At 32.8% G+C, this 141324-nt stretch overlaps 3 protein-coding genes across 5 annotated transcripts; 2 read left to right on the top strand and 1 right to left on the bottom strand.

Annotated features, from left to right (window-relative positions):
- The first annotated feature begins 12180 nt into the window (after positions 1-12180).
- Positions 12181-19753, top strand: LOC129220378 (uncharacterized). Its single transcript, XM_054854787.1, has 2 exons — positions 12181-12403; positions 17806-19753. Exons 1-2 carry the CDS (start codon positions 12333-12335, stop codon positions 18206-18208), a joined length of 474 nt encoding a protein of 157 aa, XP_054710762.1. The 5' UTR covers positions 12181-12332; the 3' UTR covers positions 18209-19753.
- A 1573-nt stretch (positions 19754-21326) lies between these two features.
- LOC129220245 (RUS family member 1-like) lies at positions 21327-96776 on the bottom strand. 2 transcript variants are annotated; one of them, XM_054854612.1, is made up of 11 exons: positions 96505-96776; positions 86610-86687; positions 81168-81282; positions 63427-63472; positions 60534-60566; positions 57990-58095; positions 56397-56569; positions 46985-47248; positions 46469-46548; positions 39829-39938; positions 21327-21595 (listed from the first exon to the last, which is right to left on the bottom strand). In XM_054854612.1, exons 1-11 carry the CDS (start codon positions 96667-96669, stop codon positions 21512-21514), a joined length of 1254 nt encoding a protein of 417 aa, XP_054710587.1. In that variant the 5' UTR covers positions 96670-96776; the 3' UTR covers positions 21327-21511. The 2 variants fall into 2 exon arrangements, with proteins under 2 accessions (XP_054710587.1, XP_054710588.1); XM_054854613.1 differs by lacking the exon at positions 86610-86687.
- Positions 96777-97580: 804 nt separating this feature from the next.
- LOC129220033 (DNA repair protein RAD51 homolog 4-like) lies at positions 97581-124156 on the top strand. Of its 2 annotated transcripts, XM_054854364.1 has the most exons (9): positions 97581-97811; positions 105256-105402; positions 106717-106835; positions 108718-108799; positions 116597-116725; positions 116828-116929; positions 120541-120702; positions 122603-122752; positions 123971-124156. In XM_054854364.1, the coding sequence occupies exons 2-9, from the start codon at positions 105259-105261 to the stop codon at positions 124022-124024; spliced, it is 942 nt and encodes a 313-aa protein (XP_054710339.1). In that variant the 5' UTR covers positions 97581-97811; positions 105256-105258; the 3' UTR covers positions 124025-124156. The 2 variants fall into 2 exon arrangements, with proteins under 2 accessions (XP_054710339.1, XP_054710340.1); XM_054854365.1 differs by lacking the exon at positions 122603-122752.
- Positions 124157-141324: the final 17168 nt, after the last annotated feature.

Below are 141324 nucleotides of genomic sequence, written 5' to 3'. Positions count from 1 at the left end.
TGTAATCCATGAATGCAATCTTTTCCAAACAAGCGGCACAATGAGGGGAACTGATTAAGTTTAGGTGTCACTTTTAGGTCTGTTCAAATAATAAAAATGCACATTGAATTTCGCACTGTATTTTGAATCAGGTATAACTTAAAAATATCATAATTAATTTCTGCACTTATGTACAGATAACGAAACAAGAAGTTCGGTCTAGAACTAAACGAGCCTACTTTCCTGTATACCCATGTCTACTTTCTCGTATCTGATCAATGTTCTCAGAAATAGCTAAAATCGCAAATTGTTTCAAACATTTTTAAATAATTTAACATGATTTCTAGAAGTAAAATATGCCTCAATCATCTAAAAAATAAGATACATAAAAAAAAATAAACTAACAAATAAAATAGCAGCACCTTTTAAACAAAGCAGCTTTTTTCCATTAAAAAAAATAAATAATCGCTTTCAAAAAGAAAAAAAAATAAAATTAATAAGCTCATTAAAATAAATATATATAAAAAAAAATCTTTTATTTTTCCCCTGTTGCCAAAAAATAATTTTTTTAAATTAATTAATGTACTTTCCAAAATAAATAAAAACAATAAAATGCCAACTTAAAGAAATAATTTTTACTGTCAAAAAAAAAAAAAAAAAATCGTATGCACAATATTGAGTTTCTTTACCGAAAACTGAATACATAAATTCAAACTTTGGAGTGAAAATAAAAACAAGTCATATTAACAATAATTGTTTCACAGTTAAAACTATGGCTGCCGAGTCGGAGTCGATCTCGTTTTGGGATAAATGAGTCAGACTCAGGAGCTGAAGGTATTTAATTCAAAGACTTGGAGTTGTAATTGGTCAGTTCCCTTAGAGTCCGCAACTCTGCCAATGTTTGCCGAGTCAGACTCATTTTGGAATAAAGGAGTTGGAGACCAATATCCAAGAATCAGAGTCTGTCATTTTTCCTCCGTGTATGCATTTTTGCCAAAGCTACAAAGTCGAAGTCTGGGTTCCACTAATTGTCGGGCACAGGAGTCCAAGTCAGGTGCCCTAAAATCCTCGGAGTCAGGAGTTGTCGTCAAGAGCTATTTCTAACAAAATTTGTTGGAAGGAAATCCGCGTTCAAGTGCAGAATCTACATTGACTTTCAGTTTCCTCATAGGCGCCGAAAGACATTTTTTACCATTTCAATACCCTACTTTCTAATTTCTTCCTTCTCTGACTTTTACTGGGAAAGTAGGCTAAAAAAAACAAGCCTTTTGGCACACAAATATGTCTGATGGAATAGTTTAGATTGCATCTTTTGATTTTTTTTAAAATTTTTAACTTGGGTTAGTAGCAGCAAGTGGTCAAAACAGAAAAAAAAATTTCCATCCCTTCCTCCTGGTTTTTACTTAATTCAAATTAATATAGAAAAAGTTAGTCTGCAGGTGCACATAGTGCCAAATACAGCGGCACAAGCAGCTGTTTTCAAAGAGGCAGGTTTTTCTGCCAACAAATAAGTGTTGGCCAGGATTTTTATCTTACTGCCTAGTTTTGAGAAATGTTTTTTACTCAACATTCTAGTTTTTGTAATAAAAGCAAAAAAGTGCAACCTAATATTAGTCCGAAAAACAATTCTATCAAAAGTATGCCCTTGATTACATTGCTAAGTTTTAAAAAAAACTCATACAAACAAATTTAATGGAAATATAAAAAAATAATCAACAAAGGTGGATGCAAGTAAAATTTTCTGAAGACACAGTGTGAAATTTTCCGAAACTAAGAGGAAGCTCGACCCCCCCCCCCCCCCCCGCCCCTCTGTTTAAACAAGTAAATTACCCCTTGTTTTTCATCTTTAACGCAGTTTTTCTCTAAAACATGGTAAACCATAAAATAAAACATAAAAATGAACCATTGTATGCGTCGTACCTGTTCTATCTGTCGCATCAGCAATTTATAAATGGTGACAAAAGACTTCTTTTTAGTTCTTGAAGAACATTTCTAAAGTTTTAGAAGGTGCTTAAAAGTATTAGAGATTACTTCCTTCTTTTCGAATTTTATTCAGTTATCCAACCAGCAAGGGAATTGTTCCCCCAAATTAAAATTTCAACTGCGATTCATGTGTTGTTTACCTCGCCATGTGACTTAATGGGCAAAAGTGTCGAGTTATTTGCACAAACTAATTTATGCATGCATTGAATTGCATCACGCCATTGTGTAGTGGGAAAATATATGGATAAAAAGGAGAGTCAATCAATTGATCACTCTCTTATCTTATTTCCCCTCTAATTTCTTTCTAGTAATGTGGCAGAAGGTTGCCAGCTGTTTTGGTGCTGAGATTGCACTGAGGAGCAGATAGCTTTGGTTTAATTTTTCCGCGCTGAGGATGTGGTTGCAACTTTAAAATATGTGAGAAAAAGTTTATTTTGCCCTGCTAAAGAGCGAGCATGTTCTAAATGTTACCTTGAGTATGAGAAGGTTTAGTTTTATGAGAATTTTTAAGTGAAGTTGATTTTGCTGAAGACAGGCTGCTGAAGAAAGTTTGTGCTAGGTTGTCCGGATGCACTCGTTGTTTGGAAAAAAGGTATCCACCTACGGACAAGCCAAATTCCAGAGTTTAACCGGACTGGATGTTTGCTTGGATGGCTTCTTCGGCGGACAGAAAGGTCCCTCGTGTAAAAGTGACGAGTTTGCTGAGAAAAGGGCATGAGAGCCGTCTACATACGTCGAACGGTCTGTTCATGGTGTCCGATTGACAAATAGTACATTCAAGTTTTTTTTGTATGGCAGCTTTTAACTGTGGCACACATCCCTGGGTATGGACTTTTAAGTGGTTTTAACTGGGAATTTTTTTCCAAATTTTGGCACTGACTCTAGGTGGGACTGGATGGACTAGTCATTGTAGTATTTTTAGAACTTTAACGATACTTTTTGATGCTTTCCTATGATTTTTTTGATGGGAGGGGGGTTACAGTCAAAATTGCATTGGGGATATGAATTGTTTGTAATTTACATTCATTGATATTTCCCTGTGTTACAAATTTATTGTTATTTAACTGTTAACAATGTATCTGTGGGCAGATCGCTCTACAATTTTCTACTGTAGTGGTCAAGTTCAGCAATCGTTTTTTTTTCCGCCGTAAACTATGCAGCCTGAAAATATGGTACATTTTTTATTGGAAAAAAAAACTGAAATGAGGCACCCTATTGCATAACAAGCTCAGGAATGATGCAGCGAATTAGACCATAACACAACATAGGAACTAAAGTCCAAAACTAGTCTAAAATTTTTACTTCACAATGCAAGACTTAAATATGACATTTTTCTATTTTGATCAAATAGAAAGACAAAATTCTACATGAAAAATCATAACTTGCAAACTCTTGCACAGACAGGGTTCATAAATGAGCTTTAGCAAAACGTCTGCATGAATGCTACAGCCTTATTGAAGCACTTACTCGTATTGTAAAAAATATAAGTACACTTAAAAAACTAAACTATTCTTATTTGTCTTTCATCATTTAAATTTAAGTAAAGTAAAAATGCAGTGAAACAAAAATTATGATGCTTAAATGTCTAATTTTTTTATAAACAAGCAAAATGATAATGAATGGGACAAAGGGTGAATGAGTCACCACTAAGTTTCAATAAATTTGCTTCAAAAGTAGTCTTCAGTGTCCAACAGTGCATTTAATCATCCATCTAACTTGACAGTATTTTGGTTCTTTAAAGAAAAGCCACATAGTTTAGTTCTTTATGTTTCTAAACCAGATATTTTTTTGAAAAAACCATTCAGTAATGAATCAATCTTCTGATTCAAATGTATTTGTTTTGTTTACTTATTTGCATATTTTCAAATGCATATAAATAAATAGATTCAGAAATTCCAGAACATGTGCGATTTCTGACATTGAACACAGCAGTGGGTCGCATGGATTAGTTTTGGGGGCCGTATGTTGTGCACTACCGTTTTAGAGTATTAGAATTCCCCTTTTCTGTATTCGATCGCCTGATCTAAAACCTTCAACCAATTAAGATAAACTCTGATAAATTTAATAACAAAGTTCTTACGAGTGATGGAATCGAACTCGGATGCGATTGAATTGCTTTTTTTGAGGGGCGTGGCAAAACCAAGAACGTGCAAGTTTGCTACTACAGAATATAAAACATAAGAATAGTTGAAAATAACAGTAATTCAAAATAAGAGATGTCCAAATAGTAAAATCACATCGAAAAAAAGGCAAGCGGCTGTGACAGAAGTGGATACAATGATTTTTCAAAATTCAGATTTGATTTTGGGATCTTTCAATTTGCCACTTTTAATAGCTTTTATGTGCTATACTGTTAAATCACTCAAGATTTCTAATGCTCTTTTAGTTACTGTTACTTTATCTCTGTCCAGGACATTTTTGCATGACTTGAAATAAATTTCCATGACTTTCAATGGAAATTTCAATTTTCCATGACTTTTCCAGGTCTGAAATTCACTTATTTTTTCCCCATGACTTTCCAGGATTTCCATAACCTGCACGAACCCTGCACAGAAAAAAAAAACAATAACCACAATTTATGATAAAATAAAAATTAGCTGGATGTTGAAATCTCCAGTGATACATTGATGATGCCTTAAAACCATGGATTACATCTAAATAACTGTCAATCCATATCATAAAAACAAGCAAAACAAAAATTACATTAAAATTACATCAAAATTTTAATTTATCTTACCCTGGATTGTTTTTAAACAACACATTTTACATTTTCATGTTCTGAAAGAGAAGAAAATGACTTAGACTTATTTCATTAACTTAAAATCCTTTTCTTTTTAACAATTGGAAAATTAAAAATTATGCTTAGAAACCAACATTAACAGGAACATAATTTCATTAAATATATATTGGATAAGCAGAATCTTTTTGAAAACAATAGCAAAACTATGGGGACGTTCAAACAGAAAAATTGAAACTCCTCAAAAGAAACTAAATTTGAAGTTTTTAGTAGATATGGCTTTTTTTTGGCTATAAAAAAGACTAATTTTACTTATTCTTAAACACCTCCATACACAAGGGCTCATATGGGAGGCAAGTGGGGGTTTAAGCCCCCCTCCCCCCATAAATTAGAAGTTCCCTGCTTTTAGCACTTTTTTCTTTGCAAAAATGTAAAAAAATTCTTTGCCAGCCATTCAAGGATAAGCTATTAAAGATGTCAAATAGTAATACAAATACAAAAGTGACGACCAGCAACAGGCTCTGGGCCCAGCTAGACTGGTTCCTAGTCAATTTACAATCCCCAGTGAAGATCAATGGCCCTCTTTAAACTATCTACTCCCTTGCTCATTACCACCTCTTCTGGTAAACTGTTCCAAGGTTCCACTACCCTGCTAAAATAATAATTTTTCCTAACATCCATGTTAGCCTGAGACTAACTAATAACTCTAATCTGTACTGAAATTGGTTGCCAAGGAGAAAATATCCTGCTAAATCATCAGGAAAATATCTGAGCCCCCCCCCCTAAAAATTTTGCATAAGGGCACCCATGCCTGCATAGAAAAGGTCTTGGGTGAGCCAGGATTACCGTTATGATTTAAGTACACATTTTATCTTAAACTTGTTCGATCAGAATTGAAGATATGGAAAAAGCATTTCCATACAGGTTCCATATTGAAGAGTTGCTCCTTCTAAAAGTTGTGCTAAATGTTCTTCCCCTAATAGGAATTCAGAAAAATAATTCACCGGTACAACACAACAGTAATTAAAAAAATTCACTGGTCTGTACACTTTTAGTGGTTTATCCTTGCTTCCAAGTTTTAAATAATGGAAAATTAAAGGGAAAAGACAATAATATTGGAAAACAATTAACATGACAAACGGAGTCAATTGTAAGTTACCAATTATGTCTGATGGAAAGAGGAAGAGAAAAAAACAATAAGCAAGGGCTTTCCAGGGGTTTGTTTTACAATGTTTTTTCTTATTTATTGTAATAAAACCAGAGCATAGGACTCCCTCTTATAAGCCCACATACCTGAAAAAATTTTAACGGCGTAATATTTTTTTTTTTTAATTATTGGAAGCATCGCACTTTGCATACTCAGAGCCGCCTCACAGATCTTTAGTAAAGAACTTTCCTGTATTACTCAACTTAAATTCTCAACAAAATAATGATCGAAAATGAACTTAAATAGGTACACTTATAACGAAGCATAAATAAATATATTCATATTTCTGGGATACACATGCTTCATTGTTTTTCAGTTCTTCACATAGTGAAAAAATATGGGGGCAGTGCATCCGCGGAAACATAAATATTCATTACTGCTATATTATAAGCATACTTAAGATTATTTTAATCTTAATTTAGCCTGTGAATTATGTTGAATAATACAAGGAGGTTCTTTGCTAAAGATCTGCGATGCGACTCTGACTCTCTGACTATGCAAAATGCGATGCTTCGATTATTTTATTTTTCCATTAACAACGTGAAATTTTTTTCGGGTATAGGACTCATAGGAGTGAGTCCTAATGCATTGATTTTATGTTAAAAAGTAAGAGAAAAAATTGCAAAACAAACCCGTAGAAAAACAAGATCGGTTTTGATGATTTAAAAAATATTTTAGGGGTGATACCCTGTGAGTCTCCTAACTTGCTCAAAATGTTAATGCTTTTGAACTTTGCACCTCCCTAGTCCCTTAGAAAAGCGTTAATGGATAATATAATGCTCCCTTCCCCTCCAACTTAAAAGGATGGTTATGAAACTGTCAAAAACTGAAAAAAATTCGGGCAGTCATTTTCAAAAAGTGGGATGTGTAGGGGGGGGAACGGTAGTCATATTTGGATTCAGGCGATCGTTTTGCATAAGGAACAGCAAGAATTGAAGGTGTTTTTCTGCCACACGGTGTCATTGGCTGAAAGGCCCCAGGTCCCCTCTATCTTTACCCCTTGAGATAGTCTACATGAACGTCTTACCCAGGGGCGCCGACTTGCAAAAATTATTGGGGGGGCTGGACATAACCAGGGGTTTAGGGTGTTATGTAATCCCTCGGAGGTCCCCCACCCCAAATAAAGGTCATATTTTTGAACCTTGAAAATGCCATATTTTCTAGTGTGTATAATTCTAACAAATAAACAGTATGTGACACGGCGTTTTCGAAGTAAAACAATCTAAAAATTGGTTTACAACTTTTCTGGTTCAACTTTTAAATCATATCACTTGTCTTAGTAAGAGATTTTTTTTGTTCTATTTTATGGGGAGCCGTGCAGTGCCGTAGCTAAGCATTGATATTATAAGGTAGGAAGGACACTTGACTTGAATGGAAAGGCACTCCCAGAGACGCCGACTTTTTTTAAAAAAAAATGGGGGGGGGGGGGGGGGAATTTTCTAAATTTGAGATGAAAAATAGTGAGTTTTAAAGTTTTTTTTAAGTATTGTAAAGTCATGTAATCAACATTAGAACCCCAAAAACTTGACAAGCCTGACACATATTTTTTGGCTTTGAAAAAAGGAAAAAATAAATACAAACACACACAGTATTTTCGTAAAAAGGTAATTTAATTTACTCATGTTTTTTTTAAGACCATTTGTTTTTTCATTAGTTATACCGGCTAACATATTCAAGTGTAAACGCAGTCTCTCAATGTCTAGGTTATTTTTGAAAATTCGATTTTTTAAAATTTGTTTCACTTCTGTTAAATAAAAGCAAAGCACTTTTGTTCAACTGCAATGATCTGTGTGAGTCCAGTTGATGCAAACAGCCCAATAATGCAAGATTGCACCATTTCACAAACCTCAATGTAAATTGCCTTTGGGATTTTGAAAGCGTGCGGTGAACTGGCTTCGTTGATTTGGTATACGCCGATTCCGAGGAAGCGAAGGATCATCATTTTGTAACGATTTTTCTTTTAAACACAATTCCCAAAAGAATTCAAAACTATCACGCATCCCATTTAATATACAAATCAAACCCTCATATATTTTTTCCAGATCGGCAACACTTAGATGAGCTCACCGCAACGCTGCCCACTGGCAACACATTTGACCCGTTAGTTCGCGCACTGTGACAAATTCTAAGTGTGCTTGCAGCACTGTAATACCATCATTATTCACACTACTCGTTTTCAGTTAACCTGCTTACTACCGTAATAATTATTTGTTTTAACTCATTACTGAATGTATTTTACAAGGTAAACTATCTTCAAGCAAGAAAAATAAAGGATAAATTTATGAGTTTAGAAAGCATAATATAACTAATACTTTTCTTGATTTATTGAGGGGGCTCGGGCCCCCTCAGGCCCCATGGAGTCGGCGCCACTGGTCTTACCAACTTACACTTTGTAGCATGTCCAAGGAAAGGCTTCCAAACCTTTCCTCCTCATAAGACCAAAACCTCTTGAGGTGAAGGCAACAAATATCATCATTAATAACTATGACACTATCACAACAGCATCTCCAAAAGTTTTCTAAAATTATCTTTTAGTAGTATTAACTTCAAAAAGTTTGTGACAGGGAGTTTCAACTTCCATTTTCCCCTAATTGTAATAGCACACACTTTCATTTTTACTACAGTCAGATCCCGCTACAACGTGATTCGACTTACGCGAAATGACTATAACGCGAGTTTTTCCTAAATAATGAATTTTTTTATTGCTGATACAAATTGCTCGCCTGCAACATGAATTTTTTTGGAAAAGAGAGGCAGAGCATTAGAATGGGCTTTGATGACACTGGGGAAAATTATTTGATTTAGGATGGCAACAGCCCTTCAACGCTCCCTAGCATGAACTCGAATCAAGCATTTAGTCGCCACTGAACTACCGTCGATGAGCGTAGGACTTCGATGTGACGAAAGTCACCCTTTTTGATGGGACTTGTGCTTCCAAACTTTGATATGTATTATTTATGTGCTCTGTATATACATTTCAATGAACAGTTCTTAATTAAAATGTTTTTCTAACCTTCAATAAGCGCTTGTTGATTTTTGAATATGATGTGGCATGTTTACCCACTGAACCATTTTACAACAACACTAAATATTGGTTTTCTGAATGGCCTTTCATCCCTTTAGCATCACTGAAAGTGGAAGTTCACACACTGTATTAGTCTAAACATAAACGACTCTTTGCTTTAGTTTATGCAAATAACCGCTCCAATTCTTAATGTTTTTTTTTTGCATTCTACATATGAACGTTGATAAAATAGAAGGCTCCCAAACACACTTTTTCATCTAAAGTTAATGGAAGTGGAAAGAAAATGAGAAAGTTTCTGACCATTAAAGAAAAGGTCAAGATTCTCGATATGCTTGAACAATCAAAAAGGGGATCTAAGGTAGCACGGTAATTAGGTATGAGTGAATCTTTGATACATGCAATTAAAATTCAAGAAAAGGAAATCTGTAAAAGATCAGAGCTAAGTTCAAATACTAAAGCTTGCAGTGTAGTGTTAGTAAAATACAAACATCATGAACACAGAAGCTGCTCTTTCAGTGGGAGACCAGAAAGAGGGGTGTTCCCACACTGCATAAACTATCATCTTCATCATTTAAAAAATTATAATTAAGTTTACGATATCTACTGTTCAGTGCTATTATAATGCAATAATGTATTATGTAATGTATATGGGCAGTTCTCAAAAGGTGGAAACAAAAAAGTTAATTCTGAGCAATTTTTAAAATTTTGAAATTTGACATCAATTTTGCTTTTATTCCATTGTATGTACACCTAGAACATCATGTACAGATGGATCTCTGTTTAACGACGCTCTATTTAACGACTTTCTCTATTTAAAAACGGCTTTTCACGGTCCCAGATGGTCCACTATGTAGTTTTAAAAGCATTCTATTTAAGGAGGCTTTCTACTTAAGGACAATTTTTTGTGGTCCCTTGAGAGCCGTTAAACAGAGAGCCAACTGTATACAAACATAAAAAGATAGCAGGTTACCGCGAAAAACCCAGGACTAAAGCAGAAATACATAAAATACACCGCCAGCTCAGTTATTCATTAGATGAATAACTGAGCTGGCAGTGTATTTTATGTATAGTAAAACTTTTTTTTTCTTACTCATAAGCTATTTGCTTTTATGTCCCATTAGTAAAATATGAGGCTTTAAAGTCTGCTGAAATTTTAAGAAACATCAGCAATTTTACAAGTTTTAGTGTCTTAGTAAGAATCCTTCGCATACTTTGCAGATGGATGTCTGCCACATGCAGATGGTGAAATCTCAAGTTTACATTAATTTCTTGTTAAGTCCTCAATTTTTGCACTTTCCTTGAAATTTTGGCAGATTTTAAGACTATATACCTTTCTAAACAAGGGCAAATAATTTTGCCACACAAAAATATTTCAATATACTCTTTCAATTACTACTTATTTAATTTTATTTCATTATTACATTACCCGTATAGTATTCCCCAGTAAGAAGGATGACATACATTTTTCTACCAAGAAGGCATAATATTAGTTTTCTTTTTAAAGTTGTAATCTGATCATCTCCCAGTTTAGCTGTAGTTCACATGTGGGAACTTAAGTTAACAGTTTAAAACGTCGCAAGATTCCAGTACTTATCAATGATCATGTACTTTCCAGAGTCCCTTGAAGGTAACATTCAAGTACACTTCAAAGACAAGACAGGGGAGCCTAGCAATAAATACATAAAACTCTAAACCATCTGGTCTAGAAACCAAAGATACAGGTTTTTAAAATGTATGCAAGGCTATATGAAAAAATAAGCAAATTTTCAAAATGTATAATTAATTGAATGAAGCAGTCTATTTAGTTGCATACATAATTATGCATCACCAGGGGTGCCCACCTAAGGGGGGGGTGGGGCATGGGGCAGACTGCGCCATTGAAATTATTAGGGGTTTGTTTTGAAGGGTATTTTTCTCATTTGGGGGATGCTAATGCTTTGGGTGGGGGGTTGCTGTAATATTGAGGGGGGTGCACCCTTGCCCTCAGAGGGGTGGGCACCCCTCGCATCACACAAAAATTGGAGATGTTAGATGAATAAGATTGGGGAAAGATATTAAGGTGTTTGAACTACTGAAAAAACCATTAGTTTATCAACAATCTTATTACAATGTTTGTAAATTTTTCATGTCTGTTGAGCTATTTTCTTATTGTAATAACTTATTTGTTCCTGTAAAATCATCTAGGCTCTAAATACTCGCGTTTTCAACAGGCCCGTCGTTTCAAAAATTTCCGGGGGAGGAGAGCAAAGGATCTGTATTTTAAATGCATTTCAAAAGGGGAAAAACAACAAAATACATGCAAAAATGCATTATTACATCATGTTTTTTAAATCTTGTGGGGAGATCGCCCAAAGGACGTACCTGATTTTCAATAAAGCGTTTAATTTTTTACTCACACACAGAATGAACGTGAACATTTTTTTTTTATAAACAACGTAAGAAGCTCATAGAATACATGAACGGAAAAAAAATAAATCTAAAACACAGAGTACCAAAAGTACATATAAACTACTTATAATAATTCTTACGACTTACTTACAGTTATGTCAAGAGCTAACGGATTTCTTATAAATACTATAATCAGATTAAACTTTGAACTGAAATAGCTTCATTACGAATTATTATTCAATACTTATAGCAGTTTATTCACTTCCATATCATATTATATAATTAAGGAAATCACAAGCCACTTAAAGCTCTTTAACAATACCCTGAATTGACATACAGATACTCTACAAAGCATGCATTCGGGCGCCTAGGGAGATGATGAGCACGCAACAGCAAGGCGCAGCGCAGACGAGGACAATGACGAATTTTTGTTTTTTTAATTCTTGCAAGAAGCTCTTCTTGATGCCACATTGAACAAAAGTTTCTTAAAATTACAAAAATTGCAAATTTGCACTGTATGGCCTACATTAACCTTATTTTTATCAGTTTATTTTCATCTCAAAACTAATATCCCATTTCTTTCTCCAGTAAATCAATATATTAGTAAGATAAATAAATACCTTTGTGCTGAATAGTAAAGTCAGACAAAACAACGTAAGTAGAAGCACAAATTTGTAAATTACAGCAATTGCTGTAATTTACAAATTTGTGCTTCTACTTACGTTGTTTTGTCTGACTTCAATATATTAGTGTTTAGTTCTCGTTTTAAGAAAAAACTAATATATTTCATTCTTCATTGGGAAATGGCAGCATGTTTAGTTTTGGTATGGTTTTGGTTGTTTACTTTCTTAGAAAAGTTTTTTAGATTGTTTGACTCTGAAAACCATCCATCATGTAATTTAGATCAAGCTAACCGATTTGTAAACAATAACCTTAAAACTGAAGTTTATCTAAACAACAAATAAAATAATATTTCAATATGAAGTAATATTGTAGTCTTTTGATATAGAAATATGTCGACTTTTCTCGTAGCAGCTTATGATTCTTCAAGTAGTGACGATGATCGATCTACAAATAACAAAGAGTAAAGTTTGCCAAATTTTTCGTAGGATTTATAAACTTTACTGAATTCAATGATTAATTCATGTTGTACTTTTTGTCCAAATGGTATTGAAAATAGGGATTATAACTCCTTTTACCATGTTAGCATTAACACGCATAATATTTACATCGAGGGTTTAATTAAAATCGAAAATCAAGTGTCATGTTTGAAAAATTAAAAGCGATAACGTATTTTCTTCTTGACGTAAATTCAAGCCGAGCCCACTTAATAGAATAGGCAATTTGCCACGAAATATTATTTTAATAAGCAGGGTATTCCATTATCCGAGATAAAAATAACACACATCAACGATGTAGTACATTGGAATTTTATTACATTGAGTGGGATATTCTATTAAGCGGGCTCAACTTTTATTTGCTGATTAGTTTGCAGGGGTGCTTATTCCATCCCCCCCCCCCCCCACAAAAATGAACCTAAAATGAAAAAATACCCTTAAAAGCACTCCTTCTGCCCTTGGTGGACACCCCTGATTTTGGAATATAAATTGGTTTTTGAGGTGTATTGATAAATCAATGAACACAATTTTTTTTTTTTTTAATTCTATTGTGGTACTGTGAGTGATTGTGTTGACACATTTTACGAAAATTTTAAAGAACTGTTAGTGACTGAATTTGAAGCCATAGGCGGATTTAGGACTGAGTTCCTGGGGGGGGCAAGATTTTTTTTTAGCAACATTTTTATTGCCCCCCCCCCCCCCACTCCCATGTTTTTGTCTGTTTCCTGTAATGCATAAGTCCATGCTTTATTTTTTTGTGTGTCGTTTCCATTAATGTGTGTTTTCATGCTGTCCTTTTTGAATTGACCTTAAGAGAGGGAGCTGGTATCAAGAGAGAGACGCAGGGCTCCCTTTTGAGTGAGAAATAAAATATATCCAATTTTAGAGGGCCGGGGGTTTTTCTCTCGAAGGAAATTTTGTAAAATGGATATAAAATTCTGCATTTTAAAGCCTTATAAAGGTTAATTGGATAGACATAGAAATTGATAACTAGATTATACAGTTGTACAGTGTTGTTCAAACTTTGTAAGAAACAGCCATAAATCAGAACAGTCGCATTGAAAGAAAAAATAAACTATAGAATTCTCATTACAACAAACTTCTTTTAATTATAAGTAGTGCAGAAAACGAAAAGGAATAGAGTTAGTGTATCATTTTTTTCCCCTGGCTAAACAGATTAACAATATGCAGTAGAAGAAATTGGAGCCTACTTTGCTTAGGATCTAATTATTTTCAAGGACTCTAGAATGGATAAAATTATTTAACACACTTCTTTTGTACTTTCCAGTCTCTGATATTTTTGTACTTGATTGTAAATTTTTACAGTCCTGTTCTAACTTTGTGAGAAATAGCTATTTTAAATTTAAAAGAAAAAAGAAACCATAGATTTCTCATGACAACAACTTTTCTTCAGTTGCAAGTGGGGCAGAAAACGAAAAGAAATAGAAGTAGTGTGTATTTTTTTCCGTGCTAAACAGATAGACAATATGCAGAAGTAAAATAAAAGCAATCAATACAAAAGAATTTCCAAAATACTGCATTCGGAATTGAATAAATAGCAAGATATGAAACATGTGAGTCACAAGAATTTATTTCAAATAATATGTTTCAAATGTGAGGACCATGATTTTTACATTTTTAATACAAGGCAAGGAGCTGAATTTGACATATTTTGGCATTCCTCCCCCCTCTACCATTTGTTAGAAATGTTAAAATTTAAGGTTTGTAGCCACACGTTTCCAAATATTCAAGGTTTTCAAGCACTTAAAAATGAAATTAGTTTTTTCACGCAATATCCATTTTTAAGGAACGAATCATGATTTTTTTTTTGGGGAGTTAGGGACCCACTTCAAAGCAGGGGCCCTAAGCAATAGCTTGTTTATCTTATAGGCAAATTCTGCCCTGTTTGTAATTCACTCTTACCTGTAAATTTATGCTTGATTTTTTGTAATTTTTACGAAAAATTCGTCAGTTTTTACAGCTAAAGGATTTTTACGATTTTACCAATCTTTGTTAGGTTTTTATAGACTTTTATAAAATGTCAGCAAATTTTTCCAAAACTTGTGATGACTCAATCATTTAGATTTCAATAATGACAAGGACTGACTCACTTAGACTTAGATGATTATGACTTACTTTACTTTTTAAACAGTATTTATAAAGTTAGTAAAATTGTACTCTCCCTCTAAGTAAAAAGATTCATTTAATCAGAACACTCAGATAACTGAAATTTATTCAGTTTGCGGTAGTGTTTATTCTCTCTTCTTTTCTCTTTAAAAAAGAGAGAGAGAAGGGAAAAAAAACTATGTTTTTTAGAATTTCTCAAAAGGCCACTTAATCTACTAAGAACATAAATATTATGCAAAAATATATTTGAAATGTGGACACAAATCATAACGAGTAGTTCTGTTAGTGGGAATGAGGGGGGCGGGGAGTTTTTTCCCCTTTGCTTTAGGTTCTAATTTGTTAAAATAATCGTCAATTATTATAAGTGTTGCAGCTTAATGTATAGCTTACTTAGCCTATATTTTCATTCATATACTTCCCCAAATTATTTTCAGTCCAAAATAGTGAATTTAGACATATTTTCAGCACCCCAGTGACAGCTGTACTATTTGTATTTAATGTTCGTTTTTTTCTCCCTTTTCTTTTCTCCCATCAGAAAAGGATATTCGCTTTTCTCTTCATTTTCATTTAACTATTCAAAAATTAAAAAGTCATGATTTTTTTGTTTTAAGATTTTGGAAGATGTGTTGTTACTATATAAAGTCCTCTCAAAACTCGGGGGCATTGCCCCCTATGCCCCCCCCCCCCCTATAAATCCACCCATGCCCTTCTGAACCATTCAAAAAAAAAAAAAATTAATAATGTTTTTTTAATTTTTGGAAGATGTGTTGTTACTACATGAAGTCCTCCCAAAACTGGGGGGCATTGCCCCCCTCCGCCCCCCCCCCCATAAATCTGCCCATGTTTGAAGCTGACAGTCATTTATTACCAGGAATAGCACAAGTAATTGATTTTTTCTCTTCAGGGGATAGTGACAAGTGACTTTCTCTTAAAATGTTTTTAAAAATTGCCGAACAACACTCATTTAACGCTGCAATGAGAATCGCAAGGGAAAACAAATTAAAGATTTGATACAAATAAAGACTAGTTTTCCCCTTTTACGCTTGCAATTTAAAAACAATCCACAGCTGTCACGGACAGTAAATAGCTCCTATACTTTCCATTTTTAAGTTTTTTCAACAAAGCGTAGTGATTTCATAGTCTGAAATCTGTATTTTAACGGTAAAAAAAAAATACTTTTAGCTTTTATGTTATACATGATTTGAAATTGTCTTCAAACTAATAAGTTGCATTTTTCAGTGGTCTCTTCTGTGCAACAGTTATCCCCCCCCCTCTCCTTTAATTTCTAACAGAAAAACTTTCTTATCTCTAAAAACTAGAATGGGCACCTTAATGTACCACATCATGATATTTTAGATCAATTTCAGAAAAGTTTTCTAGAAGATACCAAAATTTCCTGTTTTTACATTCTGGAGATTTAAGAAATATCATTTGAACAAATCTGCTGTGGGTAGGTAAAGGGCAGTAATTGCAAATTTTTCAATTTCCATTTTTGTTATCTATTAAACATTAGCTTTATTGTACAAGCTTGTTTCTTTGGTTTTGGCTGAAAAAAATTGCAAAAAAAAATCGAATTCCAACGTCTCCCGTTGTTAGCATAGAAACGTTGCATGAACAGAAAGACCACACTTCCAAAAATATAACTTTTAGATATGTAAACGCTGCGACGTTTCTTCTGTAAATTACTGTGATGACAATGCATCATACTGATTATAATATAATGATACTGATGTCCTAAATTGGCTACTACTTGGGGATATCGTGTCCAGCTTTTGATTGCCAAGTTTTTGTCACTAATTCGGTAAAATACTGTCTAGTTGGTGTTCAATTTGGCAACAAAACTAAAATTTAAATTTTTTTTTTCAATTTAAATTATTTTTTAAAGATACCTTACAATCAGCTTTATAACTGTCGATATTGTCAAAACTAATCTATGTAAAAGCTTTCTGCATGTGTGCTAGCTGCTAGAGGTGTATGACGGCCAAACTCCACATAGCTGTAAAACAGAAAAATCAATAGGGGGAAACTCCACATATAAAAATCAAGCTGAAACATAAATGGTTGTTATGGCCACCCTATTCACCCCCTGCAAACCAACAACAGAGATAAAATTTTGTTGGTTAAATTATCTGGCTAATGTTGATGTAATGTTACAGAAAGATGCCCTTGCTGTTTCTTTCTCTTTCTCAATCTCTCAGACATTGTTAATAATGGCTGATTGACTCCATGTAGGAAGTAAATTTTGTTTTACCTATTTCTGTCTGTTTTCTTTAATTTTTCATTTTTGAAAACCATGACACCAGAAAGAACCACTAAAAGTGTGCACGGAGTAGTGAAATTTTGAAGTTACTGGTCCATTGGACTAGAGTGACTTATTTTTAAAAATTTCTACCTTCCTTTAAAGGCATAGGACAGTGTTGAAAGATAAAACCTAAAAATCCATAAAATAGTTATAAATAGTTAGATAGTTAGTCACTGGTCCAATGGACTAGTCACTACAAAATTTCACTTGTCCATAGAGTTATTTAGTGGTATAATCTTCTGGGTTAGGTTTTTGATGTGACATGTTGAAAACTCAAAGACCTGTCAGATGCTGACATTATTGTCAAATGCAGTAAATATTGATAACTTTTAGAAACACATAACATTTCCTGCTGCTAAAAAATTATTCAACTATAATTTAAATCAAATAATAAAAAATAATTAGAAATTAAATTAATGAGTTCAAAAATGTGGAGGGTTAGGGGGGGGCACCTGCAATATATTGATTTAATCATGATAAATTTAAGCTTTTTTATGGAATGTAATTTTAGTGACAGTACAGTATTAATAGGTGTTAAATTTAATTTTATTACAAATTTACCTGAAGTAAAACAGAAGATTGATTAAATTGAAAGACTATATTTCTTTTAAATTGATGAAAAGCCTTGCTTGAATTTAATTTATGTAACCAGTCATTATTATAGTTTACATTCAAACAAATCTAATTAGTTTTAAATTTTAATGAAGTTTAAAATTTTTAATTTTAAAAGGATTTCATACAAATGTGAGTATGAGAATCTTTTTGAATTGATCGAAAAAAATTCAAGCACAAACATTGTCTTTTGAAAACTGAGTTAATGTTACTCAAATGTCAATGATATCAAAATTAAATATCTCTTCTTGCCTTATTTACAGACTTATACTGTAGACTATATACTTACACTTTAACATGTTCCCCCCTTTTTTTTTGTTTTTACAGCGAAGAAAAATGTGCAGTTCCTTTAGCCTCTGCTGTTGAAATGCTGGGTACAAACGTATCAAATACTTCAACTTCAGTGTTTGCCAATCCATATCGAGAAGCAGAAAATTATGAACAGTCTCTTCTTGAGAAGCATGTAAAGATGACAACAGTAAAACAAGAAACATCAAATAATAAGAAAATATGTTTCAAGTTTTTCAAAAATAAGTGCACACGTGGAGATGATTGTAAATTTGCTCATCATAATCCAATACAAAATAGTAAAACAGAAAATATTGATGATGATGAACAAGTGGTTTTAGATAGTAAATTTTCAAAAGTTAAAAAACGTTGTGGACTGAAAGATGATTTAGTACCTCCAAAAAAGTATATGAAAACTTTTAATAAACTTTTAAAAAAATGATGCTTGTAAGATTGTAAATAGAATTTGATCAAATTTAAGACATATCAAGATACCTTTTACAACAAATGGAATAATCTTAGCAACAAAAAGAAATATTTTTGAAAAATAAAACTTTATCCACTTAAATTTTTAAAGATGATTGATGCATCATAGTTGAATGATAAAGAAAAGTAGCATTTATCATTTTTAATTTTTTCTTGAAAACATTTCATGGAAGTATTATAATGCTTTCATGAAAATATTGTCTTACGATTGTTATTGTGAAAGAAAATGGAATCACATAAGGAAAACATTGAGCTTTAAGTTGTATCTAGCTCAATTATTTATTTTATTTTTTTACTACCACTTTGTAACAGCTTGTGGGCTTAAATAGCACCAAGACTGCAATGCAGGGACTTGACATGGATTGAACTTGTATGAGATGATGCATGAATGAGCCCCTCACTAAATGTTCAAACTAAAATTAGTCTATTCATTTTCAATTTGATGATGTATACCAGTGGTTCCCAACCTTTTCTCCCTTGCGAACCCCTTCCTAACACCGAAAGAAGTTGGCGAACCCCTTGGATACTACTATGTTATGTAATAAGTAACAAGCAAAAAAAAAAAAAAGTGTGCGAGCAAACACACACACACACATAGACAATAAAATGTTGAAGATTTTTTTTTTAGTTTGATACTGCTCCATAGTTTATAACAAGAAAGAAAACACAATTGCAAAATATAGTTACAAATATTGCTACCAACTTGAATGCTTGCTGAAAAATGAATGTAAAACAAACTCAACAAAATAGTGAGAAAGGTCCCACCAATGTATGATCTGCAGTGAAGATGTAATTCCCAAAAATATGTGAGCTTACGAATGCAGAGATATCTGCTAAAAGAAGCTTAGTTTTAAAATTTTGAAATTTAGCTTAGGTCCTTGCATCCATAGGCTCATATAAATGGTATGAAAATTAGTTCCTTGTAACCTCAAAGCATATACCTGCAAGTATTTATTTCTTATGGTTAAAAATGTTTTTTTTTTTTTTTTTTTTGAGTCTGGTCGATTCTCTCCCCCCCCCCCCCCTTGTTTTCTTTTTTTTTAACGTGATAGACAATGATTAGTTTGCAGATACTTTTAAGTTGTGTGCGCAGATACTTTATATTTTTATCCAACTCTGGCTAAGAGTATCGAATGTGCGAGAGACAAATGAATGCAAAAGAAGCAAAATTTGCTTGAAACAGTTTGAACATGAAACTTCATCAGAAACAGGCATGTTAAAACTCCGCCATTACAAGATTTTGCTTCGCGAACCCCCTAAAAACCTCTCATGAACCCCTAGGGTTTTGCGAACCACTGGTTGGTTACCACTGATGTGTACAATTGAATGTATAGCAATAATTTTTTTCTTTATTAACAAACAGATTTAATTGTTAGAGCGTACAAAAAGTGTCAAATATTGCTTTTTTTTTAAATGTATATCTTCCAATGTCAGAACTTGACATGTGAGGAAAATAAAAAAGGACAAAAAAAAGTCAGTGTTATTTGATTTCTTTCTTTCCAGTGTTTGTCAACCAAAGTAGCCTGACGAAGAACTGTGAAGAAAAGAATATGTTGACCATCTATCAGGGCTGGATTTAGCCTTTGAACCGCTCTGTGCTAAAGTAAAAAATTGTGCCTCTTCTGAAAAACAATGTAAGAACCCCCCCCCCCCCCTTTCCTAGAAAAAAGAACTAGTATTATATTTTTTTAATCAAAACTAGTTAACTGTTATTCACATAAAGATCTTTTATATTTATTCACTTAAAATGCCTTACTTAGAAAAAATATTAACAGAAGTAATTTAGATTATTTTATTTGCAATTTTTTTTACAGTGAGTTTTTCAGCTACAGTAGACCCTTGTTTTACGCGGGGGTTATGTTCCACGGAAATGCCGCGTAAATCGAAACAGCGTAGATTGAGACTAGAGTAATGAGACTTAATAGTGTTAACATAGGGGTTAGGTTCCGTAGATGAAAAAAAATCCATTCTAGTGATAGATAAGTATATATAATAAGTTTAATCTGCACTTATTCCAATACATATGCACAACATGTATAAAGAAAACATAAATTAACTTAGTGCTTATTAAAAAGAGCTGTTTATGTTATTCCTTTGGCATACAATTAAAAAAAATTCTCTGTAGTTCTTTGTGGGGCATTAACACTTCCATGATAGCTTGCTTAATTTCCATGATGGGATCTTCCTTCCCCAATAAATCAGATCGTTTGCCATTGTCCAGGAATGGTTCAAAATTTTTATTGTAAAAGCTTTTGGTTGTGTGTCATTGATGTCCTTATTCATTTTGTTCTCCTTTTGTCACGTCTCAAAGTTCTTTCTGTGAACTCTAAATTGTGCGAGTTTAATAACTGTACTTCTGGAAAGAGCTCTGGAACCAATCGCAAAAAAATCTCTCCAGTTGCCCAAGCTTGCTTGTTAGCACGTTAAAATGCAGTTTATTACTAGTTATCTACAATCTTGGAAGGCCGCATCCGCGTGAAATAAAATAAAATACGTCAAATTTTCAACCGCGTAAAATAAACCCGCGGAAAACGAGGGTCTACTGTGTTCAAAAACAGCTTAACAGTTGCACTTAGTTCATTAGACGGCGAGGACTGATGATACATAAAATAGGAAAATTGCTTTATATATATAGCACAAGAGGAATAGCAACATGAAACTTGTCATAAAGATAATTTTTGCCCAGAAATAGGGGGTCTGAAACCCTCCTCCAGAAAATTTTCAAAATTAGTTCTATAAACGCAATTTCAGCTAATCTTGGGTGTCTTTTGGGTAGGAAACGTTCAAAGTCTGCAGAAAATTTAGAAAATTCAATCTCAAAAAAGCGATTGTAGGCCATTATTAAGAGGGTCATGCAAAGAGATGGAGTTAAGCATTCTCCTTCCTCTAGTTTTCCTCAATGATAAAAAAACTTATCATTTTGGACTGACTTGGCATTTTGCAATAATACCTCAGGTTATTTTTTCTATTTTATTTTAATTTTAAATATCTCGCTTTTTTCCTTTTTAGAAAACTGTTTTCTGAAAGTTGAGTGGTAGCTCCCTAGTGTAACAAATTGAGTGAGTAAATCTTACACACAAAAAAAGCAACTTATCCATTAATAAAATATTTTATTTCAGTATATATACAAAATAACAGATATTAAACTATATTTGTGCATTGAAAAATAAAACTATATTTTTGTAAATGGAAATTTACCATTCTATCCTCCACATATCAGAGTCAAAAACAGCATTATCAATTTTAAATCCATTCTTTTTCACAACAGATAAGAAATCACCAAACGTTTTTGTAGTATAATCTCTTGAAGAAGTTTCCAAATAAAGATCAGCATCATCCAATGCTGAAAGATGAATTAGAATTACATAAATGTTCATTGAAAATCATGTATATATCAGACATTGAGAAAGAGCAAGAACATTTATGATGTGGGACAGTATCTGCAGAAATGAGTTTTCGACCGATTTGAAGAAACTGGTTTTGGATTCAATACTAACAATAGGGAAAAGTTGGAATTACACTTCGTTTTTCAGCAGAAACCAATCATACAAGCTTGTACAATAAAGCTTCTTCAATAGATGACAAAAATACCAAAAAAGAAAAGAAAAAAAAAGGAAAATCTAATTCGCGTTCAGCATGAACTGATCATAATTTTTTGAAAAAAAAAAAGGAAATTTGATCTTTTTGAAAACAGTTTCCTGAAATTGATCTAAAATATCATGATATGGTACGGGAATTTACAAGAAATGTGTTTCAGAGTCTTTTAGCATAATTTGATAAAAATTAAAAAATTCTTTTTTACCTCATATCAAAGAAAAAAACTATTGGTACAATGATTTTTTTTTCTTTTGCTGTGATATTTATAGTTTTATGGAATTGCCCTTTTATTAAAATATTCAAGAGTGCTTCTGAATTTATAAAAAAATTACCTGAAATTTTAGTAAAATTATGTAATCTATATACTTGTACTATATATCATTCATTTGTGTACGACAACAATATAAAAGATTGAAAGTTATGATTTGTGAGTTATGTTGTGGCAGCAAATGAGTGAATATTTTTTGAGATCATAACAACAATCTGTTTTCTCCTCACTTTAAAGTATTGATGCATGTTTTTTTTTTTTTTTTTTAATTATTATTTTTAAAAAAAGGTACAAAGTAGAAACATAAAAAAAGCATCGCCTTCATCATAGTTTTTTTTTTGTTGTTGTTGTTTCTGTTTCTTTCTTGACTGTTGAACTTTAATCTGACATTTTACTGGCATTATTTGATTATGATTTTGTGTTTTAAAATTTACATAAAAATTAGCATTAGAGATATATAGCTACTGAATGAGTAAGGTAAATGCACCAGTAGTAGCCACTTTAAAGTTTATATTTTAAAAACAAGGATCCTAGGGGTTCCAGTGGATTCAAACTTGCAGGAGGTAGACCTCAGGCTATACACTGTAACAAATTTCGGAAATGTTTCTGGATATATCGGAAACGTTTCCGAAATAGTAGAAATCCTTCATCCAATAGCGAACTCCTCATTATTCAGAAAGCTTTTTGTTATTTCAAGAAACCTAGAAGCGGAAGTGATGACGCAACGCTTCGAAACGTATTTCATCCTTCCAACACGGGCGCCAATGAGTTGGAAATAAGAACTTATTTTTTTTCTTATCTATGGTTGCTGCAGTCAGCAACTGTTTAGCATTGGATTGCTTATTATTTCATGTCTAGAGAGTAGTAAAATGTGTCGAAACTAATTTTATGCCTTTGCATTTTGGACTGCCCTTAATTTTTTAGATGATGTACACAGCTATTAAGTTAGTTAATAACCATTTGCTTCTTTACAATTTCCAGTGCAACCATAATTAGTTACATATTGTGTGTTCAAGCGTGAATAGTTTCAACACCCGTGTTTATACTTAATGAAATGCAACTCTTTGGATTACTTATTCAGTTGTAATGGAGGTACTTAGATTTTCTTCCGCTCATGTTCACTTGTAAGTATTAATGAATATTTTAAAACATGTTGTTATATACATTTATATTTTTGTTGATTTGCATTTGATGAGGCTTCAATTGCAACTGTTTTGGGGTTTATCGAATTAATTTAAAGTTATCCTAAATACCTATGTGCGCGGTACTATTTGTTGTAACCAACCGAAACTGATTAATTACGCAAAAGAAATAAGATTTATATTTGAGAAGCAATCACAGAAAAGTTATTTCGAAATACTTGGATGTACATACATTTTGGTTCAAAAAGAAAAAAAAATCAATTGTTTAATTCATTAAAAATATGGTAATGCAAATATTTTCTAGTATTGTAATATGTTTCACAAAAAATGTGCCAGTATTATTTATCTTTTTTTATTATAATTGATTCATTTATTTAAAAAACATTTATACCATTAGAAAATGACCCAGTTATCTATTAGTAAGCAACATAGTTATGCAATTAATTCATGTGCTTATTCATTTTGTTAAATGTCGTTGGCAATAAAAAATTCCTTGACATTAGTTGTTTGGTAAATAACATTTCCTTCGTGGATATACTAGTTTAATGTAGGACAGTCAAGAGGAATGAGTCAGTGGCAAAAATGAAACAGCTGCATTTATGCCGAAATAAAAAGTAATATTATTTCATGTCATTGTTTTAAAAGTGATCATTTTCTAAATATTACGTTATTAAGATACAATGTACATATGGGGAGAAGACAAGGGGCGTTCACCACGCAGACTGCCATTGACATTTTCAGGGATTGCTTTTTTTAGGGGGGGGGGTGGCGCTTTTATGGGTGCACCATCACTCTTATGGTGTGGAGGGAGATTCTCGTATATATGAAATGGAATAATCATGCAACAGAATTCAATTTTTTAATAACTAAAATATATAATGCATTTTGCGCACATTGTAAAAATTAAATCAGTAACCTATTTTGATTAAGTATTTATATTTGTGATGAACTGGAAAAGGGCAAGAACAGAAGAATCAACCTGAATGGTTCCAGCAGGAGGACTTGGTGTCATATTTAAATTCACCAATTTCTCTGTTGGTACTTTTCGGTACACTTTGTTCACCAGAGAAATTGACTTGAGGTGAACGAATTCCGTAACGCGAAAGGTAGGTAAGTTCTGTCAAATTTTATTCGAAAGTAAAAGCTATCAAGTTTGATACAAGATATGTTTTTAAGTTCTGCATTAAAAATACAATATGTTGATAATTTTGTCTTGAAAATATTGAGAGAAAAACTGAAGTTTAAGATTATTTAACAAACAATCCCTCTTTTGAGAAAGTACCCCCCCCCCCTCCCCTCCGCTGACAATTTTGTGATTAAGAATGAAACTACTATATTATTTCATAAATTTTCAAAAATTTATAACTGCGCATATGTTATGCTGTTAACCATGCTATTTGTCATTAGAAATTCAGAAAAAAAAAAAATCCACCAATGATTCTAAAATTGCTTGTTTCATTGCTCTTATATATGAAAGAATTGAAACTGATATGGTATGCAATAGTATAGTAAAAAATGATATTTTAGAAAAAATCACGGAAAAAGGATTCCGAAATTCTCGGAAACGTTTTTGAAAATTGTTTGGAGAATTCCGAAATACTCGGAAACGTTTTCGAAACTTTCATGAACCACAGCTGCACAGAATACTCAGAAACATTTCTGGAAATTACGGAGAGAGGATTCCGAAATACTCAGAAACGTTTCTGGAAATTACGGAGAGAGGATTCCGAAATACTCAGAAACGTTTCTGAAAATTACAGAAAGAGTATTCAAAAATACTCAGAAACATTTCTGGAAATTACAGAAAGAGAATTCCGAAATACTCAGAAACGTTTTTAAAAATTTCATGAACCGCAGCTGCACGATATACTCAGAAACGTTTCCGGATTTTTTTTACAGTGTAGTGTAGTGGGCAGTTTAAGGAGGAGTAGGTAGAGCATCATGGAAAATTGTTATCAACTATTTAATACCTGGATTGTCGATGTTTTTTCAGCTGTCTTCTAACGCATCTCTGTAACGAGGTGTATAAATATTGTGTTGTATTATGAATAGAACAATGCTCAAAAATAATATTTTTGGAGCTGTAACCATGTTATGAAATGTGAAAGATCATGTTTGGAACGTTTTCAACTCGAAATAGTTGTTTTTTTGGCTGACAGTTTACATGGCCACTACTGGTACCAAAAACGTTGGGAAATTCCAGTTTACATGGCCACTACTGGTACCAAAAACGTTGGGAAATTCAAAAGTGGCCACCGAGTGGCCACTACTGAATCAGGAAGGTTTTTCATAAATCAACTCAATTTTCCTTTTAATAGGTTGTAATCTCTTTACATAAAAACCTGCCTCATTTCTGACATGATATTATTGTGTGATCTAGTAGTGGCCACCCGGTGGCCACTTCTAAACAGCAGTATGGCCTCTACAGACTCATTTACATTATATAATGGCCACTGATGGATCAAGTTTGAGGTTTGAAAAAAATTGAACAAAATGATATTCTGGCATTTTTAAAAAATGGGATGATTAAGGAAGAGAAAGGCTATATTATGCTCATTGAGTTTCGAATATGGTAATTGATAGTGTAGGCCCACAGTTTAATAAAGCCACAAAAATATGCTTCACTGTAGCAACTGCTAGTGTATTTACCTCTTCTACGGACAGGCCTGGATTACTCAACAAACCATCCCCTAGGCCCATACGCCCTGGCCTAGGGGCGCATATCACGGGGGGGGGGGGGGGGGGGGGCAATTATTAAATAGCTTGTTGGTTTAAAAAAAAAAAAATTTCGCGCGCTAGTACAAAAAGAGAAGAAACATTCTACTAGAACCGAGATAGAGATAGCAACCTGCTTGCTGAGCAGGTAAAAAAATGAAGGGGAAGGGCATAATGCTTGATCGAAGTTAACCCTTTTCTAATCAAAGCAGATAATTTTTAATTTCTTAGATTGAAGAAATCATTTCTTGAACATACAGATTTTTATAAGGTAAAACACTTATTAGAAGTAAGTAACACACAGTAAAATTAGAAAAAGCCATGATATATAAAATTCCCAGTTAATAAATAGGGGGTTTTATTTATTAACTGGGGTTTTTAAGAGTTGGTAGTTTTCTCTTTGGTAGTCTAAATCATGTCATTAAGTATGAGTTTTGAAATTTATTATCCATTGATTCATATTATTATCTATTGATTCAAAGTAATTGGTGACTGTTTTTTAGATCAAATTGTAACTCAGGGTACTCGACAGGATGTGATTTTGGATCTAGTTTTCTGTGATATGGAAGGTTCTGTTCAGGGGTTATGTGTAGGGGAACACATTGGAGACAGTGACCACAACAGTATTATGTTTGGGATTAAATTCGATACGCACAAGGTAGAGAATTTTAGGTTTGTGCCCAATTTCAGAAATACTGATTTTGTGGCATTAAAGCAGAGTTTGAAAGCAGTTTTTTCTTCTGGATTGGACAATAGCGATGTGAATCTTCAGTGGGCAGAGTTTAAGGAAAAGCTAGCGAAAACGGTTGTGGATCATGTTTCTTTTAGGAGAAAGGGTGTCAACACTAAAATTTGGCCAATGTGGTTCTCCAGGGAAACTAAAGACGCTCTAAATTACAAGCAAGCTGCTTTTCATAGGTTTAGAGAAACTGGTCACAGTGCAGATAGGCTTCAATATTGTAAGGCAAGGCGTAAATTTAAGTATTTGGTACGGATTCAGAAAAAAGAGTTGGAGCAAAGACTGGCACATAACATAAACAGGAATCCCAAGAAGTTTTTTGCATACGCTAATTCGGGGAAAGTTCGAAATAGTGATATTGGGCCACTGAATGATGAGCACAGAATTTTAATTCAGGACGATAGTGATATTGCTAATGTTCTTAATAACTTTTTTTCGAGTGTTTTTAACGATAACTGTATCTCAACAGTTGACACCAACAAGACACAAGGTATAGTACAGCTTGAGGACTTTGTATTTTCCAGGGATGACGTTTTACTTCATTTGAAAAAAATTAAAGAGACTAAGGCTCCGGGACCTGATAATATTTATCCAAAAATTTTAGTTGAATGTGCAGAGGAATTAGCAGATGTAATCGTAAATATTTTCAATGCTTCTTATATCTCGGGGACACTGCCAGAGGACTGGAAGCTGGCTAACATTACACCGCTCTTCAAGAAAGGGTCTAAAGGGAGTGCGGGAAATTATAGAACTGTGAGTCTAACTTCGGTGGTTTGCAAAATTTTTGAAACATTGATGAAAATTAAGATAGTAAATTTTCTAGAGACTAATAATCTATTAACTAGTTTTCAGTACGGTTTCAGGAAAGGTAAATCTTGTGCAACTAATTTATTACATTTCTATGACAAAGTTACCATGGCTTTGGACAATAAGAAGCCTGTAGATGTTGTTTACATTGATTTTCAAAAAGCTTTCGATAAGGTACCGCATGTTGCTCTACTTAGCAAATTAGCTGATATAGGAATAGGAGGGAAAACTTTCATTTGGGTAAAAAATTGGCTGACCGGAAGGAAACAAAGAGTAGTTGTAAGGGGAAATTATTCTAACTGGAGTGAGGTTTTAAGCGGGGTTCCTCAAGGATCAGTGTTAGGGCCTGTTTTGTTCATTGTCTTTATGAACGATATTCACAAAAATATTTCTGGGAACATGAATTGTTTTGCTGATGATGTCAAAGTTATGGGGACTGTAGAAAATGAAGAACAAGCAAATCAGCTGCAAGAGGATCTAGATCATATTACGGAGTGGGCTGATAAATGGGGTATGGCTGTTAATGTTGGGAAATGTCAAGTGCTACATTTAGGGCATGGAAATAAGTGTACAAGTTATTATTTGCAAGGTTCAGTCATTAGTCAGGCAGACAAAGTTACTGATCTGGGTGTCTTAATAAGTCAGGATTTAAAGTTTAGCCAACAGTGCAGCATTGCTAGTAACAAGGTCAATAAGATGCTTGGGTTTATCAATAGATCTATTTCAAACAAATCTAAAGAAGTTCTTCTGCCCTTATATAGAAGTTTGGTAAGACCTCATTTGGAGTATGCTGTTCAGTTTTGGTCTCCTTATCTTAAGAAAGACATTAATGTATTGGAAAGGGTTCAAAGGCGAGCTACAAGGCTAATAAATGGACTTTCTCACTTAGACTATGATTCCAGGCTTAGAAGGCTAAAAATGTACAGTCTTGACCAAAGAAGAGACCGAGGGGACGTGATTCAGTTGTTTAAATTTATTAAAATGAAAGATGTTACGGGGCTGAAGTTTAGCACTGAAAAGAGGACAAGGGGTCATTGTTTTAAGCTATTTAAATCTCAGGCTAACATGGATGTTAGGAAAAATTATTATTTTAACAGGGTAGTGGAAACTTAGAACAGCTTACCGGAAGAGATGGTAATGAGCAAGGGAGTAGATAGTTTTAAGAGGACCATTGATCTTCACTGGGGATTGTAAATTGACTAGGACCAGTCTAGCTGGGCCCAGAGCCTGTTGCTGGTCGTCACTTTTGTATTTGTATATTTATTTATGACTGCTAATAGTCAGGGATGCCCAAAATTAAAATTTTTGGGACGGGGGAAATCATCAGCTTACGGAATAAAACTTCAAAGCTTACCGAATAAAACATAGGAGCATGGTACTACTAGTAGTTTTCTAAATTATCTATGATTAACAATAATTTAGTAGTTACTAAAATTATGTTTACAATAAATAGCATAAATAATCAGGAAAAAATAGAATATTAAAGTACTTAAAAATAATACACCAGACAATACCAGATATTTACAGCCAAAGTTTTATGATAGGTTACAAATGTTGTAAAAATTCCGAATTTGTGAGAGATGTAACCTTTACGGACTTTTTAAAAATTTTACCTTCGAAAATTCTGATTTCTGTATTTTATCAATGTACAAAGCATCTGTAATTAATTCTTCAGACCCATTTTATTTTCCAAAACTCTTCATTAACTTAAGACATAACTGTGAATTAATGATAATTTTTATGAGACTCTTGAATCAACACAAACGGCTTAAAGTTTTTGCATCGAATGCGATCGGCAAAATTAGAAGTCTAAAAGTTCTTAACTACACACTAAGACATATAAGGAGGGTTAAAAATAATGCTAAATACATAATTATAAATGTCCAAAAGGTAAAATCACAAGGAAAAGAAAAATGAGCGAGTAATAAAGAAGCAGATGCAATCGGATTTAGAAATGTGTGAAAAATTGGGATTAACACGTAAAAGCATAAAAAATAGCCACGATGCGTAAGTCTAAGCTAATGTGTAGAATTCGATAAATATGCATGTTCTTGAACTCAAAATCCATGACCAATTGTCAATTTACATGATTTTTGAGCATTTTTTGCCGAAAATCATGACTTTCCATGACCATTTTTGATCATAGCCGAAATCCATGACTTTCAAGGTGCATGGACACCCTGCCTTTAGTAGTATTGAAAACTTATGCTACCAATTTCCTATATTCATTGATACCTTGGTAAGTTGTAGGAAACAAATTGTCCTAGAATTACATTGAATTGGGTACTTACAATTTTCTAGTGGTACACGGCTTTGCTCGTAGAAGAAAGATTAAAAGATCTTTTGGTTCACCTATGTATTTACAAATAATGTATGGTGACTTTCTCGCCAATTGGCTTGCCCATGTTACGGTTCCACGTTATGATAACTTGGTAATTTACTCGTCCATCTTAAAATTTTGCTTGAGAAAATGTTCTTAAAATAGGAATAGAAAACGAACAAAATCGAATTTTCGAAAAATCGCTTCGAGGTGCACACCTTATGCTACAAAATAACTTTGTGCCAAATTTCATGAAAATCGGCCGAACGGTCTAGGCGCTATGCGCGTCACAAACATCCAGACAGACAGAGATCCATATATACAGACAGACTTTCAGCTTTTTTATTAGTAACTAGTGGTACCCGCACGGCTTTGCCCGTAATAGAAAAATTAAAAGGTCTTTTGAGTCGCCTGTACATTTACAAATAATGTATGGTGAATTTTCTCGCCAATTGGCTTCTACCCATGTTACGGTTCCACGTTATGATAATTTCGTACTCGTCCATCTTGCATATTTTTTCTTAAAATTGGAATAGAAAAAGAACCACATCGAATTTTCGAAAAATCGCTTTGAGATGCACACCCTTATGCTACAAACTAACTTTGTGCCAAATTTCATGAAAGTCGGTCGAACGGTCTAGGCACTATGCGCGTCACAGACATGCAGACATCCTCCGGACAGGCTTCTAGCTTTTTTATTAGTAAAGATAAAGATGAAGAAGATGATTTCATAGTGATAATAATTATTCAGTTCATACTTATCAAAATTCATATGTAGAATACATATATAAGTACATTTATTTTCTTTTACTTTATTTTTTACATTAGAGTACAAAAAAAAAACAAATACAAATTTTCTACTCAAAACTTTTTATTTTATCCTAAGTACGTATGTACTTTGAAGAAAGAAATGTACAATAAAAATGTGATTAATATATTGGTACTTAATGTAACTATCATATTGAATCAATTTTATCCATCAGTTATTTGAATTTTAAGTAATGTGAATTCTAAGGAAATAATGTTAGATGGCCACTACTGACTCATGCATGTGGCCACTACTGAAAATCTCAGATTTTGGAGTGGCCACTATTGGATCAAATTCGAAGTTTGGGAAAAATGGATAAAAAATTGAAATTCTGGCATTTTTAGAAAATGGGTCGATTCAGGAATAGTTGGGCTATAATACGTTCATTGAGGTAAAAAATTGGAATTAATATTGTAGACCCACAGTTTAAAAAAGACATAAAATATGCTTAACTGTGGCCACTACTAGTGCGTTACCTTAATTATTAAATAATGAATCTTGACATTATAGAGCTGCAGTCAGCAACTGGCGGACGGACCGTGGTCCAGGTATGGACCGCAGAAGGTCACAGCTAAAATTGTTTTGAAAATCTAAATTTTACAAATAAATTATTTAACAAGCAACAATAAAATTAAAAATTAAAAAAAAAAACCCGACTGAGTCGCAACTGTAGAATCAAGAGGGAAAATTGAAAATCCTTTTAAAAGCCTTATACTATTAAAAATCAATGTCAAGTATTTTATTTGCTATTAAATAGAAACTGGCAACAGATAAAAATTTTAAATCATTGCGTTTTATTTCCTTGTCGGCCAACAAAGAATTCGGTTATCAATTGCATGAATAAAGGCTTAGCCGTTATTAAAATCTGCTTAAAAAAAAAAAAGTTATAATTCGAATTCTATGAAACATGGAAGTTTCAAACACATTCTATCAGACCCGGGAAAAAATTCTCTTTATTTTGGTGTTGAATTTTTAAATTTTTAACTATGTTTTCCCTGCAAAAACTGCAAAAATACTTTTAGAGGTTTTTGATTAATATCTTCATTAATTAATGTCATCAAAAGATGCAACCTAGCTAAGAACACTCTCGATCAATTCCAATTTTGAAAAAATTTTTTTTTTCAAAATCGGTTCATCCGTTTAGGCACACACACAGACACGTCAAACTTATAACTCCCTTCCTTTGTGTGTCAGGGGTTAAAAATAATTTTAAGTAGAAAATAATATTTTTTGGAGCGATTTTTATTATTTTTTCTAGAATTTTAGAAGTAATTGCTCGACTAATTTAAGTTTTTGATGGTTAGTGTAGAATATAAGAGTTTTTTCTGAACCTCCATAAAATTTTCCAAAAGTGTCCGGACTCCAACTGAAATTATTTGCCGACCTGTGTTATAGACCTTTCTTTTGCTTATCTGAATATGTGTCTGATTTGCAAGTATTAAGTAACATATAGAATAATATTTGGATATACCAATTTCTTTTTCCTTTTGATCATTTGAAGATTACTATAAGAGTGAGTTTGAAGGAAATTAAACTAGTACAAAAGTTGTGCTTACCTTTCTAGATAGATATCCATGGATATAATGATTTGATGTTCATAAAAGGAAGAAAAAGTTGAACATAAATTTAGTAAGGGAAAAAAAGGAATTGAAAACATAAAATAGTTAAAACCTTATTAAATATAAATTTAATACAATAAATAATAACAGTATTTTAAATTATACATATATTCCTAGCAAAATGTATAATACTAATAATAGTTTAAAAAGTCTGAGCACACCCTTGTTTTTCCAGAAATTTTCTCACCAAAGAGTCTTGGTGCAAATCTTGGTTTATTGGAGTTGAGACAAAATGGACAACCTTGAATACATGGTAGAGTCTTTTAGGCAGATTTATTTGAGAATTCTACTTAGTAACTAACAAACATCTGATGCAGACATTAAACCTAGTGTTTTGTTTTTGGATGCACCTGGGGAAAAAAATCTAGAGTGATGTTTTAATAAACCCTTAATCATAAGTCGTCACAGTGCCATTCAAGGATTTCCAGGTATAGTTGAAATCAGATAGAAATTCTTATATTTTCAGCTTCAGTATTCATTCACTTTGATTGAAGAGAGTACGTTTTTGTCATCCAGACTGCATGGGATGATTTTGCTTTCTCCTGCAGTCATAGCACAAACCCAGCTGACTATTGTTACATACCTACTTTTCAGTACTTTTCGACATTAATTAGTGTCATATGTGTTACAATATATTTATTAAACATATTTAAGATTTGAAATTACAAAATGTTAACTTTTTAATTAAAAAACCAAATTTTTATGATATTTTATGTCTTACTCTGATTGACACAAAATGCGAGGCAATACAAGTTTAAGATAAATAAATACCTTTGTGCTGAAAAGTAAAGTAGGAAATTACAACATCTGCAGATTACTGCAGACACGTGTTTCAGCGTTACAAGGAATGCGTTTCTCAATGCAAAAAGTAATACTGGTTAATTTTCCTTCTCATACCTGTCTTAAGCAATGTTCTTTTGTTTTTAATGGGAAATTTTATATTATGTTAGATTGTCTGGCTGGCAATGGGAAACCCACTTAACCCCATTTTTAGTGATATTTACATGCATTATTTTGAGGTTAAGCTGTTCCAAAAACTGCAGTTTCAATTTTATGTTCGGTATGTTGATGATTTTTTTGTTCTAATGAACTAAAATCAGTTTGAGAGTGATGAGGTTTTATCTAATTTAAACTCCATTGATCCTCATATTCAATTTTCTTGCGAGAAAGAAAGGGATAATTGCATTTCATTTCTTGATGTACTTGTTTCTCGTACTGAAATTGGTTTTGAAACTAGTTTATCGCAAACCTTTTGCTGTTTCTTCACCTCCTCATAGACTATCGTCTTATCCTCCAAATGAAAAATATTCTGCTTTCAATTCTTTTGTTTATTGCACTATTAATATTTGTTTTTCCATCAGAAATTCTTAATGTGGAACTTAATTATCTTAAAGCTGTGGCAATTGATAGAGACTATCCGCTAACTTTGATTGATTCCATTTATAAAAAACTTTCAAATAAAATCCCAAACTAATGTTCTGAACCGAACCTTTATCAGAAAGAATTTGGTTGTTTCGCCATTCTTTCCATCTGTAATTTATCAAGTTGCTAAGATTCTAAAACGTTTCCAATTCCAGGTGGTGTTCTTTCCTATTAATAAACTTTCATTCTTTTCTCTTAAAGATCCTATTCACCCTCTTAATTGTTGTGGAATTTATAAATTAATTGTAGCTGTAAACTTGCCTATATTGGATAAACTCGGCTTGTTTAAAATTTTGCTTGAAAGAGCATCAAAATTATGTGAAAAAACAACAATTAAATTAGTCTAGAATTGTTCAACATTGTTGGGATTCAAATCACTCTTTTGATTTTAACTCTTATCAGATCATCCAAAAATGCCCCAATTCATCAGATCTTGACTTTTGAGAATATTTCCATATTTTGAGAAACAGTTATACAAATACAAAAGTGACGACCAGCAACAGGCTCTGGGCCCAGCTAGACTGGTCCTAGTCAATTTACAATCCCCAGTGAAGATCAACGGCCCTCTTAAAACTGTCTACTCCTTTGCTCATTACCACCTCTTCCGGTAAGCTGTTCCAAGGTTCCACTACCCTGCTAAAATAATAATTTTTCCTAATATCCATGTTAGCCTGAGATTTAAATAGCTTAAAACAATGACCCCTTGTCCTGTTTTCAGTGCTAAACTTTAGCCCCGTAACATCTTTCGTTTTAATAAATTTAAACAGCTGAATCATGTCCCCTCGGTCTCTTCTTTGCTCAAGACTGTACATTTTTAGCCTTCTAAGCCTGGAATCATAATCTAAGTGGGAAAGTCCACTTATTAGCCTTGTAGCCCGCCTTTGAACCCTTTCCAATACATTAATGTCTTTCTTAAGATAAGGAGACCAAAACTGAACAGCATACTCCAAATGGGATCTTACCAAACTTCTATATAAGGGCAAAAGAACTTCTTTAGATTTATTTGAAATAGATCTATTGATAAACCCAAGCATCTTATTGGCTTTGTTGCTAGCAATGCTGCACTGTTGGCTAAACTTTAAATCCTGACTTATTATGACCCCCAGATCAGTAACTTTGTCTGCCTGACTAATGACTGAACCTTGCAAATAATAACTTGTACACTTATTTCATGCCCTAAATGTAGCACTTGACATTTCCCAACATTAACAGCCATACCCCATTTATCAGCCCACTCCGTAATATGATCTAGATCCTCTTGCAGCTGATTTGCTTGTTCTTCATTTTCTACAGTCCCCATAACTTTGACATCATCAGCAAAACAATTCATGTTCCCAGAAATATTTTTGTGAATATCGTTCATAAAGACAATGAACAAAACAGGCCCTAACACTGATCCTTGAGGAACCCCGCTTAAAACCTCACTCCAATTAGAATAATTTCCCCTTACAACTACTCTTTGTTTCCTTCCGGTCAGCCAATTTTTTACCCAAATGAAAGTTTTCCCTCCTATTCCTATATCAGCTAATTTGCTAAGTAGAGCAACATGCGGTACCTTATCGAAAGCTTTTTGAAAATCAATGTAAACAACATCTACAGGGTTCTTATTGTCCAAAGCCATGGTAACTTTGTCATAGAAATGTAATAAATTACTTGCACAAGATTTACCTTTCCTAAAACCGTACTGAAAACTAGTCAATAGATTATTTGTCTCTAGAAAATTTACTATCTTAATTTTCATCAATGTTTCAAAAATTTTGCAAACCACCGAAGTTAGACTCACAGGTCTATAATTTCCCGCACTCCCTTTAGACCCTTTCTTGAAGAGCGGTGTAATGTTAGCCAGCTTCCAGTCCTCTGGCACTGTCCCCGAATTATAAGAAGCATTGAAAATGTTTGCGATTACATCTGCTAATTCCTCTGCACATTCAACTAAAATTTTCGGATAAATATTATCTGGCCCTGGAGCCTTAGTCTCTTTAATTTTTTTCAAATGAAGTAAAACGTCATCCCTGGAAAATACAAAGTCCTCAAGCTGTACTATAGCTTGTGTCTTGTTGGTGTCAACTGTTGAGATACAGTTATCGTTAAAAACACTCGAAAAAAAGTTACTAAGAACATTAGCAATATCACTATCGTCCTGAATTGAAATTCCGTGCTCATCAACCAGTGGCCCAATATGACTATTTCGAACTTCCCCGAATTAGCGTATGCAAAAGACCTCTTGGGATTCCTGTTTATGTTATCTGCCAGTCTTTGCTCCAACTCTCTTTTCTGAATCCGTACCAAATACTTAAATTTACGCCTTGCCTTACAATATTGGAGCCTATCTGCACTGTGACCTGTCTCTCCAAACCTATGAAAAGCAGCTTGCTTGTAATTTAGAGCGTCTTTAGTTTCCCTGGAGAACCACATTGGCCAAATTTTAGTGTTGACACTCTTTCTCCTAAAAGGAACATGATCCGTAACCGTATTTGCTAGATTTTTCTTAAACTCTGCCCACTGAAGATTCACATCGCTATTGTCCAATCCTGAAGAAAAAACTGCTTTCAAACTCTGCCGAAGTGCCACAAAGTCAGTATTTCTGAAATTAGGCACAAACCTAAAATTCTCTACTTTGTGCCTTTTAAATTTAATCCCAAACCTAATACTGTTTTGGTCACTATTTCCAATGTGTTCCCCTACACATAACCCCTGAATAGAGCCTTCCATGTCGCAGAAAACTAGATCTAAAATTGCGTCCTGTTGAGTACCCTGAGTTACAATTTGATCTAAGAAACAGTCACCAATTACTTTCAAAAAATCCTCTTTTCTGCTATTACTATGGTAAAAATTATTCCAATCAATTCCTGGAAAATTAAAATCTCCCATTATGATGACTGACCCCTTGCTAGAAATGTCACTAATAATACTAAACATCTGTTCGTCTTGACCCTGGCTTAAGTTGGGTGGCCTATAAATATTCCCCAAACGTAGTTTTTTGCCCTTATTACTAATCAACTCCATCCAAATCATATCAATCTCATTAGGTTTATCATTAATTACCGATTCATTGCAAATTAAAGTGTCTCTGACATAAAATAAAACCCCACCACCTCTTTTACCTACTCTATCTTGTCTAAACAAATTATACCCAGCAATAGATAATAAATCATCATCACTTTCGGTGGCCCATGTCTCGGTAACTCCAATAATATCCAACCTATCGTCTATAATTATGCTTTTCAATTCTTCCATCTTGTTCCTAATACTACGAGCATTTGTATAAAAAACCTTAAGTAAGCCCATCTTACTTTTATTTAATGCTGCACGATTGTTTGAATCCCAAGTGTTAAAATCTTTTCTCTTATTAGCCACCCTATTTCCGTTTCTACTAAAATCCCGATAGTTAGTACCCTTTCGAATTCTGCTCCTTAAACCATGCCCCCCATTCCAACTTAGTTTTTTGATTCTGAAGCATCTAAAACCAAACCACTAACCATTTTGACCCCTGTAGAGCTCAGATGTAGGCCATCCCTAGCAACCCAATCTCATTTACATCTACTCCACACATCAATAAACCTGATACTAAGCTTAACGCAAATTTCCTTGAGTACCAGGTTCATACACCTAGCCCGTTGGTTTAACCAACTCCTATGCACTCCATACCTGGGAAGCAAACCAACCACTTGGACATTTGCCGAACAGTTGGTTGCTTTGTCCAACAGGGAATCCCATTCCTTTGTAAACTCATCATTGTTACTATGGCCTGCATCGTTAGTTCCCACCCACAAAGTAACTACATCCTCTTTATTAAATACCCCCTTCTTTTCAGCAACCCTATTTACATCTCTCACCCGAGCCCCTGGTAAACAACATCTAGCCACCTTACGTCTAACTCTGCCTATTGAGTTTCCCACCTCACGCACCATTGAATCTCCCAAAATTATACCCTTTGTTACCCAGTCAGTCGCCTCAGCAATAACTTTCCCCTTTACCTCTGGTATTTTCCCACTATCTAACACACAGCTAATTCCCACATCCTTTTTACTAACTTCCTCCTTTAATTCTGGAATATTCCCACTATCTAACACACAGCTAATGCCAACCTCCTTTTTGCTAACTTCCCCCTTTCCCTCTGGAGTGTTTACCCCATCTACACGCCTACAGCCTAATGCTAACTCAGCCTCCAAAGTAAGCATCCTAACTCTGATTTCTGAGACTTCAACACAATTTGTGCAAATGAAATCCTTCTCAAACTCATCCTTCCCCATAAACAAGCAGAACATCTGACATAGGTCACAAGAAATCCACTTGTCCCCTTTACCACTTTTAACCTCCTTCATTATGCATATAACTCCCATTCTAGCTCCAAATGGTACACTTAAAAAGTCAATACAAAAATACAAAATTGGAGAAATAATGCTAATTATTAGAATTAGAAAGCATTGGAAGTAAAAGATACAAATATTACTAAATCTTAAGACAAGCAGTAAATTAAAATAAACAAGTTACACCCTAAACAGAGCAGTCAGGCTTAACAAGAAATCAACACAATTTAGGCTTAGCTACACAGAATAGAAAAACACTTTAAGAAAGCAATTAAATCAAAAATAAGACTTAAAAGCACAAGAATACTTAATTATATGATAAAATACAATAAAAATACTGAAACTAAAGTAGTAAAATAAACAATTACAGTAAAAAATCACTTATCTCAGGAGCAGCAAAAACACTCCCCAGCAACTGTAGCGCCCTCTAACTTAGTAAATGATCTTAAAGAAGTTCCGTATTTTTCCAATGTCTGGCTCCCATATCTTTAACACTGTTCTTCCCCATCCATTTTTTTTCTATTTTGCATACTTTTTTTTCCCCCATTCATTTTTATCTACCTTGCTTTGTTTATTTTTAACTTTTTTGTCATGCGTTGACATTTTCCACCTTTTCTTCTATTTATTTTTTCCTTTTCCAATTTTTTTTTCTTTTTGTTTTTGTTTATTTCATTTCCTGATGTTTTGTCTTCCATTCAGCTTTTCTTTCTTGCAGTTCACAGCCATTGACATTTTCTTTTTGTTTCAACTTTGGGTTAATCTTTGTCCAATTGATTTCTTTCTTTGGGCTTGACTGTGACTGTGAGAGAGCTCCTGCCTTTTGTTTGCATTCCTATTGGTTTATAATTTTCTCATTGGTGTTTGGTTAATCCGCTACTTTTATCTTTTAAGCTGGTTGCTTATCTAGCGCTTGGCTTTTGTCAGATGTCTTTTCATCCATAAGCTCATGACTTTTTGCATTGAGAAAGACGTTTCTTGTAAAGCTGAAACACGTGTCTGCAGTAATCTGCAATTTGTGCTTTTTTGACATTGTTATTTGTCTTACAATACAAGTTTAGTTGATCATATTATAACAAATATCAGCTATCTCCTGCCTGAAGCCCCAATGTCAGGCAAAGTTTTTCTTCCAGTCTTAGGGGCTGTTCAAAAATGATGCCACACTTTTATCATAATTATTGCTCTCCCCCCCCCCGGTCATATTTTACAGTATTCCCTCTTCTTGTTACATGTCATGCAATATTGCTCAAGCATGTTCCTGTAAAAAATATGATGCCATGCTTCTTGTTGCTTCCTCCCTCCCTCAAACTGTTCCTATTTTCTGAACCCCCTACACTTTTCAAAGCATTACATGATTTATGGACCATCCCTTAATGTAACTACATGATTTGCACACCAGCATCTCTTAGTGAGAGTTAAACAATCAGGATACGCTCTTTTCAATTCCCAGTAAGGTTGAGGTGAGAATCTTTCCTTTTAATCTCCCCATAACTGTGTTTAAATTCAGCCCTGGCTAAAATAATTAAATGATCAGAAAGTTAATTTTAGGGAGAAAATGTTTCAGTATCAGATACAGCTCTCACTTCTTAGCTATACAATATTACAATGATATTTATTTTAAGAGTATTGCTCAAATGCTTGAAAGATGTGGGGGAAAAAAAAAAAGCTAATTAGCTAAACTTTGTTTACAGTACTCACAAATTATTCATTAAATTTCATTCTTAATCCAAATTTTGATATTGTTCTTTAAATTAAAAATTTACTTAATAGTTCATTCTACATATTTACTTTATTTTTATGTTAAAGTAAACAATCTGTATTTCTAAACTTACTTTACTCAAATGCAGGTTTTCCATTAGATGCTCTACAAAGCAACTTTGATACAATGCTTCCATTTCTGTTTTTACAGATGATTTGTTTCCCAGAGCAATGTTGATGATAGCTTAATAAAAAGAAATCAAACATTAAAACATAAATTGCAATTTATATTTAATAATACATATTTTAGCAAAACAACAATACAACTATCAATATAACAATACAATTACAAGTAAGTCGATGCATTTATCCATCTATATAAGAAAATATGTTAGAGCTTACATCCCTTATTGACCTAGTCAGACTCAAAAGTCTGGAGACTAAAGTCACCTATGACAGCCACAGCATGCAGCTAAAGTAAAATTGTTGGAAATGCATTCTATTATCTCTCCCCTTAATGTTTGGATAGTATGACTCATGTCAAGAAATTCAATTTTGCACACATACTATTTTTCTAAAATCTAATCAAAGTTTGTCAACAAGGTTGAAAACATTGCTTTTGAATACCAACTATGTAACATTAAATTTTGCTAACGTTTTATTAAATTTTTGTCGGGACTTAAGAGATTCTGAAGAAGTGGTATGTGATTTTACAATGGCCAAATTGAAGGTGTATGAATATTACCGGTGTTTAAAAAACAAGCAAGAATTCCTCTCTTAAAATGAGTGCTATGGTCAAAAGATGAGAATTAATGTCATAAGTCACTTGAAGCATATTAAAATACTTCATCAAAATAAGATGCAGCCATTTTTCATCAAGTGAGTGGCCTTAGAAATGTTCCCAAGTCTGTAGCAACAATCTTTCAGAAGGTTGTTGCCTTTGAGATACTAACTTTATATTTTCCTTAACTTGTGAAGGTGCAAATCAACCAGAAAAGGATTCTTATTCATCTTTAAAACACCGGCACCATTCGAACAGCTTCAATCTTGCCTAGTGATGTAAAATACCCGGGTATTTATTTTTAGGGGTAAATACCCACAGGGTATATACCCGGGTAAATACCCAAAATGGGTATTTATTTCAAAAATTTATATTCAACTAAAATACTTTTCTGTCTGTATTTCACTATGTATATATATAATCAACCATATACAAAACAAATTTTTGCCCAAAAATTGTATTTTGATCACATATTTAAAGAATTATTGTGTGAAACAACTTAGCAATCTAATATGATATTCACATTAAATGTGTCGGATATGCCTAATCAATGTCCCCATCTTTCTCTTTTGTTTTTCACTTTTCAAAGCAAAATTTAAAGTTTTACCAGTACAAATACAAAGTGAGTGAGAAACTAACGCCTCCTAAATACTAAATGCCTATTGCATTCTCCCTTTTAACATAGAGCAAAATGATCGCAGTAAGCATATTTTTGGTCTTCTGGCTACTGCCAACTATCGAAGGTTGAAAGCATTAGAAATTAAAAGCTGAGAAAACAATTGATTAACTTCTAAATTTAAATTTTAAAATTAACCAATTAACGTTTTGATTTGAATTGTTTGGATCCATCGTCATAGCAACACAATCCATGTATTGCCGTCAGGTAGTAGCGTTTGTTTGTATACCGGCGAAGAATCACTTTTAAAGAAAATGTGATAGGCATTTAGTATTTAGGAGGCTTTGGACAAACTGATTACAACTCAAAGCCAAAACTAACTAGTAGCATGATATTATGAAAAATCAATGAAACGTTGTGCTAGTGTCATCTATATGACAAAATTAAACTTAAATCCCCCCTTATAAAAAATTAAATTATCCTACCATCCTACTTAAGTTTTAGAGTAGTTCATTCTAAATTCTTACAGTTTTTTTGATGACATTTCATTACGCCTTTAATTAAAGAAATTATAATATATAAATTTTTATGTTTTTAATCTTTCATTTTACAGTTTATGTTTTAAAAAGAAAATCATCACCTTTTGATGCCACCTAAAGTTTTTTTTTGGCAAAATGCGCAATTACTAGGGGATTTACCCTGCCTTAGGATAAATACTCAAAAAAATATTTACCTTCCCACTTGACATCACTAATCGCGTGTATTAAAAATGGTTTGAATAAATTTTCATCATGAAGTACAGGGGAGCAAATGCAAATGAGCAAGGCAACGAAAAACTATTTTGTTTTTTTGCTTATTAATGTGAAACCTGTTTCTATATTTGCCATGTTACCACTTAAACAGCAATAAAATAAATAAATAAATAACATCATAGTCTTAATAACTTCTCAGTAAATTCTTCCAAGCATCCCTCATGCTTCCTTTTTTTTCATTTTGGATATGACTAACCTAGATTGTGATTTTGAAATCCTGAAGTTCATCATTGAATCGCTTATACTTGTCCAATTATGACATTGAAAAGAAAGATTCTTTGGTTCACGATATGTTTCTTCCATAAATTCATCAAGTCTTCCAATAAAAAACATTATAAACTGTGTAACACATATTACATATATATACATACATATAAATGTATTAGCTTTACAAATTATTTCATACTTGGATTTAAAAAAAAAAATTCAGACTCACTTTTTGCATTTTTTTTGTAAAATACCCAGTTTTTGGGTATTTACCCAAGCCTTGGGTAAATACCCAAAAAATATTCACCTACCCACTGGGAATTTACCTAGTCCACATCACTAATCTTGCCATTGTAAAACCACACTCTTTTCTCTTGTCTCTGAAGTCCTTGAAGATGTTTTAATCAAACACTGAGAGTTTAATGGCCCAGCAATGCCCGAGAAAAGTCACGCTTCTAACCTTATTGAAGAGTTTTGACCAGCTTACAAACGAATCGCAAGTGAAGGTAATTGAATCACATAACATGGGCAAGGGTGCCCATATACTGGGAGAGAGGCAAGTGGGGGCTGAAGCCCCCCCCCCCCTTTGAAATTAGAACTTCCTTGCTTTTAGTACTTTTTTCTTTTCAAAAATGTAAAAACATTTCTTTTCCAGCAATTAATGAATAAGTTATTAAAAATGTCAAATTTTAATAACTCTAATCTGTACTGAAATCAGTTTCTATGGGAAAACTATCCTGTTAAACCATGGGGAAAATATCTGAGCCTCCCCCCCCCCTTAAAATTTTGCATATGGGTGCCCTTGGACATGGCTGATATGGACTGTCCATACATTGAGGGGAGAGATAAAATAATGCATTTTGTACAGTTTTTCTTAAACTACAACAAGTTTTGACTGTCATTAAGAACCATAGTCCCCAAACTTTTGGGTTTTACTTCGTACTTAAACATGCAAATGATTCTGAATGCACTAATGTCCAGAAATCTGAATAAATTTTACTTATCCTAATGAATCTTTTATAACTGAGGAGGGGGTTGCTGTGAATATCTTTGCACTTTCCAAAAAAAAAAAAAAAAAAAGCAATAATCAACTTAGAGATTCTTAGACTTTTTTTAAAAAGAGGGTAAAATGTTTATTTACTTAAAATTTTTCAGAAGCATGACATATCATTACTTAGAAAGCAGAAATTTTAGTATTTACTTATGAAAATGTTTCAAGGAAAAACCAGAGGCACAAACTTGAAAACTGCCAAAATTACGAGAAACATTGTTTTAATGAGCTTTTTTTGATGGTACATTAACATTTTTTCTGCACTCAGCAGTGGCGATATAAATAAGAGCGAAAAGTCTGCAAAACAAGGAGAAAATATAAAATATTTTTATAGACAACCTTAAAGGAGCAACATTCTACCTTTCAGATTTTAGACTACCCGTTTGACGAAATTTCTGAGTGTAAATAGCATACACTCAACATTCATCCAACACTCAACATTCATCCAGACATTGGACTCACACTGAAACCCAGACTCCAAGGGCACCCATATGGGGGGCAAGTGGGGGCTCAAGCGAACCCCCCCCCCCCCTTTGACATTAGAACTTCTTTGCTTTTAGTAATTTTTTCTTTGCAAAAATGTAAAACATTTCTTCTCCAGCAATTAATGAATTAGTTATTAAAAATGTCAAATTTTTATAATTCTAATCTGTACTGAAATCAGTTTCTATGGGGAAAATATCCTGCTAAACCACGGGAAAAATTTCTGAGGCCACCCCCCCCCCCTTAAAAATTTTGCATATGGACGCCCTTGCCAGATTCAGACATACAAAGCATTTTATATCAGTAGAGATGCAATTCATGAGCTGCAACCTTTTGATCTGGTTAAAATTTTGTTTTTGCCATTAACATTTTCAGAACTGGTGCGGTTTTCATTATGATATTTTCAAAGTTTGAGGATTCTTAATGCTTCCTGCGCATAAAACATTTTTTTCCCCTACTTGATAAAATTGACTGCCATTCACATTTTGGCAGCTTCTGATAAATTATTTCTATCAATTAAGATTCGCTGTTGTTCTTAAGTACAAGTAATATAAGTTGAATTTCTATATGTCCTCGATTTTTACAAGCATTACAAAATTATTTTTAACTTTTGAATTTGAGTATAAGTTTTTTAGTTTATTTTATTATTATTGGGGGGGGGGGGGGGCATGGGACCGGAGTGTTATTGCAAGATAGTTTTGGTATGGCATTTCAGTAATCAATTTTTTTTTAGTGAAGAGTTTAAACTTCCCAAAACTCTTCCCCCCCAAAAAAGAGTATCTCCCAAATGTTAGGATTATGATTTATTTTTATTTATTTATTTTGGCTTAAATAACTAACAAATAAAAAGATTATATCAAGTTTTGTCTAAAATTTCCACTATCTTCTTTTTTTTTCAAAAATGGAGCAGCCTACATTCAAAATAAACGGCTTATATGTTCAATATAAAGTAGGAGATATAGTACAAAAAACATAAAAATTCCTTAAAATTATTTGACATTCTGAAGTAAAATCTCAACATTTTTGACAATCCTGAAGAAAATGCTACAGTGTGAAAGTACGCAGTAAGTTAACCAAGTTTCATTATTTTAATTTTTGAGAAAAACACAAATATATATATACAGTGGCTCCCAAAAGTCTTCGTATACCTACGACTTTCAATGAAATAGGCCCTTATCCATTGGTTAGACCTAATATTTCGGAATAGGTATTTTATTATAAGATCTATGATCTATTTTTAACAAAACTACATGAAAATTTTTAATCAAACATTAAAACTTAATTTTTTAAAAATCAAAAACAAAAAAGTGCCGGAAATTTTATCTCACAAAAGTCTTCGTACACGTTGAAAAAATGTCAAAAAAAATTAGTAAATAATCTAACTTTTTACTAAGTTATTATTTAAATAGAATATCATGCAGTAGCAACAACACCTTTTAAACGCTTGGGATTAGATTTCATTGTTTTTTCTTTCTTTTTTTGTGCAATTTCTGAGTAAGTGTTCAGCCGCACTTCGAGTCATACTGTTTCTAGTTCGATTTTCATTTCAATGGTGTATTTTCGTAATCTAGCCATCAGATATTTCCAAATATGTTCCATTAAGTTCAAATCTGGCGATTGAGGAGATATTTCTAAGCTTATAAGGACAAATTTTGAGGCACCAAACGCAAACGTGTGCCTTTTATCGTTATCTTGATTAAAAAAAAAGTTGTTTCCGAATACCAAATTTTGGGCTTATAGTTTAAAATTGTTTTTTAAAATATTTAAATGAACAGCATGATTCATTATTTCATCAAAAAATTCAAAATTTCCAAGTCCTGATGCTGAGATGCACCCTCACACAAGAACACTTTCACCGTCCTGATTAACTGATCCAACTAAGTTCTTAAGCTTCAATTCCTCATTTTTTTCTTCCATTTACAATTATACAACAATTTAACCCAAAATGTTGAATTTATTTTCATCTATAAGTAAGACGTTGTTCCAAAACGTTTTGAGCTTATTTATCATTGATTTTACGACGGAAAGCGTAAGCTTGCTGTTTTTCGCACGAACAAGAAAATTTCTGCCGGAATAGGTCCCATTTAATCCAGCTAATCAGAGAACTTGGCGAAAATTTTTAGGTGAAAATTAAACGTAAAATATTTCATTCAATTCTGCAGAAACTTTTTCAGCTCTGAAATGTGTATTTTTAATAATTTTTTTAACTGTAAACCTCCGATCGCGCATTGTTAACTTTGCCAGTTGACCTTTTCTTACCTTGTTTTCGATCCGATTCTTCTCTTTAAAGCATTTTATCAAGCACTGCAATATAGAATGATATAAATCAACCAATTTAGATACACTTCAAACCAATTTACGGCTACTGTGAGGGAAAAAAAATCAAATTTTGAATCGTGTTTGTTGTTTTCTACGTATACCTGCCATTTAAAAATAATAAGCAGAATATTAGAGAATAAATAAACAAAAAATTAAAGGCAAATGACTTTACAGTGTCATTACAATGCAAAAATAATAAAAAAAATACATATGATAATTTTAATTATGAATTTATTCGAAAATATTTCAGTGTACGATGACTTTTGTGGCGCAATATTTCTCTGGCCCTTCGTTTTTCGACAAATTTCAAAAATAAAATGTGGCAATATTTTGAAAAAACTATTGAGTTTTATTCAGAATGGCATAGGAATGGTGTGAAAAAAAAATTGGACTTCAAATTCGAATTCAGTTTTGCGTAATTTTGGTTTTGCTACAAAATTTCTAAGTGTACGAACACTTTTGGGAGCCACTGTATATAAAAAATAAATATTAGAATATAACCTACTTGAATTGTTCTTTTTATTAACACTTAGAAGATAATCACAATCCTTATAAAGTGTCAACAGCTTTTCAACATATTCACATCTATGATGCAAAAAAAGAAAAAAATAATGCCTAAGATACCAAAGTAAGATTTACACACAATTAAGTCACTATGATAAATATATTTTACTAAACTTCAAATTCAAATCATTTTTGTAATTTTGACTAATACACTAAGTTAATAATTTTACAAATACCTTGAACAAAAACTTTTTTATAGTTAAAAATAAGTATGTCAATTTTTATCCTTTAACTTTCATTAAGTAATGTTACAATAAAATACTAAAAAGTAGAGGGAAAAGGATACAAAGTTTGAAAAAGAAATAACTATATAATTTATACCACTATGTGGTCAAAGTTTTAAAAACTAATAATTAATATGCTAAGTAATAATTTATTTTATTAAACTTTATTTTTAAAATATGCAATTGCATTTATCAGACTTTTTAAATTTTTTTTTAAAGCAAAAGAAAATTACCTCTTGTTTTTAATAATATTTTGGAATGAAGTGCCTAAGTTTATGGTAACTTTTTTTGGATGAAAAGAAAAGAAAACATTTTCTCTTTGATTAACTTCATTTACTGATAAGAAATTTCTGTGTGTAATTCCGTCTTCTAGGTAATGTCTGGTAAAAATTTTAAAGCGTGCACTGTTGAATGTTTCCATCACTACAGATCTGACAGCGAAATAATTGGAAGTTAAATGAACAGTAGTCATTGCTCCAAACACAACCCAAGTCAGACTGAAAAAAAATTAATGAATTAATTAAAATTTTAAAGACATACAAAAATTTATTACATATTTTGAAAACAAAATACAATAGACCTTTATTTTATGAGATTTTATTTTATGCAGATTTGATTATACACATGTTTAAGATTTGATGCCTTTATTTTATTTTATGCGAATGAGTTTTGATTTCATGCAGAAGCCTTATTGCAAACAAAAAAAATTATCCCCTTCTTCCAATCCAAACCCCTGTGATTTCTGACAACAGGCAATGAACAGTAATTTGATGCGATAATAAGCGAGTTTGGGTCACTAAAGACTTTTTTTTTGTGAGTTTCTAAAAAGAAAGAGTATTAGAACGAAAACTTATTAGACTCATTTAAGTCAAAGCTCACTGAAGAATAACCTTAAGAAGAGACCTTTTTTTTTCACTCCAAAGTCCCCCGTGCTTACCACTGTTTGTGGTTTAACCAGTTGGATGGGACTCTGAAAACAGCTCTGATTTTTTGATCCAGACGAGGAGCCAAGCAATCTTTGGTCCAGCATCCCCAGAGGTATTGTTTCACTTGGAGGACTTTGTGGCCATGAGCATTCAACGTCCCCCAGTAACCATTAATGAAGACTGGATCTTTGACCAGCTAGCATCGACCATGGGCGGTTTTATGGGGGGGGGGGGGGCGGAGGGGGGCAATGCCCCCCCAGTTTTGGGAGGACTTCATGTAGTAACAACACATCTTCCAAAAATTAAAAAAACATTATTAATTTTTTTTTTTGAATGGTTCAGAAGGGCATGGGTGGATTTATAGGGGGGGCATAGGGGGCAATGCCCCCGAGTTTTGAGAGGACTTTATATAGTAACAACACATCTTCCAAAATCTTAAAACAAAAAAATCATGACTTTTTAATTTTTGAATAGTTAAATGAAAATGAAGAGAAAAGCGAATATCCTTTTCTGATGGGAGAAAAGAAAAGGGGGAAAAAAACGAACATTAAATACAAATAGTACAGCTGTCACTGGGGTGCTGAAAATGTATCTAAATTCACTATTTTGGACTGAAAATAATTTGGGCAAGTATATGAATGAAAATATAGGTTAAGCAAGCTATACATTAAGCTGCAACACTTATAATAATTGACGATTATTTTAACAAATTAGAACCTAAAGCAAAGGGGAAAAAACTCCCCGCCCCCCTCATTCCCACTAACAGAACTACTCGTTATGATTTGTGTCCACATTTCAAATATATTTTTGCATAATATTTATGTTCTTAGTAGATTAAGTGGCCTTTTGAGAAATTCTAAAAAACATAGTTTTTTTTCCCTTCTCTCTCTCTTTTTTAAAGAGAAAAGAAGAGAGAATAAACAGTACCGCAAACTGAATAAATTTCAGTTATCTGAGTGTTCTGATTAAATGAATCTTTTTACTTAGAGGGAGAGTACAATTTTATTAACTTTATAAATACTGTTTAAAAAGTAAAGTAAGTCATAATCATCTAAGTCTAAGTGAGTCAGTCCTTGTCATTATTGAAATCTAAATGACTGAGTCATCACAAGTTTTGGAAAAATTTGCTGACATTTTATAAAAGTCTATAAAAACCTAACAAAGATTGGTAAAATCGTAAAAATCCTTTAGCTGTAAAAACTGACGAATTTTTCGTAAAAATTACAAAAAATCAAGCATAAATTTACAGGCAAGAGTGAATTTCAAACAGGGCAGAATTTGCCTATAAGATAAACAAGCTATTGCTTAGGGCCCCTGCTTTGAAGTGGGTCCCTAACTCCCCCCAAAAAAAATCATGATTCGTTCCTTAAAAATGGATATTGCGTGAAAAAACTAATTTCATTTTTAAGTGCTTGAAAACCTTGAATATTTGGAAACGTGTGGCTACAAACCTTAAATTTTAACATTTCTAACAAATGGTAGAGGGGGGAGGAATGCCAAAATATGTCAAATTCAGCTCCTTGCCTTGTATTAAAAATGTAAAAATCATGGTCCTCACATTTGAAACATATTATTTGAAATAAATTCTTGTGACTCACATGTTTCATATCTTGCTATTTATTCAATTCCGAATGCAGTATTTTTTAAATTCTTTTGTATTGATTGCTTTTATTTTACTTCTGCATATTGTCTATCTGTTTAGCACGGAAAAAAATACACACTACTTCTATTTCTTTTCGTTTTCTGCCCCACTTGCAACTGAAGAAAAGTTGTTGTCATGAGAAATCTATGGTTTCTTTTTTCTTTTAAATTTAAAATAGCTATTTCTCACAAAGTTAGAACAGGACTGTAAAAATTTACAATCAAGTACAAAAATATCAGAGACTGGAAAGTACAAAAGAAGTGTGTTAAATAATTTTATCCATTCTAGAGTCCTTGAAAATAATTAGATCCTAAGCAAAGTAGGCTCCAATTGCTTCTACTGCATATTGTTAATCTGTTTAGCCAGGGGAAAAAAATGATACACTAACTCTATTCCTTTTCGTTTTCTGCACTACTTATAATTAAAAGAAGTTTGTTGTAATGAGAATTCTATAGTTTATTTTTTCTTTCAATGCGACTGTTCTGATTTATGGCTGTTTCTTACAAAGTTTGAACAACACTGTACAACTGTATAATCTAGTTATCAATTTCTATGTCTATCCAATTAACCTTTATAAGGCTTTAAAATGCAGAATTTTATATCCATTTTACAAAATTTCCTCCGAGAGAAAAACCCCCGGCCCTCTAAAATTGGATATATTTTATTTCTCACTCAAAAGGGAGCCCTGCGTCTCTCTCTTGATACCAGCTCCCTCTCTTAAGGTCAATTCAAAAAGGACAGCATGAAAACACACATTAATGGAAACGACACACAAAAAAATAAAGCATGGACTTATGCATCACAGGAAACAGACAAAAACATGGGAGTGGGGGGGGGGCAATAAAAATGCTGCTAAAAAAAATCCTGCCCCCCAGGAACTCAGTCCTAAATCCGCCTATGGGATCGACCCCAGGACCCCCCCCCCTTCCAGTCTCAAGTTCAATACCTTACCGATCAGGCCACCACGGCCGTCTTTAAGAAGAAACAAAGGGGTCGAAATCGTTGAAGATATTAACATCAATGACACAATCAAAAACTTTCACACTGAAAGTTTTGAAATGTTCTGACAAATAATCTTTTTAAAAGTCCCTGATTTTTCCCTGAGTGATAAAGTTCCCTGACTTTTCCCGTATTTCCCTGATCTGTCGCCACCGTGTAGAAGTTCTACAAATGCATATTTAGAGGTTTCATTTCAAAAATTGTTCAGGGGAAAGTCTTCATATCATAATAGATCCTCTAAAACTTTGTTTCTATGGCCTCGAGCCCGAAATTTTCCCAGAGAAGTGACCTTGACTTCAGTATCCCCTCCCCCCTTCCCCAACTCATTTAAAAGCACCTAAGATTAGGACCTGAATTTAACAACAAAAAAAATCTGGATAGCTGCAGAGTTCATCCTTTCTCCAACATTATTAAAATTGCCTAAAGTCTAGTTTTTAGGACTTTAAATTCGAAAAATTTAAGGAAAAGAGTTACCGAATTCCGTCCCTTCTCCTTTTGTTATTAAAGATGGCTCACAATAAAGTGTTTAGGTTTTTAATTTCGAAAACTTTCTGGGGGAGAATGGCTTAACTCCAACTATTTCCCTAATATCATAAAATATGTCTTCGAATGTTGCAGTCATTAATTTCAAATAAGTTTCTTGCTAAAGCAACCGATCGCCCGCTCATCAAAAATATATCCTCTAAAATTGTTTTAGGATCTCAATTTCTTCTTTCTCTCCCAGCATCATTAAAGTTTTTCAAAATTTTCAATTTATAACTTTAATTTTGAAAAGGGAGGGGGAGAGTTGCCTAACTAATCCCTTTCTCTAACATCATCAAAGATGACCGTTACTTCGAGTTAAATCGCCTTAAATAGCCTAAAATTGCATTTCTAAAGCATCAATTTTGGCAAATTTCTGGGGTGCACCGGCAAATCCTCCCCCCCTCTTTTGAACATCAGCATAGGAAAATTGAAAAAGAAACTCATCCCTTAATTTTCAAACTGGGAAAGGTGCACAAAATTTTCACTTATCCCCCGGACGCTGCTACGCCTCTGAGGAAGAAGAGAAGGGGGTAGGGGTATATGATATTGGTACAATTCGAATATGTGAAGGGTGTGGGAAGGCGTAATCTCTAAGTTTGGCCTAGGGGCATAAATAGACGTTAATCCGGCCCTGCATATTTATCTATCATCAGAATGAAGTTTTTTATTAAATCTGTGGAACCTTAATTTATGCAGCCTTTTCATGGAACAAAAAACAAGGGTCAACTGTAACAAATTTTATACAAAGAAAAGTATCAAACTACAGTTCATTGCAAATGAAATGAATGTTCAAAAAAATTTGCATAAGCACATCTGCATTAGTTATTTGAAATCAAACAATTTGAATTTAAAACTTGTATAAATTCCTAGCTTGAGCATATTTATTAAATAAGAAGTAGCAAGAAATAGAACTATACTGAATTGAGCAAAATATGGTACAGCTGCATCCATGATATTTCCATTATTTTGAGTGCATTTCACGAAATTTAGCTTCAAAACAACTGAAAACTTCAACACCGTCACAAATTGGTTTCTCAAAAAATCTCATTACTATGACATTCGGACAAAAGTGCCCTCACTAAGAACATGGACAGGGGTCTGGCCAGAGGATATTTGGGTCCATTAACGGACCCTTCACAAAAATCCGATCAACCAAAACGGACCTTTCACAAAATCCCGGTCAAACAAAACGGACCTTTCACGAAATCCCGATCAAACAAGATCGGATCTGTCAAATTGTTTATTGAAAGAGCAAATCTGAAAGCAAAATAACGCATATTTCTCTGTATAAACCGATAATTTTTGGAACCTTTTTTTAAGTCAAATTAGAGGGATCAGCTTATACAAAATCGGCTAATTTTGAAAAAAAAAAAAAAAGGCACTCTTGGAATGCTCCTGCACGCGATAAATAATTGCTACTGCCAAATAAATATAATGGTTGTTTGTTTTATCACAGCTAATTAGCAGCGGTGTTTTTGTAAACTTTTCTGAAAAGTCACTGGTAAGCACTTTTCTCCGCTCATGATTTAATAAACAATAATAATATCTGCGAAATGAACTTAGAACTGCAAAGGGATAGTAAGGGTAAGGAAAAAATATGATCGCTTCAGATAGTGTTACCAACTTCAAAATTATCCCCACTTAGCGTCTGGCGTTGAACCTTTATAAATGACTTGATTAGAAAATATTCTCATCATTTTGCCAGCTTGTCAATATTTGCGTTTTTATGGTGCGGTGCGATGTTTAATTGTTATTTTGGGAGAAAATTATATGGGTTTTGATTTTTCGATGCTAACAAGGATGACTTTGAATAAACTCTTTTAATTACCGTTTTTTTTTTCTTTAGATGTCTACATTTTGAAAAATGCAATCTTTTAACATCCGATATGAGAATCATATTTTGTTCTTTTTTCAAGCTAACTTCGCTTTATTAGGATTCAAATAAATGAAAAGTCTCTTTATTTCTGTTAGAACTCTCATTTCAAGTTTTTAAAGCAAAATTCCATTTTCTGTTATGAGTCAAAAATTAAAATGCTAAATAGATGATTTATTTTATTTTATTTTTTGGGTCAACTGTGTCCACAGATATTAATGATATGTTTATCATAGGACTCTAAAATGCAATTTTAAAATAATTTTATCAAAAATATTTCTTTTACTAGCCGTTTTTATACTTTTGATGCCTTCACTTTGAGAATTGCGATCTCTTTGCATCCGCTATGGGAATCCGATTTTTCGAATTTTTAATGACTATTACGCTTTGTTAAGAGGTAAACAATTGAAATATCTTTTTATTTTTGTTAAAATCACGGAATTTATAAGTTTTAAACGAAATTCTGTGCTTTTTAAGAGTTGAATGCTGAACCCTATTCTGAATTTTATTTTATTTAGTTATATTTTTGTTACAATTATTTTAAGTACTGTACAGAAATATATCTAGTATAATTTAACATAATGTAGAATGGTAGATAAATATTGAAATGTAGAATGGTAGATAAATATTGATACTTGAAAGAGCGATGCCCCCCCTCCCCCCACCAAATATCAGAAAAAAAACCCCAGAATGATTTTCTCGACGTAGAAGAGGAAAACACTCAACTTTAAGTTTAATTGATGCAGTTTGTGCCATCTCTAAATTCTAAAATTTCGTTTTAACAAAAAAAAAAAAAAAATTTTTTTTGTGAAATTTTTTTATTTTTCAAAAAATTAATTCATTTTTCACAAAATTATTTGATTTTTCACAAAAAACGAACCCTGTGAAAAATCCTGGACAGACCCCTGATGGATATATTTTCAATAAGGTCACAGTTTGAGAAAATTTGCAAGCTTACCCATTGCATTGATATTGTATTAACCTTTCACTAATGTTGAACTTTGTACATCTTTTTATTCAAGTTTGAAAGAGTCTTAAAAGTAGCAAAATTGTCAATACTCTTGATAAAATTTAATTAAAAAAAATATTTTGGTAAATAAAAACTATTTTACATAAAATATTGTATTCTTTTTCCTAAACCATCAAGTATACAAGAACCTCCGATAAAATTACTCAGGGTTTGTGCAGTTTTCAGGAAAAAAATTCTAAGGAGCCAAGGAGCCCTACATTTTTTTTTTAGAATTACTGTAAAATTAACCACACAGCGTGTGCAATAGCATGTTTATCTGCACTTTGAATAAGAATACACCAATCTAATTTTCTTACAATAATGCAGTAATTAAAACAACTGTACTTTTGTCATGTCAAAGTCAATTGTACTATTTTTTCACATCTGATAAAAATTAGAAAACAAATCTAATATGTTTTATTCTAACAATGACAAATATTCAGTAATTACAATGTATTGTTCAATGGTTTTACAGACTTGTTTTATGAGTGAAAAACAGATTACAGAGCCTCCAAATACTAATTAATAATTGTATTATTACACCTGCATGGAGTTTCAACATAAGTAGATTAAAGACATACTTTAGATTTTTTTTTATTATTACTTTTTTTTTTTTTTTGACACATGGCTTACGTTCGACAAGCTCAAACGGTAGTGACCGGTTGAATGATCACGTGACAGCTAGTGACGTCATAAATGCCAAAGCATTGGAGGTGACGTCATTATTTTAACCGGCGAGCTACTGGTCGCTCATCGAACACAACCTAGATGAATTTACAAATTATTACAAATAATAACTTCATGATCCAATTAACAAAAATATTTATCAAGATAAAAAATAAACCAATTTAAATTAGTTTGGGTTAAAATAACTAAAGTTTCAAAATACTTAAAATATTTGCAAGAAGACCTTAAGAACCAGAATTTACAGAAAGACCTTAAGAACTGATGCAAAGGTATTAAACAGCTTTAAAAGCATACTTGCACACTTTGTATTCAAAAGAATATTTCCAACATGGAAAATGGAGGGAAAAAAATAATTACAATTTAAAATATTACACTAGTACGCATGTTTTCTTTCCCTACCATCTTCCATTTTATCATTAGAAAGAATTTCGTTAAAAAACGTTTTGTAGACTCAATGTAATACTATGAGAAGTATGTTCCAACGACACAATTGTTTAGTTCATTATTAACCAATTGGTACATTTTCAAGAGTCCTAATTTTGTGTGAACACTCATTGAATTTTATGAAATTTAATTTTAAAAAAGTTACTAATATTTCAAACAAAAAATATAATAAATTTAACTGAAATGTGGAAACAAAATAGAATTCTCTAACTAGTTGATATGAGATTTGGCTAGGTTCAAGTTTTGGGCCTCAGCATTTTGTGAGGGCATGTTTTGTGTGAAAGATCCATAAATAGAACTAATTTCCTTTTTAACAATCCCCCCCTGAAGAACGACTTGCTCGAGTAATAGGGTTTTGATGGTATGGCAAGCCTAAAGTACTTTTATATAAATATCTGCTCAACACAGATTTTGTTTTCCCTGATTGTACAAAAAAGGAATATATTTATCTGAAATTCATGCAGAATATAATGTCCACAATATTCCTTACACATCATTTGCTTCTGAAAAAAAAAAGTGGAAATATATTTTATAATTCATATTAGTGATGCATGAAAAGTAATTTTAAAGGAAAAAACCAATTAATTGTGTCGAATGGAGCAAAAATTAACTTTAAACTGCCAGACTGATCTAAAAGCTTTCATTAGCCTGCAAAAAGAGAAAGAACTAATTCATCTAAAGTAATTAGCTTTACAATACAAATTTTCTATTTTAATGCTTTACACTTTTAAGCAAATAATTTTAAAATACTGTACTTAGCTTTTGAGCAGAGTAATACTTGAAGACTGAAATTGGAAAATGCATTAAGTGCCTTCCCCGCCCTTGTCAAAATGAAATAAATGCTAAGCATTTCACTGTGGTAAACGATTTATGTGCTGATTCACCCCCCCCCCCTAAAAGTAGTTAAAATAACATTGATAGGGTCCGCCAGTGGAGCAAGTGTTTGCGCCTGTGCCGTGGAGAACGCAGTAAGTGCCACTGAAGGTTTTTGAAGGTTTCTTGGATCTTGGTTGGTCCAAGTTCTAATGCAAAAAAAATGGAAAAATGAAGTAAGTGCCACAATTCACCTGGAATTTTATTTTTGATGCCCTGTAAAATTTGTTATTTGGAACTTACTGCGTTTTTCATTTTTTATTTTCAATTTTCCACTTATTATTTTTCAATGTTTCCCCCCCCCCTCCCCCCTATTATTGCTATATAAGGAAAAAAAATTATGCAGTACATTTGCTTCATTTTCAAAAAAAAAAAAGGTGGGGGGGGGGCAGTCAATTGAGCCAGGGTTTTTCGCTATGTATGAAGAATTGTGTTAAATATATTTTAAAGCTTATTGCAGCATTTACATGGTATTGAACTTTTGGTTTAGAGTGTGCCTTCAGTCATAACCGCAGAACAAAAAGAACCAACTGTTCTGTCAAAATTGTCAATTTAAAATGTAGTCAAATAATGTTGAACATTTTGTTCAAACTTAGAAATTTATTTACTAATCTGATATGGATAAGGAAATCAGTTTTGATGTGAGGAGAAAAGAAAAGTTACTTACAATAAACTTTTAGTAACAATTGGAATCATTACTAAGCTGAACGCTAAAGCTAAGAGGTTTACTAATGTTTCTTGACTTCCATCTTTAGCAGACACATCAGCCATGTTATTATGCCGTGCCTGGTGTTGAGTTAATGCAGCTCTTGTTGAACCTCCAGCAACACCGACTATTGACTGCAAATATATTTCATTCAATTAGAAATAACATTAATAAGAAGGAAGTTAACAAGTAAGCGGGCTGATCATGGGTAACCATATTGAGTCCTCTTAAGATTAAGCAAATCATTTAGTGAAATCCTGAAGTCTCTAAGTGGTCTAGCTGCTGAGACATAAGCAGAAGCAGGCCTCAAATTTTTCCGTGACAATCAGGTCAAGTATAATAAAGTAAGAACTGAGGTTTGTTTACATTTACGTCACTTCCCTTTGATACGTTGCTAGGAAATTCAACATAATATTCCTCACGGGTTTGCTTACAGATCGGTATTTTATTGACATTTTTTTTAATTTTTGTACAAATTAAGGAATACGGTAGCAAAAGTACAGATTCGGTCAACTCAGCATAGCCTGTTTCATGATGTCATCCTTTTGATTGATATGAACGTAGCTTCCCTATTCAATGTAAACTAATTCAAGTAAAGGAAGGATCATAGTCAACACCAAAAAAAATTTTAACTCATGTTTTTTTAAAAAAACAGACCAGTACATGTCACACTGACAAGTTTTTTGTCCTAAAAACTGACAAGAAAGGGATTTGTTTCCACATTCAACAGATCCATTTCATGTAGGTCAGTCTGTGATTTAAAACATTACAATTGCAGGGACTATTTTATTTCTCTGGCAAGAACAGGGTCCTATTTCATAAGGGGTTTGTGAAGTGTCTTTTGCTTATAGGTTTGAGCACCTTGGTTGTAATTTATTCAAACCTTTGGAGATTCACAACATTCCCATTAGGTGCTAGTTGAATTTTGCTTCAGCTAGATTTTTTTAAAGACTTCTGTTAGGAAATTAGTACAATAGACCCCTGGTCGCAGTGCTTGCCTGGATTGAGCCCCCCTTCCTTTCATTTCATTGGGACAGGTTTCATTGTTTATATAGGATTGCTCATCCCCAAGGGTGATGGTGCATGCCCTTATATACTTCTGAGCCCTCCCCCTTAAAAACAAGAATCCCTCTAAAAATTTCAATAATGCAGTTTTCCCCCCTGAAAATTTGGAAAAACTGAAGATTTGACTGTGATTGTATTTACTGCAAAGTATTTTTATGTCTGAAATAATTTTAGTTTATGTATAATATATTTTTTTTTTCTTTCAATTTATGAGCACACCGCATAAAAGAACTCATTTTTTTATTCAGAAAATTATATTTTACTAAAACTTTGGCATTTTAATTAAGCAAATAGTGATCACTCTCAGAATCTGGTCAACGTTGTGAGGAACCCTAGAGTTCTGTGGAACTCAGGTTGGGGACCTCTGGTTTATAAGATACCCAAGAGTTATCTTGAGAACAACAGCATGATGAAAAATAAATCAGAGACTGATAAGGGAGAAAAATTCATTTTTGGCTTATTAAAAAACATAAATTTTAATAGACTTACTTTGAATATTCCGGAAACAGAAATTATAACTGTAAAGTGATGCGGAAAATATTGAGATGATATATCCATCAACATTGCAATATCATTCAGAATATCAGCAAATAATCTGTTAATAAATTAACAAAGTTTATTTGTAAACATCTCCTCCACAATATCTATTCTAATATTAGCAAAAGCAAATTACAAACAAGAAGTTCTGTCTAGAACTAGACGAGCCTACTTTCCTGTATACCCATACTACTTTCTAGTACCTGATCAATATTCTCAAAAATAGCTAAAATCGAAAAATTTTTCAAACATATTTCTTTTAATATTTTAAGCTGATTTCTAGGAATAAAATATTCCTTACTTTTTCTAAAAAAAACGAACAAATAAAATAGCAGCACCTTTTAAACAAAGCAGCTAATACACTTCATTCCATTAAAAAAAAAAAATCTTTACCAGCTTTCAAAACGAAAAATAATAATAATAAGTTCATTAAAATAAATACATCATATAAAAAAAAAATCGTTTCTTTTTCCTCTGTTGCCAAAAATTAATTTTTTAAACGAATTAATGCACTTACCAAAATAAATAAAAACAATAAAATGTCAACTTAAAGAAATAATTTTCATTGTCAAAAAAAAAAAAAAAAAATCTGCGCATATTTTTAACATAAATGACTTTGAGTTTATTCGCTGAAAACTGAATACCTAAATTAAAACTTTAGCGTGAAAATAAAAACAAGTCATATAAACAATAATTATTTCACAGTTAAAACCACAGCAGCGTAGTCAGAGTCGGAGTCAATCTCATTTTCGGATAAAAGAGTTGGAGTCGAATATCCAAGAATCGGAGTCAGTCATTTGTCCTCCGTGTATAAATGTTTGCCAAAGCTACGAAGTCAGAGCCGAAGTCGGGGAGTCGGAGTTCGATTAATTGTCGGGCACAGGAGTCAGAGTCGGAGTCAGGTGCCTCTAAATTCTCGGAGCCGAGTCGGGAGTAGGTCGTCAAGAGCTATTTCCAACAAAGTTTGTTTGAAGTAAATCCGCCTTTAAGTTCGGAATCTATAATGACTTTCAGTTTCCCCTTAGGCGCTAATGTTAAGAGATTTGAACTGTTCAAAATTGAATGAAAACTTGCTCAAATCAAAAAGATATTTTCGATACATGTATTTCATCAAAAGCTTTTACCTACAAAGTTTGTTTGGAGTCACTTCGCTTCTAAGTTCAAGATTTAGTTTTGATTTGAATTTCCCCGTAAGCGCTAATGTTAAGTTTTTTTGAACTGTTCAAAATTGAACGAAAAATTGTTCAAATCAAAAAATGAATGGGGGAATGAGATGGGAATGAGATGTCCTTGCTGAGATCTTTCTAACAAAAAAAAATTTGTTCGAATCGGACTATTCATTCAAAAGTTATTAGGGGGGGGGGGGGGGGGGACAGACAGACAGACATTTTCCCCCATCTCATTACCCTACTTTCCAATTTTTAATTTTTCAATATTTATCTAACTATTTTATTTATTTTTGACTTTTTTTTGTTTTTTGGGATATTTTCAAGATGTATTAAGCATTCTTTCATGCTTTTTTCTTCTTTCTCCTGATTTTTACTGGGAAAGTAGGCTAAAAAACTGTGTGTAAAGTATAACAATAAATTTTCAAGCAAATACATGTGCTCAGTAAGTTACATAACTGCCTTACCTTAAACATTCGAATTGAACCGAACCATTGTTTTGGTCACTCCTCTGGTCAAGTGCTAATTCTGTATTAGCTACCAGTTTGTTTAGGCTTCCTTAAGAGGTTTTCCACCTCCAGCTCAGTCACTCCTATGCCGGGCTGATGAGTGCTAATAAGCATGAAACTGCAGTCCTCGGCTGGAATTGACTGAGGTGGTGGTGTGTATTTCACGCGAATACATATACGTTTAGATGCCTAAAATTGAAGAAAAGTTAGTTGAAGTTTATTGGTAATGCTACTTTGTAGCAACAAGTTTTATGCAGATTCTTGAGAATCTTAAAGTTAAATTATATTAACAGGAAATTTCAAAGTAAAAATGCAAAATGCAAAATAAAAATCCTTTTACAAGTTACAGCAAATCAGAATTAAAAGATTGAAAAAAAAAAGAATTTAAATATTTTCAGTTTGTAGGGCTTAGATCAGCAAGTAAACTCTCTTAAGAATCAGATTTTTAATTTTTATTTGTACTCATTTATTTGTTAGATTGTGGTGTGTTTAAGGTATCAATAGCAGATGCAGTTACTGTGGCAGATGCAGTTACTGTGCCAGATGGCAGATGCAGTTACTGTGCCAGGTGGCAGGTGCAGTTACTGTGCGAGATGGCAGATGCAGTTACTGTGCCAGATGGCAGATTCAGTTACTGTGCCAGACTACTAGAAATTCTTTGCATATAAGTAGGAGAGAAAATTATAATAAAAAATACAAACATTTTCATTAAAATAAAAAATATACTAGTTCTTATTTATAAATAAACAGAATTTTAAGAACAATTTCATTTATTGAGAAAATGAAATGGAGTAAAAGCGTTGAAGTAGCTTTATTCTCACCTCCATTTTTTGCAGTCACAATCTAGTTTTGTCCTGAAAAACAAATAATGTATGTTTTTATTATTACTATTTCTTATAATAACTCACTGAAAATAAGCTACAATATTAGCTTTTTGAAAAATCACTCTGTTTGAATGTTTTACTTAAAAAAAAATTAAAAAAAAAACATTTTTGTTGTTTCAAAATACAAAATTTGAGAATAGAATATGTATAAGAAATTCAAAATGTCTCACTTAATTTTCTAAGGTACAATAATTTTAGCAAACAAAGATATTTCTAGATTTTTTCACTCTTTATGACAGAACTAAAAAAAAGAAAAAAAAGAAGTAATTACATAAGCAATTGCTGTATCCTCAAAGTAAGAAAACCGTATATTCATACAACAGTTTGTTGCTTTTCCATGAATTTTTAAAATGTGTCAAGGACTTTTCGGACACCCTTATAATGAGAAACAGAGCATCGATTGACAACATCCAAATAACATTGCATCAAAACTCATTCCATGAATACTTCTTCTACTGACAGTACCAGTTACGTTTTTCTTCTTTTTTCTGAATAATTATTACCTCATATTCTTAGCTTTATTATCTTTATTTATTAGTGTTTCAAGGGTAAGAAAAAAGACATACTGGCACTTCCTTGGTATTTTTAATTTCTTCATTATTTACAGTCAATTTTCTCAAATTTGTACAGCTCAAGCCAAGAAATTGGAATTTTTGAATTTTGTAAATTTCAGGTCAGATTTGTTCACACATTTTGGAACGTTGCATTATCACTCTATTATTAAAAAAAAAATCTTATGAGAATCAAAAAGGTGCAATACCTAATATCTAATGAGAAAGACATTTTAAATGTTAAAAATTAATGTGTGTGGGTGTGCTTTATTTTTACTCGACTGCATGTGCATGACGCAAATGACGGTAATGTGTTTATGAGTCTATGTATGTATGTATGTTTGTCCCTAAGTAGCGGGGCCCATTCCTTTTTGATTAATCAAGGAACCCCCTAAAATTTGAATGGGTCCCAACTGTTGATCCTTCTATTTTGCTTTAGAATTTATGATTTGCTTATGTGTGTATTGATTATAAAACTATTTCAATGGTGTAGTTATTCAGTAGTAATTAATAACATTTAACACTACTGGGCTTATATATTTTTCTTTCTTTCTTTCTTTTTTTTTTTTTTTGGTTTTTACGCAGTCAGGTTTTTTGTTTTCATTTAATAATTATTTTTTATTTAAAATTCTTTTTAAAATTTTTAGGCAGTTCTTGTTTACTTGAGGCTTCTGCTATAATGAGGTTCTACTGTTTCACTATATAGTAATATAGTTTAAGACATATAATGTGCATTTGTAAAAAAAAAATATATATATATAAATATTGAAAAGAAGGTTTTAAATGACAGATTAACGCTTTGAGGCACAGAGCAAAAAATTACTGGGAAAGATCAAGTAGGTTCTGTTGGAAAACAATAGGTCAGTTGACAGAAAAAAAAATACTCAGCTAAGTGGCTTTAAATGGAACCACATGTGCCTCAAATGTTTAATAGAATGCACACTAAAAGCAAGTATAATGAAACCTGTCATATGGCTACTGTAATGCATAACATAAACACAATTATAATTTTTAATTCAAATTTTCCTTAGATAAGTTGAGCCTTTAAACAGAATTCAATATTATTGGTGGTCTGCTGGTTTGGGACAATAGAAACTGATTTGTACCATCTTGAAATCAAATTCTGAACAGTGCAGGGCAGGACCAGTGACTATTTGCAGTAAACTGTGCCGTTTTATGCCATTTACACGAGTTTTTACTATTCTTTTTTGTGTATTTTTGTAGCGGTTTTGTGCATTTAGATTTTGGTAAATTTATGTTGGATGCACAATGAGTTAAACGTTTCAAATATTACTTTTATGTTAACTATCTAAAGTCAATGAAGCATAAAAATTTTATGAAAAAGTATAAGGGCAAAACTGCTTTTAAGTTTATGTAGAAGCATATTTTGAGCTAAACTTTAAGTGCAGCAATTGTATTATCTGCGGCCCAGCATACTTTTATACCTGTTGAAAGAAAGAACTAGCTTTCTTTTAGAATTTCTTATTCTGCCTTAAAACGAACATTAAAATAAAAATCGGATTCTTTTTTTTTTCCTTTTATATAAAAAACATTTCTAATGTCATTTCCATCTTACATTCACATTTAGTATTTAATGGTAAACTTCATTGTGTACAAGTTGAATCTTAAGCAATATTTAGACATTTGCAGAGTTTAGGCCAAGAAATTTGGGAAGGTTGACTATTTATGTCAGAAAATATATAAAAACTATAGATTCTGAGGTGGCTACATTAGCAGCCCACAGGGGGTTGGTAAACACCTTCACTACCCTCAAGTATACCACCTTCAGCAGTGAACCTCAAGAGCTTTGCTCTCTTCTTGCTGCCCGCGGCAACTTCAGTTAGTAAAATGCGTCTTACTTAACCTATTTTCCCTCTAACCAGGTGAAAATGGGGGTGAATTGGGTGAAAAAAAAATTGCAGAAAATTGGCATTTTAATTAGTATGTCTGCTAATTAAAATCATACAAAGATAAAACCAGGCCATCCAGGATCCTCAAAATTTTAAATATCTTTGTACTTGGTTTGGCCCTCAATTATCAGCTGTTCTTGAGGAGTTTCAGTAACATACATTCAGAGATAAATATATATGATTGGGTTTTAATACATATGATTTTTGTAAAGAAAAAGGGGTGTCTAGTAACCATGAAATACAAGCCTGCATGTTCTGCTATTTGTACATCTAATATTAATTTTGACATTTAAATTTAACACAAAGATAAAACTTTTACTTTTCATATTCATAGGATAAATAATTTTAACATTATTTTAAACAACATACCCTTTCAGCCATGCAAAAACAATTCTTCCAATCATTGCTGTTCCATCTATTTAAATTTGAAAATACTTATACATCAGTCATTACAATCAGATGTTCATGACATACAATACAATAGAACAAATTTATTTTGTTTGAACCAAAAATACTTTCAGAATTAACAATTATCATTTGTGAGTTTTGAATGCATGTTATGATCTAATAAAAAAAATTACTACAACTAAGTATGAAACACGCTAATGGACAGATTAATTATAGTATAGATGATGAATAAAAAGCATGCCATACATCAATCTGTAATTCAGAATTGTTGTTTGTTTTTTAATATATTTCTTTATTTAAACACAATACAAATCCACACCCAGACTAAGATAAAATGAAAAGCTTTCTCAGAACACAAATCCTAACTGCAAAATTTTCTGCAAATAATTATTTTTCCTAATTTACCCTTAATTTATATTAAAATACTAGCAAATGTACCCGGCGTTGCCTGGGTTAGTAATAATTGTAAGAAACAATTGCTACTTTCTTTCGTTTTCTGTTTAACTCAAAGAACTCAAAACACACCACTTTGACGTGATTAAAAATCAAGCTTCTTCCTTACCCATAAAAGTAAAATAGCAATAAGTGTAAAGAACCAACGAATATTCATTTAGAAGCGAAAGCACGAATTTAAGCATATTAAAATTTTGAAGAATTTACAAAATATGAACTAACAAAAACAAAGATCACTAAAAAAACCGTGCGCTTCATTTAATTAAATAGTACACACACGCACACAGAAGAAGAAAAAAAAGCTCTCTACTATAAGCTTTAACTCTGAACTAAAGCTCTCCTACCCTCAGGGTGCGAAACGTAGAGTTTCCAAATGTTTAAATGACTTTAAACTCATGTTTGCTCCGGAGAAGCCTTGATTCAAAATTTTCATTACGATTACTTTTAATATTGCTGTTGTTAGGCAACGAATTTTTGTAAAAAAGGGTTTTATGTTTAATCACATAGAGTAAAGAAATTACATAGAGAGGCCCTGCTATACTAAGAAATTGAAGCCGGAAGTTTCACCACTATATCCAAAGATCCTTAGCTTCTTGCTAAGCATTTTATGATACATCTTGATTCCAAACATTCCATTACTGAATCTAAATTGGTTGTTAATTTAAACTTAGATATTGTTGCAAGTTTATGGAGCACGTTTTTGAAATTGCATTAATACATGAATTAAAATTCAAACCAATCCGCCAGCTACTTTATACGGTCTCTTTAAAAGATTGGTGAAAACTATACTCGCGAAGTGATCACGTTATCATAACCCCGCTAATCATTGCACCGCTGTACCCCACAATTCCGGCTTCAATTTCATCTCCTTCTTACCATAGATGGGGCCTCTCTATGTATATTTCTTTACTCTATATATGGTGATGTAACTACGAGGGTTGTCTGAAAAGTTTCCGACCTAACGAAGAAAAACAATATTTACCTTCCAAGTTGGCTATTATTTTTCAACATAGTCTCCTTGTAAGTCCACACACTTGATCCAGCGATGCTCCCATCCTTTTAACCCATCCAAATAGTACGATGAGTCTTTCTCTTCGAAATAACTGTTCACGAAGTCGATTACCTCTTCATTTGAAGAAAACCTTTGTCCGCCAAGAGCTTCTTTCAGCTTAGGGAACAAGAAAAAGTCACTTGGGGCCAGGTCTGGTGAGTAGGGTGGGTGCTCAATCAGTTCATATTTCAATTCATGGATTTTGGCCATTGAAACTGCTGAGGTGTGTGCTGGAGCATTGTCTTGATGAAAAAGGACTTTTTTCTTTTTCAAATGAGGCCGTTTTTCTTCAATTTCATTGTTTAATTTGTCAAGTAAAGTCGCATAGTATGCTCCTGTAATGGTTTTACCCTTTTCAAGATAGTCTATGAATATAATTCCATGGCTATCCCAAAAAACAGTTGCCATCACTTTCCCAGCAGAAGGAACTGTCTTGGCCTTTTTTGGAGCTGGTTCTCCCTTTGCAGTCCACTGTTTTGACTGCGTTTTTGTTTCAGGGGTGTAGTGGTGAATCCAGGTTTCATCTACAGTGATCAGTCGTCGGAAAAATTCCGTTTTGTTGCGCCGGAATAGCGCCAACAGAGCATTGCAACTGTTCATTCGGACCCGTTTCTGGTCCAAAGTGAGCAAACGCGGCACCCAACGTGCGGCCAGCTTGCGCATGCCCAATTCTTCGTTCAAAATGTGGCAAGCACGTTCCTTGGAGATATTCATAGCTTCTGCTATCTCCCTAACCTTCAATCTACGGTCATCCAGCACCATCTGATGAACTTTGGCGATGTTTTCGTCAGTGGTAGCAGTTTTGGGCCGACCCGAACGTTCATCATCACCCAAGCTGGTACGGCCACGTTTAAATTCTGCTACCCAAAATTTGACTGTGGTAGATGATGGAGCAGAGTCCCCATACACAGCGTCCAACTCATCTTTAATCTGGGCAGGCGTATTCCCCTTCAAAAACAAGTAGCAAATGACAGCTCGATATTCGATTTTTTCCATTTTCACAAAAACTGTAACATCAACTCAAAAAAATGGCTGACAAACAAACAATTTGAGCTCAAATTCGCGCCAATTTCGGTTCCGAGCTACCAAAGAACGCCTAAATAAGGACACCCCACTTTGAATTACTAGTGCTGCCATCTTCATATCAAGGTCGGAAACTTTTCAGATGACCCTCGTATGTTTGGTGAAAAAATGGTTAAAATCCCTCCAGTAGTTTTGACGTTTACCCCGGACATCCAGACAGAGATTAGACCTTTATGTATAAAGATAAGGATGCAACTCCTAAGAAAGCTATAAATGTCATGCTTGCTCCAGAGAGGCCTTGATTCAAATTTTACATTGTGATTGCTTTTAACATTCCTGTTGTTAGGCAACGAATTTACCCAACAATGGATTTTATATTTAATCATTCAATGGAGAAATTACATGAAATTTGCTGTTTTCCACCATAACTTTTGAAATCTAAGTTTTTAAGGAACAAATTATAGCCTAAGTTGTTCCCCGATTATGTAGCTATCTATGGTGAAAAAATGGTTGAAATCCCTCCAGTAGTTTTGACGTTTACCCCGGACATCCGGACAGAGCTTAGACCTTTATGTATAAAGATAAGGATGCAACTCCTAAGAAAGCTATAAATGTCATGCTTGCTCCAGAGAGGCCTTGATTCAAATTTTACATTGTGATTGCTTTTAACATTCCTGTTGTTAGGCAACGAATTTACCCAACAATGCATTTTATATTTAATCATTCAATGGAGAAATTACATGAAATTTGCTGTTTTCCACCATAACTTTTGAAATCTAAGTTTTTAAGGAACAAATTATAGCCTAAGTTGTTCCCCGATTATGTAGCTATCTATGGTGAAAAAATGGTTGAAATCCCTCCAGTAGTTTTGACGTTTACCCCGGACATCCGGACAGAGCTTAGACCTTTATGTATAAAGATAAGGATGCAACTCCTAAGAAAGCTATAAATGTCATGCTTGCTCCAGAGAGGCCTTGATTCAAATTTTACATTGTGATTGCTTTTAACATTCCTGTTGTTAGGCAACGAATTTACCCAACAATGCATTTTATATTTAATCATTCAATGGAGAAATTACATGAAATTTGCTGTTTTCCACCATAACTTTTGAAATCTAAGTTTTTAAGGAACTAATTATAGCCTAAGTTGTTCCCCGATTATGTAGCTATCTATGGTGAAAAAATGGTTGAAATCCCTCCAGTAGTTTTGACGTTTACCCCGGACATCCGGACAGAGCTTAGACCTTTATGTATAAAGATAAGGATGCAACTCCTAAGAAAGCTATAAATGTCATGCTTGCTCCAGAGAGGCCTTGATTCAAATTTTACATTGTGATTACTTTTAACATTCCTGTTGTTAGGCAACGAATTTACCCAACAATGGATTTTATATTTAATCATTCAATGAGGAAATTACATGAAATTTGCTGTTCTCCACCATAACTTTTGAAATCTAAGTTTTTAAGGAACAAATTATAGCCTAAGTTGTTCCCCGATTATGTAGCTATCTATGGTGAAAAAATGGTTGAAATCCCTCCAGTAGTTTTGACGTTTACCCCGGACATCCGGACAGAGATTAGACCTTTATGTATAAAGATAAGGATGCAACTCCTAAGAAAGCTATAAATGTCATGCTTGCTCCAGAGAGGCCTTGATTCAAATTTTACATTGTGATTACTTTTAACATTCCTGTTGTTAGGCAACGAATTTACCCAACAATGGATTTTATATTTAATCATTCAATGGGGAAATTACATGAAATTTGCTGTTTCCCACCATAACTTTTGAAATCTAAGTTTTTAAGGAACAAATTATAGCCTAAGTTGTTCCCCGATTATGTAGCTATCTATGGTGAAAAAATGGTTGAAATCCCTCCAGTAGTTTTGACGTTTACCCCGGACATCCGGACAGAGCTTAGACCTTTATGTATAAAGATAAGGATGCAACTCCTAAGAAAGCTATAAATGTCATGCTTGCTCCAGAGAGGCCTTGATTCAAATTTTACATTGTGATTACTTTTAACATTCCTGTTGTTAGGCAACGAATTTACCCAACAATGCATTTTATATTTAATCATTCAATGGAGAAATTACATGAAATTTGCTGTTTTCCACCATAACTTTTGAAATCTAAGTTTTTAAGGAACAAATTATAGCCTAAGTTGTTCCCCGATTATCTAGCTATCCATGGTGAAAAAAAGGCTGAAATCCCTCCAGTAGTTTTGACGTTTACCCCGGACATCCGGACAGAGATTAGACCTTTATGTATAAAGATAAGGATGCAACTCCTAAGAAAGCTATAAATGTCATGCTTGCTCCAGAGAGGCCTTGATTCAAATTTTACATTGTGATTACTTTTAACATTCCTGTTGTTAGGCAACGAATTTACCCAACAATGGATTTACGGCAGGTTGGCGTGTTAAGTTCATGAAGAAAACGAAGTTACACAAAAGTGACACATTTATTCAAACATTTTTGGACAATACAAGAAGGGAAAAGAAATGGTAAAGATTCTGAGGATTATCTGCACGTGATTCGTACGAGTGCGAGGTGCGAGTAACTTGGCGCGATGACAACATGTAGCGCTTCACTTCACTTCAATAGCAAGAAGTTGAGTTGTCAATATTTGTTGCCGCATACTCCCCTCCCAGTGTCAACGATATCTTGCGGGAAAATTCACATGACGTCCAGAACGTGTAGTCCTTGGTTGAACAGTTGTTTCATCCTCTGATGAAGGAGTTGTAGGTTTCAATGAAGAACCACTCGGTGAGGTAATTGGTTTACGTAGCAGATTGGGTAGTGTACACTTGAGGCTGGGGAGTGGTGCTCTGAGAAATATTGAAATTGCTTTAGGACTGATGAGGCTGATTAGCAGTCTGCTGTGCTGTATGCTCGATTGTTGTTGGCTAGCGGGAGACTGCTGGGATCCGGCTTGTTGCTGATGCGGCTGCTGTTGTGTTTGTTGCTGGGGTACAGGTTGCTGCTGAGGCTGTTGCTGTGGTTGTTGCGATGCTTGTTGCTGCTGCTGTTGAGCCTGTGGTTGTTGCTGGGGCTGTTGCTGTGCCTGCTGCTGTAGAGCTTGTTGAGAGACTGGAGATTGCTGTTGCTGCTGCTGCTGCTGTTGTTGCTGCTGCTGCTGTTGTTGCTGCTGCTGCTGCTGTTGTTGCTGTTGTTGTTGCTGCTGCTACTGGGGACCAAGTGAGTGATCAACAGGAGGGTGAGGTGTTGTACTAAAATTTTGTGGAACACCAGGCCCATGAGGTTGATTTCCACTGACTGCTTGACTTTGCGGCATTTATTAATGAGGTTGAGGTTTGAGGGCCAGAGGTAAAACTTGGTGGTATGCGAAGTGCAACTTTCGCAACCTGATTTTGTTGATCGGGAGCAGTCATCGCTAATTCACAGCAGTAGTTCCAAATGCAAAACCTTACTAATCAAAGTCCTCAGGAAAACAATGACGCAAAATGCTTCATTAACACGCATTCTTAAGGCTGCATCCAGATAACATTAACTGCATACATTTTTTTTAATAAGTCCTCAGGTCACCAATTTACGGCATTCTTAAGGCTGCATCAAGATATTAACTGCATTCACTTTTTTTTAAGTCCTCGGGTCACCAATTTACGGCAGGTTGGCGTGTTAAGTTCATGAAGAAAACGAAGTTACACAAAAGTGACACATTTATTCAAACATTTTTGGACAATACAAGAAGGGAAAAGAAATGGTAAAGATTCTGAGGATTATCTGCACGTGATTCGTACGAGTGCGAGGCGCGAGTAACTTGGCGCGATGACAACATGTAGCGCTTCACTTCACTTCAATAGCAAGAAGTTGAGTTGTCAATATTTGTTGCCGCAGATTTTATATTTAATCATTCAATGGGGAAATTACATGAAATTTGCTGTTTTCCACCATAACTTTTGAAATCTAAGTTTTTAAGGAACAAATTATAGCCTAAGTTGTTCCCCGATTATGTAGCTATCTATGGTGAAAAAATGGTTAAAATCCCTCCAGTAGTTTTGAAGTTTACCCCGGACATCCGGACAGAGCTTAGACCTTTATGTATAAAGATAAGGATGCAACTCCTAAGAAAGCTATAAATGTCATGTTTGCTCCAGAGAGGCCTTGATTCAAAATTTACATTATGATTACTTTTAACATTCCTGTTGTTAGGCAACGAATTTTCCTAACAATGGATTTTATATTTAATCATTGAATGGGGATATTACATGAAATTTGCTGTTTTCCACCATAACTTTTTAAAACTAAGTTTTTAAGGAACAAATTATAGCCTAAGTTGTTCCCCGATTATGTAGCTATCTATGGTGAAAAAATGGTTAAAATCCCTCCAGTAGTTTTGAAGTTTACCCCGGACATCCGGACAGAGCGTAAACCTTTATGTATAAAGATAAAAAAGGCAAAAAAAAAAAAAAAAAAAGCTTTAAAATCATCAAAAAGGATTTGCAGTAACATATAGTGCATGCTTACTTTTAACAAGCTGAAGAAAACTGCTGTGACTATTATTTTTTGCCCAATATCAATCACATGATCAGTATTATTATTATTATTTTTCGTGAAAAAGTTCATGTAGATCTGATAAAACATGAGCTACCAGCTTTTTACTTGAAAATTTTATGAAGATATATTTGATTTTGTAAACAAATCAACAAAAACTAGGGGAGCGAGGGTAATGAGAGACAAAACGGGTAATAAGAGACAAAAAAATAATAATAATAATAAAATGTATACTAATTGTTAAAGCGCCACCTATGTTTAGTTAAAAACCTCTGGCTGCAACCAATTCAGGGAGTTTAAGGTCAGAGCGGCTGAAAGAATGCTGCTCTCAAGTGTATGAAATTAGTCATAATAAAAGTTATACAGTCCACTTTTGTTGTAGTTCAATGGTTGTGTTGTGTTGCGTTGCAGAGTAGAGCCAACCGCAAGAAACCAGCTAATAGAAAAAGATAATCTTACCTAGAGGTAAGAACATGGTCCGTCGAGCCGGATATTAAAAAGAACGGCTCGTGAAGAAATGTAACGCAAGTTGAAGACGCATGGAGTGAAACAACTTACGCATTACGATTCGAAGCTTTACATGAAAGGAGGTGAGTAGCAATTTCAAGTTTGAAATTAGTGACTGCTAAATAATCAGAAAATGTCTAAAGACGCGAAGGAAAATGAAATTGAGTTGACACGCGTTAAAGCAAAACGTTCTATCGTAAGAAGAGCAGTGACAAATTACGTAAAGAAAATTGAAGGCAATCTAAAAGAACAAGACGTTAACTTTGAGGAAATATCTGAAAATTTAGAACTGTTAAAGCAAAAAGAGGCTGAATTGAAAGATATTGACGATAAGGTTGAAGCGCTAATTGAAAATCTTGAAGAATTAGATAGCGAGTTAGAAAGTGTTTTTGCGTATAACGAAAAAGTAATACTAATTAAATTTCGTGCTGAGAAAAAACTGAACGAGCAGAAGAAACCAGAATTAAACGTCTCCAGTTTAAATAGCGCAGATAAAACAAATTACGGAAGTGAAACAATAAAGCTGCCGAAACTTTCCTTGCCCAATTTCAGTGGCAATATTATCGACTGGCTAACGTTTAAAGATCTTTTTAATGCAACAGTAACAAAAAATGAATCTCTATCTGATGCTCAAAAGCTTCAATATTTAAAAACCTCGTTAAAAGGTGATGCTGCGAAAATTGTAAATTCTATTCCAATATCTGATAGTAATTTTAAAATTGCGTATAATTTGTTAGATGAACGATACTCAAATACAAGAGAGCAAACTTTTGCTCACATTAAACGCTTTTTGGATCTTCAAAGCATTCAAAATGAATCCGCTTCTGCTTTGTTGACTTTAGTAGATAATGTCAACGAAATAATTCGTTCATTAGAAACGCTGGGTCAATCGGTTGATAAATTTGGGGATACCTTAATGTTGTATTTAATATTACAAAAATTAGATACTTCCACTAAATTATGGTGGGAACGCCAGTCGAAGAATTCTGAAATTCCGAAACTTAGGGAGTTAATAGAGTTTCTAAAAAGTTACGCTAGAACAATTCAAAACAGTAAGGGTTCAGTCGGTAAAGTTCAAAATCCCACAAGTTCTAAAGTTAACGCTTTGGTTGCGGTTTCTGTATGTTCATATTGTAAAGATAATCATTACTTATCAAAGTGTGCAAAATTTCGCAGTCTATCTGTACCGCAAAGATTTGATTTCATAAAACAAAATAAACTGTGTTTTAATTGCCTCTCTAATGTGCATCTAATTAGAAAATGTAAAAGTGGTAATACTTGTTTCAAATGTGGGAAGAGGCACCACAGTATGTTACATCAAGAAAATGAAAATAGGTCGATACCTAGGTTTCCTTCTGTAAGTGCTAAAGAATTTATTCCTTGTTCAGTAGATACGAGTTTAGAGTTAAATCGCAAAAATGAAGTTACGTCTATAGTATGTGCAAATAATTCATATGGTAATGAATTGGGAACTAGTATGAATAATAGCAATTCATCTGTTCTTTTATGCACTGCTGTAATTAAGATTAGAAATTTTAAAAATGAGTGGATAAGTTGTAAATGTTTGCTGGATACGGGCTCAGAAAAAAATTTCATTAGGAAAGAATGTGCCAAGCAATTGGGATTGAAAATTAACCCTGCTCAAATTTCAGTTTCCTGCTTAGGAAGTTTTAATACGCTAAGCAATGGAGCAGTCGAGTTAGCATTTTCCTCTCATTTTGACACAGAATTTAAGATAGTAACCTCCGCTTACATCATTGATAAAATTTGTGGGGAATTGCCCAATTCAACTACGCCTGTGAAATGTTTTAATGAGTATAAGGATTTATTGTTAGCAGATCCCTCTTATTTTAAGAAAGAAAGCATAGACATTCTATTTGGGGTAAATGTATTTTTTTCGCTTGTAAACGGAGAGGTAATAAAACGGGGTGAAAATCTTCCGTTCGCAGTATGTTCTAGATTAGGGTGGGTAATCGCAGGAGCCACAACGCTCAGCTGTTGTGACTTAGAATCTAGTTCTGTTAATAGTTTAAGTGTTAGTACAGATGAGCTAGTTAAGTCGTTTTGGGAATTAGAACAAATTCCGTCAACACAATCGCTTACAAGGGAAGAAAGGCTTTGTGAAACGCATTTCTTAGAAAATTATACGCGCAATAAAGAAGGAAGGTATTCTGTTAGACTTCCGTTTAAACCTAATAGAAAACTGTTAGGTAACTCCAAGGCCACCGCATTTAAAATGTTTCATAGTCTAGAAAAAAGACTTCTAAAAATGCCTGACATTTATTTGCAATACAAAAAGTTCATGACAGAGTATCTCGATCTTGGGCATATGGAAATCGACAATACGGTATGCAAAGAAAATGCTCATTATTGTATTCCGCACCATCATGTAATTAATGAGTCTAGTTCCACCACAAAATTAAGAGTTGTTATTAATGCTAGTGCAAAAACTACATCTGGTGTATCATTAAATGATACGCTTATGAATGGTCCAAAGGTGCAGGACGATCTTTTCGCTATTTTATTGAGGTTTAGATGTCATAACATTGCAATTACAAGTGATTTATAAAAAATGTATCGCCAGATAGAGATTCATGATGCAGATAGAGATTTTCAAAAAATTCTGTGGAGGGATGACCCCACTAAACCAATTTCGACTTATAGGTTGTGTACTGTCACGTATGGTACCGCATCTGCTAGCTATTTAGCTACGCGAGTACTTAAACAGCTGGCAATTGATGAGGCAGCAAGATTTCCGAAGGCAGTTGATCTAATCATGCATAATTTTTACGTTGATGACTGCCTGTTTGGCGCTAAAACGCAAGAGGAGGCGATTGATCTTATCCATGAACTGAATGATCTCCTTAGAAGAGGACAATTTAAATTGCACAAGTGGTGTACTAACAATTCGTTTGTGTTGGAAAGACTACGCAAATCAGAGGGCTTGTCCGCATGTTCTTCTAGTACCGCCGATTCTAAATTTATTAAAGTATTGGGATTGAGATGGAACCCAACGCTCGACGACTTTACGTATAACATTCATTTTTCGGATAAGCACAGAGCCTTCCCTACAAAAAGATCTATTTTGTCTAGTGTGTCAAGCATTTTCGACCCCCTTGGGTGGTTGTCGCCATTTATTATAACTGCAAAAATTTTGATTCATGATTTGTGGAAATGTCAGTTATCGTGGGATGATCCTGTGCCTCCGGACCTTAAGGAGCGATGGATTAACTATAGCAACGATATTTCTCAACTAGAACCTGTAACTGTGCCTCGAAGAGTTCTTTTGCACGAAGCGTCTAATATTGAACTGTATTGTTTTTGTGATGCCTCTGAGAAGGCATACGCTGCAGTAATTTACTTAAAATCTTCTGATACGTCCAGTCATCAAGTTAGCTTGTTGACATCGAAGACTCGTGTTTCACCATTGAAAACAATATTGATTCCACGCCTTGAACTTTGCTCAGCTGTGTTGTTAGTGCATTTACTACAAATCGTTCTTTCGTCATTACATATTCAAATTGATGCAATACACGCCTTCACAGATTCCACAATCGTTTTAGCATGGTTAAGATATGAGCTGTCACGTTGGCAAATATTTGTTGCTAACCGGGTTTCTGAAATACAAGGGATCCTTCCTATTCAACACTGGCGCTGGATTCCTTCAGACCAAAATCCAGCAGACTGTGCAAGTAGAGGACTTTTACCCTCTGAACTGCTTAAGTTTGACTTATGGTGGTCTGGTCCTCCTTGGCTTAGACACAAGGAAATTCCACATGTAGAAGTACCATTGTCAACGGACGCTCTAAAAGAAGAGCGAAAAAAGGCTTCGTGTTTATATGGAACATCGTCTGTTGATTTTCCAATAATTGTTAAAGTTTCATCATATGTTAAATTACGCCGCATGATAGCATGGTGCCTACGTTTCATTAAAAATGCTCGATATCCCAAAAATCGAAACATTGGCTATCTGACTAGTGATGAAATGAAAGCCGCTAGAAATATTTTGGTGAAGATAGTTCAAAAGCAAGAGTTTTCCACTGAGTATATTCATTTGGAGAATAAAAAACCACTTCCTGCCAATAGTAAATTACTTTCCTTAAAGCCATTTATAAATGAAGATGCTGTAATACGTGTTGGTGGTAGACTGGAAAATGCTCCTTTTTCAAATGAAAGAAAACATCCCATTCTCCTGCCAAAGAATCACCACTTAACTACCATTATCATTCGCTCCTATCATGAAACATATTTACATGCGGGTACTGTTCTTTTGTTATCTGTTATACGTAAGGAGTTTTGGATAATTAACGCTAAGTCGGCCATTAAAAAGGAAATTTGGAAATGCATTAAGTGTTTCAAACTCAAGGGAAAAACAGCAACCCAGGTGATGGCTGATTTGCCGCGTGCTAGAGTAATGCCATCACGAGTGTTTTCAAAAACCGGTCTAGACTTTGCAGGACCCTTTCTAGTAAAACCGCGATCTGGCCGCGGGGTTAGAACCTTAAAAGTTTACATTTGTATTTTTGTGTGTTTAGCCGTAAAGGCTGTGCACATTGAAATTGTTGGCAACTTATCTGCAGACTGTTTTATAGCTGCACTAAAACGATTTGTGGCGAGACGAGGGAAACCAAGTGAGGTATTTTCGGATTGTGGGTCAAATTTTGTAGCTGCAAATAAAGAATTGAATAGAGTTATTGCACTTCTCCAGAAGGAAGAACCCGTTCATAATTATTTCGCCAACGAGGGAATTAAATGGAACTTTAATCCACCTTCCGCCCCTCATTTTGGAGGAATTTGGGAGGCAGCTGTCAAATCCGCTAAATCTCTCCTAAAACGTACAATAGGAGACCAAAAATTTACTTTGGAAGAATTTTCAACGCTAACGACACAAATTGAATCTTGTTTAAATTCCCGACCGTTGAGCCCTTTGTCAGAGGATCCATCCGAAATGTCTGCTCTTACTCCTGGGCATTTCTTGGTTGGTACATCGCTTTCTTCAATACCAGAAGAAAATCTTCTCAACGAAAAAATTCCCCCTTCTTATCGCTGGAAATTAACTCAACAGATTTTTCAGAGTTTCTGGAAACGATGGTTAAATGAATATGTTTCCGCTTTGCAACAGCGATCCAAATGGGTACGAAAACAACCAAATATTAAAGTATATGATTTAGTTTTAATTAAAGAGGACAACGTTCCTCCTCTGAGGTGGAGGTTAGGTAGAGTAATGGAAGTTTTCCCTGGTTCGGATCAGAATGTGCGAGTTGTTAACATAAAGACCGATACTGGAATTTTTCGCCGACCAATTCATAAAGTAGCAGTTTTGCCCAATATGGACTGATGAACTTTAGGTGACTGTTACTAATGGATTGGTAAATAATTGTTTTGTAAAAAGGCTTCTTTACATCTGTTTTATTATTCTACAAACTTTAATAATGTGTATTTCATATTTGTTGCCAGTAATGCATACTTGATAGTAGTTAGTTCTCAATTGTTTTTTTTTCTATAGTTTATCATATAATTTTTGAAACCATATATGTTTCAACGTGGCCCGGTATGTTAAAGCGCCACCGATGTTTAGTTAAAAACCTCTGGCTGCAACCAATTCAGGGAGTTTAAGGTCAGAGCGGCTGAAAGAATGCTGCTCTCAAGTGTATGAAATTAGTCATAATAAAAGTTATACAGTCCACTTTTGTTGTAGTTCAATGGTTGTGTTGTGTTGCGTTGCAGAGTAGAGCCAACCGCAAGAAACCAGCTAATAGAAAAAGATAATCTTACCTAGAGGTAAGAACACTAATATTTCAAATATTTTGAAACAAACACCTCATATTAACTGAATTAAATGGACTCCTCTTGAATTTTTAGGCGATTATTTAACTTAAATATTTTGGTTAAAAAATGTTTAAAAATTTCAATCAATTCTTGTCTCTAATAACCCCATGTGGGGTTATAAGAGACTAAGGCTGCAACTCTTCATATATAGCATGGTAAAATCATGTGGAGTAATAAGAGACATTTGCAAACAATTCTGAATCCGCCAATATTTTTAAATTTTTGACATTTTCATCCATTAAAAAAATATTTCTTCTCAAAATTTAATGTTTACAAATGTGTTGGTGAAATTCATTTCTTATAATACCAGGTCCTAAAAACCATAATATTAGACTTAATGATAGTTCTAAATAATGAACATAACCTAAGGATTGACCAAAAAAATCAATATAATTTTCCAAGTGGCCGAAAAATATTTAAAAAGTTCTCTAAGGTATAGTCAAAAATATGTAAAAAAATGTGTCTTTAGAGTATGTGTTATTTGGGATTTTTTCTAGTCCCTAAGTATGAATGAACCAAGGCTATTTATTATCTAATGAAGTAGTAGTGATTTAGTAGTAACTTACAGGCATTCTACGCATAAAATCATACATTTCAGACAACTAAATATGGTCTACTCTGATGAGTATAGCTGATTTTAGATTTAGTCTACGTCGAAAAAAAAAATTATTCCATGAACTTGCTAAACTTAGACTAACCATCAAACTCATTGTATTTTACCTAAAACAAACAAATTTGTTAGTATAGGGTAATAAGATACACCTGTCTCCTGTTACCCCCCCCCCCCAAAAAAAAATGGAGTAATAAGAGACTGGCCCACAACCTGTAAATAAAGAAGGCTTTCAAGATTTCAAAAAATAGTACATCAATAGTCATAGTCTTGGTCAGAAGTTTACACATTAATAACTCCCAAACACTTCACCTACAAAATAAAAATAATAAAAATGTAAAAAAAGTCGCAAATTTTAAGGTAAATTCAACGTGAAGGTTTTCTTCATTGCATGAAAAAAAATTCAAAACATGTTATAAACTTTTAAATAAGTGTATTGTAGTGAAGTATACATATGGTTCTTTATATTACATATTTTTAAAGTTGTCTAAGTATATATATATATATATATATATATATATATATATATATATATATATATATATTTTTTTTTTTATTATATATATTTTTTATTTTGTGATTTTTTGCCAGCGTCTCTTATTACCCCGGCCTCCCCTACTTATTTGTTTAAAATTAAGTATTGCTGCAAAAATAAATACCGTATTTTCCTGCATATTATCTGTTTAAAAAAGTTTTAAATTAAAGAAGTGTGGATTATATGCTGCCGCGGATTATCTTTGCTTTTTTTTTCTCAACACCAACGCCATAGGCGGATTTACGACTGAGTTCCTGGGGGGGTGGGGCAGGATTTTTTCTTTTTTCTTTTTGAGCAACATTAGTTTTAATCAAGGCTGGATTTAGACTTAACATGACCCAAAGCTATTTCAGGTTTTGGGTCTCTTTTGTAGTCCAGACAACGTTTCTGTCGGTGGCAAAAAAGGCCATTTTATAAAGCCCCCTCCCTTTCTATGTTGTGTTTTTTTCCCCTGTTATACATAAGGTATAACAGGGTCTTACTTTTTACAACACATATGTCTTACTTTTTTTTGTGTTTTGTGTTGCTTGCTTTTCTTTTGAATTGAACTTAAGAGGGAAAATGGTATCCCTTTTGTGGGGTATAGTATATTTCCAACTTTAGGGGGCCTGGGGGTTTCTCCCTCAGAGGAATTTTTGTAAAATAGATTAAAAGTTCTGCATTTTAAAATAAGGGTAATTAAAATTATAAAGGGTAATTGGAACTACAAAAATTTCTGGAAAAAATAGGCAAACATACTTTTTCTAAATTACGATAATACATAGTAAATCATTTTTGGGGCGACAAATCATTGGCAGCAGTACTCATCAAAAAAGCAAGGGAGAACATCAGAAGTAAAAAGTGCTTTAACAGAAATGGTGTACAGATTTCGAAAATAGGTAAGAAGAGAGTAACATGCTGCTCATTTGGACAATTCATAATTTATACACTTATAATAAATAAAATTGAAGTACACTTTGTATAGGAATTTAAAGGCTGATCTAATTCTTTTCAAGGACCCGAGAACAATTAAGATTATTTAAGGCACTTCTTTTGCCCTTTCCAGTCGCTGAGATTTAGCACCAGATTGCAGTTTTACAGTATTGTTCTAACTTTGTAAAAGCAACTATTTTAAGTTTAAAAGAAAAAAAAATGCTATAGATTTCCCAATACAACAAACTTTTTTTTTTAATTACAAGTAGTGCAGCAAACAAAAAGGAAAAGAAATAGTGTAGTTTTTTTTTTTTTGGGGGGGGGGGGGGGTAAACAGATTAACAATATGCAGAAGAATTAAGATAAAAGAAAGCAATGCAAAAGATTTCCAAAATACAGCATTTAGGATTAAATAAACAGCAAAATATGAAATGTGTGGGTCACAAAAAATTATCTTAAGTCTTTATGATATGTATCCAATCCACACTTGTCCTAACTTTCAAGGTTTTCAAGCACTTTAAAATAAAATTTATTTTTTCAAGAACATTTTCCTTTTTTTTTTTTTTTTTTGGAAAAAATCATGAAAATTTTGGGAATTCAAGGTTTTTAACAAAGTGGGTGCCCAAAAGCTATAGCTTGTTTAGTTTATAGGTAAATCCGGTTTTCTTAAATCTATGTTTTAGCTACTAATTTGTTGAAATAACCGTCGATTGTTTTGAGTATTGCAGCTGAACGCATAGCTCGATTAGTCAATATTTTTACTTATATACTTTCTCTAATCGTTTTCAGTTCAAAATAGTCGTTTTTAACGCATTTTCAGCAACCCAAGTGACAGCTTTACTACTTGTAATACAGTGTACGTTCCCCTCCCCCTTCCGGCATCAGAAAAGGACATTCGCTATAAAAGGACGCAGGCTCTTCATTTTCATTTCTGAACTATTCAAAAAAAGAAGAAAAAAAAACATGATTTTTTTTTTCTTTTAAGATTTTGGGAGGTGTGTTGTTACTATGTGTAAAGTCCTCCCAAGATTGGGGGGGGCATTGACCCCTCTCGCCCCCCCCCTTAAATTCGCCCATGACCAACGCATTGAAACTCGAGTTACAGCAGGATTCACCAATAGAGACCGTTCGGTAAAGTTGTTTATTTTACATAGCTTAAATTTTCCTCTTACACAAGTCAGGCTGCGTAAAATTAAAAACCATACAGTCGTAGTAGAAGTAATCTCCATTCGCAACCGTTTACTCCTTTGTCTTTAAGTAATTAATGCACTATGATCACAATTTCAAGGAGAAGTCTTTATTTTTTAGATTAAATTTGCACAAGATTTGGAAGAAACAGAAATAAAGTGTTGGATTTTTTTTTTTTTTTCAATTTCTTCATTTTTTTTAAAAATTAACGTTAGTAGTTTTTAAAAAATTTCTGCAGAGCCAAAATATTTCTGCTAACGCCGTTCACACGTTCCTCTATATTGTGCAAGACTGTCCACACCACTTATTGATTTTGAACAAGATTTAGAGCAGAATTCAATGATCTGCTATAACAAATTTTTGTCAAGGTTCTATTTAAACATTAAACTAAGGAGCTCTCTTTTTTTTAATTTTTTAAACTTCAAATTAAATTACTATTAATTATTCATCATTTTTAAACTCAGAAAAATATGCACCAGATGAAATTTGTCAGCAGTTGGCACAAAGATAACCTGCAACAACAATTAAAATCTGTTTAGAAAAGTTTAAAATCTTAAGCTCACCTATTGGCATCAAATGACAAAAAGTTTGAGAAAAAAATTATCAAAAAGAAAATTGCATGAAATTTCAAGATTATTTTTCGGTAAAAAAAAACTTTAAAAAAAAAAAAATTTGATGATTAAAGCCCCAGAAAAAGAACACAAGTAGCAGTTAATTACCTTCTTGTGAGGCAAGGTTAAAATAGACAGTTGGTCTTGGACCAGCAGACATTCAATCATTTCAAATGCTGTGATTACAGTAATTCCACATTCAGTTTAACTAAAGTACTGGACTTGTAGTTGGGACACAGTAGTTACAACAAAAAATTCCTCCCTTCTTACATAACTTTTATTTTTTTTATTTGTCTTATCAACGAATTACCTGTTATGTATGAAAATACATAACAGGTTTAAAATCAATTTTCTGGCTATTTGTTAGGCACAAGTATTCAGTGCGTCCCAAAAAAGATGTACCGCTGAACAATTCGATTAAAAAAAATAGTAATGATACAAATATTTCATAATAATAGCTTGGAATCTACCTTTTATTAGCCAAGTAATAGTTGCAGACAGCACTGAAGCACTTTCATCACCAACACCAACACCTTTTAGAACTGCATGAGTACAAAGACTTCCAGATATACTGCTTGCAAAAGCCTTATAAACAAATACATAATATAAATATATTTTTTTTAATATTAAAAATAAAAATTAATTGAAACACAATTATTATACAATTACTATGTTGTTCAAAAAACTCATGAAGTAAAATAAGAAGTTTGGTCAATTCAAATTGCCTAGTTAATTAAAGTTTCATTCAAACAAAATTAAAACCTCAACACAATAATTGTAATGCAAAATTTACATTCAATCATAAGACAGCTTTTTAAAATGAAAAGTATGGTTAAATTTGGGTTAGAAATTGGCTGACTGGAAAAAAACAAAGAGTAGTTGTAAGGGGAAATTATTCTAAATGGAGTAATGTTTCAAGTGGGGTTCCTCAAGAATCGTTTAACACATTATTTTGTTTATCATTTCCCTTGTACATTATTTTCTGAATGATACTTATGAAAATATTTCTGAAAACATGAATTGTTTTGCTGATGACATCAAAGTTATGGAGATTAGAAAATGAAAAACAAGTAAACAGCTGCAAGAGGATTTAGATCATAAGTGGGAAAATAAGTGGAGTAAAGCAGTTAATGTTGGGAAATGTCAAGTGCTATATTTAGGCCATGGAAGTAACCATACAAGTTATTATTTACAGTGTTCAGTCCCTATAGTCAGGCAGAAAATGATATTGATGTGTGTTTGTGGGTATCTCAATAAAACAGAAATTCAAATTCAGTCAACAATGCAGCACAGAGAGTAACAAAGCCAATAGAATGCTTAGGTTTATTAATAGATCTATTTCGAACACTTTTCAGAAGGTACATCTGCTTTTATACAGAAGCTTAGTAAGACCTCATTTGGAGTAGGGGAGAGGGGGGCACCTTTGAACAATTTTTTGAAAAATCAACATATTTCTTATTCAGATTATAATTATTAATGTTTAAATATTTTATGATAAAAAAGAATGCATTTCTTTATCATATAAATCAATATCAAAATGTTTACTGAAAAATTAAATATGATACAAAGCTTTAGAATTTGTAAGTATTTCTGTTCAAACGTGCCCCATGTAGGGGCACCTTTGAACAAGCAAGGGGCACCTTTGAACAAACAAAATCAAATTGTAATAATAGAGCGATTTTATCAAAAATCACATACCTTTAAGAATTACTAAATAATAAGAATAAAATTACAGCATTTTATTTAACTGAAATTAAAAATTTATAACTATTTAATTAATTTTATATGAATCACACAAAATTGACAAAGCAAAATGTTGAAACAGCACGTGAGGTCCCTCCAGAAATCTGTGGGTGTTGCAGTTTTTTTACTATATCTTGCAGAGGCGTAGCTAGACCCGACTTTCGTGGGGGAGGTCTTCTTTTATATATATATATATATATATAATTATATATATAATTATATATATATATATATATGTGTGTGTGTGTGTGTGTGTAAATTTTTTTAGTATTAAAAAAAATAAGAGAGAGGTGAATCTTACATACTTTGGAATGGGGTGCCCAAATTCCGATACTTGTGTCAAACAAAACAAAAGCAAAGAATTTTTTAATTTTTTTAATGTTATGGAAAATTCAACTTTTTTTCTTTTCCCTCCATTTAATTTAAAGTGAAATTTTCCAGCAACGTCTTGTCAAAACCAGTCTATCCAAATCAGGGGGGAAATCAAATATCTGATGAGCGTGTTCCGTTCATTTCAGTGTGACTGCTTAATTTAGAGGCTAACACACATCTACAAAAGCTGGCATCCCTGAAAGCTAATAGATACTTTCATTTCTGCCTGTAAACTGGATGTTTGGCTTTCAATCTCATCAGTGATCAGACTATAAAGACTGTTTTTACTAACTTGGTTGGAACTAAAAGTATGAAATAAAATAAAAAAGACTTCTTGAATTATAACCCGCAAAAAATGAAATTGCTTTTTGTATCGTTATATTTGTATGTTGCTTTTTATGTATTTACATTTATGCTAATTTTAAAGCAGTTAATAAAATCTGAATAAAAAAAGTTAGGGAAGAAATATAGGTGGTAGAAAGTTATTCGCTCAAATGCATACCATCTGTTCTCCTCTCAAGTCTTTATTTTTAATTTTATTAGCTGCTTTAGAATTTACATAAATATCTATTTGAGAGAGCAACAGCAATTTTCGGGTATTATAAACAGAAGTCTTTTTTATTTTCTACTTTTTAATCAGACCCAAGCTAACATAAATAATCTAGATTCATTTCGTTTTTAAACATTTTATTCATGTAATGCTATGCAGTTTTTCTTTTGAATTAAAATAAAATTACTTTCAGAAGTGTCCGATGGGACTAATGCTGCTTTGCAGACTGTACTTTGTTTTCTTCAGACGATGTTAACTTTCTCTTTTTAGAGCAATCCTTTTCGTCATTTTAATTTTTTTCTTTGGGTTGAAAAAAGCTTGTTATCGGTCTTGCTCGCTTCATTATGCAACAACTTTCACTTAGAATATACTATATTAAAAAGACTGTACTTTTCCAAAAGAATACGCAGTAAATACTGGCTGAAAAATCAATGTGATTGCAATGGATACTCTGGTTAGCAAAGGTTGTTTTGACTATGACCTGTGGCACACACGAAATCATAGATCAACAAAAACCTCTGTCCTCTTTAATTCCGATTATGCTATCATTTTTGGATTCGAAGCCCAATGATCTTTAAAGCAGCAAACAAAAACATTTTCTTCAACTCAGAAACAGGGGAATTGTCTTCAAGAGCTGAGGAGGCAGTGGAAAGAAGGTAGAAATGCGTTCCACGAATAGGCTTTCCAGGAAGATTAACCAAAGGACAGTTTTTTCGCGCACTTTCTTGGAAGAAGAGTAAAGGGGAGAAATTCACATATTTGACATGTTAAGATGAACATTTCAAGTTCATGGTTAAAGGTCATTCAAATTAAAAGCCATTTCGCTCTGTTATCTGGATTAGTACTGTTCCTTGGTTGCTCTCTTTCTTAAAATTGTGATTCCTTAGAAAACCGAAATGATAGGAGTGAAAAGAAAGTATAAGTTTTTTTCAAGTGATGAAAAAAGGAAAATCGTAGAATACTGGCCAAGTTAGATTTGCTGCAATTGCTAACCTCAAGAGGATAGATAATGAATCCAAAAAAAAAAAAAAATCAGGAACCAAAAAGCAATAAAAGACTTTTTCTTGAAAAAGATATGCTTAAAGTTTCTTTTACTGTCAAAATGATTCCTTAAACTCACAACAAAGCACTTAATAATGTAATAATAGAATAAATAACTAACAAAACTAATAAAGAGGAGTTTTAATCAAGAGCCCATATTCTCTTTAGTATCGATTTCAAATTTTCACCATCATATTTCAAATTTCTATAAAAAGTTTCTTAAAGCCCCCGGATTTTAAAACCTCTTTATCTCGATTTTTTTCTTTATTGTGAAATTCAAAACATACAGATTCGACTGTATGCAATATTCCCACTGCGCGGCTCATAAAATTAAACATACAATTTGCAGAATCTATGAAAAAGAAAGGCTGCATATACATGGATTTAACAAATCAATCTCATTACCAAAGCAAAGTGTCGAATTTCACACAATTATCAAAAAAATGTCGCAGCAGAGGGAGGCGGCTTTATGCTTGAGGGTCACATATAGAGCAGATTTTCAATGGCATTGGGGGGGGGGGGGGGGGGGGGGGAGCGAAGTGAATTTTTAACTTTTATTACTGAGAAAAAAGTCGTTTTGATTTTTTTTCTTTTTCTTCTTTTTCTTCTTTCTTTTCCCTCTTCTTTTTCTCTTTTTTTTTTGAGACTAACGTTTCGGGGGGCGGTGGGGTTGTCCCCAAACCCCCCCCCTTAGCTACGCCCCTGATATCTTGGAAATCTACTGTGCTAATGTCTGATGCTTCGGGAAAGTAAAATTTATTGCTTTCCTTTTTGCGAAGAAATCTGACATTAAATTCAGTTTCATCTTGCAATTGCTGTTCAATTTGACCAACGTAATGAAGAACGGATCGTTTTGTTTGGAATTGAACTATAATGAAATCATTGACATGTAAATCTTCTAGAACAAGAGCTTTTCCTCTTCATCTGTATCCAAAATAATATCTTCAAAATTGGATTTTTTTTATAAAAGACATTTTTCTCTAAATAGGAATAATGGCAATATGCAAAATAAAAAACAAGAGTAGTAATTAAAAGTATAATAATATATTAAAAAACAGACTATTCAGTAATTTGTATGTCTTCATTTTCATAATTTTCTTTTAAATCCAAAATAAAATAGCAATCTTTAGGTGCATTTATAACTCTTTTCTTCTAAGTTTCATTTGTTCAAAGGTGCCCCAACTTTTCTGTTCAAAGGTACCCCATCATATGGAATTAGGAATTAGAACAATTTACTCAAGTAGGCTTAAGAATAATAACAAAACAAAACCTAAAAGTTAAAGCTAAAACTTATCTTTAAATATTGTAAAATCATTTAGAATTATAGAATTACAGGTTTTTTTAATAAAAACCTTACAACTTTATTTTGAAAAATTTAGATTTCAGAGAGAAAAAAACACATACCTTGCTCAGACAATAGTATGCATGCAAAACGATCAAACTTGGCTTACTTTGCTGCAGTGAAACAATAGTAATGTGCTGCCATATACATTAAAATCATAACATTTTTTTTTAAAGATAATATTTACAGTGTTCAAAGGTGCTCCCAGTTCAAAGGTGCCCCCCTCTCCCCTATGCTGTTCAGTTTAGGTCTCCTTATCTTGAATGAAAGTTTCCGAATCATTAACTTTGATTATTTTGAATGAAATGTTTATAATTAGTTAATTTTCCGTTAGTTACAGCTTCGTTGCATATTTTAATATACTAATCAAAATTCAGCATATTTTCAAAATTAGAATAGCATTATACTTACATTAGACTACAGTGTTAGCATGATCAAGGGTGCCCTGAACTTAAATTTGTTCAAGGGAGCAAATACTAAATTTACCAAACAAAATTGTATTTTACTAAATCATGAAATACCAGTCCGCTTGCATTTTCAACATGTAATGAGCAGAGACATTTGGCATCATTGGGGGAGGGCGGCGGGGGAAGATGCAATATTGCAGTGCTGTTTTTTTTTTTTTTTTTTTTTTTCAAACAATTTTCGAACTGTCAGACAAAAGGTACCAAATAAGAATTTTTTGGGAGGTGATTCCCTCAGGACACTCCTGGTAATGATAATATTGGACATTCATGACAAAATGTATCATTTTCAGAGAGAGTTGAACAGTTTTGAACAGCTCTATTTCTCGTGTAAAAAAAACACTTTCACTAAAACTAACAGCAATGAGAAGTTAAAAGCAGATTAGGAGCACTCATTTACCTGAATACTATCCCAAATTTGGTACTGAATATAATCCCTGCTAACGCTTTCAGGATATCCATGTGGAAGAAATACTGTCTAAAAAATCAAATGTAAACAAATGGATGATTTAAAAATGGATAATGAAAACAACAAAAATTGATTTAAAAGTTTTTCTCTGAAAAAGTACTCAATACACAAATATGTACTAATATTTATGAGATAATTTTTTTTAATTGCATTCTATTTTGGCGTCAACAGCTTAAAAGGGGGTGGTGCAACCGAACTTCTTTTTTTTCTATTGTGAGTGCCATATCTCAAGAATTAATGCTATGTTCTGGATAAAATTTGGAATAAATGAATCCATATGTAAACTGGCGTTTGTTCAAATTTGGCGCCAATCGCGCCAAGAGTTGCTGATTTTTTTGTTTTGTGAATAAAAATAGCTTTATTAATGCAACAATAAGAAAGATAAATCATAATAACCTGTCGTTTGCATATTTCTCGTGATTTTAATTGTATGGAAATGATCGAAAATATTATCTCAAAATGATTTAAATTTTTTAACTGTTGCCATCTTATGTTAACAAATAAAATATTTGTAGATAATTCAACCAAGTCTTTTAAAATAACTTTAAGTTTTTGCTCTTTGCTTTGATTTTGGGATAATTCACACATTGGGATGGTCGTCAAGATTTTGCATGTGAAATTTTGTGTTTGTTGGGAATATTGCTTCCTTGTCAAGCATGGGGAGGGATCAGAATTATAAGAAAGATATAGAAGAAAGTTTCCTGATGGCCACAACAGACTAATGTTAGTTATCGTAGATAGCTAAGATTATGAGAAAATTAATTTACAAGAATTTATTCTTTCTTATTTGTAATTAATAATGTCTGAACTATCATAATAAATTATTTATTTGATTATTTATACCAAGGCCCATTTAGGTATTGTATTTTTACTTTCTTCTATATCCAATATATAGAACAAAGTATTGAATTCGTGCAAATTTTCGAATTTTGACGAATTCGAACGTTTTAAGGTGAGCCGAGTCCATTTCGACCATTTTTGGAAAATGCCTGTCTGTCTGTGTGTGTCACACCAGTTTTTTGTGACCGCTCTACAGCAAACACTACCGCATGAAATTAAACAAAATTTGGTACACATATGTGCCTCTATGTGAACTTGTGCCCATTGGTTTTTGCCGTGAATTCTTCCAAAGGGGGTGGAGCAATGGGACGTTTTTTGAGTTATGTGTGCCTGCTATTCCAAAGGACGTAACTGGCGGAATCAAACAAAATTTGGTCCATACGTTACCCCTAACAGGTACAGGTGTTGATTCAATTTTGGTGTCAATAGCTCAAATGGGGGTTGAGCTATAGAACATTTTTTTGTCGTCAATTGTGATTGCTGTATCTCAAGAAATAATGAACGGAATCAAACAAAAAATTATCGACAAGTAGCCCTTAGAGGGTAGGAGAGCTGATTCTATTTTGGTGTCAACAGCTGAAAAGGGGGTGGAGGGATCGAAAGTTCTTCTTTTTCATTGTGAGTGCCATATCTCAAGAACAAATGCTACGTTCTGTATGAAATTTGGAATAAATGAATCCATATGTAAACAGGCGTTGGTTTATTTTTGGTGCCAATCGCTCCAAGAGGTGCTGATTTTCTTTTTCTTTTTTCGCAAATGAAAATAGCTTTATTAATGCAACAATAAGAAAGACAAATCGTAATAGTCTGCGTATTTCTCCTGATTTTAATTGAATGGAAATGATCAGGAACATTATCTCAATGATTTAAATTTTTTAACTGTTGCCATCTTATGTTTGTTGACAAAAAAATGTTGGTAATTAATTCATGCAAAGCTTTTAAAATAACTTTCAATTTTCGCTCTTTGCTTTGATTTTGCGATAATTCAGACATTGGGTCATCAAGTTTTTGCGGGTGTAACTTTGTTTTCATTGGGAATATTGCTTCCTCATCAAGCATGGGGAGGGATCAGAATTATAAGAAAAATGTAGAAGAAAGTTTCGTGATGGCCACAACATACTAGTTTATAGTAGTTAAAGATTTTTCAAACAATTGTCTCCTATAGAAATCTCTGTGCATGAGGAAATGAAATTATAAGATTTTACACTTAATTATTTAATTAATTATGAATAAACTTGGTACAAATATGAATATTAAACATTCCTTAACAATTAATTGATAAAACCTTCATGATTTTCGTAAAATGAAATTGTTTTTCTTGCAAATAGTATTTAAACCGAAAAAAAAACCCTGGTTTTAACCAAAAAAATGGTTGTTTTGGTTAAAAAAAAAAATGTTTTTTTTTTTTTTTACCAATCCTGGTTTCTTACATAAAGAGATGAATTTTTTAAACAAGCTGCATATTATTCAACATAAGACTGTTACCATGCACAAAATCAATGATTAATAGACAATAAAGAGAGACATAAATAAAACAGTACGGTATGTACAGTATATAATAACAATAAAGCGCTACACTATAATAATAGATGATTTATGCTTGCGCAATCAGATCGTTACTCCAATATATTTTTAAACATTAACTTTGCATTTACTTTTATAATGTTTACATCTATGGTATTGCCTTCTTCCAGAATCTTTATAATCCACAATACAAGAGCAGCTTCCAATTTCATACTGTGTGCATTTTGCTTCGACACTGTTGGAACTGGAATTAGAGAATTTCAATTGTAGAATATTATTCCCAATGCTTTAAGTTCATGTTGATTTGTTCATGTTGTTTATGCAAATGAACCTTTTTCTAATACCTTTACTTTTTGTGGCAACAGTATGTTTACAATATATGAAACTGCCGGTGTTGTGGCGGTCATAGCTTGTTTTTTCTTGGCATATGGGTGTAACCTTAATGATTTTTTTACCAGTTTTTAATCAATATTGTTCTTGTTTTAACCTTGTCCTTTCTCTTTTCCTTAAGTTCATTTGAAGTATGTTGAAGTGAGAATCTTGGACATTAGTTAAATGTCCCGTACCTGCAACCTAGAGTTAAATATGTCTAGATTTAACATACACTATAGTAACATCGCATTATCATTGTGAACTTATATGGATTGCCTTTTCTTGACTTTTAATTGTACACGCATGAAAGATTTACTCATACCTAATCGTTGTGCTACCGTTAATCCATGTTTAGTAGTTCAAGCTTAATCAAGAATCTTTACTTTTGTAACATTATTGCAAACTTTCGCTTTTCTTTCCATCTTCAAACTTTAGATGAAACAGGGTGCCACACACCTTTCATATTTGGCATAAATAAATTAAAAATGCGGAGTGGTTATGTAAAACACACTAACAAAGCAATGTTTAGCAGACATGTGATTTTTCAGTATTTTTTGAAAGAGCAAAATACTGTACGCAGAAATAAATAAGGGGCATTGGAGGATAAATTCAAGATGCTCCAGGTAATTCCATACATCCAATTTAAATAGTCTGCTATAATACATTCTTGTTTGTGAAAATTGCAATACCAGGAAGGACTTACACGAGTGAGCTGAAAATTACAGGAAATTTAAAGTAGGGCATGATATGCAAATGATTAGAATTGCAGACAGGTAGCGCACGCGTATGCTGATCAGCGGATTGAAACGAATATAGACGGCTGTAGCGAGGCGTGTATGATTATCGGTGGTTATATGCTAGAGTAAACGTTAACTGAATCTTCACTATGCCTCTTCGATGAAAGAAAGGGTACAGATGTGATATACCCCCCCATTTGGCGACATTCGATTTTTTTGCACAAAATTAAAATATTTTTCTCGCCAATGAGGCGATAATTTTTTATGCATGGCATCCCTGGCCAAACTAACCTGTGTTTAGCAACCCGAAGGCAATCTTACAGATCTGTTCAAACTTGTTTACTTGGGTTGTTTGGGTTTCACGCAGGAGAGATACGTGGTGTTGTTTCGTGCAATATACCTTACAGGAATGCTTATTTTGTGTTAGTTTAATTCAGTAGTTGTGTTTTGAAGTAAAAACATTAGAAAATGCCAGTTTCTTCAAACTTGAAGGTTAATTAAAAGTTAATTCCAACGTGGTGTGTATCTGTAACCTGCCATTGTCATATGATGTATTGTTTTAGACTGAGTGTGAATATTTATACCATATAAAAAGGTAAGTTCTTTATTTTAGAGTTCAAAAAAAACCTCTCACTTCCAAAATTCTTTGTTTTTACAAATCCTTGAGGGGTTCTTGTAGTTTTTAACTTTATTTTTACTGTATGTAAATAAATTTTACAGAAATAGTACGGTTATTTTGTTCTAAAAGTTAATTCTTATCAATGCCACGAATTATTTAGACATTCTATTAACGTGCCTCCTTTAGGTACTGAATTTTATGTTAACAATTGAAAGTTCTTTCGGTTGTACTCTTAAAAATGCTGAATTTTATTAATAAATCTGCACAATAATGGCGCATATTTCACACTTAAAACTGTGTCATTATTGTACACTGAACGGAAGGAGCCACCCTTGGGTGTCTCCATGAAAATATACATAACTGTGACCATACTCCGACTGTAATGTATATTAACAGTCGGAGGGATAACGGACCGAGCGGAGCGAGGTCCTGGCGAGCCAGAGGTCTCATAGTACTTTCGTAATGAGACCGAGGCAGGGCCGGCGAGCCGAGGTCTCATTACGAAAGTACTATGAGACCAAGGGCTCGTATCCCGGAGAAATGATGAAAAAAAAATTAATGCATTAATTTCGACTTGTAATTAATACAATAATTTATTTCATTGTATTTTAATATGTTTACAAAAAACCCCGGCCCTGTACATTTTTGAAGCATATATTCGTGATGTTTTTTGTTGTGCTTTTATGTTATTTTTATATATATTGTGTTCTGAAGTGCTTTGATCATGTTTTTTATCTGATTTTTTCCTGTTGGCGCTAAAAAAGCATCGCTAAGAACGATGTATGACATATGTCGTCACACATCGTTTTCTTGGCGACGCTTTCTTGGCACCAACAGGAAAAAGTCGCCAAGGGTGGGGTATATCACATCAGTTCCAAAGAAAGCAAAATTTCGGCATATTTCGGAGTTTGAATGAGGCAGAATCGTAGGCCTTCATGAAGCTGGATTGTCTTATCGTGCAGTAGCTGCTCCTGTGCAGCATAACAGCAGCACAATCATGCGTGTTTGGAAGCAGTGGAGACGAGAGTCGGACAGCTCGGAAATCCGGAAGTGGACCCCGAAATGTGACGTCAGCTCGCGATGACAGACACCTGGTGCGTATGGCGCTGACGAACCGCACAGCTTCTTCTAGAAAATTGGCAGCACAGTGGCCAACAGCTACAGGTGTTTCATTGTGTGCTTCATCAATTCGGAGACGTCTGCTGCAGCGTGGGCTGCGCACAAGGATTCTTTTATAAAGGATTCCTCTCACGCAAAATCTTTGCCGCCTGAGGCTACAATGGGCCAATGTGCATAGGAGCTGGTGTGCTGATTGGCAGCAGGTGGTCTTTTCTGATGAATCTGGCTTCAATTTGTGGCACCATGATGGCCGAATTCGTGTCAGGCACTATGCCAATGAACGGCACATTCCGGAGTACATTATCGAAAGCCACAGTGGATGAACACCTGGAGTTATGGTCTGGGGTGCCATAGCATATCATGGACGATCACAATTGCTACAATTTGAGGGCAATTTGAACAGTACTTGATACATAAACGAAGTTTTACAGCCCCAAGCTATTCCTTTCCTGCAAGGATTATAGGCGGATTTAGGACTGAGTTCTTGGGGGGGGGGGGGGGGCAGGATTTTTTTTTTTTGAGCAATGTTTCCTCCCCCCTCTCTCTCCCATATTTTTATCTGTTTTCTGTGATGCATAAGGCCATTCTTTACTTTTTTTATGTGTCGTTTTCATTATTGTGTGTAATCATGCTGTCCTTTTTGATTTGACCTTAAAAAAGAGGGGGCTGGTATTAAGAGAGTGACGCAGGGCTCCCTTTTAAATGGGATATAGAATATTTCCAATTTTAGGGGGCCCGGGGGTCTCGGGAGGAACTTATATAAAATGGATATAAAGTTCTGTATTTTGAAATCTTATAAGGGCTAATCAGAAATAATAGGCAAATAATTTTTTTTTAAAATTTTACGCTTTAAAAGTGCTTTGTGATGCAAGTTAATACTTTAAAAGAAATGGTGCACAGATTTAGAGAATAGGTATAAAGAGAGTAACATACTACCCATTTGAACAATTCTTAATTTATACACTTGATAAGAAATAAAATTGAAACACACTTTGCTTAGGAGTTTCAAAGATTTGTCTAATTATTTTCAAGGTTTGGTTAGTTAGATTGGGTTTTTGGCTCTCAAAGAGCCCTGGTAGGCTATACTGCACCAATTCTTTTCAGGGATTTTAGAACCAATAATTTGCACTTTCCAGTCTCTGAAATTGAGTAGTAGATTATACAGTTGTACAGTATTGTTCAAACTTTGTAAGAAACGGCTATATTAAGTTTAAAAGAAAAAATAAACTTTAATTTCTCATTACAACTTTTTTTTTAATTATAAGTAATACAGAAAATGAAAAGGAATAGGGATAGTGTATCATTTTTTTCCCGGGCTAAACAGATTAACAATATGCAGTAAAAGTAAGATAAAAGCAATCAATACAAAATAATTTCCAAAATTCTGCATTCGGGATTAAATAAATAGCAAGATATGAAGCATGTGAGCCACAAAAAAAATTCATTTCAAGTAATATGTTACAAACGCGAGAACCACGATTTTTACATTTTTGATGCAAGATGTAGCAAGGAGCTGAATTTGATACATTTTGGCATTCCTCCCCCTACAATTTGTTAGAAATTTTTTAATTTAAGGTACCGTAGCCACACGTTTCCAAATATTCAAGGTTTTCAAATACTTGAAAATGAAATTAGTTTTTGAAGCACTTTCCATTTTTTTTAAGGAACAAATCACAATTTTTTGGGAGTTAGGGGTACACTTCAAAGCAGGGGCCCTAAGTTATAGCTTGTTTATCTTATAGGCAAATCTGGCCCTGCATGTAATTCACTCTTACCTGCAGATTTTTGTTTGATTTTTTGTAATTTTAACGAAAATTCATCAGTTTTTACAGTTAAAGGATTTTTACAATTTTACCAATCTATGTAAGGTTTTTATCGGTTTTTATCAAATTTCAGCAAATTTTTCCAAAACTTTTGATGACTGATTTACTCAGATTTCAATAATGACAATAACTGTCTCATTTAGACTTAGATGATTATGACTTACCTTAATTTTTAAACAGTCTTTAGAAAGTAAGGAAAATGGTACTTTCCCTCTAAGTAAAAAGATTCAATTAATCAGAACGTTCAGATAACTGAAATTTATTCAGTTTGCGATAGTATTTACTTTTCTTTCTCAAAAAAAAAAAAAAAGACAAGCCGAAAATTTTCCAAACGCATGAAGTACAGTTCTAACTATTAGTCTCATAGATAAATTTTTTCCTTTAAAAAATAAAGAAAACACAGTTAGAAAAACATTTTATCAGGTAATAATGCGATCTTACAAAAATTTTGCAAAACTTTCGTGCCGGAAATATATCTCCCTCACTTTTTCTTTTATTCAGACGTTTCCTTACAATGTATGATTCTGGAAAATCAGAAATTTAGTTTTGAACTGCTAGTGATTGAGATTCCTATTTTTTCCTCCTAAAAAATTAACACATTGTTTACAGTGATTTTACATTCTGTTCGTTCAATGATTGGACAATTTTTCCAGTTTTTTGTTTCATTGTTACATACATTCGTTGAGTATGGTGTTAACTGTTACATTTGATAGTATTTTGCCGTACAAAAACCTTTTGGCTATGTACTTCTTTTGCAATAGCATACAAATCAGCCAATTTCATTTGAACGTGTGATACCAGAAGGTTCTTCAAAATCTTTCGTCTGTAACAACCCAACACATCTAGTTTTTGAAATCACGCAAATTGAAAATAAACATTCTGAAAAGAGAGAAAACAAATCGTAACAAGTAGATCGTTCTGTTAGCGGAAATTGGGGAGGGGGGGGGGGAGGGAGGGTCCCAATCATCAATTATTATAAATGTTGCAGTTGAATGCAAAGCTTGTTTAGCCTATATTTTCATTTATATACATGCCCAAATGGTTTTCAGTCCAAAATAGTGAATTTAGACCAATTTTCAGTACACCAGTGACAGCTGCACTATTTGTATTTAATGTTCGTTTTTTTCCTTTTTCTTTTCTCCCTTCAGAAAATAACATTCGCTATTCTCTTCATTTTCATTGAACTATTCAAAAAAGAAAAAAATCATGATGTTTTTTTGTTATAAGATTTTGGAAGATAAGTTGTTACTATATAAACTCCTCTCAAAACTGGGGGGGGGGGGCATTGCACCCTTTGCCCCCCCTCCTGTAAATCCACCCAGGCTCTTCTGAACTATTCAAAAAAAAAATAATAATAATGATTTTTTTTTTAAATTTTTGGAAGATGAGTTGGTACTACATAAAGTCCTCCCAAAACTGGGGGGGGGGGGGGCATTGCCTCCTCTGCCTCCCCCATAAATCCACCCATGGCAAGGATTGCCAGGGGCTGTATTCCAGCAAGATAATGCCTGGCGACATGTGGATGATCCACATGTCGCCAGGACTGTCAAATCCTACCTTGATTCGTGGCAGGTACAGCTTCTTCCTTGGCCTGCATATTCCCCGGATATGTTACCAATTGAACAAGTGTGAGATTCCGTTGGGCGGCGTCTCGCTCATGATCCTCGTCCTGTTGCTTTAACAGACGAAATTTGGTTGCGCATACAAACAATATGGAATACTCTTATGCAGGAAGATATTCAAACTTTGTTTCACTCCATGCCGAGTCATGTAGCAGCTCTTATTGCGGCGTGTTGTGGCCACACAAAATACTAATTTCTATATCTTTTTATTGTTTGTTTGGTTTGAAAATGTAATTATTTATTTGTACCATTACCACTCAACTGTGTATTAAATTTCATTCAACTATGATGCTTCCTTCATGGTGTTGCAATTTTCACAAACAGGAGTGTAGATACAAAAATCCATGGGAGAGTTTTCAGGCGTAGTATAATATACTAAGTGTGGTGTTGGTTCAGACAACCATGCAATTTCAGTATTTTTTCCCCGGTTTCGGTCCCATGTCTGTTTAGACTAGTGGGATGTGTGTGAAGTTGCACAGTCAGTGATGCTAAATGGATGAATGTACATTCATGAAGTCAATACTTAGCAGTCAATAACAAAACCGACGATTCCTTTCAAAATATTTTTGTGTTGGGGGCGAGAAATTTGCTTTAGCTCTAAAATTTGTTGTTCATGAAAAACTCAGGTTGTAGCAATTTCATATGAATACCGTTGTAACGGGAGTCGACCGTAGATAAAATGGCAACAGATAAAAAGAGATTTCTCTTATAATCTGAGTAGAAAATTGTTGTTAATCAGTGTGAAGGTTTAGGATTTGACATGGCCTCAGAATCTGTGTAAAAAGTGTATAACCCAAATTCAAATTAATTAGAAGCTCTTTTGATTAGTATCAAAAAATCGGTACATGCAAGAGAACTAAATATTAACATCTCACCAAGAAAACTTTAAAACTTTCAAAACAGGAGATTTTTTTTCGACAAAATCCCAATGTAAGATGCTTATGTTTTCTGCATAAAAACTTAATATCATTCGCATGGATTATTTAAGAGCTACAAATGTAATTCTTTTTTACTAATATTCTATTAAATGCTTTGACAAAAAAAAAATCCTTCAGCTGGAACAAGAGGGCGCTGTAAAAAGTAAAAATTTATAGTGATCTTTTATTTTGAGAAATAAGTGAATCTTAAGCTATTTCTTATTCTGCTAATCGAACGGGCGACACTGCTTACCATAAAAAAACTAGTAAGTGACTGCCACTGTTTACTGACGTCTTTTATGGTACATTGTAGAAGCTTGTCATCTTTGGTAGGAATTAATTGATATAATCGACGATGGGTAACACCATATGATTCTTGCACACAAATTGGATACTTAACGTCTTCATTTTGTCCCATGTTGAAGATAAATTCTGATTTTTTTATTGGTGATAAGTACTACATCAGGATTTCTCTTGTAAGAAATGCTACACGTCACATACAAACAACATTTGATACATTTTCAAAAGTTTTGACACTTTTGTTTACTAGTTACAAGCAGGTTGCTGCCACTTTTCATTTTATAAATACAATTAGTGGACTGAGGTTTTTTTTTTTTTTTTTTTTTTTTTTTAAGATCATGTTTACACGAATCAAAAGACAACTATCCTGTGAAGTACTGACTTCTGATGAAATTAATTGACAGAAAGTTCAGAAATTTGTTCTTATTTGGACCATTAACTCTTTCATTTTGAATAATTAAGAAGAAGAGTAACTGCGAGTCATGCGCATATCAGTCATTTTTTTGCACCAGTCAGCGCCAGTCCATCATTTGTTTCCAACAAGAGACGATGTTATAATATGGAAATCTGATAATGCATGTGGCATCCTTTGATGTTAGTTAAATGGCTGCTTCAACAAATCGTTCGGAAAGTAATCACAGAGAAAAAGTTCAAAAAGTATTCATTCAGAGGGATTACTCAGAAGGAACGAGCGTGAAGTTTCAAACGAAATTTCCCCCTGAGTTGGAAGGCCTGATAGATAGACATATCTTTGAACAAACCATTAACACTCTTAATAGGATATACGCTGAAGCAGAGAAAACCAGTACTACAACATTTTGTGAGGGATGTCTAGCATGTCTTACATCTTATGTTATATATTTATGCATAGAAACTCATTACGAGAAATGCTTGAAACGCATTTCTGCTTATCTCGATGACCAAAACGAAACAGTCTGGCTTCCCAAAGGCTTGCTTATTACAGATCCTATTGAACGTGGACTACGGGTCATCGAAATAGCAATATTGGTAGACCCATCTAATCGAGCGTGATAATTGACTTTTAAATATACGTATATATATTATTTCATCGTTTATTATTATCTGCATTTATTCATTTTAATTAAATCAACATAACAGGACTACTTTTGATGAATAATTAGTGCTGAACATTCTATAAGCCGATTGATTTTAATACTTGTAAATATTTTAACTTTTTTCCATAAACAAAATATTGTTTACCAGCCATTGAATGTCCCTTCATTTTCCAAATGTACCATAGTAAGTATACACTTAAAATTGATTCTCTCTATTACACTCTCTAAAAGCGTTTTAAAAACTGATGTTCAGGATTTTATATCTACATTATCTGAGAAAACAAGGGAATATTTTCAAATTTTAATGTTAATTATCATATCTATAAGTTGCTTTGTTGTTAAAACCCATGTTTGTATTTTTTCACCTATTTATTTTGCTTCCGAATGTATGTTTTGATTTTATTAATTGTTCCTTGAATATTTAATAATACTTGAGACCTTCGATTATGAACTAATAACTGCTTGATTTCTTGAACTACTCGGTACCTCTGCTCTTTCCCACTCTCTCACAATCAAGTAGGAATCCAATTGGTTTCATCCACAATTTCTGGTATTAGAGGGGAGCAATATGAGAGTAGATAGTTGCTGGTACTTTGGATGAGTGTATAAAACTATACCGGTACACAGACAATAATATTTGTCCTCTTAAGAGTTTGGCATCAAGTATAGTTGTATATGTACGCATGGTAGTTGGGCAGTTCTCAAAAGGTGGGAACAAAAAAGTTAACTTTGAACAATTTCAAAAAATTTCGAATTTAACATCAATTTTGATTTTATTCTATAGTATGCATACCTAGAACACAATATATGAACATGAAAAGACAGCAGGTATTTGTAAAAATTGTTAATTAGCAAATTAAATCAGCAATCTGTAGGTAACAGATTTTGGACATTGCTTTCCTGTAGGTAACGGATTTTGGACATCATCATAACGTAAGTTTCATCATTTTTGACAATTGTTAATCTGATTTTTAACTTTTCCAATGAAAATTTTATTTATTACTTTTTAAATTTTGCAATTTAATAATAAAGAGGATATTAATGAAATACTTGAATGGCTATACATGCTGCTCCTTGCATTTAATAAAGTTTTGGAATGATTTTGAAGAAATTGATGCAAAGTTAAAAAAAAGCTTCAAATTAAAAATAATACAATTGTAAAAAGTGACATCAGTTTTAATAATGAATATTTTTTCTAATGTCATAAGAATTAAAATGATGTCTAAAAAAATTATTGAAGAAAGAAATTCGTATTTCTATTTGGAGATCGTTAAATTATGTTTCCAATAGAAAGAAGAGAAAAAGAATTCTAAAATAATAAAAGCGGAAAAAAAAAAAAAAAAAAAAAAATGCTAGCGCAGGTGATAAATTCGCCAAAAGTGGTACAGCTGACGATAAACTACATTTGTCAGACTGGAATTCCCCTCTGGTAACCTTTAGCGTATCGTATACTGTGTTGTCGCCAATGTCGCCAGCGGAAGTTTGCTTGGCGATGTTAGCGCAAAATGGCTTTCGTTCGATCATAGAAAGCCATCTTACTACTGTAATTTATGCATTGTTCAATGTGTAACGTATTAATTATGCAAAATACCAATGGATTAAAAAAGATAACATTATAATAACCTTTTTTATTGAGGTTAGAAGACAGTGGATCATCAAAAATTATGAATAAACGGACAGAATTGTCGGCATCAAGATCGTAACGCCATTTGGACATCTCACATGTATGTTTAAGAAAAATCATTTTTCTTCTAAGATACTGCATAAAAGCTTATGAAAACACTTTTAAACAATTAAAAATTGATTCTGAGGATCGATAAATACCTTTAAAACAAAAACATCATATACTTAGTTCTCAAATAATAGCATTTTAAAGATCGCAACTTTTGGACATACATCAAATTTCAAAGTTACGTTTTTTTTAAATCGTTTACAAAGTAAATAATCTATCTTTATTTTTGTTATCTGTGTAAAATATTAACAAAAAGTTATTCAGTGTAAGATTCATACCTTTAATTTTTTTTTGAAACGTATGGAAATAATTTAAAAAAAAATTTTTTTAATGGTACATTTGCTCAGTTAACGTTTTGGTATGTCCAAAATTGTGCCTTTTAGCAAAGAAAATATTTTTTTAAGGGCATTTGAAGAGCATTTTTTCCATAATTTATGTCAATTCTTGTCTCTATACAGTATTATAGTTTAACTCAAAAATTTTTGAGTTAATTAAAATGAAAGTTATTTGGTGTTGAAGCTTCAAAGTTGAGGTCTGTGTTTGTTCCCACCTTTTGAGAACTGCCCAGTTGGCTTATGAACAGACTTGGATAAAATGAAAAGCTTTCTGCAAACACAAATCCTAACTGGAAAATTTTCTGCAAATAACTATTTTGCCTCATTCACGCTTTATTTATACAAAAATATAAAAAAAGGGGGAAGGGAGCTTTATTTGTTTTTATTTATTTATTGATTTATTTTGCAACAGCATATAGTTTATGCTTACTTTTCACTAACTGAAGAAAACTGCTGAAACTATTATTTTTTGCTCAATATCAATCATATGATCACTATTATTATTTTCATTTTACAGTGAAAAAGTTCATGTAGATCTGATAAAACATGAGCTACCTGCTTTTTACTTTTGATATTTGATTTTGTACACAAATCAACAAAACTACTTATTTGTTTGAAATTAAGTATTTCTGCAAAAATTAATACCATATTTTCTGCATCTTATCTGTTAAAAAAGTTTTAAATTAGTGCTCCCCCCTTCTCTCTCTACGCCAACTCATTGGAACTCAATTTACAGCGGGATCGGGATAGTTCCGTAGTCTGTATAAAGTTGTTTATTTTATGTTCTTGAATTTTCCTCTTATGCGATCCAGGCTGTGTAAAATAAACTATACAGTCATAGTAGGAGCGGTCTCGACTTGACTTGCAACCGTTTACTTTTTCTTCTTTTAAGTAATTAGCGTACTATAATCACGATTTCAAGAAGAAATAATTATTTTTTATATTAATTTTGCATAAGATTTAGAAGAAATAGAAATAAAATGTGGGGTTTTTAGAAAAAATTCTTCATTTTTTAAAATTTTTATTAACGTTAGTAGTGAAAAAATTTATGCATAGCCAGAAATTTTCTGCGAACGTCTTTCGCGCGTTCGTCTATATTATGCAAGACTGCTCATGAAGTGCCAAAATAGTACCAAGTAACTTCGTATGTTTTCAGATTTTGTCACCTGGTGGAGATATAGTAACTTGATGATTGAATCGTCTCAAAAGACTTCCTCAATATGGAAGTATAAAAAATTTGAAATGTCTAGGTATTATTCCAAAACAAACCTAGGAACTGATGTAGTATATCCCACCCTTGGCGACTTTTTCCTGTCGGCGCTAAGAAAGCATCGCCAAGAAAACTATGTATGACGACATATGTCATACATCATTCTTAGCGATGCTTTTTTAGCGCCAACAGGAAAAAATCAGATTAAAAATATGATCAATGCACTTCAGTACACAATATATGTATAAAAATAACATAAAAACACAACAAAAAACATCACGAATATACGCTTCAAAAATACCAGAAACTAGAAAGTTTTTGTACACAAAGAACAATGACTAGAAAGTTTTTAAAATGCTTAAATTGACAAATTACTATAACAGCTCACCAATGAAATATGAACCAATAGAAAAAAAAAGCTATTTTCCAACATGCATTTCATCGAACAAAAACTTTTCTCATATTCTGCTAAAAAAGAGCAAAGCGATTCAAATTGCGATATTTAAAGCGGAAAACATCCCCAAAATCAATAACTATTTCAGCCAAAAAAGCGCTTATTTACTCAAATTTTGACGTATGAAAAGTAGAAATGTTTCAACAGAACATCCTAAACATAAATAATAAAAGACTACCATACATTTTATTTGCTATCCAGACATGCTTTCAAAATACCTATTATCCCCAAAGCAGAATACTTGACGATGTTCTGCAACGTAAAATCATTTGACCACAATTGTTCTGCAAGTACTTCAAGCATTGCATACACAAGCAAATCAACGTGATCTTTTCCACAAATCGGGAGCCCTAAATCAAAATCCTTTCATACAGTTTTTTTTTTTTTTCAGTTTTTATAACTTCACCGCTGCTATGCATTTCTGTAGAACCTAAACCGATTGAAATTCTAGAAAAATATTTTACATGCTTTCTAAAATGCATAAAAAGAGCAAAGATACAAAATTTTCTAAAAATCTGAGCCCAGGTGTCAAACCACGTTCTTTTGGTTAATTTTACATGGCATAAAAGATAAATTAAAATAATGTTAATAAATAAATAAATTACTGAAATAATAAGTAAAACGAGTCGAATTAGGGTAGCAAATAATAAAACACTTCAAAACATTCTAAATAACTGAAATATTTTCAGGATGCAAAAGAATTGAATTCTCAAACAAGACACGCAATTTTCGTCGATGGACGTTGGCATGTATCCAAAACATGCGTTTATGGAGGCAATTGCAGCGGATGAAGGTCCATTGAGAAAAGAAAGAGAGAACCAAAAACGCTAGATAAATCAGAATCTTTTCAGATTTAAAATATGAAATTTCTGCAGAAGCTGCAGATTTTCTACAAATATTTTCCAGCTCAAGATAGAACTTTGCACAAATTCTGTAGATTTCTCTAAGCTCAAAGTAAATCTTAAGTTCTTGCAGATGACTTATAGAATTCAACATTTTTTGCGAGTTTTCCGCCGAATTGTTGTAATTTCCTAGACTTTTAGATTTTTTTCTAATTTAAAGAAATCTACAGAATTTGTGCAAAATTTTATCTTGAGTTGGAAGATATTTGCAGAAAAACTGCAGTTATTTACTGCAGAAATTTCACCGAAATCTGTAGAATTTCTGCAGAAAATTTGTCTGAGTTTTTCTCTCACATTTGAGCAGAATTGTTCTGCAGCTCAGGCATCTGTTCTGCTACGTACGTCGCAAATTTAGTAGTATTCTGCTTTGGGACCTATTATATTTTACATAAAATAACACCTTTATATTTTTATAAAATGCTGGAGTCGACTTATTTTCAGAAATTCAGTACCTAAAGGAGGCACGTTAATAGAATGTCTAAATAATTCTCAACATCGATAAGAATTAACTTTTAGATCAAAATAACCTTACTATTTTTGTAAAATTAATTTACATACAGTAAAAATAAAGTTAAAAACTACAAGAACCCCCCAAGGATTTGTAAAAACAAAGATTTCCGGAAGTGAGAGTTTTTTTTTTTTTTTTTTGAATTCTAAAATAAAGAACGTACCTTTTTATGGTATAAATCCTCACACTCAGTCTAAAAGAATACATCATATGACAATGGCACATTACAGATACACACCACGTTGGAGTTAACTTTTAATTAACATTCAAGTTTGAAGAAACTGGCATTTTCTAATGTTTTTACTTCAAAACACAACTTTACTGAATTTAAACTAACACAAAGTAAGCTTTCCTGTAAGGTATGTTGCACGAAACAACACGTATCTCTCCTGCGTGAAACCAAGTAAACAAGTTTGAACAGATCTAAGATTCCCTTCGGGTTACCAAACACAGGTTAGTTTTCGCCTGGGATGCCATGCTTAAAAAATTATCGCCTCATTGGCGAGAAAAATATTTCAATTTTGTGCAAAAAAATCGGATGTCGCCAAATGGGGTGGGGGTATATCACATCTGTATCCAAACCTAGTATTGTCTATGTACAATACATAGTTGTTAAAGATTAGAGACGTACCAAGTAGCACTTTGGCCGAGTGCTTGGCCTTTCACTACTCGGCCGAGTACAGAGTTACCGAGTATTCGCCCGAGTTACCGAGGACCAATTATGTTTTAAGAAGAACCACCGACACACATGTGATGAATTTTGAACTTATTGGGATAGTAGTATAGACCTCCTTGTATATATAATAGTTTTTAAAACTAAATTCCTGCTGAAATTTAACTACGCATTGTTTAAAAAACTTTGTTTATGTCAAAAATTTTACAAAAAAATTATTTTTAAAATTAAAACTTAAATAAATTAAAGATATGATTAGTCAAGTTGGAATTAAAACAAATTATACCAATCTGTTCTAGTTCTAGTCTGCCAAACATAAGTAATTTTTAAAAGCAAATAAAACAAATGTGCAGGAACACTGCAGACACGTGTTTCTGCGTTACAATGAATGTCTTTTTCAGTGCATAAAATGTGAGCTAAAGAATGTCGACAAAAAAAATTCAACAAAAAAATCATTTGCCAAATTCACGCTTTAAATCAATTATTTTTTTTTATACAATAACATAGTTTGCTTATTTTTCACCAACTGAAGAAAACATAGTATATGACTAAATACTGAAGTACAATATAGTATATTGTATTTCAGTACTTTGTCCTAAGTGCTGAAGAACAATAGTATATCGTTCAGTTACATTAGTGAGTAGATGCACTATTGACACCATAGGGCAATGTTTTTATGAAGTAAATTTATTATTGGTAACTTAGTAATGACTCATTCAATTTTTGTCCCATTTATTACTATTCTGCCCTATTTATTAAATATTTGTTAGACATTAAAAAATCAGTGTATTGCATTTTTATTTTACTTGAATTGATATGATGAAGACGAATACGAATAATTTATTAGTTTCTGCAGTGCACTGATATTTTTTCAGTCACAAGTAAGTGCCCTCCAATGAGGTAGTGGCACTCACATAATAGTTTTTTGAAAGTCCATTTCCAAAAATTGGCAAGTTTGGAATTTAATAGTACAATTCTCTTCGTGTATAACAAGGTCATGAAAATTTTTATGAAGTCATGAAAAAATCGTAGAAATTTTTTATCCAAACTGAGTATGAACCCTGTGCTGTCAGATCCTGGACTACTACCAAAAATGTCGACAGTTTTTTTTTTTTTGACGATTCTGGTAAATTTGGAGACTTTATTGTAAAAGAACCTTTTTTTAAAAATGATGTTTAATGTCTTTTCTCATTAGATGCATGTTCTTGTTTAGGCTCATATTTTATCATTTTCAAAAATTCAGAGTATCCCAAAACCGAACCAAAAATTTAAGTTCTGGGCCTCTCTGTGTGAAAGATCATGTGCAAACAAAAGCCTTTTCCGAACGTTGGCAGAAAATGTACTTTTTTAAAGCTCTTAATGGAAAATATATTGATGAACAAAGTTTATCTTATGATCATTCATGAAAAAAAATGCTTTAACAGCAACAAAGACAGCATACACATATTTTGGTGTTTTGAAGAACCCCTTTTTAAATGCAAGGAGAGACTGCTTCCTTGTGCTCACAGTTAAAAAATAGGTTAATTGTAAACTCAAACCACATATATTTTTGTAATGTTTATTGCTGTCTTGTACTTTCAACACTTTATTTTTTGACAATTTCTTGCTAGTCCTACAAAAAAAAAAAAAAAAACTTACATTGTGGTGTAAGGTAGGCAGTAGTGCATCACGATATAGAAATTCCTATATCGCTCAACCTTAATGAAATTAAATACTATTAATCTTCAGTTCAAAGTCTTACTCTATGGACTTGCATGAAAGTATTATAAAACAATTATTTCCCTTGTGTTTGTATTCTTACTTTTTCTTTTTAGGTAATGCCTCGCTTAGCTGAAGGTGTCTGTTCAAAATTAACTTCTGCAGTCATTGCTCGGTGTAAAACCTCGAAAATTTTTACTGTAGATGATTTCATTTTTCAGGACCCTGAATCATTATCAAAAGATATAAGTACACCTTATAAAGTAAGCCGTTTTTACTAGATACAGTTGCTTTAACTTTTTTCAAATCATTTACGACTGCAGATTGTATTTTCATTAAAAAAATTCATTAACTGAAATTTAAAATGTAAAGTTTGGATTGTTGTGTATATATAATGCTTAAAATATGGAGTAATTTTTGAGTTTCTGTGGTAATTTTTAATGTAAAATCAATTCATTACTAGGGATTTGAATGATTGGGGGGGGGAGGACAGAATTTTTGGAAAAAGGAGTTTCTTTTCTCGAAGATGATTTTTACCACTCTAGAAGAATAAAAAAAATTTTAATTTTTTTGGCACAAAATAATATGTTTCGAAATTTGCAATATTTTCATCCAATGTTTTTTTTTTCGTTGGAAAAGGATTTTGTGTTGAGGTATCTCGCATAAAAAACATTAACTTTGATAATACAAGCAGTAGAGAATAACTTAATTTCCTTATGCACAAAAACATTATTTACTTTTCTCATTAAAACTGTTATGCATACGCAAGACAGAATTAGTGTATCAAAATTATTAATTTGTGGTAAAAATTATAGAACTATTTATAAAAATTATGTCGTAAATCAGAATTTACAGTTGAGTAATGAATTAAGAAAGCTACTGGTTAATTTTCTAAATAGGTTCAACAGTTTGGTGTATATTTCTGTTAAAAAGAGAAAATGATATAAATTTCATATATTTTAGGTTCATTTTTTATGCTTTTTAAGAAAATATAACTAGTAAACAACATTTTAATTTCCAAAAAATCATTTTTTCTAATTGTTCCAGAAAAAACCTTGCACAGTGTTTTGCACAAAATGTAAAGTGACAACATGACATTTCTCCCCCCCCCCTTCCATAACTATTTAATTTACTATTTGATTTACACAAAATTTTATTTTGAGTTAGTCCTACCAACAAACACAAACTCAAAATAAAACTGCTAATCAAACAGTAAATTAAATATGTAGTCATGGCAAAAATAGTGTCGTGTTATGGACTTTACATTTTAAGAAACACTAAAATAGCCCCAGGTGGAAAAAAAACTAATTTTTTTCCACTGCCTCAAAAATTCTGGAAACTTTGGATCATTAATCGTTACTACTACTATTACAATTCTCTCTGTCCAGCTATATTCAAGTAATTCTAAATTCTCTTATTGTGGTTAATGCTTATAAAATTGTGTATATTTTCTATTTTGCTATTTTTTCTATTACTTTTATGCCATACATTGAAACTTTTTTCTTGTATTACTGTGAGATCCTTTCTAAAGATTAAGGCATGATTTATTTGTTTGTAATTTCTAAACTTAATTCTAGGATGTTTTACTCATTCGTGATGCCCTTCTGCTAAAATTTGCTCCAGTTTTGAGAAGAGCTGACAGTTTACTCTGTGAGGTGCTGGATACACTAGCTATTTTTGAAACTGGGAGTAAAAGGTTTGTTTTTCTTGATTTTTGCCATAGTTTCCTGCTTATTATCCATAGTGACATATAATCTGCAAGACCTAAAATCATTCTTAAGGAACGATAGATCTTCGAAAAATAATCCGTAGAGCATATAACCTGTGAATAATACGATTTAAAAAACAAATCTATTTTGATTTAACATACAACTTTAGCAGATAAATTTAAAATGTAAAGAGGTACTAATTTTTAAGGTATAATAAAAATTTATCTAAAAGATAATTATTTCTCCTTGAATAATCGTGATTATAGTACTCTACTTAGATAAAGACAGAGTAGAAAATGGTTTAAACTTGTGCAAAGAGAGACTGCTTCTTCCTTGACTGTAGGGTTGTTTATTTTATGCGACCTGAACTGTGTAAGAAAAAAAATCAAGCTCTGTAAAATAAACAACCTTACAAGTAACAAAACTGTACCGTGTTGTTACTAATACCACTTGGATCACTGAGCCCGAGTAGCAATTTAAGGCGGTGAGGGATAGTTTCCATTCCATTCCTACAAGAACCGTTTAGGTAGAATTAGCGCAGACAGCGCATGATAGATGAAAGCTCCAACTATCAAGATTTTGAACCAAACAACCCAACAACTGGTTTTTCACCCTCAGAAGTATTGATTCACATGCAGTACTTTATGACCAAGAAATCATCAGTGAACACAGGATCTTCGACCGGCTGGCATCGAACCCGGGACCTTACGGATCAGGCCAACTCTGCCCTGACTTTATTGTTGAATTCTGCTGTAAATTGAGGAGCAACACATTGGTGTTGGGAAAAGAAAAAACACAGATAATCTGCAGCAGGGTATAATACATGCCCCATTAATGTTCTTGTAGTCTGCCACTGTCTGATCAAAAAATTTAAAATCAACTGAAATATTTTAGACATATGTTACTAAAAGGTGGAAAAAAAATAAAGGAAATAATTTTTTGAAGTTTTTATTTACCATGTTTTTAAAATGAACTAAAGTATTTTCAAAAAGTGGTGGTAAGCTTTATATAAAGTTAAACCCGATATAGATTCAGAAATTCTTACAGATTGTCTGAAAATTTGTAATTGTGAGCTTTTAATAACTATCAAAATACTTGTTAGGTTTGAAAGGAAAATTTCAGGTCACATATCTATAAAATTTCAAGAATAGTTATCAGTCAGAAAATTACACACCAGTTTATATTATTTGCAGCAATATAAAATTCTTAGTTAAGTTGTGTGCATCAGTTATCCGTTGCACACACACAGATCCCATTCACAGGTTCACCTGCCCCCCCCCCCCCCCCCACCGGACAGTCCATAAGAAAATCTGCATATGTGTGGGATTTATATTAATATGAAACTTAGAGAAGTTTTTATGCTCTTTCTTTCTGGCTCATTTTCAAAACATTTTTGTTTCATTTTATTATTTGTCTTTTTTTTACCGGAAATGCTAAAAAAGTAAATTTGTTTCTAAAAGTAAACAAATGCAGTAGCAATATCTTGTGTTTTTAAATAGCTGTAAAAGATATTTGTGTTTAAATTGTTTTTAGTTTTATGTACTTCAGATGTTGCTGCACATAGCTTGAATATTATAAATTTCCAACTAAAAAATCTTTCATTTGTTGTAGTTTTTTTATTTTTATTGCTCATCAAATAGGAAAAAGGAATGGTAGGATTTTTGCAATAACTAAATTTAAGTAAGATAAAGTTTTTTTGTAGCAATAACACAATTTTTTAAATTCACTGCATGTAGGTGTATATATCTATTAAATTTATTAATTATTTAATGCTAATGATTGTTGAATTTGTTTGGAGTATGCTTATACGATTTCTTTCTTTTTTATGTGCTGAAGTTATACAAATGAACGTCTTTTTTTCTCCTTTAGAATCAATAATGCTTTACAAGGTGGAGTGTATACTGGTGAAGTTACTGAAATACATGGCCCACCTGGCTCTGGAAAAACACAGGTTAACATCTTAATTTTATTTTTAATTAGGAAGCATGAAATGCAATTTATAATTTGTGAAAAAAATAATTCATTTTCAAATGTTTGAAAGCCTTAAAAAATGTTGAAAGGGAACTATGGTCCCTTTTTTTGCGAAGTTTCTCTGGTTCTATTTGTGCACTCAAAAACATCTCTCCCCCCCCCCCCCCCCCAGAAAAATCCTATTATTTAGGGGGGTGAAAAACTGGGAGTCAAATTTAGTACATTGGTGGCATAAACTTCTAAATTTAGTACATTTAAGGCTTCCAGAAAGTTAACTTTCCCATTTGCAAACTCATTTGATAAAAATCTTATTTTTGGCAACCATCGTCAACATTAAGCTTATGCTTTGTCGAAAATTGCGTGTATAGTAGAGTGGGCCGAAAAAAGGAAGTTTTTGATAAGAAACTTCTAATAGCAAAAAAAAAAGTTGTGTATTGCCATCCTAAACATGCAAAAAATAATTTAAAAAAATAATATTTATGTCTTCAGATCCCACATTGGCAGCAAAGTTTGAAAAAAATGGTCAATTTTCAAATGTTTTTGTAAAATTCCAAATATTCAAAATTTTTGTTCTAATCCCATTTAAATGCTTCCTTTTAATGGTGTTTTAATATATCTTTTAAAATATTTACATTCCTTTACAGTTTTTAGTTTGCACATAAAACACAAAGTTACGTGAAATCAACCAAAAATCGACTTTTTTAGCTTATTTTGTATATTGCAGTATTTCTTCTTTTAGATCCCAGTTATATATTTTTGTACAGTAAATATGCACTATGCAAGCATTTTGCTGGAACTGCAATTATGTTACGTTGTATTAACAACCCAGAACCCACCCCAAGTTGGTGGTGCACTTTATGTTCCACCCAGCACTTCCCAAGATGAATTGTTATTGACAGTACCCTTAAATATTGTAAAGTAAATTACAATCATAATAACTATTTGGTTAACAAATTTCTATGTTTTGATCAAGTTTTGAAGTTGGACTTGTGACTCAATTTTTGAATTGAGGATAACGAGCATAAAGGTTTCCACATTAATCCATATCTTGTTTTATCCCAAAACACCCTACCTATTGACACACTAGCCAGTTTAAAAACCCATTCTACATCCAGAGTGTAAAAGAGGAACATTTACTGATTTATGGGTAAAGCATCAACTGTTTTTGTAAAATTAAATATTATTAATTTTGAAAGAACTCGGTTGGAAGAAATAGAAGTTTTAGAAACTGACTTAAAAAGCGAGCAAAAGTATTTGATGGATATTGTTAACGTAATACAGAAAGGAAAATTTGACTTTGATCTCTCTCCCGAAGAACTGAAACGTTTCAGTCATTAACTTTCGTTAACCTGTGCTAACGGAGTGCTGGGGCTGCATAATATTTAAACTAAACTACTAGTGGAATGAAGGCACTCATAAATAATATCTTAAAAAATTATGCTTCTATGGTTTGATATAATTAAAATTTTAAAGAAAAGAACAAACTTCCGTGAAAAATGGACCTGTACACTTATTTAAAGTTACAAAATCTACAAGTCAGTTATGTGATAATCTTCCAAACCTCGTGGATCGAGTGATTCAAAGAAATGCTTACTTTGTTATTTTTGAGAAATTGCTATATGTCATGGCAATGCACTAAAGGCGAAATATAAAGGAGTTGGATTACAGTAGAGTATCTAAACAAGGCAAAAGACTACCAATCAAGAAACACTTCTATAGCTATAAGAGAATTTATTCTATCAATATTGAGATTTGAAGCTTCAAACTACAGCAATTAGTTGACAGGTTGTTTATTTCCTCCGCTTCAGTGATGATGTGAAAAACAAGTATATTTTATCCTATATAACTAACTTTCAACTATACATTTGCTTAAGTATGTATTCTTAAAATTCCCATATCCACACGGGCAGTGGAATGGATTGTGGAACTGTTCAGTGAACCTGCAGAAATTATTTTGTGGTATTAGACAGAAGAGATGGATTTATATGAAAGAAAACCTTTATATTTTTCAAACATCAGTGCCAAAACGGAGTCGTAAGTCCATTTTCACACTTTAATCGAAATGTAGAATACTGTTTAAAACCATATAGTTATTGTGTAAGTTACTTTGCAAATGTATAAGTCTTGTTAATAAGTCCAGTCTTCTTGGGAATTGCAGGGTGGAACACAAAGTGCAACCACCCACTTAGAGTGGATTCTGGGCTGTTAATGCAACACAATATAATTGCAGTCCCAGCAAAGAGCTGTACAGTACACATTCACTGAAAAAAAATACATATCTGGGATCTGAAAGAGGAAATACTGCAATATATAAAAGAAGCTAAAAATGTCGATTTTTGGTTGATTTCTCGTAACTTTTCAGCTAATGGGCAGACTAAAAACTGTAAAGGCATGTAAATATTTTCAATGACATATTAAAAGACAGTTAAAAGGAAGAATTTAAATTGGATTAGAACAAAAATTTTGAGCATATGGATTTTTATGAAAAATATTTGAAAATTGACCAATTTTTACCCTTTTTTTCAAACTTTGCTGCCAATGCGCAAACTGAAGACTTAAATATTAATTTTTTTTAAATTATTTTTCCCATGTTTAGTATGGCAATTCACAACGTTTTTTTTTTTGCTATTAGCAGTTGCTTCTCGAAAATATCCTTTTTTCGGCCCACCCAGTCAATGAAGGTAAAATATAGGCTTTGTCACAACAAATTTAGGAAAAGCTGAATTTTTCCAGGATGTTAGCGCACCAAGTATAGACTAAAAATAACATGAAGTCCCAACCCCCTCACCTCTTGCTTTCCTCCTCACACCCTCCGAAACATTGCAAGAGCAGTGCAAAGATTCTAACATTTTCGCATCACAACTAATTAAGAGAAAGCTGAATTTTTGCAGTTTGTTGATGCTTAAAGTATATACTAAAAAACACAAAGACCCGACCTCCAACCCACTTGCTTCCTCCCCCACCCCTTCCGAAACATTGCAAGAGCAGTACTATGATTACTTGCTTTTCGTGTTGCAACTAATGAGGGGAAAGCTGAATTTTTGCAGGATGTTAGTGCTTCAAGTATACACTAAAAAACGAAGTCCCAACCTACCCCTCTTGATCCCCTTGCCCCCTAAGCCTTCCGATACATTGCAAAAGCAGTACTATGATTATACGCTTACAGCTCAAAAATTGATGTTACCAGAGAGCTCCTTTTTTTATTTCACTCCTAATAATATCATAAACCAGTGTACCCAACCTACGGTCTGCAGGACACATTCGTCCCTCGAAGCTGCTCCGTGCGGCCCGTTGTTTTGTTAACTGTAACAACTCGAAGAGTGCGATTAATGACGATGTTACAAATTAGGAGCCAAATATTTAGAAATAAGTTTCTGCAAAACAGGTTGCATTTAACAAAAGAAGCATCAAGTAATGAAAACAACAATTATTGATTTTTAAATTTCTTTCTTTTTCCGTATTTTCCCATTTCATTTAGAAAAGAGTAAAATATTTTGAAATTGTGTATTTGCTCTAGCCCACGAGAACGACTTTAGTATGATCTGCGGCCCTCGGGATGAAAATGTTGGGGACCATTTTTATAAACAAATTATATTACATACACTTTTTACATAGATAGCTCAGTTTCACCATTTTAATAACTTAATCATATACAGAAAACTCACTGCAAAAAGTAACTTCAACAAATTATAGCTTTTTATCTTTATGTCTTGGGAAGAAATGTTTGGACAAATTTTATAGATAATTATTATATGTATGGATAATTTAAGTATAGCCATTTAGTTGAAATGGAGCAACAATATAATGACGTGCACTTTAAGTTTTACTACCATAATACATTTTTTTTGTTACAAAAGTTTATAGTTCGTTTGTGTCGCCGATAGTCTTTAAAATAATGTCAATGTTTGGCTAACTATTCAAGCCTTGCATTAAATACATCAGGAATAGTGTATTTCAACTGATATTTCCTCGCAGCGGATATTATTAATGTTTACTATTACTTTTGGTTATTATTTTTTAGTCTTTTACTGGGGTCATCTTCTAATAGTTCGTTGCACTCAAAAAAAAAAAAAAGGCATCAATTTATTATAACTATAATTTTTCTTTTATAAGGGGTCATTTAACAGTTTGTTGGCTTGGTCCGAAAATATTGTTACAGTGCATTCCACCACAGTGTCCACACATGAACGTGCAATCAAACCCAGCTTTACAACAGCTACAGTTTGTAAACTTCAATGTTTTACAATTGCAAGATTATAAGTAGAAAAAGTTCATTTGAAGCAGGGGTAATTGTCATGTGCTTAGGAATTAGTCTGTTGCCTGAAGTATATTGACAACTCAACTCTTCTAGGGGAAAGTTCAAAACCTAAAAAAGTTTGAAACTGGTGGTAAACCCTAAAAAGATATTGACAAACGGCGTCTGAAGTTGGTGGATGTTTTGCTAAATCGAAATTTGACTTTAGGGACATTTTTGCTATTACTTGCTTATACACAAACTTTTATTCAAACTTGGTTAGGTTTTAAACTTCCAGCTGAAGAAGGGGGTTGGCAATATACTTCAAGCAACTGACTGATACCTAAGCCCATCACAATTACCCCTGCTCCAAAGGAAACTTCTTCTACTAATAATCTTGCAATTGTAAAAAATTGACTGTTACAAACTGTAGCTGTTGTAAAGCTGGGTTTTATTGCACGTCTATATGTGGACACTGCAGAGGAATGCACTGTAACAATATTTTCGGACCAACATTATTCTGTAGACTATCAGCAACACAAACGAGCAAAAATCTTTTGTAACAAAATATTGCAGTTTGGTTGTAAAACCTTAAAGTGAACACAATTACAATGTTGCTCCATTTCAACTAAATGACTATTGTAGATCATCATTGTATTATTATCTATAAGTTTTGTTCAACCATTCTTCCCAAGAGGTAATGATAAAAAGCTATTGCTTGTTGAATTTACTTTTTGTTTTTGTAGTCAGTTTTCTATATGTGATTAAGTTAGTAAAATGGTGAAACTGAGCTATCTACATAAAAAAGGTATGTAACATAATTTGTTTATAACAATGGTCCTCAATCTTTTTTTTCCCCAAGGGCCACAGATCAAACTAAACTTGTTCTAGCGGGCTGGAGCATATATGAAGTTTTAAAATGTTACACTCTTTTCTTAATGACATGGGAAAATACAAAAAAGGAATTAAAATTGCAAACAAATTTTTGTTATCATTACTTGATGCTTCTTTTGTTAAATGCAACCTGTTTTTCATAAACCAATTTCTAAATATTTGGCTCTAACTTTGAAACATTGTCATTAACCGTGCTCTTTGAGTTGTAGCATTTCACAAAACAGCGGGTCACATGAATCACCTTCACGGGCAGGATGTGTCCTGCAGGCCAGATGTTGGGTGCCACTGGTTTATAATATTGTTAGGAGTGAAATAAAAAAAGAACTCCCCGGTAACATCATTAATTTTTGAGCTGTAAGCGTATAATCATAGTACTGTTCTTGCAATGTTTCGGAAGGGTAGGGAGGGGGGCGTGGGGATCAAGAGAGGTGGGAATCCAGACCTTTTTTTAGTGCATACTTCAAGTACTAACATCCTGAAAAAAATCAGCTTTCTTTTAAATATCTGTGACACGAAAAGCATATAATTATAGTACTGCTCTTGCAATGTTTTGGAGGTGGTGGGGAAAAAAGCAAGAGGGGTGGGGGTCAGGATTTTGTGTATTTTTAGTGTATATTTTATGTGCTAACATCATGCAAAAATTCAGCTTTCCCTAAATTAGTTGCAACATGAAACCTTTATTGCCTGGGCTACTAGTGTTTGAGATTTCAGTCTTTTTACATCCTGTAAATTTTTAATTATTTCAAAGCTGTTTCAACATGTGCATCCTTAAATCTGCTTGCTTTTTTATTTTTTAAACAGTTTATTTAATATTTTAAAATTTTATTTGATTTATTAAGTTATTGACTGCAGCATTCAGTGCTGTATCTAAGTAGAGTAAATGAAAGACTTACATTCCTGTGTAAACAATGTACTACTCTGAAAGAAGCATAATTTAAAATTTCATGGGAAAACTGATTGGAAGAGCTTGTGAAATGTGAAGACCTAAATTTATATTTGAAGGAAATAGCAATTAATGATAATAATTCAAAACTAATTAATGACATTTACTTTATATTAACATTTGCATACAGCTCTGCAACTTATGTAGAGCTGAATTCAGTTATTCTTTCCTTGACATAATGAACCAAATCTGTTAAATGACATGATATTGTACCAGACAATCATGAACATTACATCAACTCTAGTTTTGCTCAGTGTCGCTAAGTCCAGTTCCAAATGCTTAAACTATGTCGGTATGTGAAGCATTGAGGGGTGTTCCTCACTTTCTTCATGATCCTTTTCATTTCCGCTCACTATTGTGAAGATACTCGCCGAGTAGCCCTTGATGACCATTGTCATCGATTCTAATCAATGATTATATCTTGAAGGCAATTTTAACAACGAGCTCACACTGAGGAATGCCTGGGGTCAATCCAGGTTTTTGTTTTAAGGTCCACATTTTATGAACATTTTTCTTTTTGTTCAAAAAAAAAAAACTTTTTTTTTTAATTGTATTTGTTGCAGAAATAAGGACAAAATTTAAAATTTATTTTTCACTGAGAGTATGGATAATGAATTCATTGTAAAGTGACTATGTTTTCATATTTAAATGTTTTCATTATTTTCTGCAGTAGTATGATAGGGGTGGCATTCTTATATCAAAACTGGTTTAACTCTCAAAAATAAGTTGATGCTAAAGAAAAATCATAAAGAAATTTTAAGCGTAAGAAATTTTTCAGCATATTGTCAATTAACATTAAATGTATGCTAGTAATTGCTATAATTTCAAAGGTAACTTTATTTGATTGGCTTCTTTAATATTAGTTAAATGCTATATAAGGGTCAAGAATATAATTTAATCAAAACAGGGTGTACATTAAGTATAATCAGTGTTATACTTAATTGATTATAATTAAGGCTTAGTGGTTTTTAGACATATTTTGAACCAAATTTCATTTTAACACCCAGTAAGTGCCAAATTTGACGGCTTAAAATTGATGCAAAGAAATAGAAAGTAATTTTTCTTAAGTTGAGATGTTTTAAAATAGAAAATTGCCGTCAAGGTATGACGAATGAAAATTGCTTCTACATTTAAATAAAGCCATTGTCTGTTTGGTGATGATTTGATACTTGAAATTGTAACCATAACTCCATTGGATTAACCCTAAACTCCAGTAGGTAGCATTCATTGTTGACCATTCTTTCGTTTTTTCATTCCCCTAAAATTGAGTCTTACCAGTAAAACAGTTAAGTTACCGGATCAAGTACAGCCTTGTCACAATAAAGCCTTTCCCTGCATGTTAAACATTACCAAAACATATTATCATGCCATAGCGTGAGTTTCATTATTGAAACTCTCATGTTACTCGATCATATATATGAGAATTACTACACAATAGATTTTAAAGCAACAGTAATAACAAAAACAATTTTTATTGGTAATACGTTACTATGTTGCTCAGTAATGAAAAAAAGTGACTAAAGATTTGACTATTGTACTAAAAATTTCATCAGCGCATTATTTCAAGTACTGATTAAAATGTTACAAAAATTGTAGAACTAGAGGGTTTTGACCAGACAGTTTACACCATGATTAGAACTGGTTCAAAAATCTACCACCCCTGGTGTATAGTATTTCCTTTTATAAAACTATTATTTTATTTTTAGTTCTGCTTGGATGTAATTTCTAACTTGCTTATTGAAACTTCCTGTACTGTGCTGTATATGGATTCAAACTGTACCTTTTCAGCTGGAAGAGTTGAAGAAATTCTACTGCAAAAATCAGATGGATGCACTGTAAGAAATTATTATTACTATTGGTTAGCTTGAAAGCACTTTGAATTAGTTTTTTTTTTGGTTGTTATTCAAGAAAACATTTTATGTTTTGTCTTTTTATAGGTATTAAATGAAAAACTTCAAAGGATAAAAGTTATAAATATGTATGATGTTTATAATTTCCTTGATATTCTATATTATGTCGAAAAAGAGCTCCAGAAGAAGGTAAACATTCAAAATTTGATTGTATTTTGTAAACCTTAGATTCATTCTTGAATTTTTTAAATGCATTAAACGTTGAATTGTATTATGCAAATTCTTGTGAAAAAATTTTGTGTAGTGCAAAAATTTGTCCTACTATATCCAGTTTTTTTAGCTGAGTTTTGCACTTGTTATTATTTTTTTTCTTTGTAAAATGACATTTAATCACTCAATCTACTCTTTTTAATGTTATGAATTTTGTAGTAAAGTTTTTTATGGATTGTAATATAAAATACTTATGTACAAATGGCCAAAACCAAACCAAACAATGTATGAACCAAAATATAAATTTTCCTTTTGGATTATGATTTTAATTCAGTAATTTCGATTAAGGAAATGTGTCATTTAGTTATGTGTATTTTTTACTCCTGTAGCCTTTTAACTCATTAGTTAACCATAACCAGTTCATAACTTTCTCTCGGGACCTTGAAGTAACAATTAAAGCAAATTTAGTTTTTTTCCCCCCATTTAATTACAAGCAAGTTGCTTTGATAATCTAGCAAAGATATTCTGTGTTTTTTTATTTATAATAATTTATTTCTTTGGTATGAAATTCTAATATAAGTGTTCACATTAATGCTTGAGCTTTTTACTCATGCTGTAAAATCATTCTAATTCTTAAAAGTGACTTGAAATTTTAAAATTAGTCAATGAAAAATTGACAGATCTCTGCATTGATCAAGAAAATGTTGGCATGTGACTCCCATTGGTCACAGGGTTCGTACGCTCCTTCGAAACTCCTCCAATACTCCTTCATTTATGAAATTTTTTTGAAGGGCCCTTCAAACTCCTTCATTTTGGTTTTAACTCCATCAAAACTCCTTCTTTTTTTTAGTTCGACTACATAATCTTCCTCTATAACAGAAATTTAAAATACCTCGATTGACAACTAACTTCGTCAAGAAGGCGATTTTAATGTAGTAATTTCATGGTTTTATTTTTCACGATTTACAAATTGATCATAGTTGATTCATAAAAGTTGAAGGTGAGAATTTTATTAGAAGACGAAGACATTTTATAAGTGAAGTAAAACATGCTTAAATGGTGCTTGGCTATTTTTTCAAGTTTTATGATTATTGTTTTTTTCTCCACCACACTCTCAGCAGCAAACGTCAAGTTGTCTAATTATTATTTAAATATTTAAAACTACATAAGTAAATGTACTACATTGAGTGATTGCGTTAAAAAACACAATTGTTTAGTTAATTGCAGTTATGATATTGTAAAAAGGGTCATCCACAAGTGATGTCATACTTTGAGGTGGAGACGGGCTCATGAAATTGTGACGAGGGGAAGAGAGAGGGTAACAAAAAGTGACATCACACAGTTATTGTAACAATATTTTTGTAAAAAATATGACGTGACAAGAGAAGAAGTTTGGGGTGAAGTGTGACACTTTGATAAAGGATGGTCAAAATATATTGAAAAAAAGTGTGACATCATTTAATGACGCTCCATTAGTACTCCTTCAAAATCTCATTTTACTCCTTCAAAACTTCTTCATTTTATTTCTGAAATTGAGTACGAACCCTGAGTCAGTATAAAACTTAGACAATTGTACTCTGGATAAAATCCAGACTTTCAAGATTTCGCAGTAAGAAAGTTTCAAAATATCCTCCTTTTTTTGAGAGTGGCTTCACCATTCATGTTTGGAATATTTCCTCTCTGAAATAAAGTGTAATAATTGTAGCAGTAGTTTTTACATGTATGTTTTTATCAGTAGTTTTTTAGGAGATGCACTATGTGACCAAAAGTATTGGGACACTTTCAAAAATTCACATTTTTACGGATTTCTCGAGAAATAAGACCCAATTGCTCTGTAATTTTTTTTCACATAAAAGGTATACTCCAGTTGTCATTTTCCAGTAAAAATTAAGTCTACTATTCATTTAGGGGACCAGCAACTAATTGAGGAAACAAAAGTTCTTGATCATTTTTCATTGTAAATAGCTAGGAATTAGCTATAAATTTCAGAAATAAGTTAAAAAACAATTACGAATTTACTTTTATATTTTCATGAAAGTATCTCTTCTACATACGGAGATATGAGCATTTTTTAAAAATACAATTTTTTTTGGAGGTTTTCGTCTCAGAGCAGAGTTCCGTCAAAGGTTACCAAAACTTTCAGAATATTTGACAGCATATTAGAGAAACATAATAATAAAATTTGAAGTTAGAATATTGAAAATTTAATGAAATATGATTGTTTAAAGCAATTAATTTTTCACTGTGCATCCGCAAAAGATAGCAATTTATAGATTTCATAATCCAAAGCTCAGATATATCCTACAACTCAAAAAAAAAATTCCACTTCAATATCTTTAAAATTTAAAAACCTAATGAGCCAAATTTTCTATAATTCTTGGATTGGCGACGAATGGTGAGGAGTCTTTCGCAAACTGGTAACACTTTCCTGTTATCGTTTCAGAGTGATTCATGATAAGAACGGATTATTTGCGAACGATCCCTCACGGTTCGTGGGTCTAGCTAAAAATTATTAAAATTTGGCTCATTAGATTGCTGATAACTTTTTACATTTTAAAAATGTCAAGATAGAATTTTTTTATGAGTTGTAGAATGTATCTGGGCTTTCGAATGTGATAGGGAAGGTTGTAAATTGCTATCTTTGGCACATGCGCAGAGAAAAATTAATTGCTTTAAACGTTCATATTTCATCGAATTTTCAATATTTTTACTTTAAATTTTATTATTATGTTTCTCTAATATGCTGTCAAATATTCTGAAAGTTAAGTAACGTTTGACGGAAAAACTCAGCGTGATGTGAGCCGAAAAACCTTCAAAAACAAATTTGCTTTTTGAAAGAAATGCTTATGTGTCCATGGTTATAAAAGATACTTTCACGAAAATATAAAAATCAATTCCAGATAGTTTTTTAACTTATTTCTGAAATTAATAGCTTATTCCCAGCTATTTATAATGAAAAATGATTAAAAACCCTTTTTTTGTTTGCTCAATTTGTTGCTCGTCTCCTAAATGAATTGTAGACTTAATTTTTGTTGGAAAATGACAGCTAGAGTATACCTTTTGTGTGAAAAAAATTACAAAGTAATTGATCTTTTATTTCTTTAGAAATCTGTAAAAATGTGAATTTTTGAAAGTGTCTTAATACTTTTGGTCATAATAGTGTAAATACATAACCTAGTGACATCTAGATCATTTTAGGTTTGGAAGTTAAATTTGTTTTGTAACATTCTACAAAGTATGCTTTGTATTTCCAATTAATATTTCGAATGACTTGAAATATTTCTTGGTTCTACAAAGGTTAAATCTTAGTAAATAAACCATTAATTTAATCGACTGTGATTGATTCTTTCACCTCTTTTCTTTTTGTGCCGAATAACTCGGTCTTTAATAATCTTGTTATCTATTAGTGATTAAAAAAAGTTTTACTCTGTATTCAGTGTTAAAATGACCACGTTAATATTATTCCCTGTCACATTGCTTGAAAATTTGTTAAAAACTTTCATGTATGACATTGAACTTCCTTTGCTTCGAAAAAAAACTCTTCAATAATATTTAAATTGGATCGTGTGATTTGGATTTGCATTTTATAGGAAAACTTCTACTATAAGAACTTGAAACTTGTAATTATTGACTCCATTACCCATATACTTGCACCATGTTTTGGAGGATCCTTTTTGGATGGAGGAGGAATGATAAGCATTGTTTCAGAACTGTTTAATATAATTTGCTCCAAATATACCTTGTCCATAATGGTAAGTTTTCGTATTTTCATCATATTTGCTTTTAAATATTTGTTTCAAATGTGGTGAGGTCCGTAGTTTTCACTCTGCATGCCTATGCTACCCTGATTAACTTGAAATTCCTTACTCCCCCCCCCCCAGGCCTTGAAGCGCATGGCAAACGTGCCAACTGTCCCGGGAGATACCTGTGTTCTGCCCCTTTCTCTTTTTTACATTTCAGTATCGATTCCTCCCGCTTTTCTTTAGATTTTTATTTTATTATCATTTTCTCCTAATCTATCGAGATTTTCAGCTGTAAAAGGAAATTCTTTCTTCTTATCCTTTAAAAGATAGCACTGCCATAGCTTCTCAACTCTTCCAAGACCTGACACCACCATTAATCTTCACAGTATATCACATGCATGTGATAAAAAAAATGCTTACATGTTTTTAGTGCACTGTGTGTGGGCAGCAATCTCTTTTTGCATCTGCTTCTGGTTTGTCCTTTTTCTGATAATTTCCTTTCTGATAATCCCCCCCCCCCCTCCTCCACCAAAAAAAATGCATTTGAAATAGTAGTTTAATGTTCTACTTGAAATGTACTGCTGTAGAAAATTCTTGGACTTTTTTTTTTGTTAAGCACAGTATAACCCCAATTCAATGATTGTCAAGGGACTGGAAAAAGGTATCGTTAATAGAAAATCGTTTTATTGGGTATTGTTAAATCAAAATTATATTGTATTTTATTTACTTTCTTGTGTATGTGGCAGGTTTTTTTTTTTTTTTTTTTGCAGCTTGGGCTACATATTTTTTAACTTATTAACATAATTAAAATCATAGTTTAAGTTACGTAAGACATAGTTCTAATGAATGAATGAATGTTTGATAAAGCATATTATGTCACTTGTTTGCTATAAGAATTTTTTTGGAACTCTGAGATGGAATCAAATTTATATATTCAATTGGTTTACTTTGAACTGGAATTGTGTAATAAAACCATATTTTCTCCTCAAGTAATGTCGTTTAAAATCTCATTTTCTTTCTCTCTTGAAACTTTGACCTTCATTTCTTATTTTTTCATGTTGTGAGGTTGTCCCCTAAGTAAATCAAGATGCTTTACAAGATATACTTTTCTTGCTGAAGTTAGGCATTTATTTTTAATTTCAGCAACATTGTTTTTCGCAAACATTTAATAAGCAAATAGAAGCTTTGTTTTGATTAATTTAATGTTACACTTTAAAACCCAAGTCTTTCACGTACTGATAAATTTCCAAATGCTATTTTTGAAGTGCGCAAAATTTGTGGTGATTTTCAATTTTGAAGAGCTGTACCATGTAAAAAGCATTAGTTCTAACAGAGAAGCATTTCTTTCTGTGTTCGGGATAACAGACAGGCCAAAATATTACCAAGATCGTAATGTGGTCATGGCAATTTTTGACAACTCTTGGTGCCACAGAATACCATTCCAAATGTTCTGTAAAAATGGGAAAATTTTACCAAATGAATAAAATAAGTCATAAAGAACTGCTTAAAGTTCCGTTAAAATTTAGAAAAGTCTTCTAAATAAATTTTAAGAAAAAGTTCCATAATATATTTTAAAATACAAATTAAGTACTTTAAATTAAATGAAATGTTGGCTTTTCAAGACTATCACACTTATATATTACACACTTAGTTATTTGCACACTTACTATCCAGTACATTGCAATATATTGTAATTTTTTTCAACCTTTTACTTATAAGATCTTCAGATACAGTAGCAATTAAATCACATAATAATAATAATAAATAAATAAAATAAAATTAGTATTTTTACACATTGAGAGAATCTATGCCAGGTTCAAATTAATATTTTTAATTGAATTTATCTTTTTTTATTTGAAAGTTATTGATTGGATTTATCCTGCATTTTAATTTTAGTTTTTTGTGTCAGGTTTGCAATAATACTGTCCAAAGTAATGGTTTCATAATAAAGCCCGCTTTAGGAGCATCTTGGAAGCATGTGCCATCAGTCTCACTTTGTATCCAAAACATAAGTGATACAGAGAGGCGTAAATTGAGTGCTGTAAAAAGCTGTAGAACTGTGAGTTATGTGTTTATTTATATATTTTATTAATGTATATTTTTATTGATTTTATTTTTTTTTTAAATTAGTTTCTGATAGCTTTTAATTTTTCATATTCACATCTGCCATCGCGAAGGTTTTCTGAGAGTTCTGTCCCTCTCAGAGCCTTTCTTTATGTCAACTACTAAATTAATGGAAACAAAATAAAGTGAAAAAATAACATTTCATAACCTGATATCATAAATAACCTTTCAGAGTTCCCCCTGCTCTTTACAAATAGCTATAATACGGCTCTAGTAAGTTGATATATGATCTTACCCATGTTTATATCTTTTGGTGTAAATCTGAATGTGAACAAGTTTGCAAAATTACTGCAAAAGTAACCCAGCTCAGTATAGCTCACATTGCCCTTTCCTTGAAACCCCCACACTATAAGCTGTGTCACCTTGGTTTCTTTACACAATGATAGTAATATAAAAACAATGGAAAACGTTGAACACAAAACTGATGGACCGAAAAAAAAATTCATGTTGAACAAATATTGTATTAAAAGTTTTTTATTAAAGTGTACAGTTTACTGTTTGGATCACTGTATCATTTCTTGTTAATTGATTTTTCATGTTAAGCATTTTTGTGTTGAAACGTATTTCACTGTATGTTGTTTTGAAAATGATTGATTCTCTATTTTGAAATTATGTACATTTTGTAAATTATAACAGCCCACCTTACATTCCCAGACATAATTGTGATTAAATATGATCTTAGGTATGCCTATAATGTAGCATTGAAGTATATATTAATGTTTCTATGGTTGAACCAACACCATTATTTATCACTTCTTGATATAGTACCCCACAGTGTGATTTAACTAATTATGTTATCATTTTAGAGGAAAAATAAACAAAAAAAATGGGCTGCAAGTATATTAAAATATAAATATAAGTTAATTACGAAGAACAATGTTAGACGTAATTTTTGAAATGATGAAATGTGAGAATTTCAAACATGTTTCCAAGTAGATAGAAATATTTTCTTTGTGTGGAAAGTGAATTGAATGGATGTGTTCCAAAAAAAAAAAATCCAGATTTTTTGTTTTTGATAACTTTTAGTAAGGTTTCGAAACATTTTTGATCAAAAAGTGAGGGCTATGCAAAATACGTTATTATTGTTATTATATTGCTGCTTATTTTGTCTATTTAGTAATGTTAATCTTATGTTTTATGTTTCCTTTTTTAGGGACTTTTTAAGGATGTTCCATTTTGTATTGGAAAATGTGGAATAAGTAATTAATACTTAAGCATGCAGAACTATTCTCCATCAAAATTTTTTTAGCTATCAATTGATGTATTTTTATTTTATTTATAAATTGCTTCTGTGCATCTGTTATGTGTATTGATATTTTATGAATAATAAAAGCTTTTGAGCACACATAATCTTAAGACTTATTTTTAATTAATTTTTTTATCCATTGTACATTTTAAAAGCTTGTTCCTAACAGGCGTCAAGTTAAAATTTTCAAAATCTAATATTTTGATGAAAAAAATAGCAGTGCATGTCTAGCATAACTAAATTTACAATAAGTAGATTTTCGAAAAAAAAAAAAAGTTTAGTCATTTTGAAAACAGGATGAAATTAGAGGCTTTTTTTGAAAAAAATTTTAGATGTAAGTTTTGTGCCAAAAAGGATTTAAGGGCTGTCCACAAATGATGTTTTGACAAAGGAGGGGAATCAAAATCATAACATTTATGGACAGCCCCCAAGTCAAATTTATCCAATATCAGCAATCCTGGAGTTTCTCACAAGGATGCATGGGGGGAAAAAAATTCTCCACGTGAAACAAGCAAAAAAACCCTAGATGTTTTAAATTATTTGAAGCTTTCAGAACTAACAAATGGCTTGAATGTTTTTGTTTTCGAAAACAATCTTGCATGGACACACTTGACTCTATCATAAGTGAAAATAATGATAGCAATGAAGAAATGGAATTTGTAAACAAAAATTTCTGGTAACTATCTTCAAAAATCGTGTATCTAAAATATATGCTGTGTTTACAAGTAAAAGTAAAATTTGCATTGGTTTGAAATGGAAGCAAGTCATTTCAATAGTTTTTGCCAAAAAAGACCAAAGGCATACAGTTTTGTCCCAAAAGAAGTTTTTTTTTTGTTCTAAATTTTTCTGTGAGGATTTTTTGACCATATAATTTAATGTTATGCATCCTAGATAGGAAATATTACCTTTCCCGTAACTCAAATTAAATCTTTCAAAACAAAATGTTTTAATTTAATCAGATTATATCAGTAAAGAGATAAAATAAAATGTTGAAACCGAAGTAATTCTATTCATAATTGTTTCAAGCGTCAACTCCATCAGAACCCTTGGTTTTAAAGCACAAAGCAATCCTAATATGGTAATTTTTATTCATGTGAGATATTTTATGATCCTTTGGGTGAATTCTGCCTTCACTAGGGTGTTGTTAATTAGAATTAGTGATTAATCAATTATGTAACACGTATTTGTAATATGAACTCCCCCCATCTCACTAAAGTGCAGTGGTATTATTGGTTGCATAATGTATTAACTACAAAAAACATTTTAAGTTTTGTGGACCATCTATTTTTACACAACTATTCATACATGTTAGAAAGAAAAAGGTGAGGTCACACACATTAGGTTAAAAGCATTTTTCACTTGTATGGCAATATATATAAGCACAATTTTTCTTCTTACATCATTTGAGATTCCACCAAACTTTTTTAATGTTTTGAATTACTGAAGCATTAAAACTAGAACACTTTTTTAAAATTTTTAATTGACCTAGTTAAGCTATTTCTGAAAATAATGGTGTTCAGGATTGTAATTCAGGGTGGCGACATATCAGGAAAAAGTCAAGGCTGATATCGGAATTTCGGAAAAATCAGGAAAATTTATTGAATGAAGAAAAAAAAATTTTTTTTTTTTTTGCTTTGTAAAATTAAGTACCCTAATTTCCTACGCATCTTCCACCCAATTATCTGTTGAGAAAAAGTAAAATTAATGAGATGCGATTATACACTGCTGCATATTTGTGCATCTTTTTTTCTCAACATCGAAGCATTGAATCTTAACTTACTTATTTAACACAAGATCAACTTCCTATAATTGCTTCTGTGTATCTAAAGTTGTTTATTTTACATAGCTCGAATTTACCTTTCACGAGTTCCATGCTACGTAAAATAAACAACTTTACAGGCAAAGAGGAAGCTGTCATTAATGCCTTAGCGCCCTTGCCTTTACTCATTGTCTTGAAGTAATTAGCAACTGCAGTCATGATTTCAAGAAAAAATCTTTGTTTTTAAAATTAATGCAGATAAAAGCTGAAAAATTATTACTTCTTTGCATTTTTAATGTAATTGCTAAAATTGATTGTTGAATGAAAATCAACTTCGTTTTTTGCCATCATATTATTCGCTGTGCCTTAAATTATACGAAGGGGTTTTTTTTTTCAGACTTTAAATTTTTTTTTATTTTAAAACTAAGTTATATGTACATATATATTTTGGAATTGATTGTTTTTTGCATTTCAATGTTTTACAAAAGTAATCTAAGATTTTTTCCCCCCGACAAATAAGGAAATCATTTGAAATTGAGTTACCTTGTGTACATAAGTAAATTTGTTTTGTTATAGCAGCAATAATTATACTGTTTAAAAATTTAGTTTGAAATTATTTCTATCTAAACTTTCTAGTTTTATCATGATTAGATTTTTTTTAAGCATGTTTGTAATAATTTCTTTGAATTCTTATGTTAACTGGTTACTAAAAGTAAAGTATTTGTTTTAAATTTCCAAAAAAATTCCCTGTAGATAATTTAATGTACTACAAAAAGGAGCATATTTTCAAACTATATTTTTAATTAACAGTTTAAAACTTTTTAAACACTGCATTTTATTTAATATGCAGTGGTTTTCACATAGGGCAAAACAAAGAAACCACTATTATTGGTAACGTAAATCAGGGAAATTTGGTGAATTTAATCAGGGAAAAGTCAGGGAACTTTTTTTGACAGTTTCTGTTGCCACCCTGTTATTGGACTGGCCCAAATAATAATTGGAGCATTTTATTGATGAAATAATTTAGAAGGCTGTAGACACTCCTAAATGGAGTGATAATTGGAGCATTTCACATATTGAGGCTTAAAAAATCTCCGATAAAGCATTATGATCAGATACATGATGCAACCAATTTGCCCATGTTCTCTAAAACAAAACCATTGAAACTGATAATATGAGGGTGCGGGGGAAGAGAATTACTACTTATAAAGTTAAGTAATATTTAGTTTAAGGTCCGTCATTTAGAATTTTCTGGGGGGGGGGGGGGGGAAGATGAGTACCAATTACATTTTTTTCAGAAAACAACAAAAACTATCCCTACCTTGTAAAAACATAAATTTTTCAGGCTCCAGGGGTGCAAATACCCCTCCCCTCTTTCAGACCTGTATAATTTGAAGTTTTAGTGTACATTCTTTGCTTGTATTATTTTTAATGCAATGATCACAAAATTTAGTTAATTCATAAATGCAAGACATAAGTTTGCATCATCATCTGGTATGCATTTTGTGTGCTTATCTATTCTACAATTTTATTTGATTTTTTTTTTTTTTTTATTGAAGCAAAAAAAGGGGGAAGGAGGCACCTTTTGTTGATAATGTTATCAAATAATCATGATTTAGCTAATTGATATTTGATCGGAATTAAACTTAGCTATTATAATTATGGCATTAAGTAGGAAATTATCTGGTGTAACTTCAACAGCTTTTTTTTTCTTTTAACAGTTCTTCAAATTTCCAAAATATGCTTAAGAAGATCTAAAAATCAGCTGAATTATATTTTCATTTTATTCGCTTATATTTTATTACTTGAAGTATAATTTTTTCTTCAATTCTGATATAATCTTTTGAAAGTATGATAGATGTATCATGCATATTTTTATAAATTAACTTTTTCATACATTCAATTACATTCATATTATCTTCATTACCGTTGAAGAGAAATAAGAAAAATTTAAAAACTTGTAGTGATAACTTTTCAGTTGTGTTAGATTTGTATCTGTGTCTAAAAGGAAACCACTGTGTAACGTTGTTCTTATCTGCATATTTGATGTCAACAAAGAAATTCTTTTGTTCCATCTTATTTGTGTTAGATATCCAGGGTAAAGGAAAGCTTTTACATTTAGAAGGAACAACATCACATTTGGAAATACAGTGCAGAACCTTTTATCCGGGAACCAAAAAACCGGGGGAAACCAGAAAACCGGCAACCTTTTGGCAATTTTCCCGCCATTTTTAAAAGCGTATTTTCGGCTTTGGCAATTTTTGAAAAAACTAAGCTTTTTTTTTTTTTAAATATCTAAAAGAAAATGAGCGAATGAGTTAAAAATGAGTTAAAGCCGTTTGGAGCGTAAGTGACGTCGGAAAAGTGCGGGAAACACCGAAAACCAGATTTGCGAATTTTTTCGATAGTTGATGGTGGAATCTAGAAATCGTTAAACGCAAGACTCATAAATCAGATTTCTATTGGTATGAACTTAATGCTTAATGCTTAAGTTATCAAAAAAAATAGTTAAAAAAAAAAGCGCGTTCAAGAAAACAAATTCTTTTATACAATTTAGTAGAAAAATCGCACATTTATGCTCAAAAACTTGTTGCTTGCCCTTCCCTTCATTTTCTTTTGTTTTAAAACATGGAAAAGTGGTTTTTTCTCCCTTTTCAAAATAAATGTGAGGGTCTCAGGTCTTATGGATAACTTTTAACAATAAGCATTTCTGAACTGTTTTCTTCTTATTTTAATATGTATTACTATTTATTATAGTAATTTAAGTTTCATAAACAAACGACCAATAGCGCTTTTTAGCGATCCAGAAAACCGGGAAATTCAGATATCCGGGACAGCGATGATCCCAAACTTCCCGGATAATTGGTTCTCTACTGTACTTGAAGGTAAGGGAATTATCTACATCTGCCTATAAAACGTTACCATCAAAAAATCAGTATAATTAGCTTTCAGTTTTTAGTATATTTTATTCCTACTTTTATGACACTGACATACTTTCCTTTTTGTGTTTTAAAAGTGTTGAAATATTAAAACTACTTTAAAAGAAATTTTTACTAGTATAATTTTTAAGATTTGACCTTTTCGGAAAATGTGTGTGTGTGTCTCAGTGTAAGTAAACGTTTTGAGGGTGCTTTCAAAAAATAATGCAAAGAGCTTATCAAGAATTAGTACACAAATGAAACCCAATGGGAATAGGTCCTGATAGGCTTTTGGGTCAAATTTCCTTCCTTCCTGTTTTTCAGTTTTGATATATTTAAAGAGGAAGAAATTTTAAATGTCAACGAAATAGGGGTTAAACCATTAGAATATTTTGTGTGACATATTATATGAAACTGTATGTATATGAAAATTATACATCTAACTTTATAATTGAAAGCGAAAATAGCACTTATTTATTGGTTTGCTTATTTTCTAAATTAATGCATTTTTCACAAACATAACACATTATGAATTGAAAATATATGAAATATGTATGTGGATATCCGTGTTTTCCAGTAATTTGCTAACTGACAAAATTTTTGCATTTAATTTAAGCAAGACTCATGAAATGAGCTGTCCACGCTCATGCGCAGTCACTGTGGCATATTTGTGAAATCAGTGATTTGACGTTGAGTGCAGTTGCCTACATCTCCTGACATATTCAAATTTAATGACTCGGTCTATTTATTTATTTATTTATTTTGCTTGGTCATAACATACGTTATTTTGTCTTTTTAATGAACTTTTAAACAAAACTAGGTATTAAACAAGACTAAGAGTTCCATCAAGAGAAAGGTAAATCACCCAAGAATTAAAATTATCCCATAAAACTTAAAATAATCCACAATTTAAGAAAAGAAGTAATTAAACAAAACTGAAAAGCTAGAATAAAATAGCGCACAAGCTGTAAAGCATAAAAAAAAAAACCATGAAAATGTTGAATAATCCAGTCAAATGAAAAAACTGTAATAGAATTTATTGTGAAGTTGTCATATACTTGAAAGCAATATAATTTAAAACATAGTATTTTATTATCCAAGCAGTTTTCTTTGCAACAGAGGGGATACAAGGATTGCAATAAAATTTAAACGGCCCAATTCTCGCCAAACAAACATAAAATCTTACTGGTCAGAAAATAACATAAAATTTTTCTTGTCATTATTGTTCCTTAAAAACACAGAACAAAAAATTGTTTCAATTGAAAATTTATGACTTGAAATTCTCAATTCTAAAAATACAGACAAAGTAATAACATCAATGCAAAAAGATGTGATATTGCAGCAAAAACAATCCCATTGTAAAAATTTCACCGCCAAGAAAACCTTTAAACTCTTCCCCACAAAAAAGAAAGCCTTCATCCTAAACCGAAAAACCCTCAGCCTTAAAAAGTCATGATGTCTAGTTTGCCTGCCAAGTTTTTTGCTCACCAAGCAACCACCTCACTTAGAAAAGCTTTCCGCCAAACAAGATAAACAATTTAAAGGATCTATCCATATTTCTGAGGAGTTGAAGGTGGGAGGAGGTTCTAACAGAAGTAGGTGTGATGAAAGAGGAGAACAGGGAGGATGATAGTTTTGCAGATACTTGGCGGGCAAACTAGATATGACATTTAAGGCTGAGGGGTTTTGGGTTTAGGATGAAGGCTTTCTTTTTTGTGGGGAAGAGTTAAAGGTTTTGTTGGTGGGGAAATTTTTACAACAGGGTTGTTTTTGCTGAGATGGAAAATATACATCACACACTATACTGGATGTGTGACTACACACATACTATACTAGATGCATTTGATAGGGGGGGAGGGGTTCTATTGCCTCCTCCTACCAGTCACCGAGCTATTAATCATTTAAATAGTGTAACCTGACCCATCAGGGTCAATTATTCCCCCCGCTTTATGAAATCAATATGTTTTTCATGCAGGTGGAAATGGTTTTTGCCTTCTTTCCTTTTAGTTAAAAGAATTCAGTTGGTAAATATCCCCTCCCCCTCGGTATAATTTGAAATGAAGGATCTGATGTATATGAGAAAAAATCAATTGGGTATATTTGAGGTTTATTTACACGTACTTTTCAACTATTTTAAATGATTATACATTTTAAAAGCATTCATGAAACTGCATGTTTGCTATCTTACAGCAGACAATATTTCTGATCTGGGTCGGGGACAAAAGAGGGAGGGGGGCAGTTTAAAAATTCATTTAGACCGTCTATTTGTGCCATAATATTACTCTTATAACCTTAGACCATTCAGACATAGATAAGGCAAGTGGGAGTGGTTGTTGAGGCAGGTCTCTTCGCGGAAGAAAGTGAGGGGAGACCACGTGACTGAGACGTTTCGCCAGAGCTACAATAATTCTCGTAGAGATCTGAATGTCGTCGAATTTAATTTTTTACCTTCTGCCTTAAATATTTTGGAACATTTCTGATTCATGATGGATAAGTGTTTTTCTTTTTTTTTTTCAATTTCTAAAATAAATTTTTGAGTTATGCCGATTTAAGAAGGGTTCTAAAGCGCTCTCGTAGAATAGAAACAGAGGGAGAAAAAGCGGAAATCCCAAAGTTCTCAGTCATGTGGTACACGTCGGCGAAATTATTTGATGTTTTCCCCGGAGATAAGACCAGTCGCCCTTATTGTTGCTTCAGTGCATAAAATAGCGAATGAATAGAACGTCTATTTCTCAATGGTTTAAGCTTATAACAGGGGTGCCCCCTAAGAGCAAGGGGGGCCCTCTCTCATACTGCAATGACCCCCCCCCCAAAAAAAAGAAAAATACCCCTAAAGACACCCCCTCTCTAAAAAAAATTCAATGGCGCAGTCTGCGCCATGACCTCCCACCGACCCCCCCCCCCCCCCAGGTGAGCACCCCTGCTTATTATCTCCAGAAGCTGATAGATCCGTCCTTGCGACAGATCCCTTAATCCATTTGGGACTTTTTGGAACAGATTGGCAATTTTGCTCCTATTGAACGGAACATCAACAGCAAATTTTGGCATAATATTTTGAATATGGGCACTCCTAGTATCCACAAGTAGAAAAACTATTTTGGGGTCAAATCATTTAAAAATGTACAAGAATGGGGACTGTTTAGGAAAAGGGAGGACGTATGTTGAATAAAACCGGAACAGGAAGTCTATTTCAGAGATTTTGAACTTTTAACTGGCAACAATCTTTAGTAAACTTTAAAGACAGCTGTGTAGCTATGATGTTTGTTAAATGTTTTTATATTGTTTAAAACTTTCCTGTACTTCTTAGTTTCATAAACGAAAGGAAAATATGCAGAATAATGTGTTTGTTGTTCTGCTAAGGGAAACATTAATGACTTATAATGACTGAATGCTCCTTATGTCATTTTGATCAAGGCGGAAATAGTCATTATTACACCTGTATTTCATTTTTTAAATTTGTTGCTTTTAAGATAAAGTTATAATTAATGTCAAGATGTGTGCTTTGCCGCTTTCAAAAGTACTTCCTCAACGCAAGACTAATAGTTTAGATGCTGAACGAGAAAATTTTGAAAGATCACAGGTAAATGACAGTTTGACAAACATCGTCACACTCTTTAAACAGAAGATGTAAACGCCTTACGTATTGTAGTTTGGGTAGTTTGGTATGCGCCTTTCATGCAGAACTGATTATTTGGAGCTAAAACACTTGAGTTCACTCTTCACGGTCGTTTAGTCATCGCTTTTCTGGAATGCGAATTTTTATTTTTTCGTTTTATTTCCTAATAGATTTTAACACTTCCGCGGTTTAAATGTAAGAAGACGTTTGTCGCGCCTGTTCTGAAATGGTATCTTATATAATTTTTGCAGAAGCTTTTATTTATTTATTTATTTTTTTCAAGCATATTATGTATTCAAAAAATTTTGAATATTTTTTAATCTCGAAATGTTTTGAATAAGGGTATTTTTTTGGGAAAGTTTTGCATGCATTAGATGTTTGTTTTTACTTTTAAAGGTCAGTTATGAATAATGTTTTATAAATTTACAATCTTTTTTTTTTTTTTTTAGAGTGTAAGCATTTCAAAAGCAATTAATACCCAGGAGTCGCCTGTTAAAGAGAAGCATGTTCGATGTATCCTTTTTTATTTCATTTTCTAATAATTGATAAATTTGTTATATTTACTGTTGTTAGAAATTATTTTCCCAATTCACAACAAAATTGATTTAAAAAATCTATAGTTATTTGAATTTGTATGTATATATAGTGAAGAAATGTTAATACGTTACTCTTATATAAGTTCTTAAGAGTCATTTTTTTTAAGCTTGGACACTTTTGATAGTTGATGTCTTCGATTTTCGTAAAAATTTCAGGATGTGTTAGTGGTACTATGATAAGAAAAAGTGAAGTTTATTTTTTTAAAAAACTGATTTGTTTGCCCTTGAGTAGAGGTCAAAGTTTAAGAACGTGAGAAAAAAGAGCTTAATATATGATTGCTTTGCTTCAAAACCAATGGGTGTAGCAAGCCAATTTTTTTTATGTGGATACTACTTGATACTAGGTACATGCTAGCCGAAATATTTTGGTCGCTCATTCATGGCTTTGAGGGCAAAGGTCAATTGAAAATGCTATTTTTTAAACTTTTTTTGCCCTGTTTGGGTCCGGATATCTGCTAAAGCCGTGAGTAACCCTCGAAAATAAGTATATACCTAATTACTCACCCCAGTATAGTACTAAGAAAAACATGAAATAGTATGGGTTACTCTTTGCTTTAGCAGTTAAACGGTCTCAAAGTCGATGATTTTTTAAAAATAGCCAAGTTTAGACGTCAATAACTCTGATCGCGACGCATCAACAACTTTGGGACACAGCTGTAGTTATAGTCGAAGTGGTCTATTTTAAGGTCCAGGTTAGAAACCCATGGCAACTAATAAACTTTTTTAGTTACACGGTCTCAAAGTTGAAAATTTGATCTATAATTTCAACTTATTTTTTTTTTCAATTACTCTATGACTGATGAGTTAGTAACTTCGAGAAACAGTTGTAATCATACCCTAAGTGATGTAGTTGATGTAGATGACGTCAAGACAGCGTGATTTTGAATTTTGTTTCGTTATGGTTAACTGTCGTTTATAAGTATTTAAAAATAGTTCTTTATTTTTCTTGAAGCCCAATCTATGTAGTTGAAGAATTAAAAAAACATAAATGCCGCTGTGAACCGTTGCTTTTTCCTTTGATTTTTTAACCTAGAAAAGCATATTTTTGCCCATTAAGGTCATGGTTAGCCTTATCAGCCCAGTGTCCTCACTGTGTCAAATGTGTTTTAATATGCTATCCTATTGGCAACAGAGAATGGTTTCTTTTCGGAGGTTTTTTTTTTCAGAGTTGGAGACCAATGTTCCTAGTTTAGCCAATTTGCCTTTCTTTTTTAGAACAGTGTAGGAAAACGTAATTGAAAATTATATTTTTTCCATGGAAATATGTTATCTAATGAATGTGCAAAAGTTGGAGTAGTCAATCATAAATGAGGTCACGAACTTAGGATGGCCTTGTTTGGTGCACTAAGCATATTTTTTGTACTTCTCATATGCAACTTAGGGGTAAAGTAAAATATCAGACCTGAACAATAGCGGTCCACTAATATAGTGGTTTTTTTTCTGTTAAAAAAGAAAAAAAGTAAATCAACACGAAAATAGGTCTCAAACATTTTCTACCTTGATTCTTTGCCCTCAATTTTCAGAAAATATTTTATTTGACTAACGAGAAAAAAATTATATTGATTATTTTTTTGAAACTTGAATCAATTTTTGTCTACCTTACTTTCAATTGAACATATTTTGTTAAACTATATACAGTTTGTTACTAAACCACGTGTTAAGTCTCATTAAAATAGTACAACTATTTGAACACTAGTACTTGTAAACTACTTAAATGAAAAAACAGTTGGTTAACATAAAAAAAAAGCAGTACCTTACCTTTACACAATATCTGGCCAACATTCTCTCTGCTAAAAATTTAAAAAAAGCTGGTTGTTGATAGATTTTGTTTTGAATGCTCCGCCTTTCAAAGCTTCGGTTCAGTGTTTTGTTTGTTTAAAATGGCTACATCAGCCACTACTATCCGGTTTTATAAGTTTTACATATAATTTAATGCTGCCATCTATAAAATAAAGTACGAAACTTTTAAAAAAATCAGAAATACATTTTGAAAAAGGAGAAAACTCAACACGTGCTAGTAACTATATTGAACAAGTAAAAGTTCGAATTAAAAATATATTTTTTTGCAATTTTAAAAGTGTCATGGGTATGAAGCAGATTCTAAAACTACATCACTTGGAGCACAATTACAGCTGTGTCTGAAAGTCTTGTTTTCGTGAATTAGCTTAGTTGAAACTTGACACTTTATGTTAAAATTATCATTTTTGTGAGACCGTTTAATTAAGCAAGATGATTAGATCCCAAAGTTTTCTGGCATGAGTCTAAAACTATATCACTTTGAATGTAATTACAGATGTTTTTCTAAGTTACTAACTCACCAATCATAGAGTAATTGAAAAAAAAAAATGAAATTATAGCTCAAATTTTCAACTTTGAGGCCGTATAACTAAAAAAGTTTATTAGGTGCCATGGGTTTCTAACCTGGACCTTAAAATAGACCACTTGGACTATAACTACAGCTGTGTCCCAAAGTTGTTGATGCGTCGCGATCAGAGTTATTGACGTCTAAACTTGGCTATTTTTAAAAAATCATCGACTTTGAGACCGTTTAACTACTAAAGCAAAGAGTAACCCATGATATTTCATGTTTTTCTTAGTACTATACTGTGGTGAGTAGTTAGGTATATACTTATTTCCGAGGGTTACTCACGGCTTTAGCAGATATCCGGGCCCAAACAAGGCAAAAAAAGTAAAAAAAATAGCATTTTCAATTGACCTTTGCCCTCAAAGCCATGAATGAGCGACCAAAATATTTCGGCTAGCATGTACCTAGTATCAAGTAGTATCCACAAAAAAAAAAATTGGCTTGGTACACTCATTGGTTTTGAAGCAAAGGAATCATATATTAAGCTCTTTTTTCTCACGTCCTTAAATTTTGACCTCCACTGAATTGCCAACAAGTCAAATTTGAGAAGAAAGAAGCTACACTTTGTCTTATCACAATACTAGCAACATATTCTGAAAGTTTCAGGAAAATCGAAGGTGTCAACTATCAGGCTCCCATTCACTTTGTCCAGCTTTAAAAAAAATGACTCTTAATAACGATTTTTCTGCTTTCTCAGAATTTTCGGAATTCAAAGTATTTTCCGTTATTAAAGGTGGCAAATTTTCCCAGACAAACCATTCATTTAATAAATCCCATTTATTTTGCTTATGTTTATTTTAATCGAATTAACTTGTGTAGAACAGGAGTAAAAATTTTATATAATTAGTGAGCAAATATTTTACATTATAATGAAGTCCGCAATTTTTGAGAGAAGAAAGGAAGATTGAGGTAGGAAATTTGTCCTACCTTAAACATAATAAGAACAAACTAAACGCAATCTCAGTGGATTGAAAATTTAAATTTATCTATTACAATGAAACATTTGCTATATAAAGTGCGTGTTTTGTTTACATTTATCTTCGGTGCAAGAGCGGAACTAGCCTAGTCGTAATATGAAAAGCAAAATGCGAGAACTCGGACATAAAACATTCCCTTCGTGTAGATTATCATTTATCAACTTAAATCTTTATTTCTGGATGAATTGATTTGATTGGTGTTAGCGAAAAACTACATTTAACGCCACCTTAATGCAAACATGTAGCCGAGAAAAGCTAAAATATTTGGAAGATTTTTTTATGATAATAAATTAGTTTTTTTTTTTTTTTTTTTTTTGAGCAATCACATTGCCTATTGTTCTCATTTGACTGTTTTGATGTTCCTATGATTTTATTTCCCCCGCCTCCCTCTGCAGCACCACCGCCGACCGGCCCCTCCCGATGCTGCTCCTCCAGCGAGCAGTCTCCAGGTTGCGTCTATACCCTGCACACACATTCACATACAGACACACCTGCACACACACACACACACACACACCTACCCCCACACACACACCTGCACACCCACACATCTACCCACACACACACCTACACACATACACACACCTACACACATACATAAACACCCACATACCCACACACTCATGCCTGCACACAGACACAAACACACACGCCTACATACACAAACACACTCGTGATTGCGAAAAACATAATTTGAATTCCAGATGTCAAAATTCAAATTATTATTATTTTATTATTTTAGTGCACTAGTTAAAGCACATACGTTAAGCTGGTACTTACAAAGAAATATCCTGAACCTTACAGGTTGTTTTTAAGCAATTTCATTGAAATTCTAAAAGTCTGAAACGTCCTTCGAATTGAAAGGGATCTGTATTAGCAATGAACTCTGTTTCATTGCATTCGCCATTTTGCCTTGCAGTCGGAAATGTTTATCTTGTTAACGACCGCAAGTGTGTTTTATTTATTGCACATTCGAGCTTCTCAGTTATTGCAACAAATGTGATATTGGGTCCTTCGGGATCGTACTATGATTCGGCTTATAACGTTGTCTCAGTGCTTCAGCTAATACATTGAACAATTGCACCAAAAGATGGATCCAGTAGATTACGAAAGGAATAACATCTCTGAGGTGCAACGAACTGATTTTCAAGAAGTTTGTCCATTTATCTGTAGCTTTCACAGTTGCAAAGCAGGTGTGACTTATTCACTGGGTGAACATGTACGAGGTCTGTAAATTAAGTAATGAGACTGGCAATGTTGCGTTTGATCTGGCAACACTGGAAGCGCGGGGCTTGGTGGGGCGACAGAGGAACATGTTATCCACCTTCAGTACGAGTTTGACCTCGCTCGAGTCATTTGGTTGTGCGTAGCGATTGTTTTTTTGAAACAGTTTTTTCTATTGTGTTCTAAAAATGAATGACATCAATTTCGAGCAACGGTGTGCTATCAGGTTTTGTTTCAGACTTGTGCACAGTGCAACGGAAACTCTTCTTAAACTTCAGCAGGCCTACGGAGATAGTGTTTTGTCAAGAGCCCAGGTTTTTCGGTGGTTTAAGGCATTTTCAGAAGGAAGAGAGTCGATTGAGGATGAACCACGAAGCGGAAGGCCTTCATCTTCAAGAACCGATGAAAATGTCAACAGAATCCGGGATCTTGTGCGTTCAGATCGTCGGTTGACAGTCAGAATAATCGGGGAAGAGTTAAATTTGACTCACACCACCGTTCATCAAATTTTGACCAATGAATTGGGGATGAGAAAAATCTGTGCAAAAATGGTTCCAAAAAACCTTTTGCAAGACCAGAAGAACATCAGGAAGGAAAGGTGCCTTGACTTTTTGAATTCAATTGAAAATGACCCCCATTTTCTGGAACGTGTCATTACTGGTGACGAGTCTTGGGTGTTTGAGTACGATCCAGAAACCAAGCGCCAGAGCATGGAGTGGCACACTTCAACCTCTCCGAGGCCAAAAAAGGCAAGGATGGCGAAGTCAAAGATCAAATGCATGCTGATTTGTTTTTTTTTTGATACTCACGGAATGGTCCACAAAGAGTTTCTACCACAAGGTCAAACGGTCAACCGACACTTTTACCGAGAGGTTCTTGAAAGACTTCGAAAAAGGGTCATTCGTGTGAGACCAAACATCAAGAACAAGTGGGTGTTGCATCACGATAATGCTCCTTGTCACACAGCAATTTTAATAAACGAGTTTTTGGCCAGTAAAAACATTCCTGTGGCTCCTCAGCCTCCTTATTCGCCTGACTTGAGTCCTTGTGACTTTTTTCTCTTCCCAAAGTTGAAAACTCACCTCAAGAGAAATCATTTTGAGACAGTCGAAAACATTCAAACGGCTGTAACCGACCAGCTGAAGGTTATTCCAGTATCGGAGTTCCAGCACTGCTATGAGGAGTGGAAGAAACGTCTCCAGCGCTGTGTGGCCTCAGAAGGAAGTTATTTTGAAGGTGACAATATAGAATTGTAATTCTTTTTGAATAAAAAATTTAAAAAAAATCAGTCTCATTACTTAATTTACAGACCTCGTATGTCCTACTTACAAGTCTCTACTAAATGTTCTGCGTTCGATTACGTGTCAAACTAAGCGAAATTTTCACATACTTTTTAAATGGGTTTCAGAGTCATATAGTGTCTTAAGTAATTGCTAAAATATTTAGGGTATGTAGTTTCTACGGTACACGTAATTCCATGCCAAAAATATATAACTACTTTTGTAAAACAGAAATACATTATTATTATTTTTAAACGTATTGCCCGTAATTTTAATGTTTGCCGTAAACGGTGAGAGGAAACCGCGTAAGGGGGAAATTTTTTGACATGCCCCGCGCACCGATTGAGCATTGTACCCACTGATTTGTCCGTTTTTTCCTCATTTTTTACTTGCAGTTTTTCTCAAGTCGCAGTCTTGTAGACGTCTTGATTTGTTTATTTTTGTTAACAATAAAACAATCAAGTGGTTAAGGGATTTATTGATAACTTGGCAATTTATAAAAAATGCTTCAAAGCATTTTTTTTCCTTTGCATTTGATTGACTGCGTTAAGCTTTTATTACTGCTATTATTATGAAGGCAATTCATCGAAGGGTTTTACTAAATAAAAATACTGCACTGAGTTTCCAAATATGAAGACCTAGTAATTTTGTGATAGCAAAAAGAATGAGCAGTGAGAACACAACTTTAGGTGAACTTAAGAAAGATCCAGCGATAGAGGTGTCAAAAAGTAGGTTAGTCCGGTACGCATTTAAACAAGCCTTACTCTGTCAGGGGACCATGTAAAAGTTTTGAGGCCCCTGATTGGCTAAAGCGAAATGACTAGCGCGCACATACGGCTACCATGTTTTTTCTTTCATCCAACGCGTATGAACAAATTTCGTTTTCATTTAATTCACGCTTGAATGGATACATTTTCTTTTTCAGTTTTGAATAATGGCTACCGAATCTTGTTTGGAAATGAAACTTCCCCCTTCTTTTAGTAACTGCATTATAAATAGGAAGTGAAATATTATTACTATACACAGCGACATAAAAAATGTGAAGCAGTGCAATAAATGGGTAAAAGTATTTGGATTTCAGACAGATACTAAAATGGAATTCAAGGTCTTCAGTTCCTCAGGGAAAGAGAATTATGGTGTTCGTTAGTACTAATTTTTTCTTTGTGTTTATATTCTAATAAATATTGTTTACGTAAACTCTGATAAAATTACCAATTCATTTATTCGTTCTACAGTGCTGTCATCTATCTATGTATCTGATATGTGAAAATTTTAGAAATGCATTAAAATTAAACCAGAAAGACACTCTGTCAATTATATATTTGTAATGCAACTAAAATAAAAGTTGCTTTGAAGTCATTCTTTCATTTTTTTTTTCATTTCAAGAGACTTTCCTGAAGCTGAGCAAAACATGCTAATCAATTTGAAATAGCACATTTAAAGATAAATTTTTAAAACTGAGCAAGAATTTTTTTTCTGTTAAAATTTTTCTATTTAATTTACGCTAAATGCTGCTTTGAAGAAAAAGACTTCCACTAAATTTAAAAATTAATGTTGTCTCTTACTTTTATATCTCGTACGTTTATTTTCCTCATAAGAAAAAAGTAACGATTAAAACACCTAAAGTGCATTAGAATACAGTAGACCCTCGTTTTACGCGGGGATTACGTTCCACGGAAATGCCGCGTAAATCGAAACCGCGTAAATTGAGACCTAATAATAGTGTTAAAATAGGGGTTTGGTTCGGCAGACAACAAAATACTTCATGCTAGTGATGACTAATTCTATGATAAGCTGAATGTGTACTTTTATCGACTTTTATGCGCAACATGCATAAAGAAAACATAAATTAATTTCGTGTTCTGTTTATAAAGAGGAACTGGCTATGATAGTCTTTTGGCAGTCATTAAGAATTTTTCTCTGTAATTCTTTGCAGAGCATTAACGCATCCATGATCACTTGCGTCATTTCCATGATAGAATCTTCCTTCACTAACAAATCAGAAAGATCATTTCTATTGTCTAGAAATGGCTATAAATTTTCAATGTGTGAACGTTTTTGGTTGTTCGTCATCGACGTCGGTATCCTCGTTGGTTTTGGCTTCCTGTGTTACTCCTAAAAACTCTTCTTCCAGTGAGTTCTGAACTGTGTGAGTTTAATAACTTTACTTCTGGATAAAGCTCTGGAACGAATCGCATAAAATTTCTCCAGTGGTCCAAGCTCGATTATTAACACGTCACCCCAAAATGCAGTTGATTACGCATAATCTGTAATCTTTAGGAGTTTAGATTTTGAAAGAGGAAAAAAGTTTATCTGTTTGCATTGCCGCATCCGCGTAAAACCGAAACTCATCCGCGTAAAATAAAATAATGGTGACAAATTTTAAATCGCGTATAATCGAAACCGTGTAAAATAAACCCGCGTAAAACGAGGGTCTACTGTACTTATTTTTGATGTGTATTTAATTATTGATTAAAAAAAAAGACTTTTTTAATCAAAATGTAAAATCACGAAACTAAATTTAAA

This window comes from Uloborus diversus, chromosome 4 (genome assembly GCF_026930045.1).
Source record: "Uloborus diversus isolate 005 chromosome 4, Udiv.v.3.1, whole genome shotgun sequence".
NCBI lineage: Eukaryota > Metazoa > Arthropoda > Arachnida > Araneae > Uloboridae > Uloborus > Uloborus diversus.
This window is presented reverse-complemented; position numbering and strand designations above follow the sequence as displayed.

Excerpts from the sequence above, each read along its gene's own strand:
- LOC129220378 (XM_054854787.1), top strand. The coding sequence starts at position 12,333 with ATGTCGACTTTTCTCGTAGCAGCTTATGATTCTTCAAGTAGTGACGAT. Across the intron at positions 12,404-17,805 it reads CGATCTACAAATAACAAAGA|CGAAGAAAAATGTGCAGTTC; the intron begins GTAAAGTTTGCC and ends TTGTTTTTACAG.
- LOC129220245 (XM_054854612.1), bottom strand. The coding sequence starts at position 96,669 with ATGGGACAAAATGAAGACGTTAAGTATCCAATTTGTGTGCAAGAATCA. Across the intron at positions 47,249-56,396 it reads ATTGTTACTAAAAGTTTATT|TCTGACTTGGGTTGTGTTTG; the intron begins GTAAGTAACTTT and ends ATTTTTTTTCAG. Across the intron at positions 46,549-46,984 it reads AATATTATTAAAAACAAGAG|ATGTGAATATGTTGAAAAGC; the intron begins GTAATTTTCTTT and ends TTTGCATCATAG.
- LOC129220033 (XM_054854364.1), top strand. The coding sequence starts at position 105,259 with ATGCCTCGCTTAGCTGAAGGTGTCTGTTCAAAATTAACTTCTGCAGTC. Across the intron at positions 116,726-116,827 it reads AAAAATCAGATGGATGCACT|GTATTAAATGAAAAACTTCA; the intron begins GTAAGAAATTAT and ends GTCTTTTTATAG. Across the intron at positions 120,703-122,602 it reads AATATACCTTGTCCATAATG|GTTTGCAATAATACTGTCCA; the intron begins GTAAGTTTTCGT and ends TTTTTGTGTCAG.